Source organism: Oreochromis niloticus, linkage group LG7 (assembly GCF_001858045.2).
Source record: "Oreochromis niloticus isolate F11D_XX linkage group LG7, O_niloticus_UMD_NMBU, whole genome shotgun sequence".
In the NCBI taxonomy this organism is placed as follows: domain Eukaryota; kingdom Metazoa; phylum Chordata; class Actinopteri; order Cichliformes; family Cichlidae; genus Oreochromis; species Oreochromis niloticus.
The window spans coordinates 34,557,614-34,685,491 of NC_031972.2; the positions used below are offsets into that span (position 1 = coordinate 34,557,614).

Genomic DNA, 127,878 nt, shown 5'->3' on the forward strand with positions numbered 1-127,878 from the left:
GACCGGTTTTCACTGATTTTCAGTCCAGTTATTGTGTAATGTGGCATATCTCAGGCCTGTCTCCCTGTTTCCCTTTCTCGGTAATGGCTTGTTGATGGCCACTGGGACCATTTCTGATGAGGATTCAGTGAATGGTAGATGGATCAACTGAAGCTCCGGAATGCGTTCCATGTCAAAATAGACCAAGTTTTCTACTACTAGCTCTTTGGCAATCGCCTTGTTGGTAAAAAAAAAAAATGCTATCCTATACTGCCAGAACTGGAAGTTACGCCCATCTTTTATAGAGTATGGTGAGTTCAGTAGACGTGTTATTAGACGATGAGGTCGACAGACACAGGTGTGTAGAAAGCAGACCTATCCCACATATATGCAGGTGTTTTTGAAACTTAAATGTTGAGAGGTACGTCTCAGGAGCAAGAAATGTTTTTCATTACTAATTACTACATTTTTTTTTTTAGTTTTATGTCTGCTTTCAGTCGTTTTAATCTCTTTTCTTTCCCCTCATTTAGTTGTTGAAGTTGAAGTTTTCAATAATACATTTTTCAAAACACCCAAGGACACTGTACAGAGCAAATAAGCCAGGCATAAAAACAGGAAATAAACACAATAATAAAAGAAAGTTTAAGAGCATGGAGAAGTTATATAGAGTAGGTTATGTTGAGCAGGTGGGTTTTGAGGGTGGACTTAAAAAACCCAACTTTTTCCAGCTAGTTTTATAACTTCTTGTTTCAGGTCTTCTTTCAGTTGCTTCTCTGTGGTCACTTTGCATCTTTTTGTCATTTATTACTTCTTTTTTTTTTTAGACTTTGTTTCCTGGCTTTTTGCTGTTGTTTTTATAGTTGTAATCATTTTATGTGTGTTTGGAATTATTTTACCCTTCATCTCAGTAATCTTAAATGTTTTTGTGATCATTTTATGTTAATTTTTTATTGTTTTGTGTCTCCCTTCATTAGTTTATGTCAGCTTGCTATCATTTGCTCATTATACAGCTTTGTGGATCTTTTTGTGGATCTCTTTTTAGTCATTTCTGCATCTGTTCGGGTCTTTTTTGTCCTCTTTGCAGTTGGTTTGGTCCATTTGATGTGTCTACAATTGTTTCAGATTGGGATGTCTTCATTAGAATCTCTGTTCATGTTTGTCTTGGTAGTTTTATATCTGTTTGTGATTCTTTTATCCAAGTCACATCATTATGTATCTCCTTGTAGTCATTTTACTTCTCTTAAAACATCTCGTCATTTCTTGCTCCACTTCACTCCTTTCTTTGCCTGTTTTTATTTGTCTCTCTTCAGGAGAGTGCACATCTTCACAGACATCTCATTATGACCGTCTTATGTCCATTTTGGGGTGTTTTTACATCTTTTTTGTCATCATTTTACATCTAAATTGTTTATCTTACATTTTTGTGGTGATTTCAGCATCTTCAGTGTCATTTAATATCTCTTTAGAGTCATTTTCTCTGTGCAGTGATTTATTATTGTCTCTTTCCTTTCCAGCTATTTTATGTTTCTGAGATTCTTCTTAAACCTCATCTCAGTGATTTGATATCTCTCTGTGGATACTTTATGTCTGCTTCTGGTTCATTTACGTTTTTTTCCAGCTGTTTGTCATCTGTGTTTTTGTGGTTCAATGTCTTTTTTTGTAATTTTAAATCTCACTGAGATCATTTTTTTCTCTTATATCATTTCATATCTTATTTTAGTTGTTTTATGCCTGTGCTTGTTTTCCTTCCCAGTGGTTTTTATGTGTCTTTGCAGTATTTTTAGCTTTATGTCATGTCAGTCGCATCTCTGTGTTTGTCATTTTGTAGTTTTGCTTTGTAGTTTTCTGTTTCTTTCTGGTTGTTTTATGCTTCTCACTTCAATTTATTTAAAAAAACTGTAGTTAATTTCTGATAATTGTTTTTTGTTTATTGTCTCTTTTCAGACTTTCTTTGCCTCTTTGCAGTTGTTTTCCCTCGTTTTGCAGCTGTCTCTGGGGATTTTTTTGCACCACTTCTCAGTCTCCCGACATCTCTGTGAGGTTATATTTCATATTTTTTAGCCATTGTATTTTTCTTTGTGAATGTTTTCTGTCTCTTTTTATTTTGTATCTTTTTATATCTCTGAATTGTTTTACACCTCATCTACGTCATCGTTTAACATCTCTCTGTAGTCATTTTTGTGAATTTTTGTCTTGGTTTAGTTTTTTTACATGTCTCTTCACTTCTTTGACATCTCTGCTTTTGAACATTTGACATCTTTGTGGATTTTTTTTGTTTTATTTTAACCCTTTTTTCTGTCCATTTACATTTCCTTGCACTCATTTTGAGTTCCTCTGTGGTTATTTTACACCTCTTTTTTTCTGTTTTGGCTGTTATCAGTGACTGTGGTACTTTTACATATGGTTATTTTCTGTTCCTGCATTACAGTGGAGTTGTTCTGAGTTTCTTTGTGGATAAATTTGGTCTGTTTCTATGGGGGTCTGCAGTTTTTCCAAGAAAGGCTGTAGCTGTTGCTCTACTGAAACATGCCAGTATAATATATATTTTCTGCATAAGATGTAAACCTCGAGACATTTGAATCAAACGAGTGTTTCTCCCCTCTGCGGAGAGAGGCCGAGTCTCGCTGACTCAGGTATTGACTTCTCGTACAGTGCGAGGCAGGAGGAGTGAGAGGTCACAAATTCTCTTAAATCGCTCGTTCACGCGACCGAATGTGCGGTCTGCTGGTGCGAGCGGTTCCTGTGTGAGTTTTACGCGTCCTGCTCGTGACCCAGAGATGAACTGAGCAGTGAGGCAGATGGATTCTGAAACGAGGGGGAAAAGTGTTGAATATTGCATGAGTCGGTCTACTTTACACTGCTCCCTCATGCAGGGGAAGATTTTTAGTTTTCAGATGTGGCTATAAGGAGTAAAAGAGAGCTCTGACAACTGTGAAAGTCCTTTATTTTAGACAAGTGGGGAAAAAAAGCAAAGCTGGTCCTGTGAGGACCGTGGTGGAAATCCCCTGACTTCCAGGACTGCAGAGCTGAGAGTAAAACACGACAAGTCTAAAGGCGAAGCAGCGGCTTCAGACTAAATGCTGCTCAACCAGAAAAGCAGCTCTCCTTTCACATGTTGTTCAACTGCCGTAAGCTAAAAGCTCCACACATGAGTCAGTGTAGTATGACGAGCCCTGCTCCCTGACTCACAGTCATAAAACTCCCTCTAACGCACGAGTCCCAGGTCTTTGTGTTGACTTAGTCTGAGAACTTTAGGTGCTTGAGAAAGGTTCAGGACTTTTTGAGATTATAGTTCTGAACATTTCTCAGATTTCTCCCCAGCGTCACGACCTCTGCATACAGCAGGGGTATATTTCCAATTGGAGTAAGACTTTTGGCATTCCTCTGTCTTTAGGCTCTCAAGTATCTGCAGTCTGAGGTGTGAGGGTTATTTTTATATGTGTTGATCACTACATAGAAGTATCTTGCTACATTGTACAGGCCTCTGATCAGAGTGTAAACACAGTCAACAAAGGGGCTGAATGTTCCCGGAACTTTTGGTCAACATCTGTAACTGATGCAACATTGTGGAGCTGGTCTGGGATGACGTGAAGAGGCGAAAGAAATGTGCCAAGTTTTCCTACATTCTCAGAAAAAAGCAGTCCGCCGTACAACAACAACAACAAAAAGTCTTTTGGTTTTTATTTGTTCTTCTTTATTAGACTCGTATTTGAAAATCTGCCCTTTCACCTGTCTCTTCAGGTTCTCAGTAAATTTTGTCCCTCCCTGGTGGGGCTAGGAACTAAAGCCCCAAAAATAAATGTGTGGTAAAGAGTGATGTTTGTGAGGGACACTGAGGATTTGAGAAGAAATCAGTCTTCATTTGACACTTTATTAGGTTCATCAGCCTTCAGAAGATGGTACACTGTGGTCATGGACATGGTCAGCAACAATACTCAGGCAGGCTGTGGGGTTTCAGTGATGCTCAGTCGGTAGTGAGGAGTCCAAAGTATGCCACACCATTACTCATCAGACCAGGCAACATGTTTTCAGTCTTTTGTTGTCCAGTTTTGGTGAGCCTCTGTGAATCATAGACTCAGTTTCCTGTTTTTAAATGACAGGAGTAGGACTCAGTGTGGTCCTCTGCTGCCAGAACAAGGTTTGACATATTGCACTTTGAGAGATGGTCTTCTGCATACCTTGGTTGTCATGACTGGTTATCTAAGTTATTGCTGCCTTCTTATCAACTTAAAGCAGTCTAGCCTTTCTCCTCTGACCTCACACACCAGCAAGGCATTTTCACTCAGATCTGCTGCTAAATGGATATTTTCTCCTTTTCCAAGTGTTCTCTATAAACCCGAGAGATGTTTATGTGGGAAAATCTCAGCAGGCCAGCAGTTTGTGAAATACTCAGACAGCCTGTCTGGCACCAACAACCATGCCATGTTCACATCAATCACCTTTCGGATGCTCAGTTTGAACTTCTACAGGTCATCTTCACCATGTCTACAAACCTAAGTTACTGTCATGTGATTGGATGATTAGATATTTGCACTAACAATCTGTTGAATAGGTGTGCCTAACAAAGTGGCAATTGATCAAACTATGAAAACTGAATGACGATAAAAACTGTGAAAATGCGCCACAGTCTCTATAAAGCTGGTAACATGACCTGAAAGTTAATTTGTGATTTGTAGGATTTTATGCATTACATCCTAATCTGTACTTTACAGTAAAACTACATGATCCAACATGATGGTTCCTACATTATATCAAATTAAACTTCTCAAATAGCTTTTGAGTTGTAACTTCAAGACTTTAGAAATATGTGCAAGCAGAAAATTAAAAAGGTATTAGATTGCATTCATACATCGTCTTCCACTTATCCGAAGTTGAGTTGTGGTGGCAGCCCGCTATGCAAGGTGTTCCAGATGTCCTTCTCCCCAGCCACACTTTCCAGTTTCTGCTGGAGGATCCCAACGTATTTCCAGACAGAGATGAGATATATAATCTCTCCACTGGGTTCAGGGTCTATCCCAGTTAGGTGTGCCCAGAAAACCTCTAGAGGGAGGCATCCAGGAGGCATCCGAACCACCTCAACTGGCTCCTTTCGACATGTAAAGTCGACAGATAAAGAGGGATTCAGGAAATCTCAGTGAAGATTCAGAGCTCAAGAATCTCACCCACAAGTGACAAACTGGGGCCCTGTCCTGACTGAGGCCTGGGACATTTTATTAAAAAGTCCAACTTTACAGGAGAAATAACCATTTTTACAGCCTGCTACAGTAACAGCTTTGGACTCTGCAGATGATGCAGTGGCTTTGTTCATCCTTTATATACAGTCTATGTGAAAAAGGGTCATACATGCCAGTATAACCCAGAATTTAAAGCATGTTAATAAACTCTATACCTGGCCCTCTCCCAGTGGGGCAGACATAGAAAGTATGGCCCTTAGTGAAACTGATTTATAGCAATAATACTGAGCTGCCTGACTTTTGTACTGAAACATGAACTGCTCCACAGAAAAAGCCACCATTAAAAGAAAAAAGAAAGAAAGAAAAGAAAAGCCAGGCATACACTCCCCTGTTTGTTCCTGTTAGCAGCCTGAACACGTTGCTCAACACTGCATGTGGTCTGTTAAACCAACCTTCTGTTCTCTGCTCGTGGGTTTGTGAACAAACTGATACTCTTACTGTTGTTTTACACTCACACATGTAGAGACAGAGAAATTTCATGCATCCAGAGATGTTTCCCTATTTTCTGTCGTCTTTAGGTGAAGCATCAGAATTTCTTTACCTGGAAACACGGAGAGCTTTATGAACCAGTGCCTCAATCAATCGTTCAGAAGTTTAAGTGCAGCTTGGTAAATTCTTTGGAGCAGAAATGTGAAGCAAAGAAAGGCTGGATTTCATGGCCTCATTAGGAGGAATGTTTGGAATGGGACAGCTGCATCGACCCGTTCTGACATGTTTGGGCTTGAAATGTGGTCGAGCATGGAGGCAGTTTCTGAAATGGGATGCAGCTGCAGACTTAAGGTGGGGTAGAGTGGCGGTGGAAAGAAACCAAATATTCAAGTAGCCTATTGTTCTTAATTTTAAAGCCTTTGTCTTCCAATTTGAATCGTCTCTCTAATTCCACTGCATTACAAAGTGAAATATTTCACTTTTATTCAGCTTTCTAGTTTGCAATAATTTAGAAAAAAATCAGAATTTTAGTGGACAGTAACTTTATTCTTCTACTTGTGGACATAATTTAATTAATTCTAAGTCAGGGGCAGCTATGTGTCAGAAATGTGTCGATGAGTTAATATTGTTGGTGTGATTACATTTTAATAAGATGCATTTATCTAATAACATTTGTGGGTTATACTCATTTCTAGTATGTATGTCATATTTAATTTTTTGTTAAGTCCTTTTTTATCCATATAATACAAACCAACAAAGGCACACCAAAGTGCTTCGCAATAATACAGAGAATCTAAACAACAAAATAAAGTGCAAGATGTGCATATTTCTTTACATAAATGCATTAATAAATCAACCGTTAATTCCACTTCTGAGATTTCTCTCTTGCAAACAGGAAATAAACCTTAATTTTTTTAGTTTAAATTATTTTGTCATTTATACCAGCAATTTCTGTAATTTCTAGTACATGTATGCATTTTTGTGTCATTTGTTAATGTATTTTGCTTATTTACATGTAATAATATGTACATGTCCTTTAATTTTATAGATACTTTATTTATTTTTTTCTTATTTCTGTTATGGGTACTTTATGTAACATCAAGTAGCTTTTAAACCACTTTACCATAACTGGGTCTTTATAAAGTTTTGATTGGATAAAACTGTCATTTTTAAATGAAGTCACAGCCTGGTTTTTAGTGTAGAATAACGTCCAGCAGACTATCTGACACTGAAACGAGAACGTGACCTGTTTGTTTTAATGTCAAAATGTGACTCTCTCATCAATATGCATTATTAAGTATGCACAGGAGGTGTGGCCTGCTTTTTCATTCTAATTTATGATAATGAGGGTGGGGTCCAGTTGTCTTACAGTGAATGCAAAACAAAGTGGTCCACCCACGTATGTAAATACAGGGGTGGTCTGTATGTAAATGCTGGCATGGTTGATTTATTTATTTTTAATTTCTCAATATGTAGGTAAGAGGGTATTGCTCTGTTTACTTTTTTAATATAAATATTTAACTGGCCATCGATTATTTTGATGACAGAAGAGTTATTCTATTTACTTCTTTTTTTTAAAGTCCCCTGAAAAACCACTGTGATGACACCTCCTATATTTGAGTGGAGACAAAAGTCTCAGGAAAGATCCCCAAACCTTAAAAACCTTAACAAGTAAATCACAACGCTTTATTAAACACATTAGGCTGGTTTAAGCCATTATTATCTGATATATTCCAGTTGGTTCATGTAAACAAGTAAATATCCTCAAACATAAAAGTTAGTGATGGAGTTCCACAGGGTTTTGTACCGGGACCTATAATTTTTAGGTTAGGTATGGTTCCCTTTGGCAATATTATTAGAAAACATAGATTTTCATTGCTTTTCAGATGATACCCAGACACAAAATAATTTAGTTAACTGCAGATGTTATATGAGACACAAAGGCCAATGACATTAAGTTTTCTACTTCTAAATTTAGACAAAATTGAGGTTACTGTATTTAGAAACATGGTGCCTAAACACATACTTTAGATGCTACTACTGTGAAATCAAAATGAAAGCGTGCATTCAAAAGTTTTTATAGGTGCATAAATCCTATAACATGCTACAGTAGCAATGCTACTGTACCAAGGCAGATTGCTCAATTCCTGATGGTGTAGGAGGAGTTTGCTGACAAACAAATGAACAGGTTTCACATGTTATAGTAAAATGGTAAATGCCCTGTATTTGTATAGCACTTTACTTAGTCCCTAAGGACCCCAAAGTGCTTTACACTACATTCAGTCATCCACACACAGGTGATGGTAAGCTACATTGTAGCCACAGCTGTCCTGGGACGCACTGACAGAGGTGAGGCTGCCAAACACTGACCACCACCAGTAGGCAACAGGTGAAGTGTCTTGCCCAAGGACACAACGACCGAGACTGTCCAAGCCGGGGCTTGAACCGGCAACCTTCCGATTAGAAGACGAACTGCCAACTCTTGAGCCACGATCGCCCCAGTAAGCCAGCTTTCATTTATCTGCACAATATCAATAAAATGCCTAACATCAGAAACAAGACGTCTCCGAGTGGTGCTGAAAACCTAATTCATGTATTTGTTAGTTCTTGGCTGGACTACTTTAATCCTTTATTATCAGGTCGTTCTAATAACTCATTGAAAAAGCCTTCAGTTGATTCAGAATGCTGCATTGTGAGCACTAACAGGGACAAGAAGGAAAGCTCCTTCATTCACTCCCCGTTAAATCCAGAATTGAATTTAGAATTCTTCTGGTTGGATTCAAAGTCAAGCCTCGTGTCCAAAACATTTTATCCCCATGCTCTTAGACTGCAGGTTTACTTGTGCTTCATAGAGCTTCTAAAAGCAGAATGGGAGGCATAGCCTTTAGTTGTCAGACTCCTCTTCTGTGAAACCAGCTTGGAAGTGTTTTTTGGATAAATTTTATAGTTAGTGTGTTATGCTTCGTCTATAAAGTGCTTATGAAATAGGACCGCTACATCATACTGGTCCAGCCTTTTACCTTTTATGCTGCTACAAACCCAAGGTGATGATTATCTATGATCCTTCACTCTCTGTGCATTTATACCTTTTTTAAGCGTGCATCTTTTTTCCCCCTCTTACCTTTCTTTTCTGCATGTGTCTCCAGCTGGTTCCTGATCTGTTGTTACTGGTCCTCCACCAGTTTACCCAGTGTTTTATTGTCTGTTGTGTGTCTGTTCTCTTCTTTTCTCTCTTTGCTGTCCCCTCACCACCCCCAACCAGTGGCGGCAGATGGCCGACCTCCCTGAGCCTGGACCTGCTGGAGGTTCCTTCCTTCCTTTTAAAAGGGTCTTTTTCCTCCTTCCCCCCTCCCTCCTCGTTGTAATCAGGTTTTCTTCTAACCCAGGTGTAGGAACTATGAAAGGCACAACTTTCTACAAAAATATCTGATTTGTATAATGAAGGTGACAATTATTAAGATTGCTAACGTATGTAAAAACTTAAAATAATAATGGTGACTACTCTGGACCATTTTTTTTTGCATTTATATACATGCATAAACCAACAACGCAAATGCAAGATTGGCATTTAGATGCTTCTGGGACTGGCTACTTATGCAGAAAGGCAAATCTGGGGTCGACTGGACAACGTATAATTGAGGTATAAGAAATAAAATTCAAAAATGCTGTTGGTGAAACTTTAAATGTTGCCATGGCACCAGGTCCATACCCTTGAACAAAAGTTTCACAATTTAGAATCGCCAAGGTCTAGATAAAAATGACTGAACACTGTAGTCGATCCTGTTAAATCTGAAGGGAGAGTTTTTATAAGACTTGAAAGTGGCAGACTTCTTGTTAGGTTTGTAGCTTCAAGAGGTCTACGCGGTCAATCTGGCAGTCATCAAGAAAAACTCACCTCCAGGCGAAGACCAACACACTCTCCTGCCAGACTGGTCTATATATCAGCCAAAGGATGGCCAAAATGTTCATCTACATGCCAACCCACTCAGTGATTCAGAGGAATGCTGAAGAACTCAGAGCCTGACTAGCAGTGACACCAGAGGCCAGAAAAATATCAAGCCAAGACTTAACAAAGCCAGAGGTGTGGCTCTATAACATCTGGAAGTCAAAACAATATGATCAAGCTCTGAAACGGCACCATTAAGCCAAGACTACCATACAAGTCAAACTGTTTGATCAAAACCGCCTTCTACAGCTCGAAGGGTCTTCAAGCTAAAAAAGAGATCTCTAGCAACAACCTTTGGAAGATGAAAAGCTGCAACTTGAAATTAAGATAACAAGGCTAAGGTTGCTCAGACTCATGTTGAGAATTCCCAGTGAAAGAGTTCCAAAAGCTGCCTTTAGATGGACTGCTGTTGGAAAGCGAAAGAAGAGGTTTAAGATCACCTGACAGAGGACAATGATGTCAGAGTAAAATGAGATGGTGCTTTCACAGGGTGAAGCAAGTGCCAAACCCCAAGAACACATCCAGTGGAGTAAACTTAAATGTTTGCACCAATCTTTTTACATAGAAATGGTGCTTCACAGGGTTATCAAAGTTAACTAAAATAAAACTAGTTGCAAAAAATATTTTATATTCAGTTAAAATAAAAATTAAAACTGACAAAAAATTTTTTCGTGAACTTTGGAAAAATAAAATAAAATAAAATATAGAGGAAAAACTTCTTGGTTTTAGCATTTGTCAGTTCAGTGAAATCTCTCATCACAGCTTGCCTGATGTGGCTTTAACAGATGCGTTTAGTTAGACTTCGATGTCTACGAGACCTCGAGTGAACTGATTTTGAAAAGTTAGTTTTACTTACCGTCACTTATTTCTCCAAAATATTGCATCAAACATGTGTCATTAATAATTAAAAAAGACTAAAACCAAACATCAAACAACAAAAAATAAACTGAAATGAGCAAATAAAAATAAAAACTAGTCAGAAAGTAGAGACGGAGTAGATACTGCAAAAAGGTTCGTAATGGTCTGTTGTCTAATTTACTAAATATCAACATTAAATGTTTACATTAAAAAACTGGATTGGTAATAATGAGACAAAACCGCCTGTGTGTTTAAAATCTCTATGTTATTCTTCATTTTTGGACTTATTTCTGATCCCAGACTCATTAGCAGAGTGTTACAGACAAAAGTGGAGCAGCTGCTCATCTTAAGTTTGTGAAAAACTGCTGTAAAAGTGCTCCATGATGGCTGCTGTTGTGAATCAGTGCTATAAAATGGGAATAAATCCTAAATTTACCAAAGCCATAATAGTCAGAGCAGAAACTGATTAGAGTTCAGCTCACTTTGTCTGATCCTGATCCAGATCCTGGTCTGCATCAGATCCTGGTGACAAAAACCCTCCCTGACCTCCCTTCCCCCTCCCATCACAAAACCTGTCTGACCTGTGTGGTCACTGCTGCCCCCTCCTCCCAGCACACCTATTCCCTACAGTCCACCTCCTCCCCCCTCTTTCACCCCTTCTGCTGTCACATGTGGCCTCCTCCCCCTCTGGAAACCCCCAACGCATCAAACCCCTTCTCCTGACAAAGCCTCCCTCCCCCCTCAGTGCTGCCTCTGTTATCTTCCCCCTCCTCCTCCTTCTCATCCCCCTTCTTCTTCTTCTTCTTTCTCCAGCACCCCCACACAACAACAACAACAACAACCCCACATCACCCCCTGACACCTGGTATTGTCCTTTCCGGAGAACCAGGTGACCAGAAAAATTGTGAGATTAGTGAAATATTTGCAATTTTTTTTATTGTGCATATGCCCTGATTTGATCTGGATAGCTGTTTAAATTTGCTTCATAATCAGATTCTTTAAGAGTGCTAAATGTCTTACTGCTGAATCATATTAGCAGATAAAAACCAAAATGCATGAAATAACTTTATTCACTTGACTTTGCTTGTGTGTATGTGTGTGCATTAGTGTGTGTGTGCATGGGTGTCAGTCTTTCCCACTCCAGATGGAGGAGCTGTGCATACACCAGAAAACAAAAGCACCGTCTACACAGCAGTGAGAGGTCTGAGCCGTGAGACGTTTCTGGTATCGCTTCATGTTTTTTATTGTGTTTTGAATCGTGGATCAGAGCAGTAGGCAGACATTTTCTGTAAATAAATCCCCCTGCTTCCAATTTCCGCATAATTACACAATGCATTATCCACATTGCCTCATCACTTCCATTACAGCCTACCTACTGCAAGTTATTATGGGTAGCGGCGGCTGGAAAAAGCCTGCAGAGCTGGAGGAGCAGCAGCAGTAAGCGATGGATGTGATGTGCTGGGGAAGAGCGATGCCTCACTCTGATGTGAGGGAGAAAAAAACCCAAAAAAACGAGCCAGCCGGGAAGAGGAGGAGGTGGAAAAAGAGGAGGAGGAGGAGGAGGGTGTTGAGGTCTGAGTGATGGAGGGAGGGTCAGCCCGAGGTGGCTCTGCTCTGCATGCACAGCCCCGCTGATATCTTCATTCATTGATTTTAAAGAACACCACCAAGTGGCACAGAGCAGAGATAACAGGGCTCAAAGTTGTTGTTTTTTTTCTGAAGGAGGAATTTGCAGGCTGAGATGTGAAGTGTGAGCTATGTTGCATATGGTAGAAGCAGTGCATCATGGGAGCAGGAGGCAAAATAGATAGCCATTTAGCTCACAGAGTGTCTGATGATTCATTACTGATGACAAATTGGGGAAAAAAATGAGTTATAAATGAGTTAAATGTATTATAATCTAAGAAAACAGTGTTGTGCCTTTGCAATGGCCAATACATACTGTATGTACAACCTCCTCCAAAAGCCTGAATTTTACTGTTCTTAGTTGTTATATTATGTTCAGTGGATTTAATACTATTTAATCTAATGAAAAGAATGCATATAATATATTCGCTTCATCGCTTAAGATTGATGTATGGTCATAAAACCCCAAAAGAACATGTTTGTAATAGAAAAACAGAGTATTGTTATATTGTTAACACTCAGGCTATGAGATGAAATTGACTTAAATTGTGTTAAAAATAATTATAACCTAAATCAGTCATGAATTGTATAAGGAGTTAGGTTACTTTTAGTCTGCCAAAAAGCTCAGTTTACCAGAAACACAGAGTAAAATCTAGCTTAGCTTTTTCTGAAATACACCAAATAACACTTATAGAGTTCAGTAAGTTGTTATATCTAGTTTTCTAATCTCAAATCATTTGTTTAATCCATTTAAAAGCTATATTTTAAATTATTAGCCTGTCATTTTTTGAGAGATAATAAATAAGACTAGATATTTTTTCTGTGATTTATAATCTCTTGATATAACTTATTAGTCTATGTGTAGCCAGCAGGTAGTTAGCTTAGCTTAGCTTATTTTAGCCTAACCTAGCTTAGCTCTGCATAAAGAATCAGTGCAAGACAATGGACGTGCTTTGTTTAAAGGTACTCACTCATTTGTTTTATTATTATATCTACTATTTTATTTGGATCTTTTTATTTAAAAGCCAGTACCATATATAAAGTGATTAGCTTTCACTGGCCATGTTGTGGTCGTCACGTTTCCTACTTTTTAACGGTTTTCATATTTCACCTCCTATTTGGTAGTTCATGGTCTCTGGTTGCTGTTTTGCCAGTCTGCTATTTATGCAGCACTTTTCTATTTGACCACTCGAAGTGATTTCTTACAACCAGATGGATGCGATGGGGGAAACTCGGGGTTCGGTATCTTGACCAACTTGAGGAATTGAGGATCAAACCACTGACTTTCTGACCCACAGCCTCATCCTGTGTGTACGCCTCTTTATGGGTCTGTAATGTTTGTTTGTCACATTGGTCGCCATAGCGCTGTTGTACCATTTATTCCAGCGCTGATGTCACAAGTAGTTGTTTCAGCATTCTCCTGAACAATCGGCCTCTACACTCACACAAAACCTCCACATCAGCACTGGTGTAGGAATAGATGAAGTCTCTCTGTATAATCTGTGCATCTCTGACCTTTTGTAGTGCTATATCATTAAAATGGCACTAGAAACCGTCACGATTGTACTCTTGTGTCTTCAACCCAGCTTTGTCGGCAATGGCAACCACACAAGATTAGAAAAATTCAGAGGTGCACCACCAACTGGCCAAAGGGACATCAACGGATGTGACATCACTTCTGTCATACAGGCCGAGAATGAGAATGGTGAGTATAAATGAGCTAATGGGCTACATAGAATATGACTGGAAAATGGTTCTTTATTTACATTTTTTGAAACCTTTTGGAGAAAATATGCAATGCTGTTGACCTGGCTTTAATTTCCGGCCTCTCTGATGCTAAAACCACGATCCAGTTACCCTCATGTTTTTCGCCTAACATCCAAAAGATCCCGGATTTGATGACAATAATAATGATCATCACTTTTATTTCAACTGATGTAAATTATTTCTTGTCTTGTATGTTATCTTATGCCTCTCTGTGAGGGAAACAGCTAACCTGGCTTTATCTAGCCCAGTGGTTGAAGCACGCCCCCAGCCTCATCAGGAGCCAAAAATATGATTGTACTCCCCAACTTCACTAATTCAAACAATTATCAAAACTAACAACAAGAAAAAGGATACTGAGTTGTTAGTGAAATAACAATCATCAGGATTATTTTAACCCTACAGAAGTGATTTTAATTGAACTTAACTTCACTCCGTACTTTTCCACCAGTCATTCACACCCCCGTCCTGCAGTGGTCCTGATAGGTCTCCCCAGGGGGGGGGCAGTTTGAGAGCCACTGGTCTAATGGTAAACCTACTAAATAACTCGCTATAGTACTGCTTTCATGTTTATGTGAAAGCATGTGCAAAAGTGTGATTAGCTGTGCGTATATATAAATCCAGATTTGAATAACTGACAGACCTTTGAATGTGACCCAGTAACACACATAACTGTATTAGCCTCAGACTGAGCACCCTGGTATCTGTTGCTGTGTTGTTGTTGTTCCTACAACACTGTAATGTTGCTCCAGGAAGTGTTGTTGCAACTGACCAAACACGCTGCTGTGATGTCATCGGTTTGCAATTCAGGAGGTGGGGGGGAAAACACCGGAAAAGTACTGAAGAGTGGCTCAGGCAGTGGCGAGAGCAGCACAGAGAGGAACACAGCGGATAAAATGGGTCAAACCCAGGACTTTCACCCGGGAAAACCGGGCTCAGTGTCCCCCATGTGAAACCAAAATCAATCCTCAGCCGTTGTGTTTTTCGACACACTGTTTTCCTCTTGTGCTCAGCGGCAGTTTGGTTGAGTGTCGATGACTAAACCTGTTGGTTAGGTCTGAGAACAGATCATGGCTTGATGTTAAAATTTACCCTTTCAGTGCTGGAAAGCCCCTCTGATGGCAAACGGCGGCTTTCAGCGCAGCACAACTTTAACGCCTGTGCATCAAAGTGTGTTATTAATAATGTAGTGAGTCTGTGTGGTGTGCATGATTATCAGGCTGCATCCCAGCACCTCACATGGCAGTCAAACACAAGCTTTAAGATTTTCATTTTTTATTAAGATTATAAATTTTAACAAATATTTTCTTGAACAGTTTTACCCGGTGATATACAATTTATTAAGCACAAAAATACAAGAATAACAACAAAATATGTAGAGAATGGCTGAATACTCTCTTTATTTTGGTACACATAGTGCTCATAAAGCTAACGCATGGATTCTCAGGTTATGGCTAAAAACATGAGCTTGCCTTTTTAAAACAAAAGGACTAAAAATCAATCATTCTCTTTTATTTATGTACGTTTTGTGTATTTTTGTACAAAGTGAAACTCACAAAACCAAAGCTGGAATCATGAATTGCTGTGAAAGGCTTTGAGCAACAACCATGATTAAGAAAACAATGTCAGACTGTCAGAAATGAGCCGGACTGTTTACTATCACACGCTGGAAGGGAGGTGGGAGCGGAGGTGCAGAGACGACCACGTGGAATAAAGTGTTGGCACTCCATCAAGCGATATGAGCTGCTTCAGAGTCCGTGTACCTTCAAGAGTGTTTTCTGGGGAGTGAGTTCTCGAACGTGGTGCTTCACAGGACGACAAAGCTGTTGGGAGTGTGCAAGATCAGTTTGAGAGTTTCAGGACGGGAGAGGACGGCAGACACATTCAGTCACTTCCAATAATGGACTTTCTGTTTATGACAATAGCTAGCAGTAGTGTGCATTGGATTTAAGGCAACGGATCCATTTCTGTCAGATTTTATGAAAAGCCTGCACATGACACCAACAACTCTCCCGCCTCTCCCTGTCAAAAAAACTATTATCATTAAATTTCTCATTTAATAAATAGCTTTTCTTCTTTTTCTTTTTTTCCTTGCAAAAATAAAGTCGATTTAGACACTGTAGGGGGAGAGCGGGCTCAGCTGGAACGCCTCCATTTCCTCCAATTAGAAGCATTGTTATTGATTTGTAAGACACAAGTGTGCTTTGAGGTACAATTCAGTTGGAGTTGTTGGTTTATTTAGCACATGGGATTTTATTATGGCTGACACTGGAAAAGGTGGGCAGGAAGGGGCAGCTGGAACACACTGACTTAAAACTGGAAACTTTCTTTGCCCAATTGTGAAGAAAAGGGAGTACAAGCTGACCCCTAAATGTCCCCATAAGGGCCCAAATTTCTGTAACCTAGTCTCCACAAAATAAGAGGCTAAATTTGCTAAACTGTTAGGGAAAAAGTGACAGCTGTAGTTACGAAACTTGCTTTTAGCAGCATCGCTGTGAATACAAGAGCTAAAACTGACCCCCTGTTTACCACTATATTTACCAGGTCCCCATAAACTCCCTGTTCTCTGCAACCCTGCAAAGACCTTTGTGATGTTCTGAGAACACTTGTGTGTCATGATAAGTTTCCCCGCTCCTGTGACCATGCCATGTTACTGAAGGTGCAAAAACGTCCACATTTCTGCACCGTTTCTCTCGCTTTCTGCTAGAATGTTGCGATTCTGTAAACTTTCTGGGACCTCAGAACGTTTAAAGTTTGAAGCAAAGTGATCCCCCCCACCACCTCCACCCCCTCATCACCACACAGGAGCTGAACGCATCACACAGTCCCGCTCCAGCTGAACCCGCTCTCCCCTCCCCAAAACAAAAAGTGTTCCATTCAAAACGCGACGATGGCTCGGGTCCACGCTCCGAGGCTGGCTAGGGCTTGTTTGCTACAGATCTGCTCCAAGTCCGCCTGCCTGCTCAGCAGCCCCGAAAACCCCGAGCCGAAGATGGAGATCAGGTTGGAGATGTTGGAAGTGTCCGTATAGTCCGGGGCGGAGTAGGAGCAGTCCTCGCGTTTGGCCCGTTTGCGAGCCGCCGTGAAGTCATGCGCTTCCTCCGCGTCCGACGCGCAGCAGCCGAACTCCACCTTTCGCTTCTTGGCCGGGGACTGCGCGCTCTGGCCGCACTGGAGCGCGTCGCAGCAGCAGTCCTGGTGGAGGTAGCCGTTCTCCACCGTGGTCACCACATGCGTGTCCAGGTCCAGCACCGTGGTCTTGTTGCAGTGCGCGCTGCTATTTGCGGGACACTGCTCGCAGAGCGGAGCGGGGGGCGCTTCCATACAGCAGCTGCGGTAATAGGAGGGCTCCGGCTCTTTGCAGCCGTCCTCCAGAAGGGAGCAGCCGGCCACAGTGCCCGCCGCCCGGCAATGCGCCGCGCCTCTGTGGCACGGAGAGCCGCACGCGCTCGCCTCCTCTGCGCAGCAAGCAGCCCGCGCCTGCTCCTCGTCCTCCGCGTCCTCCGCCTCCAGATCCAGCGGGTTGAGTTCCTGGATCTCGTTGCAGACAGTCATCACCTCCTCGTACTGCTGCATCCTGTAGATCTCCGCGTACTTCTCCTTGATGTAGACCTGCCTGGCGTTCCTCAGCACGTAGGAGACCAGCAGGTTTTTGTGCAGCTTGATTCCTCCTCTCTGCGTCCTGGAGTTGTGGATCTTCATTAAGGAAATGGAGATCAGGCTCTGCGCGTCCACGGCGCACTCCATGGTGCTGATCATTGCTCAGTTCCCCCGGTCCGCCTCCAGCTCCTCTCCGGGAGAGAGAAAGCGGCTCTCAGCTATCTCAGCGGGGCTCGTTTGGTTCGAGGAGAAAGGTTCAAGTGAGCTCTGTGGAGACACATTGGACACAAAGATCCGCCTCCCTCTGAAAGCCAGCAATCATTTGCAGATGCCCTGAAACCAGAATGTATATATAGCCTAGAAACAGCGCCCGCCCACTTCTGGGGGAGCCAATCAGCCGCCTGGGTTCTGCTGAGTGACAAGCAGGAGCTCTGGAAATATGTCGCCCTCGACCAATCAGCTTCAGGCGGTTCCTCTGTACTATTCAAATTCCACCCAGGCTGTCTAACAGGAATGTCCTCATTTCGGCTGCCTGTAGCTGCAACTCCGAAAACCAGCCAGTCTCTGAGTGAAAGACTTCCACACAGGTTTAAAAGTAAAGAAACTTTTTTATTTTGACGTCTCGATCAAGTAGCTGAAGAAATAAATATAAAGTATGTTAACTTCATTATAATGGAAAATGGGGGGGGGAGAAAAGAAAAAGGGTACAATTATAAAAGCAAAAATACGGGTAGGTCAAATCTGTCACAGAAAAATGACAACAAAATTGTGCTTTCATACATATTTATACATATGAAATATATATAAATATATATGGGGTTGCGGGTTTCACTGATGAGGAAATGCTCAGTTTGTCTTTTTAACACAACAGATGCAAATTCTGCATATTCAGAAAAAATGAAGCAGGAAAGCCTGCTTCATTCAGTTGATTCACAAACATCCATCCCCGATGAATAATGATAAGTAATTATAGTCTTCATAAAACCATAAAACACCATGCTTTCATTACTTTCTTTTAAATCAAAGAAATATTCCCATAGACTGAACATAAAAGATGGACATATGCACTGTGACATCATCCGCTTTGTTTTCTGGAGCCAGAAGTGACCATATTTGGATGGAGGTCTAAGTTACCAGCTAATGCTAGACAGCTTATTGTAAATGTGAAATTTACAAAAACAGATACCTGCTAATTAGTGGATGAACTGATAGCAAAATTAACCGCATGGTTAATTTTGCTATCAGTTCATCCATGCAATTAACCGCATTAATTCCATAAAAAATCTCTAAAAGCACAAACATGGTCCAGCTCAGGCACTCCAACTGGCTGGGATGAATCCAAGCAGACAGCTAGCATCCAAATGAGTAAATTATTAAGTCAACCCTGTTCAAACTATTCATAGAGACCAAAACCTTTTCTTCTGCTGTAAAATTAGACTTTTTAACTTGGTAGTGTGGACAGCAGAGGAACTGCAGCTTTTTCTGCTTCATTTTTCAGCTTGAAGACTGTTGAGTTGTTTAGATTATCCAGGTAGGGATGCTGTTCTCTCTAGACTGTTGGGTGGAGGCAGAAATTAGTGATGAACCTTTTTTTATTGTTATATAAGTCTCCACTTGTTCCACAAAAATGTGGAAATTTGCATTTTGAGTCTTTGTCAGTCTCCTGTTACGATATCAGTCAGAATATACAGATATCTGACTGATATCAGTATAGCCTGGTTTCTCTGACTCGTTGGGCAGAAATCAAGCTGTGGTCAACTGCAGGAATATTTCGTTTTGCACACAGTTAAATGAAGGCAGGAGTTTTCACAGGCAATAATAATAAGACTGTTAGATATTTGTGGCCCGCAGGGACTGGAAGAAGATCTGCAGTGCGTTTGTGTTGCAAACTGAAAGCGCACAGTTGGGTTTAGTCATTATGAGTAGGCAGACAAAAGAGCACAACACAGGCTTCTGCAGTAATCACGCACTATTTCATGTCTGACTCAAGCTTGTCCTGCACAAGAATTTCCATTTTATGGATGCAGTAAAAGCATATAAGCAGAAAGCAGTGCAGCTGAAAACTGGCGCAGAAATACTTGATGGCCACTAGATGGTGGCTCCACAAACTCTCCCAGCTGCACAGGAGTCCTGTCAAAAAACACCAGCATCTTTCTGTAATTAGACAGCCAGCGCTTCGTCGTGTCTGCTGCTCTTTCTAGTGGAAATTTGAGACTGATTGTGCACTGAGGCTTAAAGAGAAGTATGCTTTGGTACTGGTTGGTGGATTGATCGCTTGCTGAACCTATCACAGTAAACAGGGGTGGATTAAATTTAGCTTTTGAAAAACCCTTGACGCTCTTGGACAAAATCAGAACATAACAAAAATCGGCCTCCCTGATTGTTTGGACCTCTAGAATCTGCTCAAACATGGCCCAATTCAAAAAGCAGTGAAAAGAGAGAAAACCCACACTGCTCACGTATGAGCGCGCGCTGAGCACATTGTGCAGGAAACCAGCCTCGCAGGGGCCCCTACAGATTAATTATAGGTTCAAAAGCTTGCCATGTGAGTGCAATAACCTGTGTTGAACCTGTAGAGGCCAGTGCAGCACTAGTTTTCTGCCCTGTGTGATTAGTGTTTTGTTACTCTTTCCAAATTCCCCCTCTGAGGTGCGACGACGCTTCCACACAGCCCGCCGAGTGCAACCAGATATTTATTCTCACGGCAGAAGGCTCAGAAAGCTCCTCCTGGATGAGCCCAGGACCATGCTGAGGGACGGCTGCTTGTAATGTTCTCTGTGAATGATGAATGCAGAGTGTGACACACACACACACACGCACACACACATACACACACACACACACACACACGTAGACTCTCATCTTTTCTTCCAGAGGAGGTAGCTGTTTGCAAAGAGGAGCGCGCCCCAGAGGGTCTGCAGCCCTGACACAGAAAAGGTTTCCTTTAGTATAAAAACATGAATATCTGCAAAAATAAAGGCTTGATGGAGGAGCTACAGATTCAACATAAGACGCATGCGAGGCATATTTGTCTAACGAGGACAGCTCAGGCATGTTTTTTCTTTTTTCTTTTTTTGTAAAATCTGCGAACGATGGCCCTGAATACAAATTTTATGACAGATAAAGAAAAGGACTGAATATGAAATAACATGTTATCACAAGGGCTTCAGTGTGAGAGTCCTGAGTTACGAGTCTGCCATCGGACCAAGCGAGGACATCTGGACCACCAGGGAACTCCATACTCACTTTATCCAAGTGGAAGCTCTGTGAAATACTAAGCTGTAATATAATTCAAACCATAAAGACCATTCTGCTCATTTCAACCGCAGTTTGCCTCATGTAGGGCCCAGAAATCCATTCCCTCACTATTTAAGCCAACTTTCTTCTGATTGGTTGCCCTTCTTAATCACAAAATTTGAGGTAGGTGGGGCTTCTGTTCTGTGCTTACTGTTGCTGCCTGATCTGTACAAAGAAAAATGAACTCAGTGCACTGTCTTATCCCAACTCTTTGTTTTAGTGGCCAGCACAGGGCAATTCCTTTGGCCGAAGAAGTGTAATGGAGAAACAGGCTTCAGCTCATTTGCTATAAACTCAATAAGCCTTCCTGATGAATGTATCCAATTTAATCTCAATTCTCATTGGCTAATGTCTTGTCAATCCTCGGTTTCTCAGTCAGATCAAGCTTTTGCTTGTTTTTTCACCTGTGTGAAACAAAGTTTCTAAGATTTCCAAATTAGGGTTATCCTCATTATAGGGCTGAGTTTTAATAGCAGTCTAGACATGGCCAAGCTTTTGTCTCAGAGGGATTACCTGTACAAACACTGACCTCATTATCTGAAACATTGGTTATATTTAATATGAACAGTCACCACTGGAACAGGAGATATAGTACAACAATTAAGCGAATGCAGAATAGCTCCATTTTAAATGGAACAAAAAAGTCCCACCCTGTTCTCACTCTCATGAAGTCTAATCAAAGCTGCCGACAATCTGCTGGTGTCTCGCAAACATACATGGTTACTGATCTGAATGAATGTGTTTTAACCCGAACCAAGCAGAATTTATGTAGCCACACCTTAAAACCATAGGCCGTAAAGGCACGGATGTAGCTTCTGTTCTTTCTAATGGCCAGCAGGGGGCGACTCCTGTGGCTGCAGTAAGAAATTCAAGCTGTTTTTTGAATTTGTTGTTTGAGATTTTGATTTATTGATGGTGATTTCTTTTTTTTTTTTCTGTTGCAGAAACTAGCTTCCATAGTAAACACCTTCCTGTTGAGTTTGTGGTCTCCCGTCGCAAAAATCATCAGAAAAATAAAATGGTTTTGGTCAAATACACAAGAAGGTTACTAGCTGCCTTATGACATTTTTAAAAAGTAACACTGTTTATTAATAAACCTGCTTTTAGCATCTTTGGGGGGACACATGAGGACTACTGCTGCTGCTCGGCAAAGACTTACTGGAATATTTACCACATCCACATAAGGTCTGCATATCCTTTATGTACTCTGACCTCATTATTGGAGAATTTGTTTAAACATTGCCGTATATGTGACAGGAAAGAAGGAAAAGTAGTAAGGGTGTCCTTTAGCAAAATTTCTACAACATTAGGAAAATAAAGCTAGAATTTGTGCCTGTTTCAATCTTCTTTAGCAGTGACACTTATTACATTAGTATAAGAATTCAAAATGCTGATTATTTCCACATGCTACAGCTACACTACTGAAATACCTCCGAGCTGATTTAAACCAGCCTGATTAGTCATCATATGCTAACAGACCTTCAAACACTCGCTGTTCTTCTTTCACATCAAAAACTCAATCTCTGCTGCTCCGTGCTTCAAATATTCAGTGTTTTATGCACGGAGCATGGGTGGAGGTTTTGTTTGAGGAATCTGTGCCTGTACTTCATCCAATAGTAATGGAAAACCTTTATTTATGCAAAGGTATGTCAAATATCAAGCACCAGGTCACATTTTAATGCTATATGCTAGGATAGACTACGTTAAGGATTTTGGACATTATTAATCACTTTCCATTTATTATTCTAAATTTTTCTTATTAAACATTAAACCTATATACATACCCATGACTCAGTGATTCCAGATGTGAGAGATGTTCTGTACAGATTTGATAGTTAAATCTGAAATCATGTAACTTTTGTGCTTTCTGCTTCTGGGGGAGGTAACCTGTTTAAATACATGTGTCACCTGTTCAGTTTAAGGATATAATTTTCATTACTGGATTTCATTATTGTATGGTCTGTTTCTTAAATCTGTGCATTAAAGATACTTTCAGTAACTCCCGTGTTTCCTTCGTGTGTTTCTTGGGCAAATATGAGAGACCAAGCAGTCAGGTACAATAGTGGAGGTTCAAATAGTACAGTTCAAATTTTAATTAATAAGTAAAATTATACCTAATGTCTAAAATATGATAAAGGAGTCTTGCTACTCAAAACATATATAGATATAAATGATATAAATAAAAGATATAAATGGGGCCAGCAAGTTTCTCTTGTTAATGAGTTGTTGACTCTCAGTTGGATTGACTATATGTATGTTAAATAAAAAATAATAACAAAATAAAACAAAACATTAAGCCAGCTAAAAAATAGCTAACCAAAACAGGGGACATTTCCAAAAATAATAATACTAAATAAAGCTGAAAAAAACAAAATATAGCAAATTTACAACTTTTATTGGTAAAATTTAACCAAAGATTATAAACACACCAAAATGACATAGATATCAAAGTAAGAAATTTTAAGAACTAATAGTCTAAAAAATCCACAAAAATTATCTTAACAAAGTGACATCATCAAGTGACCAAAAACTGAAGCTTTTTACTAGCCAAATATTATAAATGCAAAAGGCAAGAAATGCAGATACAATAACTAAAGTTACCTGTCTGCTGCTCTACCTCACTACAAAGAAACTCTATCCCCCCTATGATTTCACAGCAGATGGTTTGCTCCATTTGTTTGGCCTCTGTACCTCTACAACCAGCTCCACCCTCAGCCTCCTCTTTTGTTCAAACAGGAAGAGGTAGAGCAGCAGATCGGTAACTCAAAATTGGTAATCTTATGTCAAACTATGGCAAAAACCTTGTAAAAGAAATATTCATGCCATCATTAAGAGTACAGTGTTTTGTTGTAAAATGTACTGAAGCAAATTAACCAAATTAATTAAACTTAACTGTGTAACTCTGGTCTCTGGTGAATATGGACTTAAAAATCAGAGACTGTGAATCCACAATCATGTATGTTTATGTAAGCAGACCAGTATTTATGTGGCACTTTTCTACTTTTATTTAGCACTTAGGAGTGGAAGTGGTTCATACATGAGTTAATTATAGCACTTGGTTGGTCCAGTCTCCAGACTGAAATGCAGACTGGGGAAGCTGGAAATCGAACCACTAATCTTCAGAATAATTTGCTTAGAAGCATATGAAGTTTAATCACTAAGTGAAATGTCCCACTTTACCACCGTAATGGTGCAAGCAACATTACACTTTGGTGAAAAAGTTTTATTTAAAAAATATTATCAACCTGTATGCAAGTCTATATGGACCCATTTATAAGAAAAAGAGATATTAAATCTCAGCTGGCCTTCGTGTGCCGCCATGAGCTGGAGAAGATAATCGAGGAGAGAGGGAGGTCTGGGCTTCAATTATTACACTGCTACCCCCACAACCCGAATCCAGATAAGCAACAGACGATGGACGGATGTATGTCCCACCTTACCACAACATTCACATTCACAATCATTTGTAAGAAAAAAGGTAGCAAATGAAATTTAAAATACTCTCCACACTTTTATTTAACTGTTCAAAAGAAAGAAAAAAACATCACACTAGTTTGACTGGACAAACTACCTGAATCTAAAGAGTCCCACATTACCAGCAAAAGTTTCCCACCTAATTACAACGTTAAAAATTGGCAATAAAAATAAATAAGGGGGCCAAATGATGTGTATGTTGATGCTACCTTTTTTTTAAAAACTGTTTTTATAACTTGGTTTAATTGTAGACGTGCTCATAATGAAAAATTATTGAACTGAATAATTTTGGTATAATGAGGTTTTAGTGAAAGTGCCTTCACTATGATTTACTTAAGAATAGCAATAAAATAAAACAACTGTCCTACTTTACCAACAAAAGAGTCCTACCCAATCACAACATTCACTTATGAAAGGGCGGCAACAGAATTAATGTCAGTATGATCAAATCAAAATGTTGAAGGTATACTGTTGAAAAAAAAAAAATCCAAAAATGTCCCAGTTAATTTTTTCTATTCAAGTGACACATGCTTAACATGATCGCACTGTTAGAGGGGAAGAAAACAGACATTATTGTAATATTCATCTGTTTCTTTAATGTAAATTTCCACTGTGTGAACCTCTCTCATTATCTAGGGACAATTGTTCTTCAGTTCTCAGTAAGCTAGTGCTGCTTGTGTTCTAATTATGATGCAGCACAACCTCCACATACATACCAGTATATAGAGTTCATACATACAGCTTCTTTTCACAGTACCCTAAAGCACACATGGAAATCATATTAATATGTTCGCACTAGAAGTGCAGCTTTCATTGCACTACCAAGCTGCCTTCTCTCTCCACATTCTTCCATTATAATGCGGTCTCTTTCTATTTTCAGTCTGTCCTCGTTGTATCTGCACTCCCCCTGCTCACAGCCGTCCTCCCGCCCTCGCCCATCTCCTCCATTTATGTTCTCCCCTCATCTTTTCAGCCTCGCTGCTCGATACTCTCTGGCTCCTTTTACCACTCCTCTGCGTGCTCTCTTATTTTCTCTCCCCTCTGTTTCTTCCCCAGCATGTTTATTTCTCTCCCGGTGAAGGAGTGCAGCACTGCAGCACAGTTGCAGGTGTCAGCAGAGTGGATGGAGTTTTTTCTCAGCTTCCTTTGCATGCACGGTCAGCACTGGAGATCATCTCACAAATATCCATCTCTGCTGCTCCTGCCACAGTTCTGCATCCATACCCACAGTTATTACTACCATGCCTCTCCTCTCCACTTCCTCATTTCTGTCTCTTCTACCTTGCACCTAATTACTGCACTTCTACGCAACACTCAGTCTGGCTTTCTCTGTGTTTGCAGCTGATCTTTGAGAAATTAGATTTCACCAATGTATTCCAAAGGAGAAGGCAATAAACTGTGAAAATGGAGTAGGATGATTTATTGATGAAGACTTGCGTCATTTTTTCCCACAATGAAGTTTGGGAGGGACCCAGTTCTTTACGTCTATCATCACAGAAAACCTATCTGATTGGATTTTAATGAAGCTTTGGAGAGTGATATCTGTCTATGATCAGCCTTGGGCTGCATCACATGCAATATATGGCGCGTACAGTTACATACGTACTGTATGGAATATTTTCTACTTTGTCTACCACAATAAGTCAGTGCCACTTAATCATTGATGGCATGTTTATTGTTTCGTTGCCAATTAAAGTAAAATCAATAAAATACTTTAAGGGTTGGACCTCACCTCATACCATGCAGGGCCTTTATAAGTGCATGGAGACAGTTTTTAGATATCACTTAGATTTAAACATCATTAAATGAAAATAAAGTCAACATTTCATTGTACTAAATAATCCATGTTTAATTATATGCTGATCCAATGAACATTATGGTCATAGGCATTACAGCTAAGTCCTTCAAAGTGCAGTTGTCCTTTTGCCTTTAGAACCACTTTAATTCTTCATGGCACAGATTCAACACAATGCAGGAAACCTTCCTCCAAGATTTTGGTCTATATTGATATGACAGCATCACACAGTTACAGCAGATTTGTCGGCTGCACACCAATGAGGTGAATCTCCTGTTCCACCACATCCCAAAGGTGCTTTGTTACACTGAGATCTGGAGACTGTGGAGGCCAATTGAGCACAGAAACTAAGATGGCTTGAGTTTTGTGACATGGCGCGTTGTCCTGATGGGAGCAGTCATCAGAACTGTGACGTGGACATGGTCAGCGACAATACTCAGGTAGTCTGCAGCATTTAAACAATGCTCAGTTGGTGATAAGGGGCCCAAAGTGTGCTGAGATAATATCCTCCACACCATTACACATCCATGAACAGCTTGAACTGTGTTATTTTAGGGTCTTTACCTTACAACATGAAGCACATTGAGGCGACTGTTGTTGTGATTTGGTGTTATATAGATAAAATGGAATTGAAATAAATTAGAAGGTAGGATGGATCCATGCTTGGCACCAAATTCTGACCCTACTGTATGAATGTCAGGAAAGTCATGACCACATCATTGAATTTCCACTCTTTTATTTTCCACTTTTGATGAACCCTTTTGAATAGTGTGATAGAAATAATTTAAGTGTTATAACCGTAACAAAAGAAAAACTATCTGGTTTTTTTTTTTATTCCTCTTTGTTTGCTTGCTTTATTTGGGAAGGGGTTTTTTTTTTTCATTATACTGTCACTAATTTTCCAGTTACCCCACAGTGTTGGTTCATCTTTTTTGAAACTCCTCTCTCTTTGAGCGCTGTGGTTTTGAATGAGCTCCGATAGCAGCTGGATTTGTGGAGACGGATGGGAGAAACTGTGGCAGCTGCATTTTTGCACCAGTTGAAGTCACTTTATTGATTTCTGGGTGAGTCCAGGCGAAAGAGTGTTTCAATAGTCGAACCAAGATGGCGTAAATCAATTTCTTTGCAAGATGCTGTCTGACTTTAGCAATATTCTTAGATGGAACAATGCGGTCTCAGTGACAAAGTCGATGTGTTTTGTAAAAGTTGGGATCCACCGAGACACCCTCTGACCACTTCGAATCAAGTCTGCTTGACTTTCTTTAATTCTGCACCTGTTAGTATGACTTACAGGTGAAACCACTCACACCTGAAAACAGCCAGGTGTGACATTAGGTGAAGTCAAGAGACAACAGATTTGAACATTTTGACCCACGGAAACAAAACTCTTATTACAAATAGTCTTTTAAGATATCTGAGCACAAAGTCAGGCACTTTCACTAGATATGAATTCTGCCTACCCAAGCATAATTTGGAAGAGGTGGACATGGGTCCAGATCAGCGATACTCTGGTGGAGTATTCTTCTGGTGTGAAAGGTGGAAGAAGCTCTTAACATTTACGTGTGCTTCCCTGCATAACAAATGCAGTAACAAGAGCGAATGCTCTATAGAAGTACTACTACCTGGTCTAGATTTTAGAGTTGATTTGTTCTATAATAGATTTGTTGTATTTGTTGTCATTGTTCTTGTGGGCAGAGCATATCAAATGTGGAACCAACCAGAAGGGTCATAATCTTCTTTTCCTGATTTCCTGTCTCATATCTCCTGTTCCAGAGGTAGATGGTCAGGTCATGGTCATGGTCTTCTTATCCTCCTATGTTGACCTACCTTTTTAATCTAATTCACCACCTTATGTTCTCTCTTACTCTTCTTTTAGTGTGTGCATAGGTGTGTTTGTTGTAAATCTGCTCATGTTTTCCAGAGGCAAGGCCGTTTCTAGCTCATACACCTTCTTTACTGAGGCACCTGGAGACAGTTCAGGCATTACCTACCTGTGAATAATGTGATGATTATTTACCTGCTACTTAACACTGAAGAAATCCCTCAGTTGTCACCAGATCATTGCACTTACCATGGTAGTGTAATTCGGCTCCTCATGCTCTGTCTCTTTGATTCAGTCACTAGACCTGTTTTAGCCCCGAACTAACCTTACTCTTTTATGCAGACACTTTGTGTGGAAGTTACCAGTTAATTCCAAAAAATACCATCTCACTATCAAGTCCTGTCAAACTCTGTGACCTCAATAAACGCATTAAGCCCTTACTCCTGTACCTTGTGCTTGGGCGCAGCTCAAGTTCAGTTCCTTGAGACTGCTACAGTAGGCGGTTTTGTTCTCTATGGATAGTTTGGCCCTTCATAATTACTCTACAGGGGTGAATTTTATCATTCATTCAATTGGATACTGGTAAAGCTCAAAGTTAATGTGCACAGATACCTGCTAGGTGTCTGCTGCATTTAACCTCAGCTAACTAGAGTCCCTGAACTTGACCTCTGGACTTTTTTTGTGCTGCTGGAGCATTTTGAATGTAATTAGCTGAAAAATAATATGACTTCTGTGCAGATAATTATCTTAATCAACTGTTTAAAAGCATGTGCTTCAGTTGTAGTGAGTGAAATTCTAAGCATTACCTGTAACTTAGCATTAGTCTGTCTCTGTGTGATGCACCAACCCAGATTATGGTGTATTTTGTTATGTACAATGGAAATAAAAGTATAATCTATTTTATTCTATTATGGATGCAGCTTGCTACCCAAGTTAACTAATAATGACTCAAAACTTTGTGCGCCAAAGTCTCCAGCGTAAAGAATGTGGTAAGCTAGACAAAATGCTAAGACTTAAGTTTGAAAATAGATGACATTGCAGTCTACACTGACTAACACCATGGAAGCCTAACGCATTCTGTTTACGAAGGGCAGCCAATCAGCGGAAAGATAACTTAGAGGGGTGGAGCTAAAACAACTTGCAGTCCAGTGTAAGATAAATAAAGATTATTTTTAGCTGTGAATCATACAAAGCTACTCCAGTAAAGTCCAAGAATAATAAATAACTAGAGCTGGAGCAGAGCAGAGTAGGTCGCCTTTAATGATCTTGTGATCTTTTCCTCTAGCTCCACCTGCAGGACAAACCTTATATTTATGTCCACCTTCATACTGCAATGAATAATAAAGGCAGCACATTAGCTCTGAAAGTTGCACATCCCATTTTTCTGGTCCATCATTTATTCTCCCGTCATTATCTCTCACTGAACCCCAGTTATAATGAAGCCTCATCCTCCCTCTTCCTCCTCTCTGAGACTCTTCGTCATATAAAAACATAAAAGGTTCTTTCCCTGCTGCCAGTAGAAAGAAAATCAGTTTTTTTTTTCCCGTCTGGGTCCCTGCTGCTTTGCTCTGCTGCTCCCCACCCCTCCTCCTTCTCCTCCTCCTCCTCCTCTTCATCCTCCTCCTCCCTCCCTCCCTTCCTCTGCTTTTGCTGGCTCTGCTTTCATTCCACCCTCCTGCTCCCCCCTCCTCCATCCCTCCCTCCATCCCTCCGTCTTCCCTCTGGAGAATAGGGGTCATTGCACAAATGATTACTCAGACCCCGGTCGCCATGGCAATGCTGCCGTGTAACGGGCGACAGGCATGCAGCACAGCAAAGACGCCGATTAGTGAGCTGGCGATGGAGAAAGCGAGCGCTGCCTTTGTGTGGCTTCGTTTTGCCTCCATTTTTTTCCCCTCTCCAAACAGCCTCTGTTTTTCTGTGCGTCTCCAGCTAACTGGGGTGGAGGGAATGAGGGAGGGGAGCAGTGAAACAGAAAGAAAAGCCTGCAAACATTCTGCTCACAGCCCTCCAGCTTTGTCTCCTCTTTTTACTCGCCTTCTGTGCCTGAATGAAGGCTGCCGTTGGCTTATTTCAGCAGCCGTTATAACGGTTCTGCCGGCATATATCAGTATATTTGCTTGCAGCTGTTAGTCAGTGTCTTTCTCTAACATGTGTGGTGGGGATGTTTTTGAAAATGAATACTTTATGTTTTTGTGCACCACTACCATTCAAATGAGTACCCAGGTACCCAGATATAACCAAGAGGGTTAATTACTCATCCATCGTTGTATTAATGAAGCATAAATCAGCAAAGATTGAATAGGCGACCTCTAGTGGTCATGCAAACTTTAAAACCCCAAAAGTTTTTGGTGCAAATACTGGAGACTATATATAAAATACTATCTATATACCCAAGTTATCTTAAAGGCTGTTATCATCCAGGTGTTTCGGAGCCAAGTGAAATCTGATTTGGTTACATTAAAACTACTTTAAGACATGTTAAAACCATAGACTGTACATAAAAGACAGACATAGCAAGCGTGATATTGCGTATTAGTTTTGAAACATTAGTACCAGCATTTTTGCCACTGCCATTGTAGGTTTTTGGAGCCAGAAGTGACCATACTTGCATGAGATTGTGGAATAGTAATACATCAGCTCAAAGTAGCTAGCTTTGTCAACAACTGATCAGTATTGTTATCCAGTAATCCCGGACTATAATTTGCAAATGTGTTATTAAAACCTCCACAAACAAAGGAAGTGCTACTCCGCAAATATTTCTACACAATTATGTTACTGCATCATTGTCTGGATTTAAACACTATCACTGTGGGACAACAGTGCCACCATCAGGCCAGACAGGCCTGATGTTATAGGGTGCCCCTCATAAACAGAAGTGGGTGGAGCTTCTGTGTGTCTGAGATGACCATATTAGGAATACCTAGTCTTTATGACATCAAACAGATCCAAGAGTTGGAAAAAACAGTCTGAAACTAAATTATTAGATTAGTGTGAAGGCTGAGCTTTTTACTCATGTGGATTCATTCTATAGACTTTTGATAAGGTTCAGTATTATCATGAAATTGAAACAGGAAATGCATGAGAGAAAATGAGGAAAGTCGTAGCAGGTCAGCTTTAAAGGACATATCAGGGAGCTGAGTACTTAACTGGAAATAAAGGGTGAATTTCACAGGATGCTGTATCTATGCATATCAGGGTTAAGTATACTTGGCAACACAGTAAAATATTCAATAGCAGAAAAAACTGCTTCACTGTAAGTGTATAGAGGAAGAAAGAAATCATCTGAATGTCTCTATCAAACATAGTCATTATGCATTATAGCCCCATTGAAAGTGAAATGTTATCATACACAGAATTACTGGATTATCTGTGAGAGATAGGGACACCAAGGGTACCAAAAATAGAGCTTTGCCCTTAGTGAATGCCTGCAGGAAACATTTGTGACTGTGGCTGATACAGGCTGTTTGAAGCTATTCCCCATTCACAATCCAGTGCACTATATTTACCCCGGGCAGTTTTATTTGAGCGCCTGAATTCTGAGTGTGAAATTATGGTGCTAGTGGAAGTGTACAGCACTTTTTCATTCTATTGTGGCACTATCTGGCATGGGTGCTACTTTTTGCTTACACAAAGACATTTCCTGCATTTTCCAGATGTTTGCAGGGCTTACAAATGGTAGATGTACTCTGTGAGTCCACAGAGTGAGAGAGAGTGTGTGTGTGTGTGCGTGCATGACTCAGATTACCACTGAAACCGCCTGAGATAGAAACCATTCCCATACTGTCAGGACACTCACTGTTATGTCTGGACAGCTGTTTTTACCCCCTTCAGATGCAGACAGAGATCGTCTGAAATATATGTGTGTGGAATTCAGTTTGGACAGATTTGAACAACAGTTACAAGGAGTAAATTTTATTCTTTATTTGTGCTCTTTTTTTGTTCAAGAATAATGGTATCCTAAGACGTGGATTTAATAATACATAGGCCCGTGATTAAGCTGACTTGAAATAATTTCCCGCAGACTACCCCAACATTAAACATATTTTATTGCCAGCGTCTAATATGCAATGTAACCTAAAAAATTAGTCCTTTGCTGAGTCTACGCTCCATGTTCTCCATGCGTTCGTGTGACATGGCTGGTAGTGGTTCCTGGAGGTTACTAACAGGTTTCCACTGTTGCCTTCAGTTTTTCGTTTTTATCTGCAAATACTCACTAACTCCTAGCCATGTGGTAGTAAAGTTGGTTTAACTCCAATACAAATTGGAAATGGAGAAGGTTTGCTTTCAAAGTCAAAGTTGTGCTTCAGTGCTGTAACCGACATATTTCAAAGTGTGCAACTTTTACTTTGAAGGAAAACAGTCTCTACAACTCAAAGAGTATTTGGAAAAAGTCTGTCAATGACTAAGATATTAGCAGTGTTTTTCCCAGCAACTGCCATTAGCTTCCAGGAACAACTTGTAACTGGTTGGAAAATATACATTTTTTCCTCTTGACCAGTGGTTGGCAATCGATTGTGGACCAGTTCATATTCCTGTGTCCCTGGGCCTTATTCACTTGAACCTATGTTGTAACATCTCCAAAATGGCAGACTAGTTAATATATGTATCATCAGTGCTTACATGTCTGCAAAGCCTCAACATCATGGATTTGGGATTGATTTTGCTTAAAAATTTAAACAATGTGATTCTCGTGTTTGTTACCGTATGTCTCATGTCCTATCTTCTACTCCCAGCATCAACGGTGAGCGAAGCTAGCTAATGTTAGCTTAGAAATGGAGTCCACTAATCACTTGTGTCACACAACATAGAGCCATTCACAAACTCCAGATAAGGACAAAAAAGTAATAAGGATTTGGACAAGGTAAGTCTCATACATTTGGATGCTACAGTTTTTGTGTTAAGTGTTGCCTTTTGGGTGTTCCAAGCACAGGAAATTGAAGTAGACATGCAAAATGTTAACCTTAGATTAATCAACATTTAGGGTCAAGTCTTTCAGTTAACAGCAACCCCTTTGTTACCTGTTTGGAACCACCTAACAAAAAATTTTTTTACCGCAAAATCTTTAGCATGTAGCTAAAACCCAGAACCCAGCTGTAACACTAAGTGGGTCAGTAGTGACTTAGTCGATGTCAAATTGGACATATTGCATTATACCTAAGAGCTGTTGGATAAGGAGAAGACAAATATCTGAAAGGCAGCCAGGAGCTGAAAAAGGTTTACCTGTGGAAATCTTTTAAATGACCATTCGGAGTGATCCATCCAAGAAGTTTAAATTTATGTTAAAAAGAAAAAATGTCCAGTTTGGGGGGACGGAAGCAATTTCATGGCTACCTTGGTCCTGGATGACATTAGTTGTGACTGAAGTTGTTGCTGTTGCATCATCAGAGAGTTGTGGGCAATGAGCCGGGCCGGGCTGGGCCGGGGTAAATGTTCCATTATGATTCAATTACCCTGCGTGGCCAATGGTGAGTTAGCCACAGTATGTGAGCTGTGAGTCTTGCCAGTCAGGTGTGGAGGTCACCAGACAAGTAGGAGGACGTTTTGTCCATCAGCTCTGCATCTCCAAGGACATTCAGGCTCTTACACAGAACAAGACCTTGAAGAAAGGAGACAGGAGGGGGGTTGAAGTACTCAGTATCTGTGACTACCATATAAATACCAGACATCAACCCTATTTATTTTTTATAAGAGGGCACTTAAAAGTCAAGTTCATTTATCCAGACCTCCAGCTTGTAGTGCAGACTCTTGATTATTGCTCTTTCTGACATTATATACATTTGAGATAACAATCAGAGGGTCTGTTTAGTAGCTCTTTTGGAGTTTCTGATACAGTCACATGACTGTAATCATAACGTAGGCTTCCCAGTAGACTGTACGTCTTCTAATGTAAACTTTTCATCCATGTTGTATTAAAATCTACTGATGAAGACCATGTGATATGACTGAAACAGTATCTGCCGAGCTGTGATCTGACCATTTTCTAAGCTCTGTTTCAAGGTCAGTAAATTCATATCCACTGCATTTCATCTGGAACAGGATATTGTAAAATGTGCAGAACTTTCCACACCATATGTTTTTATTTTTGCTTTTTCTTGCTGTTAAAATGAATCTTTTTAGGTTTGCCCAATTTGTTCTTTTATTAGAAATGCCAGTTGCATGAGTTACAGATGTGAGGATTAGTTGGACCACTACACTGCTGAGTTTTTATCTAGTGCCACCATCAGAACCATCTAATAATGCTGTTTTCATCACTGGTTAGATTAGCATGCTAATGGAGCCAGGTTGGGTTGCTCTGGCGGTAACGGTGAGAGGAAGCTGATAGTGACTGGTCATTTACTGTTTCTTTGGCAGAACATGGACGTATGCTGCTGTAATGCTTTGAGCTATCGTAATAGGTAATTAATGCAGTTATTGATGGTGAGAAATCATTGATTGTATAATATCAGGCGAACAGTGTCTGCCTGTCAGCTGATTCAAGATAAACGTAAGGGCACAGTTCACTTACTAGTACTGAAAATGGTTTTGTTGCATGTCAGTATTTGGCTAATCCTTGGTAATATTAGTTAATACATCCCCTGCAGCAACCTCAAATGTTCTTCTTTTGAATTTTCAGAATTTATTAGGATGAAATTGATATATTCCCCATGAAGCACCACACACCCATGGATGTTGTTTTCTAGACTAAATCAAGATGCATTCATGGCCTTTTAAAAGGATGTGCTTTCAAGTTATTACGTTATTAAGGCAATTACAAAGATGTGAATTCAACCTAATTACATTCACCAATCACATTCACCCACTGAGCAATTTTCTGCTGATTAGAGGTCTAACAACTGTCCAAATGGCACAAATAAATGGTTCAAATTTGGTTCAAAAGGGAAGGTTTTGCTTAGATCACATTGTGTTGGTGATCCAAACACTGGTTAATTTAGTTGTGATCAAATGGCCACCTAATGTTCTGTGGGGTTATTTTTCATTATGAGCTTCTTTCCAGCAGTAAAGACTGTCTTCTCAGTTCAATTCAATGTAATTCAATGTAATTCAGTTCAATTCAATTCAGTTCAGTTCAATTCAATTTAATTCACTTTTATTTATATAGTTCTAAATAACAACAATAGTTGCCTAAAGGTATTATATTGTAAGGTAAAGACCCTACAATAATATAAAGAAAACCCCAACTATCACGCAAGCTCCTTTTACCAAGCACTTATCATCCTTTTAACAAGAAGAAGCCTACAGCAGTACCAGGCCCAGGGAGGGGCGGCCATCTACTCCAACCACATGAGGGTGAGGGGAGCAAGATGGGACAGTGTCTGGTCTTGGTTGAAAAATTGTTTGAAGATATAATGTGCCTTTCCTGAATGTCACCTAGAAGTGATTTCTTTGCTTTCTTGGGTTTCCTAGCAAGGAGAAGCTTTTGTTCTATAACTATTTGTTTCTTATCAGAATAAAAACAGTTTCACAGTAAAACAAATGAGGCATCTTCTGAAGTCTCAGACATCATATTGGTGGTAAACATATCCCTACCATAACCCTGAAAAAAGAAAGGTGAATTTTTTTTTATTTTTTTTTTTGGATGTGACAATTAGGATGACTATTTCTTTCATTCTCTGAGTTCACTAAAAACAAAAATTACATATCCTCATTAGTCTTGATCCATGCTCAATTATCCAGGTAAGGAAATCCCAGAAACTTGATTCTGCTCATCTGGACATAGTGTTTTCAGTGGGAGAAACATTTCGTAGCTCATCCAGGTGACTTGTTCAGTCTCAGCTGAATGTAGGTTTCCCCAACCTTTAAAAAGTACACTTGCATAATTGCTGAAACTAGCTCCACTGATTAACAATGGGTTGTGCGGTCAGTTTCATGATCATTAATATGCAAATTTTAATGACCTTTGATCAACAAGCACTGATCAACGACCGCTGATCAGTGGCCATGAGTACCATTCACAGAGAGTTGGGGAATGGCTGCAATCACAGCATTGTAAGATGGTGAAAGATGTACCCTTAGGCCTCCTCCTCGATTCAGAGATGGTCTTTCCCTTTTCATGTAAATGGCCTCCTTGACTCCGCGCTCAAACCAGCATTCCTCCCTTTCCAGGATGTGTACATCCTCATCGTTGAAAGAGTGTCCACTGGCCTGTAGGTGTAAATAGACTGCAGAGTCCTGGCCTGACAAGCTCTTCTGTGTTGTTCCATCCACTTAGCCAGAGGTTGTTTGGTGTTCCTCCTGGAACTTAGCAGTGTACACTACATTACTCTGATTATACCAGGGTGGACCAGCTTTGGGGTGGACAAATTTTGGGCGCAACATGTTTTGGGGTTTGAAAGCTACAGAGATGCGGTGTTTAGAGAAAATGCGTCTCAGCTGTTCTGATACTGCTGACACATAAGGGATCACTACGGGTTTTTACTTAGGCAGCAGCTGTCCTTCTCTCCTGGATCACCAGGAGCGTTAGCGTTTAGGTGGCTTCCCAGCTTTGACAAATGTCCAACTGGGATAACCATATTTACACAGGGCCTTCTTAATATGATGTTCTTCTGCTTTCCTGGCCGCTGTATCTGTGCATGTGGATCTGTGTAGTTACCAAAAGAATTGGAAATCAGATTTTGTTGGTTTGGAAGGATCTGGGTTTGAAGCTGCTGATCATGAGGAGTTTGCTTAAATATCGTAAAGCGTATCTTGGATGACGCGAGAAGACTTTTCCTCAACATGTCTTCAGATGTGTTCAGTTTTTTTTCTGTAGGACTCAAGTGCAGGTGAACAATTGTTATTAGAAACTGATCATTGGCAGTTTGAGAAGGATTACATGTGTTTGACCATTCTGTCAAATAAATTTGACCTTTTAATAACATGCACCTGGCTACCTGTGACCTATTAAGGGTTAGGATTAGATACACACAAACCCAGTTGTATGGAATTTTCAACTATTTTGCATATGCAGATAAAAACCTAAAACCTGTAAAACCCAAATATCTGAAACCTTGATGACCATGTGGCTAACCTAACCTACCTCTTAACATACCACTAGGTGGTTAACTGATAACCAGGTAGCTGTTAACCTCCTAGCATTTAACCCTAGATAGATCATAGGCAACACAGGCTTCAGTTTAATTAATACCATCCCCTGTGATTAGTGCCTAAATTAATGTATGATACCTAGATTGAAAGAATAAAAATGTAATAGTTTCTGAAAATCTGTCTATTTAGCATACATCTAAACAAACCCCAGTCCTAATCCTACCTCTATAGACAGGTTTCCTGTAACCTGGTGGATGATAAGACGGTAATCTATCCCTCACAAGTCCCCTGAGATTATTGGAAGTGCGATACTTGATGAAGTATCTTTTTAAGTGGGTAATTAAAGTGATCCAGAAACAGGCTTTCTTCTCTTACTGAAATCAGGGGTGAGGGAGATAGGAAAATTGAACTAATGAGTGGGAAAGATGGAGGAGGAGTGAGGAGACAATACTCAGTGTTCCTGCAAGAATCCAAATGCACCGCACCGCTTTTTTCACATTTGCTGTTTAGTGCAGCTTGGTGTATTTTGTCTGTGTGTGGTTCTGTCAGCTTTGTCCCTCAAAGAGCTCTTTCTCCCCCCACACTTTTCTTTTCCTAGAGAGGGAGAAAGAAAGACACACAGAGAGAGAAAGAGATGGAGAGGGAGGAGGAGGAGGAGGAGGGAGGCTGGAGCCAGCAGTCTGGAACAAGCATGACAGAATTTGAATTATAGAAGCAGCACAGCAAAGAGGAGAGGGAGCAGGGGAAGGAGGGATTGGGGTGGCGGTGGTGGTGGTGGTGGTGGTGTTTCCAATGTGTGTCTCTTTCTGTGTGGCAGGGAAAGAGAGAGAAAGACAGAGAATCGTTTCAGCGGCAGAGGCTGTTATTTTCAAGGCATTGTTGAGAAGCCGCTTCATAGCAAATTTATTATTTAGATGGGGCTTCTTCTTCTTCACTCTGCCATAATACGGAGTAAAACATGAAACCTAAATGTTTTAGTAAAACAGATTTTACAACAATACTGAAAAAAACCTCTTAATATTGCCCATGTAAACCTTAATCATGCCAACATCTGACAAAGTGTTGAACTCCCATTGTTAGATAAGACCAGCGATCACACAGTGCAGATGTTGAATGCAATGACAAGCTCAAGGATAAAGGTGATCTAAGAGAGACAGTCCACTTCCTTTTTATACTATTATATTTAAAATGTCTCCAATTTGGCTGGCTGTACTGCAGGGGGCGCTTCTGAGATCAGTCCTCAGTGAGTAAACTGTTAAAATCATTATTACACACAAGGACACACATAAAAAAGTGTGTTCTTGTGTTTTGGTTTTAATTTCACAAATCCGCAAATCTATTAATGTCTCCAAACTGAAGTTAAAAAACAAACAGGTTCTTCTTACAGGGAACTGGAAGAAATAATCATGCTTATTGGTTATTAAAGGACACAGTCAGGCGATGCCATTTTCCATTTGTTAACTAGATGTTTCTAGTGTAATTAAATCCCAACAGACACTTCCATGTCATTATAAAGGGGCATCTACAGAAGAAGAAATTCACACGTCCTTTTGTAGCTAATGGTCACTTGCTAGCACACAATCCTGGCTCTGGTTGCCCAGGTAACCAGTAATGTTCAGTGGTGGTCAGAGGTTTCCATACACTGATCATGGCTATGAATGCCATGGTATTTTGGGGCTTTTGATGATTTGTTTGAATTTTTTCTTTTTCCAGGATGGAATGACTGTAAAGCATAAATCTTTCATGACTTAAAAAAACATGAACTGGTTTGACTTTATTTTGGATTTTCTTTAATCCACACAGGCTCAAATATATGCATACCTGAAGTGATATTTGCTTAAATGTCCCTGAGCAAGTTGCACCTCGACCAGATGATTTGGTAGTCATCAACAGACTTATGGCATGAATCTGGCTAAATATTTCACCAATCCTCCTGTCAGAATTGGTAGAGTTAATTTAAATTAGTTAGATTAGTTAGTGGATCTGGCTTTTAAGCATAGTCCACAAATTTTCAATAGGGTTGAGGCTGAAAATTTGGGAAGGCCATTCCGATGCCTGCTTTATCTATTCCAAAACCAAATAACTCAGTTGTTGTCTTCTTTGACCATAAAACTTCTCCAGAAGGCATTCAGCTCATGCATATGAATAGCTGCAAATATCAGTCACCCTTGAAGGTGTCGTTTTTGGAGCTTCTTTCTTGATCAGCACCCTCTTAGTCCATGTCGGTCTGAAAAACTGGCTTCACTGTAGACGGTGACGCTTGTGTTTCAGCAGTTTAGAGTTCATGGCAGGTTTGAGCCTTGGTGGTTCCTGAAAATTATGACTAACTCTCACTTGAGGTTGACTGTTTGGGCCTTCTTCCAGACCTCGGCAAAGGAGTGACACATCGGGATAACTTGTACTTAAGTATAGTTGTTTGATCTGATGATCTGGGAATCTGTAGTTCTTTAGAAATGACTCCAAGAGACCTTCACAAATTGTGTAAATCTAAAATTCCTTTTGGATATTCATTAAGTTCCCCTTCCCAATAATGAGACTGTCCCATTGTTCTGAGTACTGGTTAGTTCAGTAAGTGCTGTCAAAAAAAATTATTTTTATGTTAGCAAAGTCAGTTTACCAATTTTAGTCAGTCATGAACAGTACTAAGAAGTTCACAGGTCTTAGCCTTGTCAAGTTAAAAGGCATTGTAGATTCTTCAGCACCACTTATTACAATATTTAAATGAGTGTACGACTCTGTGAGGATTAGAGAAAATCCAAAATAAATTCAATCTTGTGCACCCAATTGTTTTGTTGTATAGTAATTAAAGTTTGTCTGTGAAGGTTCTCAGTCATCCAGGTCATCGTAGTCTAAGGAGCTTGTAAAGAAAAGCGTCTGGACTTCTTTAAGTGGCTTGAAGACGTTTCACCTCTCATCCGAGAAGCTTCTTCAGTTCTAAGGGTCAAATGGTGGAGAGTCCCAGATTTAAGCCCTGTGGGAGTTTCCCCCCAAAGAGGGACAAAGGACCCCCTGATGATCCTCTACCTAATCACATGAGCCAAGGTGTGAAATGGGTGTGGGTCACAATCAGCCAGGGTTTCGGGTGAGCTCATTGTGAAACCTAGCCCCACCCTATCATGTGATTTCCTGAGGTGAGATGGCCCAGGGTGTGAGTGAGCGTTAAGGCGTCTGGGAATGGATCTCAAAACTGGATTATAGATGGCAGACAGTTGGTGTCGTAAACCACCGCCGCTGTTCAAAGATGGTCGCTCACAGTGGACATTGATGGCTTCTTTCACTCCTCTTTCAAACCATCTGTCCTCTCTGTCCAAAATGTGAACGTTGGCATCCTCGAAAGAGTGACCTTTATCCTTTAGATGCAGGTGGACTGCTGAGTCTTGTCCTGTGGAGGTGGCTCTTCTATGTTGTGCCATGCGTTTGTGAAGTGGCTGTTTGGTCTCTCCAATGTAGAGGTCTGGGCATTCCTCGCTGCACTGTACAGCATACACCACATTGTGTGTTTAGGAGTTTTGTCTTTGGGATGAACCAGTTTCTGTCTGAGTGTGTTGCTGGGTCTGAAGTACACTGGGATGTCATGCTTGAAGAAAACTCTCCTGAGTTTCTCTGATACACCGGCTACATAGGGGATGACAATGTTGTTGCGTCTGTCTTTCTTATCCTCCCTCGCTGGTGTCTGATCTTCTTTTCTGTGCCTCTTTGCTGACTTTATGAACGCCCAATTAGGATAACCGCATGTTTTCAGTGCTTCCTTTACGTGTGTGTGTTCCTTCTTTTTCCCTTCAGACTTAGAGGGAACCTGTTCTGCCCGGTGGTGTAGGGTCCTAATTACTCCAAGTTTGTGTTCCAGAGGGTGATGGGAGTCAAAGAGGAGGTACTGGTCCGTGTGTGTGGGCTTCCGGTAAACTTCAATGTTGAGGTTGCCATTCTCTTCAATGTGCACAGCGCAGTCCAGGAAAGGCAAACAGTTATCCTTTGTGTCTTTCTCTGGTGAACTTGATGTTTTTATCCACGGCGTTAATGTGCACAGTGAAGGATTCCACTTCTTGTGTTTTGATTTTGACCCAGGTGTCGTCTACATATCTGTACCAGTGGCTGGGTACTCTCCCTTTAAAAGAGCCAAGAGCCTTTCTTTCCACTTCCTCCATGTAAAGGTTGGCTACAATAGGTGACACGGGGGAGCCCATGGCGCAGCCATGTTTTTGTCTGTAGAAACCCTCGTTGTATTTGAAGTATGTAGTGGTGAGGCAGAGGTCTAACAGTGTGCAAATCTGATCGGGTGTGAAGTTGGTCCTGTCTTCCAAGGAGCTGTCTTCTTGTAGTCGTTTTCTGACAGTCTCCACTGCCTCCGTGGTGGGTATGCAAGTGAAGAGAGAGACTACATCAAAGGACACCATGGTTTCATCTGGGTTCAGGGTAAGTTTCTGGACCTTGCCGGTGAAGTCGGTGGAGTTCTTGATGTGATGTGGGGTGTTCCCCACGAGAGGTGCTAGGATGGTAGCAAGGTGTTTCGAAATGCTGTAAGTGGCTGAGTTTATGCTACTGACAATGGGTCTGAGTGGGACCCCTTCTTTGTGGATCTTAGGAAGTCTGTAAATGCAGGGTATGGCATCCCCTGGGTACAGCCGGTGATATGTAAGGCGGTCAATGATTTTGTCCTTTTCAAGGTCTTGAAGGCAAGCTATAACTTTCTTTTTGTAGTTGCTTGTGGGGTCTCCCTTTAAGGCTTCGTAGGTGACCTCTTGACATCTTCAAGCAACTTAAAGAAGTCCAGACGCTTTTCTTTCCAAGCTCCTTAGACAGTAATTAAAGTTGTATGCCAGACAATTATTCCACCCTGGAAAAAGAACAGTTAAAAGAAATAATGTCAGATGTTGGCACAACTTTCATTTTTCAACTTTGTTTTTGACCAAGACATCATAAGAAATGATTAACTGATGGTTACATCAAAATGTCTGCTTGGCATTCCTGAAACATCAATATTATCTTCACTGTCAGAACTGGTCATAGTATGACAGCAAAAAACTACACCTTAGAGAAACTGACAGTTCCCACAGACAACAGAGGTCTAATTCGGACATCTCTTACAAAGCAGGAAATGTTGTTGATGTTGCATTTTTTTTAAAAAAAGCAAATAAATGCGTCTTCATTTTTTTAAAAATGGTATTTGGTGGGCAAAAGTATTTGAAAGGTTTGTAAGCAGATAGCCATATAGCATCCACTCCATGCTCACAGACATGATAAAGCAAACATTTTGAATATAAACATGTTTAGACTATTTATTTATCTGTCTTTTGTCTGTCTGTAAATGCTTTCTTATATGTTCCATGGTAAACATGCTGTTTTGGACTTACAGTCTTTAAGCTAATTGGCGTCATCATTATAAAAGTGGTGTGACTTGTAATGGTAACGTTACATTTTCAACATCAGCGTAATTTTCAGTTTAGCACTATCAAGTCAGCCGATGGTTATTCATCTCAAAAAATGTTTACTGGGTATCAACAGAATGCGTCTAACACAGCTAGTGCTGGAGCTCCAGCTTCCTTCAGAGGTTAGGTTCAGCAGATCCACTCAGTAGGTACTGAAAATAAAGTGTTGCAGTGTGTGGAGAGTTATTTCAGGCGCCCCTGGTCCCAGAAGTAAAAGGACAATTTACCAGCTGGAGATCTTGATGTTGATCTGAGGTCAACTTGAAACTCCTCTTGTGCAATCGTCAGTCCAAACTGTATTAAAGATTTTTTTTTTAAAAAAATAAAGTCAAGGTTTTCAGGGAAGAAGTTAAGTATGACTTCCAGAATGAATTTTGTGAGGAAAGGTCCAAGCTAGAGAATTTATAATAACCTAGTCATTCTGCCTCTTACTGGTTTCCCCCTCCACAGAGCTCAGCAGAGCTCACTGGTACTGCAGTATTTAGTACTGTCGTTTTTTTTTCCTCTCACAAAATGTAGGAGGAAACATGATATCTCAAAGACAAAGTGCAAATAATTAAAACTCCTTATCAAATGATGATTTAGCCTCTGGGGACTGTTGCCAGTGTCTTGGTAGACAGAGGACGTACTCGTCCCCACAGAGACTGTTTGTGTGCATCAAATCAAAGCCAGCTCAAATGTAACTAGTGAAAATGAAAACTAGAAAGGTCCTTCAAAAAGAAAATAGATGGATTTGGGCAGGTGCAGCCTCAGTGTTTAACTCTTCTCTCTTTACCAGTATTATGAATATTTTTGAAAAGGAAGGGTATGTTTAAACCGGTTTGCTGTGCAGTTAATTATTAACTTAGGATGTCTTAGGTAGATGTTACTTAGGACTCATTAGCAGGAATCTGCACATATCTGATGCACCCATTCTGTGGAGATAGTTTACTAACCAAGCATTCACATTTAACTCTGCACTTCACCCGCTCATTGTAATATGGTCATTTGTGACTCTTAAAAGTTAACATTGCCCACAAAAACAGCAAACAATATCAGAATAATAAATAATTTGAAGATGTTGTGATGTAGTGTGGGATCTCAGGAGGGGCTGTAGTGAGGTGCAGAGGTGCAGCCACTCAAATGCGACTAATGCTGCTTTCTCAGTTGTAATTTTCATCTGGAACACCCCCTCAACTCAGATTTCCAACTTGAAAAGTCATAGCAGCCCCACCAGCCCAGAGTTATCAATCAAACATGGCGGCACTGAATACAGACAGTAATAAAACTGTAAAAATAAGCCATTCACGCAGCACAGTTATCTTCATGCTGGAAGAAATTTTAAAAGGTGTTTTTTTTTTCTTGCTTAAGCCTGAGGGCTTGCAGCCTCCATTTCTACCTGTTCTTGTTTATAAAGTAGAATAACTGAGGCAATCGCCTGAAAGTCTCTTTGTCTGGTTTTTAAACTTCGTTTTGTGTTCATACATAAAAATGTTACGGTGTGGATTTCTAAGTGTGTGGAACTGTAGCCTTATGTTTATATTGTCAACAGTGTTGGGGAGTAACGGAATACATGTACCGGCGTTACGTATTTATAATACAAAATATGAGTAACTGTATTCTGTCCGTTTAAAAAGGTTGTATTCAGAATACAGTTACTTTGTTGAAATAAATGGATTACACAGCGGTATTTTCCTGTTTCATATGTTAGGCTATGCCCTCTCTATTTTGGGTAATTCCACGCCGATGGAAACCCAAACAAAACATGCATTAAGAGGTTCTAATGCCTGTGTCTCAATCTTGTGGCCCATGTCACCTCTACTTGCGACCTGCATAATGACGTGAAGAAATATTTTTTAAAATTATTATTCAAAAAATTATTTAATATGAAAGCAACAGGCAGAGTGTTCCAGGCATGGCCCTAAAGAATGTAGCCTCATGTGCAGTGTAGCCCGTGCTGCAGGGAGAATGGACTACCATACCCGTTATGTGTCTGTGAGGGAGTGAGGAAGAAAAAGGAGAGTTGAAAAGTACGAGTTGTCACTGACCAGAAACGGGAGATGGAAGCATGTAAATATAATAATAACCACTGCAGCCAAAAAGAGTGCCTGACGAGCCCAGTTGTAAATAAGCTATTAAGACTCGACTGTACACCGTGTTCGTGCTTTCTTCCAAAACCTTTCAATGCCTCTCTCTGTCTCTCGCTAGCAAAGTTGACCCAGACAACAAAGTAAAGCTAGTTTTTGGCTATGAGCCCGACGTATTAGCCAGAGGTCCCTTTACTACGGTTCGGAGCTGCGGACCTGTTTTATATACGTGCGGAAAAGTGCAGCCTTACCTAATGTCCATCCTACTGTTACTCCTTTTATATTAAGATTTAAAAATCTAGTTGGTATTGGTATGGCGAGTAACCTTCAGTAATAGTAATAAATCACACAGCAATAGTACATTCATGTAGTCTTAAAAAGCATGATAATATATTAAGTACTCCAAAGTATTCAGAATACGTTACTCTCATTGAGTAACGTAACGGAATACGTTACAAAATACATTTTGGAGCATGTATTTTGTAATCTCTAGTGGAATACATTTTAAAAGTAACCTTCCCAACACTGATTGTTAACTGGTAATTATGAGACAGTGTTATTCAGGTCATTTTACAGAGTAATGAGAAAGTTATGAAATGAATAATGAAACTAATGACTTTCTTGCTGTGTAATTAAGTAATATACTGGATCACTTTTAAGAAAAGTAATGAGTAATGTGTAATCCATTACTTTTTTTGAGTGATGACCCCAACAGTGTCCATTAACAACAGATAACACTAACAGTAGCTAATAATATCCATTAGTTAACTATGATAGGTTGTATATTTTTTAAAAAGTTCAATATATGATGTTTGCCTCTAAAAAATGAAAGTGGAGCTACAAATTCTAATGTTGAGTTTTCAAAATGTGAAGTACAAAAATAACAGTTGCTACTTTGATGTTTTATATAGACTTATTTTAACATGGGGGTCTCTGGGGGAGGGACGCATTTTTGGAGCCACCCTCAACTGGACATTAGAGGATGTGCAGTTTTGGTACTTCAGCGATGTCTCCTTCTTTTGCCTCTTTGCACAGGAAAATGTGCAGTTTTAGGATGCAGGTCATAAAAAAGGCTTTGAATGTTGATTAGCTTTACTTCGTAATACACCAGCTTAGCTACAGACACATCTGTACCACCCCTGTATGTTTTATCATCTTTGCCCTGACAGAGACGGATGAGGAGTGAAGCAGCGAGGTAAACAACTGAACTCTCTCCCTCCTCGTCTTCCCGCTTGGCTGTTTGACTCTCCCTCAGTCTCACACTATCTATTCACAGTCAATCCCGTCAGCGCAGCAAGACAGAGCCTGCAGTTGTTTCGCCGTGGTTATTTGCTGGTATATAATCAGCAGCAGTAACACCCTTTACCCTAAGACACACAGACACACACACACACCCGTCAGACTGCTGTGATTCCACCAGCTCCCCAATTCCAAAGCTATTTCCTCACAGAAGACTTTCACACAGGCGGAGAGACAGGGAGGGAAGGTGCTGTAGGTGTGCACAGTGTGCTGGAGGAAAATTCCAGAGAAAGGAGACAAAAAGGGAAAGAGAGAGGGACAGATATCATTGTAATGACTGCATGCAAGTCGATACTCTTGCATACTGAATATTCCCCTAGAGGGCTTTTTCCATTACCCCAGAACGGGGGGGTCGTTTAGCTGATCCAACACAGCTTTTCCTCACTTTCTTTCTTTCTTTCTTTCTCTATTTCTTTTTTTTAGCACTCCCTCCCTTCCTCTCTCTCTTTTCTCTGCTATTTTTTTTCACAGACACATTGTGCAAATGTAACCTTTAGCAAGCCCCCAACCCTCCTACCCATCCACCCTAACCCACACCCCACCGCACCACACCGCTCCCCATCCCCAGGAAGTTGGCTAGCCACTTTGCTGCCAAGAAATATGAAAAACTGGCAGGCTGCCCGTTTCATCTGCAAACACACAGCAAAAAAAAAAAAAAAAAGAGGGAGGGGGAGGATGGAAGCAGCAGGAGATGGAGGGGAGAGAGGGTGGGAGGAGGGAGGGAGTGGAGGTGACACAGAGGAGAAGGAAATGCTGCCGCCGCCGCTGCTGCTGCTTTGCCACGAAGAAGAAAAAAGGCTGAAAAGCAGAGCGAGCAGAGAGAGAGAGCAGGCAGCAGAGAAATAAGGATGAATTTTACATGCATGACAAGGGGCGGCATTACTGAGTGAAGATAAATCATATGTGGACGTTTTCTCAGTGAGCTGGGTTCACACATGAACATGCACACACACACACGAATCCTGCTCTGCATGCCACGTATGTGCAGAGCAAGACTCGTGTGGTAGGGAAAAGTAAATGAACCCTTTGGAGCCATATTTAGGCTGGTTCTTTAACTTTGTGGGTGCATTGCATTGACACAGATACAATTTAAAGGTATTTATTAACAGAGTAATAAAATACTAGATTTTTCCCCATCATAACTGCAGTGCAGACTTCTGTTAGTACAATTATCTGGACTTGTCATTTTATTTGCATTAAAAATGTTCCAAAAGGCACCAGCGTTGCAAACGCATGGGAGATGTTCTGTTCGGTGAGTTCAATCAGCTGAAATGACAAAAAAGTAAACTTTGAGTTGAAAAAAGAAACTACATGTTGTAAAGTTGTTATAAAGGGAAAATTAGCTCTAGAGTACAAACCCATTTTTGTTGCATGTTGCAAATGTGTTTATTTCTGCTGTGAATCTTGTCTTTTTAACATGGGATTCTAAAGGGACCAACTCACTTTTGGAGCCAGCCTTCAACTTCACATCAGAAATAAACATATTTGCAGTCAGATTTGTAGATTGTTCGTATTTCCGCCTCCATGTATTTGCACCCTGTGTTGTTTGAAAGGGGTCTGCTTCTTTACTTCCTGTTTTGTTTTGAAGCTTACTGTCTGATTGAATTCACTTGTTCCTTATTTACCTTCTTGTCCTGATGTTCCTATTCTCTCCAGTGTATACCGCCACCTCTCTAGGCTCTCTTTTATCCGCTCCCTACAGACGACAGTATCATCTGCAAACATCATGGTCCACAGAGACTCCTGCCTGACCTAATCTGTCAGCCGCTCGATCACTACTAGAAAACAAGGTCAGAGAAGATCCCTCTTGTAATACTACCCTACCTTGAACCCATCTGTGACTCGTACCACACACCTCACCACTATCTTACTATCTTCATACAAGTCCTACACCAGCCTCCCAAACTTTTCTACCATTCCTGACTTTCTCATGTAGTACCATCTAGTGTGTCATGGAGTAAAGCATTATGTTCTGCATACCAATGTTGAAGCACAGTGGAGGTACCATGATGACTTGGGGTTGCTTACCTGTCTTAGCCTGAACAGCTTGTCAGTGTGGAGAAGGAAAGAAGGAGGTGTTTAACAGGGTAATGTAAGGATGGCCATGTGAATGTGCTGTTTCTGATTCCGAATACAATCATCTACTAATCAGAAGGTTGGTGGCATCCTTGGAAAATATACCGACCCCAAGTTGCTCCCAGTGCTCACTGTAGTGTGAATGTCAGATAGGCGACACTTATATGTAGAAAAAGTGCTTTTATGAATGGATGAATGAGACATGGATAAAGCACTTTGCGTGCTCAAGTAGAGTAGAAAAGTCCATATTTGCTGTACCCCAAGTCAAGTCCACCTCATGACTTTTAAACCATATTTGGCCCATTTCCTAAACTGTCCAAATATGCCTGCTAGTTTGGACTTGAGATCAAAACAATAACAAAACACATAGCTTAAACAAGCAGTCTTCACTAGCCATCCAAATGAAGATATTTGTAAGGAAACTAAGGAAGAATAATCTTCACGGCCAAGTTAATTTAATTATACTTTTGTCATATTTTCATCTCAGTTATTATTACATTGAATACATGTATATATTTCTTCTGTTTTAAATACTGTGAAAACACCTTGGATAGTAAACACGCATAAGTCAACAGAATGTTAAAAGATTTTGTTATACTGTTAATTTTTTGAAAATCGGCAGCTCCAATTTGCCCACCTCATGTGGAACGTGGAGCTAAAACCTCCTTCCACTGCAAACCAAAACTCAAAATCTAAAATATAGCAAAGTGTTTACTGACATACAGGAAATAAATGTATGATGACTGAAAACAAGAATTATGGCTGTCACAGTCAAGTCCTGAAGTTGCTGTGGGGAAACTTGTTTTGTAACCACTCTGACAGTCTGACAGGTGTGGAGCTTATGGATTTCATAAGGTGTCACTAATGAGGACACTCTGCTTTTTGGATTAATATTATTTAAGCGAAACTTTGCCTGCAAAATAAACTATTTCCTATTCTGAAAAAGGAAGGCTGAGGTCAGCTTTAGCCTGCTATGTTAGGGTCCACTTGTAAAACTGATGTAAGTGTAGGTGTAGCCCACAGGTTAGAAAAACTTGCCCTAGAAGGCCAAAGGATTGCCAGTTTGACACCACATACTGCAATTACCATTTTATACATACCAAACAGCCATTTTTTAGCCATAGTCATTTTTAGCCATTGTGATGTCTCCCAGCGTCTGAGGACTCTTCATTTTAAAGCCTCACTTCAGCATTTTGGCACTATCAATCTGCTAGAAATCATCATGTTCGACTAGAGGTTAGGGTGAAAAGCTTCCCAAACATTCGGTCCTTCAACTAAAAGTCCCCAACTAAAGTTCTCAACCATCTATCCATTTTCATCAACTCCCTCTTCCCACCTCCTCGAGTTCTTTCAGTTCCCAAGTCAGCTGAGAGACATCTTTCAACCTCACCTATGAGGTATTTCAGGCATGCTGCTCATGCTCGAGGATGCTCTGAGACCAACTAAAGATGGCTAAAACCTAATATATAACACACTAATAAAACACAAATCACCAGGTAGAGGGTGAGGATCTCGAGAAGGAGACAACAAGGTGGCCATAACTAATCAAAGAATGAGGTAATAATGCTTCATTGCACTGAAAAACATATGGTCATAAAACAGGCAGGGCATCAAAACTGAAGTAGGATCTAGGAAGACAACTCGGACTCGATACAAAAAGATGTCCTCTTTTTGGGACATCATCTGGACTCCACATCTTTCCCACTTGCGTCATATTTGGACATGACGGTGTGTGATACAGATACCTGCTAGCTAGTGTTAAGTACTATCCAAATAGAATATCAGACAGAATGTCACATAATTGCCTTAAAAAGGCTCCAACACCACAAACACGGTCCAGAGGTCCACTTCAGGGACTCCAATTTAGCTGATGTGAAGCCTAGCAGACAGCTAGCAGCTATAGCTGCCTGGTTCACCATCCACCTGCCAGTCAAAGAGGCCACGCCCCTAATACCATCAGGGCAAACTGGAAGCCTTGATAATATCCAGATGGATGGATTATAACAAAAACAACCCCCTGATTTTAAAATGGGAGTCTATGGGGATTGACTCATATTTGGAAACAGCCTCAAGTGGCCACTGGAGGAACTGCAGTAGTTTGTTTTGTCAGCTCGATGGTGCGATTAAATCAGCTTTAACAGATCAAATGTGCATATTTTGAGGGATTTGGGGGTTTTCATTGTTCCTTTTAATCACATTCATACTACGTGATACACTTATGTTGACACTATTTTAAAGATCATGCCAGTTTCCTTTATCGTTAAATTTGTTTTCATTTAAGGAACAGTGCATTATCCTTTGTTGCCAGTTTATTCATTATGGACTCTTTCAGCCCACTGCTGTGCTGGATATAAATAACAAAGCATTTGCTCCCATACACAGGATGAGCTGTGCTGAATAAATTACCAAATCTGAGTTCCTCCTCATTGTGTTTACATTTGCTACAGCCCAAACGTCCTCCTTGACATCTTTCTTGGACCCCGTGGCATTTCCCATCACGGAGAGAGGCGGTTTTATTCGACTAGACCCTCGATGTTTCATGGCACATCTGCGTGATGCGTCTTTCTGTGAGCTCTTCCTGTGGTTTTGACGTCTCCAAGTGATGCTCTTCCTGTCTGTTGCCTGGCAACAGAAGGGGAAAAATAGATGAGGTGATGAGTGAAGGTGAGCCCATGGGAGATAGGAGGAGAGAGAAAGAAGATATGGGAAGGGAGGGGGAGTAAAGCGCTGGTTGTTATTTTCTTCTTGGCGAGCACTCGTGGATTGCTCTGTTTCTGTTCTGTACCGTTCATCTAAAATAAAATAAAAAAAAACAGAAGCAAACCGCTGTTGAATGTGAGATAACATCAAAGGTTAACACATGTCAGGAGGTGGATTTTTCTTAAATTACATTTTAGTGCGTGAAGCAGGGTTTTGTGCTGCTAACCACTATAAGCATGATGAATATGTCTTGTTTGTGTAGCTGTAGTTCCTTATATGCATTCCTTTTAAATTAATCGATCCAACTGTACAAATGCACAGACTACAGCGTATAACTGCCGGAGCATGCATTTGTTTGCCTTTTTAATATAATATGGCTGTGCACTCTCCCTGCGCTATACTGTGTACTGTTTACAAGTGACTTTCAGCTAATTTGCAGTTAATAGATTTCCTTTATGTGCATTTTAAAACATCCTTATAAGTTTTTTTGTTTTGTTTGTATGCTGTGCAAATGAAGGTATTACAAAGTTTTTCTTTAGATATTGGCTGCTTTTTCACACATTTTCAGTCCAGTCTTTGTACCTGACGATTTTAAGTCATAACCCAGACTTATTAATCATTCAAGCATTAAAAAAGCACCTAATTTGAGGGATGAACCACTGTTGTGTCTACATATAACAGGAAATTTGGCATAGAACCAATTTTAATTTTTATCTTTAGGTGGTTTGTTGCAGTGTGCAGCAAAAAATGTGGTCTCATTTCTTTAATTGGATCCAAGAAAAATGCCAAAGACAACACAGTTTGACAGCCATAAAATAGCTTTTCTGCATCAACAAGGCGATTCCCAAAGAGCTCTTAGCTGAAAACCTGGCATATTTTAGCATGGTGTGCAGTGTGTCCTTAAAAATAATTGAGGAAACTGGACAATTGCAGGTCTGCCTTCTTCTTTTGTCTTCCAAGTGCTATCTACAGAAGATAAACAGTATCTGAAAATCGGGGGGGGGGAATCCACTAATAACACCCCAAAGCTCTTCTTTGAATGTTTCTGTGTTTGTTCCATTCTTAATCATCTGTAATGTTGAGGTCGGGGCTCTGGGGAGGCCAATCCATGACTGGCAGTGTTCCACTCTGTGTTTTTCTATCCAGATATGCTTTTTCTGCACTGACAGTGTGTTTGGATCATTACCATCAGTTTCATCATTCTAAAATGTAAGACGTTGCCCTTCCTTAAAAATGGCTTCTTGGCAGCTGTCCTTCCACTGAGACCATTTCTGATGAGGCTTCAGTGAACAGCATATGGATCAGCTAAAGGACTAAATGATCTCGGGTCCTGTGTCAGGTCTTTCCTGGAATTTTTCCTATTTCTTAAGGACATGACTTTCAGATCATGTTCATCTGCTGTAGATAGTTGTTTGGACCTGACACTTCTTCATTGTCCAGTTTCTTCAAAATTTTTAAGTACACAGTGCACACCATGCTGAGATATGCCAGACAAACGGATGATCTGATATCCTCATCTTGGTGTTGTTCCCAGATCATCATGAAAATGTTGTTCCAGGATCAACATTGCAAGTGACCAATCAGAATGTTGTGACGTTATTCTTTTGCGCGCCAAGCCATTCTTGCATTTATGAAATTCCAGTGTTGCAAGGACAATATCAATCCTGCTTACCGTTTATTAAAAGGTTAGGGTTAGGGTTAGGATTAGGGTCAGGGTCTGTTGATCGACGGACAGAGGCGGTTTCTCGCAGCTTAAGTACAGTTTTTTGTTTTACGGCGGTTTTTCCTGAAGTCGCAAAAGTATGACGTCACATCATTCTGATTGGTCACTTGCAATGTTGATCCTGGAACAACATTTTCATGATGATCTGGGACCAACACCAACACGAGGAAATCAGATCGACCCCAGACAAACTGTTATCTGTTGAAAGAATGCAGGTTTAGGGTACTTTCATACTGGTGTTACCTGTCTTTTTACATACAATCTATGTTCACAATAGACATTTCACATAGTCATCCACCCTTCTAACCAAGATGAATAAAATGTGTCTTTCATGTTTTTTGTACTGATCTCTATCTATTGTGTTTGGGTATTAGTTGAAAGTTTACTGAGTTAAGTTTAGTCTTTCCTGTTTTATTTTGAAAGAGTTTCTTTAGTGTTCTCATTGACTGTGTTTTCATCTACTTACAGCTGTGTTTGAATGGCAGGCTTGTTGAGGGGCTGCAGATCTGATGTCGCCCTCGCAGACTCGTCACAGCAGGAGCTGCTGGCACGACAATGGAGCTTGTCTGTGGTGGTGGCTGTCAAGTCGGCAGCTCCTTTAGTTTCATAAAAGTAAGCCAAATCCTCACTTCTGTCACGCTCCTAACCATCCTCAAGACACGGTTTGTGCAAATGTTCTAAGATTTTTGAACATTTTAAAACTTTATTGTTTTTACTGACTGCTTTGAGCTACAGAGGAGCAGTGGTGCAGAAAAATCTGAACTTCTGTTAGTCCATGTGTCCTCCCAGTGAAACTCTTGGAACTTGTGACATTTATAGAGAGACCTCCCACATCACATTGTTAAAAGTGAGAGGACAGAGTTCAGTCTGATTTTCCTCCACTGAATAAACCACGTTCTCATTTCTGGGAACTCAAACTGTCTTGTCAAACCAGTGGCACGTTGCAAGTTGTCCTGTGCCAGGACATAGTAAACATGACGTGAGCCAGTCACTCCAAGCTTGTTATTTTTAAGGTGCAGGGTTACCGTTTCCTAAATCTAACAAAGTACGTTTTAGGATCTAGACCTAAAGAATGAGTAAAAGTAGCCAGCAAATGTGTGGATGCTGAATAACCATCTGCTGGCAGATTACTGCAGTGAAGGAGTTTCTTGATAGACGTTTATTCTGAACATTACAAAAAAGCGTAATTCATAGTTTGTAAATGCAAAACAAAAATAGCCAATATATTAATCAGTTGTATATTTTAAAAAAAACTTCAATTTTATCCTTAAGAGAGAGTAGGAAAAATATAAACATAATTATAGCCCTCCTTTCTGTCTATATTCATCTCATTCTCTCGCCTTTGCGTTCACAAATGTAATATATCGATATATACACACATATATACATGTGCACCCATACTCAATCACCTACAACACATAATCTTTCATTTATTAGTAATTTAATAGTTTTAATAAATAATCCTATTTATATAATAATATTTATTATATAAATATATTTACTTTTACACGTGCATGTATATATATGTATATACAAACACGTCTATCTGTATACGCCTACCTACAAATATCTATATGTGTATTTACACATATGGAGATTCAAATACTTCTCAGTGCCTGATAAAGTCCTTCCTCATCCAATTTCTTTGTGAAAATTGTTTCTTTTAATAAATTTGTTAAATAACAATAACTAAGTTAGTCACCAAATGGTCTCGTGCTGGACATGCTGGACCATTACAACGTGAAATGTTTCATATTTGTGAGGGGAGATTCTTAGCTCAGTAAGATGATTAGTGATCCTCAGTGAGATGAGTGAGAGAACAGCTGCAATATACATATTCTTTTCTTGCTAGCAGGTCTAATAGGGATGGTCAGGTAATATTCAATGACTGCGTCGAGACATCATTGCGACAACCTCAAGATCCCATCGATTTTGTAACTACTTTTATTCAGCGTTTAAATGTTTGCTGGGTCCAAGAAGGATATGAACTGTGGTCTCCTGGCCAATAAACCACTGACCCTCCAACCTCCTAAAATGGAGTGACGCAGTGGCCAATAATGTGACAGCTGGTGACTCACACACTGCCACCAAAGGACACTGTTCATTGGCTAAAAAAGGACCCTCTCAAAGTGCATTGGTTCAGAGCATTGCTAAAGGAATCCAAGTAGATGGTGGTTTCTGTTTTTGTTTTGCTCTGTGAACACTATCACACTTGGAGTTCATTTGTTCATTTGTGAAAACTTGTAGATTTTGTTCTGGTTTGGTTTCCTTTCATGCAGAGAAAAATACTGAGCAAACGTGAGAACGTTCAGTCTTCTCATTGGCCAGAAGATTCTGGGGTGGGAGCAACAGAAGTAAATACAGGAAGAAAGTGCTGTGTTCTGGACTAGTAGATAACATCTAGAGTTTACTCCTAATATTTGCATTTATCTGGGCAATATTTCAGGCAAATCTGTAGTCTGCACGTCTGCCGCATCTCAAAATGCACAGCATACCTGGTTGAGTGAAGGTGTTTAGCTTAAACTTCAAGTTGCATTGAAGTTGCATCATATTCTCACCATCAACAAACTGCTCTGGAGTTCTTTTGGAATTGGATCCAGACTACTTCCTCCAAGGGGTCTGGGTGTGAGCAGACAATAACATAAGTGCATTACATGAAGGACAATTCTCAGACCACAGTGCACAGTGGGACTACCATAGAATGTATAGTAAAAGTGACTGTGACCACTGAGACATGATCCATTAGTTTTTGAAGCCTCGATGTTAGCATATCGGCCTATACTGTTTTGGTGTTTTAATCCAGCAGTGGTTATATTTGAATGAGCGGGATGAGTAATAATTAAGCGATAAGGACTCAAAGACAGATGTGAATAAATTACTTACCAGGTGGAAAGCAGAAGTCCATTAAAAAAGAACAAAGTACTGGGGAACAAACGCAATGCCTGATCCAAAATCCAAAACATATTCAAAACACACTGAAGGGCAGATAAACAGATACTCACACAAAGAACAGAGGGAAATAAAATAAAAAATACTATGATAATGTAAATACTCTCAGACACAATGAGCGCTAATCAGAGAGAGAGGAAACACCTGGGAAACAAGACACAGCTGAAACTAATCAAGGACAATAAAGCGGGAAAGTAAACCTGAGTAAAAAACAAGAGACGAAATGATTGTCAAAATTAAACAGTAAGCAACTAAACATGGAAAAAAACAACACACAAATGGTGACTTAAGCAAGAGGAGACAAAATAAAAATGATTCATACCAAAACATGAACAGTCAAAAAAGAATAACATTTCTAATAAGAAACATGAGAGATAACAAACCAAACAGAAACCCACAAACACGACCGTAACATCCAAATAAAATCCCACTGAAACCAAAGTGCAGATGGACAGTCTGTTAGTACAATTAACTGCACAGCAAGCTGTATTATTTTCAGATAACTGCATTAAAAATTTTCCAAATGGCACCAACAGCACAAACACAGTCCAGACGTCCAGTTCAGAGACTCCAGTTGACCAGTTATTTTGCTAAATAGGCTTAATTATCAACTGTACTACAGCCTAAATTTCAAAGTCAAAGTTTCTGGCGATTTAGTTGGACCCCCAGTTGCCATAAAAGTTGAATATATTATAAAGTAACACCAAACATGCAGGATGTGATTTATATTGAATACTCAGTTCAGGCTTCAAAGCTCAGCTCTTTTAATTAACAGATCATGGCTTATTTTTAGACCTTAAATATGGTTTTAATAAAGAGGTAACACAGTAGGAATGCCAGCTGAGCTGACAACAACACTCCCATTCAACAGTGAGAGGCTCGACTGCTGAAGTTCACACAAAAGGTTTGTTGTAGAGATTAATTTGTTGATATAGCGAGCACGTCTACTCTCAGACTGCCTCTTGCTTCCAGGAACTTTGGGTTTTGTGTAGCTGTGAGCGATACACAAACGCACACACTGTGCTCAAGCGTCCATGAGTCACCACAATGACGCACGCCTGCTGAACATTTGCTGTGTGCTTCAGCGTTTCATATGTACACGATGGCAAAGGAAGAAAGAACTGCAGAGCTGAAGGGAGAAAAACCAGCCTTGAACATTTTATGTCCATATGTTCCTGTGTTGCATTCATGATCGCATTTTAAGGGGAATTAAATCATCTGTGTGTTAGAAAATAGAGGCTGTGCAGAGAAGTCTGTGCTTTAAGCTGAATAACTAAATGTTCCATGTTTGTAGTCTGTGTTTGCAGTGCTCAGTTTTGAGACTTTTGCAAGACTTGATACAAAAAGCAGGCACACTCACGTCTGTCAGATTTATTACGGCTTATAAGAGGTTAGCAGCCTTGGTTAGCAAGCTTCATCCATAAAGCACCAGCAGCACAAACATGGTTTGGAGGTCAGCTACAGCCGCCTGTGTCACCATCCACCTGTGGGAGCCAGCCTCAAGTGGACATTAGAGGAACTGCACTTTTTAGCACTCCAGCGCTGGCTTCCTTTCTTTAAGCTCCAAAGTTTAAAAGTAGGCCTCCTGCTGGCCAGTAGGAAGAATGCAAGATTGAATGTTAAACTGTGTGCCAAAAAGCCTTTTGAGAAACAAGATTACATTAAATAGTGATTTTTAATGGGGGTTTTTTTTAAATGTTTTTCTAGAAGAGTTACACTTCATGTGTCAGACAGAGAAGCATGTCTGCTAGGTCATATTTTTCTAAACCTAACCTTAGCTGGATGAAATGATATTACATCTTTTGCGAAAATGTTCTTTTATTTTCATAAATTTTGTCTTTTCCCACTGAGTCTTAATTAAATATACACCTAAGTATAAAAAGACAATAAGGCCAATAATATGCTTCTATATCTTCCCAATTAATAAAGAAATAGCTTTTCACGGCACATATAACTGACTAATCTGAAGGTGCATCAGTTATTCTCTCCTCACGTCCCTCCTTATGTCCTAAGTGTGAGGATGCAAGGGGTGGAAGCAAGGATGCATAAATGAGAAGAATCCCAGTCGAATGAATCTCAAGAGTCAGAAGGACTAAATGAAAGCGAAGGGAATGTGTGCAGAGCCAAAGGAGGAGGGGGAGGAGGTGCAGGATCAATATCTAATTTCAGTGCTGAGCTCACTGTAGAGGCTTTTCCAATAAGGCTGGGATGGAACAGCAAAGTTTGAATAGCTGTGTATCTCTGTCTGCCTCTTGGTGCATCTCTGTTTGTCTCTTTGTCTTTTCCTTCTGTCCGTCTCTCCATCTGCAGCCTCATGGGTGGACCACACCTCCATCTATCTTTAGGTCCAATGTGAGTGGTGTGGACTGAGTAACACAGGCTCAGAGGGTTACTTTTAACATCTTAACATCCACCAGGTCACTGGATTAGAGGATTTCTATTAGGTTAACATCCAGCTCTTTTTATGGACACAAACAGCAAAGAGCCAAACAAATGACCAAAAATACCCACATGAACTCATATTCTTTCACTTGTTTAGCTAACTCAAACTTTAATACCAGACTACTTCACTGAATGATTAAAAGCATTGCAGATATTTATTACTTATGAACACATTCTTGTATATTTGCAGTTTCCCACATGTGGAATTTTCTTGGGTGGGTCTCATGGGTATATTTTGAGACTTATTTGTATTATTTTCACCTATTTGAGACAACACCACAATCATTTTACTAGAGGACAGTATCCCAGCTCTTATTCTGGCCAGTCCCAAACAACAAGCTCGTAAGACTACAACTCATCTGTTTTGGACTGTAGCTGGTGATGGCTACTACTGGTGTTGGTCTGCTGGACCAAGAGAAACTACAACCTCCCAAGGATGAATTAGAAAGTTCATCTCAGGTACTTTGCCCCATGTTTTTCCTACCGTCTAATTTTATGAAGGCTGTATAAAATTCAAATATAATTTCATAACCTTCACCTTTGGTCACAAGCTCTGTGTGGCGACCAAAGCAATGAGTGCATGGATACAAGGAGCTTTCTCCGAAGGGTGGCTAGTCTCTCCTTTTGAGATAGGGTGAGAAGTTCAGTCATTCAGGAGGGACTCAGGGTAGAGCTGCTGCTGCTCCACATCAAAGGAGCCAGCTGACGTGATTCGGGCATCTGATTAGGATGCCTCCTGGGCGCCTCCTCAGTGAGTTGTACTGGGCATTTCCAACTGGGAGGAGGCTACTGGGTAGACGAGGACATGAGAGATTGCATCCCTTAGCTGCCCTGGATAAGGGATGGATGGATGGATGGATGGATGGATGGATGGATGGATGGATGGATGGATGGATGTTATCAGTGATGTAACTTTAGTGTTAGGAGTACAGTATGGATTAAAAGTCTCTCTTTTAATTGTGTTTTCTTCCAATTTGTGTACCTACATGGAAACACCTATGACAGAAGAACTGGCCAAGATGTAACAGGTGCCATTTGTTATTCAATCAGCTGTTAAAACATAACCAAACTGCCTACCCTAACCCGACGTGGGTCAGCAGGTACCTGGTGGAAGTTTACTGATTAAGAAATATGCTCATCTTGACGCCCTGTCCACAGAATGTGTAGAAAGGTCTGAAAAGCCAACAAAGACCTGCCTTAAACCTGGATTCCTTCTAACAACCAGCAGGGTTACAAAAATTGGGTAGAAGTCTGTAAGAAAATGACGCTTCTTCTCCTTTGATTTATGACCTTGGTAAACTGCTGTTGTAAAGTCTTATTGAAGATGACATGATGGTAATTTGGTAAATGATGGACCTCATTTGAGTCAAAAAGAAAGATAAAGCAAAGTAGCCTATGAGCAATCTCCCTCCCATCCTGGAAAGGATCTGATTGACCAACCGAGGGATGGTAGCAACCTGCTAATTATGAAGAAGCCCTGCCCCTCTTTTAGCCTCCTTAATTAACAGTTTCCTAGCCTTATTGTGTTTGAGTCAAAGGTTTATTTAAAGTGCCAGTAACCTCTTATCAACCTCTCAGGGAGCCGTCATTAAGTGTTTTATAGGTATTCTTATGAATATGTTCTTAAGACAGTTGGCAGCTGAATGAATTTACCTCGCCTCAGCCTTTCATATTTGAGGAAAATCTTGCTCTGATGAGTGTTTCGAAAGCTCATTTTACAGTTTATCATCCAGAGTAACTTACAGGGTTGAACAGCCTCAACAATGCAACGGACCCACCAAGCTTTGGTCATTTCGTTTCTCTTTAACTGCAGTCCAAACCACAGCAGTGAGTGCAGGATGGGGGAGTTTGAAGAGGCGAGTTTACCTTCCTGAAATATTTATAAGAAAATGCACCAGTGCAACTCTGCAGCAGCCACAGCCATATTGTTGCCTCTCAGCTGTTAGGATCTTGCTTTCTTCACATTTATTTTTGCTTTTTTGGCCATTGTGCACCTGAAGTCATATTTAACTGGGAAAGTAATCCATCAATTTGTCCCTATAAACATCCACCCCATCGGACTTCAGGTAAATGCGCTGGTTCAAGTAAACGTGACTTATAGTGTTTTATTTATTTGAATGAAATCAGACCCAATGTAAGCTCACGTTTTCATATTCATTCAGCCAACTATAACTGCAGCCCTTGAGTCATAATGTAATAAGCAGCAACACATACAACTGACTTTGAATTCATTCTCAACCATAACATAACATCTTCAAAACCCTGCTCGTCCTCGGGTCATTAAAACCCTCGAATTCCCCAAAACAATACAGAGGCCACGACCTCGGTCTCTTCAGCGGTGCCCCTGCTGCCCTGAAGATGTCTTTGCAGATCAGCTGCACTTATCTCTGGTGGGTCTTTAACATTTCACATTCCAACATCCAACATGACATTTCCCTGACTTGACGATGCAAGATAGATATATAGCCCACATTATCATACTCATATCAAGGTTATTTATAAGTTCAGTGTCGTAGGCGTTTCACATGATACCGAACCATCCTGGATTTGGCTTGTTGTAATTATTGACCTTTCTTCATTGGAGAATTCTTTCAGTTACACGATGCTTTAGTGTTTTCTTCCAATCAAATCCCCCCTCAGTGGTTTAGTGGTACGGTTTTGACCTCCAGGGCTGAAAAATGAGGTCAGTTCTTTTAATGTCCATTTGAGGCTTGCTCCAAACATGAGTCAATCCCCTTAGACTTCCATGGCATAATGTCCAACTTTACAGCAGAAATAAACATGCACGTAGCCTAGTATTAAAAAAAATCAAAAAAAAATTTTTTTTTAGCTGACCTGTTTAAGGCATCAGTCATCACTCAGTGACACTCTCATAACCAGCAGTGACTAGTGGGGTCGCTTGGGAAAAAAGTGTATGCCATAACCGCTAGCAGGATGCCATGGTCGCCAGTGAAACTGTGTAAAACATCAAAAAGTACAATGAAAACCGGAAGCAAAGACAGTTTGCTTTCAAAATAAAAGTGGCACCTTTTGAAACGTGTTGGTTGCAGTGGTAAGGAGCAGCTTTTACTCCTTTTTTAGTCCCTTGAAAAGAGTAAACGGCAAGTGACAAGTTGGTGTCCTCCACGCAAACTACAGGTGACCTCAGTAATCTCCCAGCAACCAAAACAATGGCAAAGAGGTTATTGATGCAGCTACATCCACCTGTGTCTCTAGCTTTAAGACTTAACAAAGTCCAAACATGTCAGGTGTATAAATATTTAACTTCTGTACAGCTGATTTAGCTCCAGAGACCAAAACAGTTTTTGCATCACCCTGTAAACGTAATTATTTCTGCTGTAAAGTTGGACATTTTAACACGGGAGTCTATGGACTCAAGTGCTGGAGCCTCAAATGGACATCAGAGGAACTGCAGGTTTCAGCACTGGTTCAAATGTCCTCTTACAGCCCTCAGGTTTGTGATACTATTGCTTTTTAGTGCATTTTATTGTAATCATCTGACAAATAATATCTTGCTATGTGATAATTGTACTTAGAGACAGTCCAAGAAGTCTGAGCTCCAGTTTGGGGAGTAAAACTCTAGGATTTCATCAGTCAATAGTCAAAGTTTTTGGATGCTGCTTTGCATCATCTTATCCAAATATGGTCACTTTTGACTCCAAAGTCAGCCAAAATGCTAACAAAGAAGCTTCAAAATGTATAGGTGGATGGGATGGGTGACATCACAGTGGCTGTGTCCTTCTTTTACTTATGTGTAAACCAGCAGAATACACCCACACCAAAACCTAAGGCTGGTCTCACATTAGCTTCAGTCGCTCTTTAATATGAGTCCCTGATGTGGCCAATGAAGCCCCGATCAGAACATTTCCAGGCTTAGTTTGACCTTCTCTGTTCCTCTTTCTCAAAGGCCTGGTCTTTGCCCCGAGCACTCATCGTCAAACATCTCTTTTTTCTGGCACAGTCTCCTATTTATTGTTGCTCGAGGTGCTGAATTTACTGGAGCAGCCAGTCTTAAATAATTAAAAAAATTAGTAAGCATGCTACATCATTTGTAGATGATTTCACATGCAGTGGAATGATTGATTTCAAGTGGTCTAAATATACTTTTATTAGCCTGTTACTTAGCACTGTTTGGCAGGTATCTCTGTCTGTGTGGTGCACGAATACAGTCTGTGCACGCAGCTTCATCACTCCACCCTCTCATTCTCATTTGGTCACTTCTGACTCCAAGAAAACCAACATGGTGTTGACCAAAACACTGATGCTGAGGCTTCAAAACAAGTCCAAAACCAGTGGGTAACATCAGTGATGGTGATTTAGAGCATGAGCACACGGCTTCACACTGAAAAAAGAAGCAAATTTAACTCATAACTGGCAGCTCGGCCGAATCTGACTGCTGGGTCTCTTTCAAATTTATGACATGCATCCAGACTTTGTTCAATTCCTCTCGGTTCAGTCTTGATATGGATATGATGGACCCAACAGGCAGTGAGAAATAGGATGATTTTTGGCCACTTTAAAGCTCCTAAAAGGAAAACAATGAGTGGAAATTGTCAGCTGTGAAGGACGCAGAGAAGGAAAAATGTAAACTTCAGAGTGGAATGGACTGCTTTTCAGAAAAAGCAGTAATGAATCCTCTCTTTGTCTTTTTCATGTAAAAGTAGCAGTAACAGCTGTTTGTGTGCACAGTATGTTTCCTGAGCAAACAGTATGTTGTACATACAAACATGTGTCATATCCTCACAGAGCATCCCAGTTTTCTCATGATTGTTTGATATGTGCTGTCCCTGCAGGTTTACTGAGGTTTGCTGTGTGTTCAGTGCAGGAATGAACAGCTCTTCAGCACTGAATCCTCAAACTGTGACAAAAATGAACCTTTTCTCTCTCTCTCTCTCTCTCTCTCTCTCTCTCTCGTTTTCTTTTGCACTGGAGCTCCTCTCACTGGTGACCGCAGGGACTGACTGTGTGTCACTTGAATCGCAGCAGCAGAGTGGATGTGACTCAAACACGGGATTATTTTCACGATGGTTTTAAATATTTCAGAGAGGAGGCCTTTCTCTGGAGGTATAAAACAGAAATAATCAGTTATATTTTTAATGAGTGCACATGTGCAGGAATGTGGCTGGTTGTATCTGCGCAGTCTAAACGCCGAGGACTGGATGCAGATGGAGACTGGCTCTGCAGGCTGAACTTTCCAAATCATCACAGTGAAGTTCTCCCCACCTTTTCCTTTTTTTTCCTTTAGCTCTATACTGCACTGCCCTCCTGTGGTTCATTGAAAACACTGCAGTTGTAATGTTGTAATGTGAGCAGCTGAGGTGGATTATTGTTTCTGATTTCTTTTCTCACACATCTTGTATGAAGAAGTGAAATAGTTAAGCATGGTCCTGTGCATGCAGTGAAGGACGGTTGTAATGATCGTTGGCTCTGCTGCAAAGATTGCCCGGCAAGCTCTGCTCTGAAGGAATTTGAACACTATATACTGAAACTGTCTGTTCACTTTCTAGCATGAGCTGTGCTTCGTATACAAACTGAACTCGGGAAATGGGATTTAAGTAATCTGCTGCCCAAACAACAAATGTGAACTACGGTCTTTGATTTAAAGGAAGGTTATATTTATATATCTGCGGTTTCATTTGTCACATCTATTATGTGACGTGTTTTCCTATTTTGTTTGTATGCTTTTATATATATAAGCCTTTTGTACATGGGTCAGTCTGGGAAAAGAGATCTCACTTTCAATAATAGGACTCTTACTCTAACTCCATTGTCTAACTGTAAGATTTATTCCTTTGCTGTTAAAATTCCACCTAAGTTTTAGAATTAGAAGTGCGGTGGTGCTGTTTTTATGTTACAAAAATGAAACAACAAAAAAGAAAAATGAGGATTTATCCATCCATCCATCCCCACCTCTTCCAGCTGTTCCAGAGAGAAAATAAGGTGTTTGCAGACCACTGGAGAGATTTTAAACTCCCTCTGTCTCCTCTCACCTAGGAGGTATCCAGGAAGAAGCCTGAACCACCTCAACTGGTTTCTTTCAGTGTGGAGGAGGCTTTAACAACCACCTTATTAACGTCTCACCCCATCTCTAAGGCTGAGCTCAGACACCCTTTAGAAAAATTTCTTCAACCTTAATACAGTAACACTACTACTACTACTACTACTACCACTACTACTACATCTACTGCTACTACTACTACAGCGGAGTACAGCTGCTGCTCATGCGTGTTGAAAGAATATGAGGTTGTTCAGATATCTGGTTAGGACGCCACCTAAAGCAGACCCAGAACCCGCTGGATAAATTCTATATCTCGTCTGGCCTGGGAACACCTTTGGATTCCCAGGAGGAAGTGGAAAGTGCAGCTGATGAGAAGAACGTCTGGAATACAGACTTCAGGCAAATGCAAGATAATAATAATAATAATAATAAGTAGTAGTAGTAGTAGTTTTATTATTTAATTTTTAACATCCAGAGATGACTGGAACCACTGAAAAGTGAACAGTGATTTTTAAGGTGAGGCAGACGGGTGTGGAGCCTTTTTGTTTTGCTCAGCTTTTTTTTTTTCACTTGTCCTGCCCCGGTTCTTATAGAAAGTCATAATAAGTGACCCTGACAGGAAGCAGAGATGATCCTGAGCTGTGTTTTTTATGTTTCATCCTGGGTCTGAAATTACCTGGTCCAAAAGCACAGGTGAAAGAAGTGGGTCTACGATGGGCAGCAGGGGGCGCTGTGGCCGCTTCTCCTCCCAGGAAACCAAAAGAGGAAGTAACGTATTGCGTGACGGTCTCAAATAGAAAAGTGAAGCACAGCGGACACCGGGAGTGGGTTCACGAGGGGGCCGAGGAGGGAGCGGGACCGGGTGCTGACTCCAGACCAGGTCGGTGTGATCACGGAGAGTGAATCTATCGGGCTGATAACCGGCAGAGGCGGGTATTTAACAGCGGAAACAGCGTAACGGCGGCGGCTAGGTGCAAGTTAGCACGTGCAGAGCGTCAGGCGAAGGAGAGAGAGAGTACGTAAAAGTGACAGAGAGCGACAGGTGGAAAGTTTCTGATTAAAAACGACACAAACAGGCAGTTATTTGTTGTTGTGAGCAGGTGTGGGAGGCAGATATAGGTGCAGCTGTCACTTTAAGATGACTTTGTGAACTTTATTAACTGCTCGGTTAAAGCAGAAATCATCATAAAGAGTCATTTACTTCCACTTATAACACAGTTACTCGGATTTGGGGAAAATATTGGCTGCAAAAAGCGAGTATTTCGTTCTGTAACTGTAAATCAGTTACAAGAAGAAAAAATATAAAAGAAAACTGTGCTAAAGCCTGGCAGTGGTTACGTCCACAGCCCTGGTGTGAAGTACTATTATTATTACTATTATTATTATTATTATTATTATTATCAATAATAAGAAGAAGAAGAAGAAATAGCAGTTTTATGGTTTCATGTAGCTGCTTCTTTCTCTAGTCATGCTGTTCCTGTGTGAAACACACAGGTGCAGGGTGAGACTAAAAACACACAAAAGCTCTGCACATTTAAACCATCCACTCTGTCCTGCTCACAAGACAGGCGCTGACAGCTGAACTGCAGCCACATGATGCCACATTTGGCCTGTGTGTGTGTGTGTGTGTGTGTGTGTGTGTGTGTGTGTGTTCCCCTTTCATGATGAACAGGTGATAGACCTCATGTCCCACTGTCCGGTGCCAGAGAGTGAGGTTTGCCGCTCAGAAACAGGAACTAGCCTGTTTATTTCTGCACAGGTGTGTCTTTATTTATTTTTAGTGTGGCTCGCTCTTCTGTCTGGACTGGAGACAATAAAAAGCATTTTGCTGTCATCATAACAATAAAAGCAGCACAACTAAAACAATCTCCTCTCAGGCTCCTTTAGGCGGGTATTTAAATGTTTCCCACAGGAATGTGAGTCAGCCTGACCATGACCTGAAGCTCGAAACAGTTGCGTGACCTCAAGGACGCCACAGCAGAAATCTTTCTGGATCTTTTTTAGAGCCACTAAAGTGCAGACTCCAAACAAAAATCCAGCTATTTCACCCACCAAAACTGGAGCTCAGACTTCTTGGATGACCTGTTATTACAATTAACCGCACAGCAGCCACATCATTGGTCAGATGATTGAATTAAAACACTAAAAAAGACACCAGCAGCATGGACAGGACCTCTGTGGTCCAGAGGTCCTGTCCATGGAGCACCACGCCCCTAATAATTCAATCTTTAAGTCTTGCAGTGTAAACAAGCGGATATACTCTATAGGGAAGAAGCAGCTGGTTAGCAGCAGCTGAACTTTCACAATAAGAGTGGTCAGTGACATTGCATATTTAATCTCCTTCAAAAATCCTTGAATCTCTTTTGATGAAGTTGTTTTTTTGGGTTTTTTTTCCATAATTCAGCCATTGATTGATTTTCACATTTTTGTGCATTTTCCTTTTAGGATGGGGGACATAGTCGAGGACGAGGCGAGTTTCTACTCCAATGCTCAGGACTACTGGAAAGATATCCCACCCACGGTGGACGGCATGCTGGGAGGCTACGGCAGCATCTCCAGCATCGACATTAACGGGTCCAAGGCCTTCCTGCAGAAATTCCTTGGCGTAAGAACCTCTAATAAGACTGTAGCATGTTTGAGTTAGTACTCTGAGTACAGGGAATTCATGGTTTTCAGACATTTGAGTGGTTGTTAAAATATAAAATTAATAATGAAATGAAAAACCAGAGAATGAGACCTTTCATGTGCCGAGCAGCCACTAATCCGACATGCTGATCTGACCCTTGTAGGGTTCTCCAGTGAATTGTTATCATTATGCTTTGGATTAAATGCAGGAAAAACTCATTATTTTGTAATCTGGGAGTTGTAATCTGTGGATAAAAATGGGTGATAAAAGCTGTATGACCTTCAACGGGAGCGAGTGCTGCTGTTTCCTTGTTTGTGATGCAGTTGAATCTGAATTGTGCTTTGCTTGGGTCTTTGTGTAAACCCTCATCATTTTTTTTCTCTTTCCTCTGCAGGATGGCGAGGGGAAGACTGGCTCAGGCTGCGCTCTGGACTGCGGCGCGGGCATCGGGAGGATCACAAAGCGCCTGCTGCTGCCACTGTTCAAGACGGTTGACCTGGTGGACGTGACACAGGAGTTCCTGGACAAAGCCAAGACGTACCTGGGAGACGACGGCAAGAGGGTGGGCAACTACTTCTGCTGCGGCCTGCAGGACTTTGTGCCGGAGAGCGGGCGCTATGATGTCATCTGGATCCAGTGGGTCATTGGTGAGTCTGAGTCGGAAAGCACATGAAAAATGGTCCCCGATTAGATGACCTAAACTTCCCTCAGTCTAATCCATCTTTTTGTTCTTCCCACCCTTAGGTCACCTGACAGACGACCACCTAATAGACTTCCTGCGCCGCTGTCAGAAGGCGCTGCGGCCCAACGGTCTCATCGTCATCAAGGACAACGTGTCGTACGAGGGCGTGATCCCTGATGAGGAGGACAGCAGTGTGTGTCGCGATCTGAACATAGTGTGCAGCCTGGTTAGCAAAGCCGGCCTCCGCATCGTCCATCAGGAGCAACAAAAGAACTTCCCAAAGGAGCTCTACCAGGTCCACACACTGGCCATCAGATAGAGGACGAGCGGCAAAGGGGGTGGGGCTTTTTAATAGTCTGTTTTCTATCATGGGTCGCTCTCTAACTGTGGGCTTTCTTTTCTGGGATCACTGCAGCGTTGGGTAATGATCACTCCTGCTATAAAATGTTTCTGCATCACCCACAAACGTCACTTCCTGTGCGGGACTTTCTCAGGACGTCCGCCGGATGCAGCTGCGTCGCTGTCTCCTGAACGGTTTTATCTAACGGACGTTTTCTCCGTGAGGATTTGCTGCTTTTATATCACAGAGTATTTTTAAAAAGCTCACTTTAAAGAAAATGTGACGGACATTTTTGTTACTTTTGGACATTTTATAGGAAAAATGTCTAAAAATACACCAAACCGCAGATTAACAGTCAATAAAAATGATGTATTTATTGCAGCAGTCGATTTTTGATCTGTGAGGCTGGACGTTCTCCTTAAGGTGTTTTTATACATGTGAACGGTTAGCTAACTGAGTGGTTGTATCCGGGTTACCAGGTTTGTACTACGATTCCTACAATCCTGCCTAATGATGCACGGGAGAAAAGAGCACCACATGCATCTGGTGGACGGTGACTCAGCGTGGGATGCTGGGAGTTGTGTAGTGGGATTGTATGAAGGGGCGGAGTCAGTGCTGAGAGCCATTTACCTCAGGGAAACTGGAAGATAAAAATAAGGAAATGGAGTCGGTGTCGTGTGTTTCTTTGCTTTCTGTTCACAGCACACAACCAAGGATGTTTATTTACTTTTAGAAACCTGTGGAGCTGTGTCACAATTGGCTGTGTAGTTTCACATCAAAATGAACTGATGCAATGCCCACATCAGGCTTTCAAGCACTACGTGAACAAGAATTCTCTCAATGTGAGCTTTATACATTAGATCCAGTCACAAACCCTAATGAAAGCCTTCACCTTAATCTGCCGTGCGCCTCCTTATAAACAACTGCATGTCGTGTTTTCACGGCCGATGATGACTGTGATTGACCTGTTCAGTTCCATTGTTTCTTCCTACAGATGCCAAACCCACCATCAGCCAGCTGTGGGGACTACATCGTAGACTTGCCTTTGCTTGGCACGTCAGCATAGTAACAGCGAATAATCCCTAAGATTTAAAATTTAGGCTGAGCTAGCCACTCGTTGCTTTGGCTGATTACTCACAATGATCAACGTCTGTTGATGTTTTCATAACATTATTTGAGTGGTCAGCAGCAGTGCTGTGGTGTTTGCATGATTTAATTGGCTCATTCCTGTAATGATCAGTAACTTAGTCACTGGAGTGCTCATAGTCGGCTAATTTCAGATGCAGCCTGACTGGATGCATCTTGTATGAATTATTAATTTTCAGGAAGAAACCAGAAACAAAAACACTCTGGAGTTTTCAGATCCAGACAGTTTATTGTGACATATTTTACTCAATGCTTATAGCTTCATTTAAGAGGCTAGGACCTCACTGACGTATTTTAAGGCAACACCGTTCACTTGGTTTCACTTTCTGGTCAACACACTTAATAAAGCTCAAGAAAGGCAATAAATACTTCACAGATTACCGTTATAACTCCTGTTCAGGAGGAATGAACATGCCCTTTATCTGCAGTGCATACAGTCCCTCTCAAAGGGTTTATGTGACTAAAAGTTCACACCAAATGATTTCATACAGGTTAGATGCAATCAGGCAAACTGATGTGATGAAATATTGTGATCACCACCTGAGATTCTCCTGATGCCACAGACGATCAGAAATGGAGGCAGGAAGGAGGAGAAGAGTGACTTGTTCCTTAAACTGTTTCTGTAACTTGATTCCAGTTGTGAGATGTAATCCTCTCTGTCCCTGTTATTGGGTAATATTCAGTGATGCTGTACATCAGAGACTGTGTGGTGACTACAGTACTTTTCCACAGAAAAAGCTAAAAACTATTCGGTGTGTCCTTCACGGATCAGGGTTTAGATCTTCTACTGCTTGACTTTAAAATGAGATTTCATATGTTGGGGGATCAGTGAGGTTTTTCATCATGACCTCCAGAGACTTCTCATGAATGAAAGTGTAGGAAGCAGCAGATTTGGTTTGTGTTTCCACAGCAGGGCAAAAGCAGTAGAAAGAATTAAAGAAACTGGTCCAATGATCTACCGCAGCACATCTCTGGCTGCGTCACAATAACAGTCGACTCAGAAGCTCAAAGCAAAGCAGCCTGTTGAGGTTTTTAAAGTAGTGTGTAGAAAATATGCAGATGAAGCTAAAGCCCAACCCTAAAAGCATCCGAACCCACAAACAGAGCCAAAGTGTGAACTTTCTGTGGGGTGAAATGATCTCGTTCTATGAAGACCGTGTCAAACAGAGACTGGTTATTCTTTCATTCGTTGGAATAAGTTGATTCTGACAGCTGGATGGATCCCAGTGTAGTCAAAAGGTTGTTGGGGCCGGGCGATCACGACCACGTCTCGCTCTGAAACCGACCCGTCTTCTCCATTGTCGCCAGCATCTGCTCGGCTTCCTCAGCGGACACACCTCCCACCTGCTGGAACGCCTCTTTGAGGGCGTCGCACACACTGGCTGGCATCTGTTTAGCGTTGCTGCACAGAAACACAAAGAAGACCTGAAGGTTAGTTAAAGAGGAATCAAAACTAGATTCCAGATGTGATCCTTAGACAACAAAAGACCAGGGTTTTTGTTTTGTCCCAGAACTGTATTTAAAGTCAGAGTCTGAGATTACAACCTGAGTTTCAGTGGGGGGGGGGGGGTTTACTCACCCAGCGATGTAAAAACAGGCGTTTTTATTGGCAATCAGGTCCCACAGGAGCTCGCCGTTCTCCCTCACACGGTGCTGCACGTACACCTTCGCCTCCTGAAGAAACACAATAATGCTTGAAGGTCAAAACCTGCCGAACTCCTGGACACTGGAAGTTTGATCATTTTCCATTTACTGAGTTCATATTGGTGATTATTTACAGGGTTAAGAGGAGCGCGTTTCTGACCTGGTCTCGAGAGAAGGCCGTGAAAAGGGTGAGGAATCCAGCCTCCATCATCTCCTCCCACTCCGACCTGAAGTAGAAGTCTTTGGACTCGGAGCGGCAGCCGAAGAAGAGGACGTTAGCTGCCGTGCAACGAGAGGATGAAGAGATGTGTCGTCACGTGAGCTCAGAGACTGTGGAGCGATTAGGAAATTTAATCAATCAGATATCTCACCAGTTTTCCCCTCAGTGGTCCTCTCCTGTAATGCCGACCTAAAGGGGGCCACTCCCGTTCCAGGTCCCACCATGATCACCGGGGTCTCCTTCTCTGAGGGGAACTTCAGACTTCCCTTCTTCACCCACAAAGGCACATACACATCGCCTGGGACACAGATTAAAGAATTAAAATGTTTTCCTAATTAGAATGACTTCTTAATATTATTATTATGCTATCTACTGTACAATACTAAAGCGCCTTGAGGTGACTTTTGTTGTGATTTGGCGCTATATAAATAAAATTGAATTGAATTGAATTGAATCTGATCTAATTATTTAAAGTTCTTCAGGATTTCAGCTGAACTTTATTTAATGAAGCCTATCCTTTACCACAAATAGTTTCAGGGTTACAGGCCCTTATATTGCATGAGGTTTGTTCAAAATTAGAGCTTTGTATCCCAAATGAATTTTAAAAAGAGTCGTCATTTGATGTCAGTTTACTGCTGGAATTTGATTAATCAGCGCTACCCTAATCATCAGTCTAATATGTAAGTGGCTGCTAACAGTTACCGTGAGCATACGCTACAGATAAGGTGGAGTACCTTGTGCAGGATCCAGAGAGGCTAACCAGGAGGAGCAGAGGCCTTTTCGAGGTTTATACAGTTTGGTTTTGTAGCGAACGACAGCAACCAGGACCTGAATCCTGTTTGGGTGAGCCTGCAGGCAGACCGCATCTTTATAGTGACGGCTATAACGCAAAAAATATAAATACTTTTTAAATCTAATAAAGAAGGATGATCTACCCGCAGAGAGGAGGCGATGGAGAAGGAGCGAGGCTGGATCTCAGGGAAAAGGTCCAGGAGATAGTCCACTTTGAGTTCTGCTGTGGTGTGAGGGAAATCTGCCAGAACCTGCAGCAAAAAGGAGAGCAGATTGGAGTTAAAACACAGATGAAGACAGGCTGTTTTATTACACCCGAACAGGTTTGAATCCTCAGAGGTCTCAAAATTGCAAAAAAAGCTGAAAAACTCAAGGTTTCTAAGCTCCGCCTCTTCAACAGTTACCTCCAGCACAGTGCGTCGGGGTCGGTTGCAGTAGCTATGCAGCTCATCCTGGCCCGCCGCTGAGCTGAACTCGGCCAGCTTCTCCCGCTCCAGCTCATTGGTGGCGAAGGTGGACAGCAGCTCGAAGAAGGAGCGGCGAGGCACAGCGGCGATGTCCAGGTAACTCTCCACCAGATGGCGCACCGTGCAGGGCTGAGGAAGCCAGGCTGGGACTGAAAGATAGACTCAGACTGATCAGTGATTGTCTTAAAATTACTTCCAACCTGCTTTTAAATGAACACAGTGAGGTCACTGTATCTACCTCCATCTTTTATATACAGATTACAGATCTGACTAAGAGTCATTAAAACATTCAGAGGTCAGATTTATTCAAAGGAAAGGAAGTGCATTGATAGGAAGGGATATTTAAGACACAGGGACCGACCTGCAGTGTTGTCTGTGGGGCTGAGAGTGAACCGGGTCTCTGGGTCCAATCTCAGCAGCTGGCAGAACTGCTGCACATCCTCAGGGGCGTTACAGGGGCGCATCATCACCACGTCACCGGCAGCAAACCTGGAGGACAGCATCACAGCTGGAGACGGCGGCAGACCAACGAGGCTTACTGCTTTTACTTAAATACTGAAACTCAGGGTCATATTCAGAGCAGATTCTGCTCCAAACAAGGCGTTTCAGGACAAAAAAAACATGCTGGTCTGAAAAGTAATCTTCAGGGGATCAGGGTTACGTACTCAATGTTGGACCCAGTGACGTCTAACTCAATGTGCCTGACGTCCTGGAAGTGCAACGGCTCCGTCACTCTCCTGTTGAACACCATTCTGGCAGGAAACGGGTGAGACTGGGAGGGGACAGTTTGATCCATGGGAATCCTCAGCCGGACCTCCTCCTTCTCTTGCATGTCGTCCAGGAAGTGGAACGTGTAGGTTGGAGGAAGTCTGTTGCAAACAAACACAGAACAAACCTATATATTAAATGTACGCCTTCTGAGAGAGGGACACGTGGAGCGGATACTCACGGCTCGTCTTCCCTCAGCGGGATCACGCCGGACAGAGTCGGGTAAAGGGTCGACACTTTCCCCCAAAACGAAGCAAACCAGGGGTCGATCACAGCGTCCGCTCTGCGTCAAACACACCGTCAGCTCAGTACACGAGCAACAAACTCTCCACCATCTTCATGTTTACACGTGTCTCTTACCCGAGGTCGTGCTGGTCATCAGCCAGCCCCACAGGCAGCAGCACGCAGGCACCGAGCTGCAGGAGGCGCTTATGGAGCTTCTTGGCCACAAAGTTGAACCTGTGGTGCACACAACATGCACACGCTTTAACAAAAACCAGATGAGTCACTGTAGACTAATGGTGAGAACAGCGAGCATAAACCCTGGACTGACTTTGGATACGAGGAGTCTCCCAGGCCCAGGATGGCGCAGTCGAGCCGACTCAGAGACCCGACAGGTAGAGACTTCTTAAAGAGGAACCGCCAGAAATTCTTAAAACAAAGAACACATGGATGTCTCAGACAGAGGTAAAGGTTTTCAAAATATAATTGGCTGTGCATGAAATATTTTATCCTTCTTCAGAAAAACCACGGAGGTTCTCACTGACCCTCAGAATTAGCTTCTTTGTTTAATATAACTTTACTACATTTAATGGAGCCATACAACACTTTACCTTCATATTCATAAGTCCAGGAGAAATCTACCTGTTATGTCCGACAATACTGATGCTACTGATAGTGTACAACAGTTTTAAAAAAGCTTTAATGTCTCTCTCACGTGAGAATGTGTTTCATGTGTTTCACGTGAATCTGATCTGATTCTAATATGAGGATTAGAATCTGATTCATTCTGAAGCTTTGGCCATGACTGACTGACTCAAAAACCTTATGGACAGACCTTAAAGATCCCTACATTTAGCAGGAAGAAGAGGGGAAACACTCTAAACTTTAAAAAAAGAAAACTCTTGTTTAATTTCAAACTGGAAAGACTGGAAGTAAAAAGATAATTGTGCTTAAAAATAATGACATTTCTTTTTTGGAAGGTCACCTTTCACTCTTCCAGTTTTCATTTTTCTTACCTTCATGTTGTCGGGAGGGTCTCCCTGACCAGTAGTGGAGCAAACAAAGACGACCAGAGACTCGGAGATCAAGTCGGCCTGTTTGATGGGAGGAAAAAGACACGCTGTGAGGTTGAGGAGGAGTACTCAGGAGCACCTCTGGGACTAAAGTTGGGTATAAACATGTGAAACACCAACTGTGACCCCACAGTTATTCCACATTTATCGAGTCACAGCTCTGAAAACTTTAACACTCCCCCTTACGTTTGAAAAACTTCGTCTCACTCACCACGTTGTAGTCGTCCAGCGGCATCACACGGACCCGCAGCCGCCGTCTCTGCGCCTGCCGGGCGAGCCTCTGTGCCGTGTCCTGAGCCGTCCCTGTCTGACTCCCGTACAGAATGAGCAGGGCGGGATTTGACATGACTGCTGACAGAAACACGAGAACAGAGACTCATCATGTTTTGGATACAAAAAAGCCTATGGGGCCTAAATTAAACATGGAGCAAAGAGTTCGATTCTCTCTGGTCCACTCAGGATGCAGTCCCACCACAGGAGTTAGACCCTGGTACACTCGCCCCTGGCTCATGTGACACAGCCACTTATTTTTCTCTTAACTGGCCCCAGATGGAGCCTCAGGTTCAGTTTTCCTTGGGTGACGCAGGCAGTGGTGAAGTTCCCAAATGTGACAGTTTAAGTTTAAGTTCACCGTCAAGGTTAATAACCCAGAGTTTAATGGACAGGAAGCTGCATTTGTTCAGCTGCCTGCTGTGTACATGTAAACAGATGAAGTTCTGAATAAATGTTTTGGTGAAACAAAGATGATGCTCGATTCTAGCGAAGAATAAAGTTTTATTCTATTCTATAATAGATACTAGACGAAAACCGTGCTCATAAAGAGAAGACTCGAAACAAAGAAACGTGAAGCGGAGCTCTGCTGTTAGTTTATAGTAAAAACAATCAATTAAACAATACAAACGACAACGTGACTTTAATTCTAATCATCTGACTTTCATCCTTATAAGCATGAGACTGTCTTTGCACATGTACACATGTCTGTGTGATGATACATGCTGACAAACAGGAAACGTTGGCTCTGAACACATTGATTAGCAATACTTTAATTTTTCACTCAGAAATATGTTCCGAGCATAAATCTCTTTGTTTGGGTCACAATAAACCATTTTCCGTGACCAGCAGGTATCTCGGTTACTTTTACAGTAGATATAATGAAATAAATAAAATATAACAATTAAACAGGTAAACTACCAGGCGTTCACCTTCACTCAGGACTACATAACTGAGCTGCTAGCTAACGTGCTAGAATACTAGTTAACCGACTGATAAAAATCTGATCCGTTATTTTACTTATTTTTTTTTTTTCGTCTATAAATCACATTTATGACCACAAGCAAGCAAACAAACAAATCGACTCACCGTCGCTGTCTTCGTCGACAATTACCTAGAAACTTATACAAATGAACCAAATAAACTAAGAAGCCGGGCCGTAACTGGTCATGCTGACCCTCAACGCCACACTTTACGGCAGGCACGCTGTGATTGGCTCACAGGTCGACGCTGCGTTCAGAGCCCCGGAGGAAAATCAGAAATAACAAAGTTTACGTAAAAATTCTTTCACTATCAACTTCTGCTGTTTATTCTTTATTATTTTCTTTTTTAAAAACATAATTCTTGATGAAGACATACTTTTCCTTTAAGTATTAATTAATAACAGCAACAGAGTGACTTATTTTTATTGATTTGTCTTAAATTTGAGCCTAAAACATCTGAAATAAGCATATTTTTTTATTGAATTTCCTGATTTATCCACTATGTAGCTTCATTATGTCTCATTTAAAAATTATATTAGCCTACAGTGCTTAATGTTGTCTTATGTCAAATATCAAAACATCTGCAGACAAACAGTGACTGCTCTGTGTTTGTCTCCACCTCGTGGTCAAGTAGATTTCCTGCAAACCTCATGCACTGGTTTAATAGAGCTGAGCTCACATTAAACTCACATCTGAGTTCACAGAAAGTGGCGACCACCTTCCTCCTGTGAGGTCTTATTCACCACGCTGCCTGTTTTGAGAAGGGTTCACTCAGAGATCTGAGGACATGAGCAGGATTAGAAAAGCCTTCTCTGGATCTGAATTAGTCTAGGATGCAAGGATTGCATATTAACAGTCCATAATCTGCAAACTCTGGTAAGAACCGAAGGTGCTTGAAGAACCATTCACAGAGTGAATTCTAACATTACTGTCATAACACTTAAAGCTACGCACATAAAGCTTCATCCACATCAGGGAATCACCTGACAGGCACAACACCACCACCAGCAGCAGCCTAGATACCAGAGTCAGGTACCGATCAACAGTTATTTCATATAATTTCACATTAAATTCAACCACAAACTATGAAATCTGAACCTCTACACCAGGGGTCCCCAATCTCAGTCCACGAGGGCCGGTGTCCCTGCAGGTTTTAGATCTCACCCTGGGTCAACACACCTGAATCACATGATTAGTTCATTACCAGGCCTCTGGAGAACTTCAAGACATGTTGAGGAGGTAATTTATCCATTTAAATCAGCTGTGATGGATCAAGGACATCTAAAACCTGCAGGGACACCGGCCCTCGTGGACTGAGATTGGGGACCCCTGCTCTACACCTCAACCACAGGGGGCAATCAAACACACATTAAACATTTGTATGAAACAGTTGTGTTAGATCCAGATATCTTGTGTTTATCCGGCTCATCTGATCCTAACATGATGAAGTGTGTGTATTAATTGGTGACTTGTCATCTATGGAATAAGAGCTCCTTTTTGATTGATCTGATGGTCACTAAACCACTGAAGAAATACAAAATACTCTTTCATAGTCCGAGAAGCAAATTTTTGTGCCGAATTACAGGAAACAAGATTCACACTTAAACTGTGAGAGCTTTAGATTTTTAATTTCAGTGTCACTCTGTGGAAGAGCCTAGCACACTATGTCCAACATATTATAATCATTTCAATGTACAGTATAGTGAATAAGTTTAGAAATGGTGCTGTCACTGAGTGAAAATCCAGAATATTTCAAGGCTGGGCTTAGATCCAGGTAACATCTCTGATCACACTGCTGCAGCCTTCCAACTTTATCAATAGGTCAATAAAATGGAACTCAGGACTCAGGATTTAATCAAATCCAAATGTTAAACCCTCAAATTGACGTTAAAGGTAGAAAAAAAACTCAGAAATGAGTGTGTTGATGTTTTATAGCTCATGTTTATATACACACACTGTGTTGAGATATCTGCCTGTGTAGCTAAAATCAATAAAAAACACTCACTCTGACCACAGGAAATGACACGTATGGATTTTATATTCATACAGTCAGACGATATGATCACATTGACACTGAGGTGGAATCTCTGACACTGAACAAACTCATGTGGAGTTATTAAAGGAGAGACTTTGCTGAAGCATGCGAGAGGTTAAGAGCACCTTGGTAAAATACACCAGCATTAGGGATGCTACACACAGAAGGTGACGTGTTACATGGTACAGGTGAAACAGACGGACGAAAGGAAAAGCAGCAGTAAGAGGCCGAATCAGAGATGGAAATGATGAGCAATGAGGACAGATCTTTAAGGATCACCAGATTATACTGAGTTATTTAAACATTCAGCTTTGGTTACAACACAAGAATTTAAAATTTAAAAAAAAAAAAAAAGTCCTAGAAAAAGGCACGCATCAGTCATGAAGGCAGCGAACAGTCAGTGAGTGGTGTCATCCACTCGGCTCTTTATATATCACAAACAATAAAAATTACACAACTTAAACAGAACAAACACAAATAAATCCACCAGAGACAAACACGTTAAAAAGATCTGAGAATGTCCTTCACAGAATACAGTTTGGTGATTACAGGAAAAGTGGCTCAGCGCTTTAAAAACCTGCTAAAAGCTTCTTGACACGACACAGCAGCGGCTTCATCGTCATGCATAAATACGTGAAAGTGACAGTCGGTGAGGGACAAGCGTGGCGGCACTGCCGCGGCGGGTCTAGTTTTGGTAGAGGCGTATGCGCTGGGATATGTTGGCCCGGCACAGAGGGCAGTTCTGCAGGGCGTCGTTGCACACCTGACAGCAGCACACATGACCACACGGCAGGAAGATCACCTGAGACTGCAGAGAGAGGAGAGACAGTGAGTAATCTGAATTTTGAATCCATCTTTCAGGCTGTACTGGTTCTCACAATCTTGAATGAGCCATCAGCACTTCCTGTTTCCTCTGTACCCATGCAGGTGGAGACAGTTATTACCAAAATACATAACAGTGGAAAAAACTTAAAAACTAACACCTGTCATGGCAAAAACTGCAGTTCTTCTAGTGGCCACACGAGGCTCCAAAAGCAAGTCAGTTCCATTGGATCTTAACTATACTGAAGCACAGTTTGCATTAATAGCAGCGTGGCCTCTTTGACAGACAGGTGGATGGCCACACAGGCAGTGTAGCTGCTCGGCTTCATCTCAGCTAACTGGATTCCCTGAACTGGACCTCAGGACCACGTTTGTGCTGTTGGAGCCTTTTCAGTGCAGTCAACCAATAATAGGGCTGCTGTGAGGATACTGTACCAACAGACTGACCGAGAAGCCTGAGCTCCAGTTTTGGTGAATAAAACTCGTTAAGTTTTACTGCCATTTAAGATCAGAAATGAGGGAAAAATCTGAAAATCCAGGTTTCAGAGCACAGTGGTGCCAGCGTTCATCCTGATAACACCTCCTCCTCATTTCTAATACATTAATGCTCCCAGCAGCAACTTGTAGTAAACCTCAGTAAATCATGTTTGTAGTAAACCTCAGTAAATCATGTTTGTAGTAAACCTCAGTAAATCATGTTTGTATAACTGAGATCATGCCTGTCAGTCAAACCTGTCCCTTTGCCCCTTTATTAAAACCCCAAACAGTTATTTTATGCCAAAAGCGCGTTTTGTGCTCTCAAATCTGACATCTGATCTCAGATCTTATAATCTCACTGAGACTAAACTCATGACCATTTTAGCATTTCTTACCTCGGTCTCCATGCAGACCACACACTCTGAGCTTCCTGGTCCTTCCACGGGGGTGGGTGCTGACGGGGTGACGGGGGTCCCCGGGGTCCCCGGGGTGAGTGGTGGGCTGGGCATTTGGATGTTTGAGGTGCTGGGAAAGAACGGAGGGGGGGAGGAGACGGCGCAGAGGGGGTGACTTCTGCTTCCGCCTCCTGCTTGGTGACCTTACAAGCTCCTGCTAGAGGAGGAAACGGATCACGTGATTTTCCATATGCTAAATATCGAAACGCTAACATTTACTGTCCCATTAAACAGTTGCAGTGTGTCAATGTTACAATGTGACTAACGCTCAGCTGTGGTGTGATGTGTGGACTGTACCTTCAGGCTGGCGTTCCCGGGCCCAGTTCAGAAGAGCTTTCTGGATTCCTGCTTCATTGATGCCCAACTGAAAAAAAAGAATTCCATAAAGCTGATGATTTCATAAACCTGGATGTGACATGGCACCATGGATCCAAAAACCGAAGCTTTAAAAGTTACACTGAGATCATCTTTTAATGCAACATGATCCAGTTGGAGTATAGAAACCTGCAGATGGCTATGTCAGCTACTCAGTGACGAAGGTAAATCAAGACACCATTCACCTTCACAGAGTAGAGACCATCAAAACAGCACCTCCCTGTGTTTCTAATTTTACCCGATTTATGAAGATAACAACACCAAATGTATAGTTTAGTCCGATCTGTCAAAAGTAAGAATCTGTCCAAAACACTGCTGGATCAAGAGCCAGGCTGAGCCCTGTCTCTGGTAACAATCTCATCTTTAATGTTCAATAAGGCAGAAGTAATAACTAAATGATGGAGTGAAATAAACAGATTTTCTGTTTCATTACCCGGAGATTGATTATTTGATATTGATGTTCATATACAGATGCTGGTGCAGAAACTAGAGCTGGGCCAATCAAATGGCATCCAGTTAATATGACAGATAATCAAGATAAAAATTTGAAAAAATAAAACAAAATAAAAATCGAACAGCCCTGACAGAACCTTGCACTGCAGACGCACCTTCTTGAGGTCGGAGGAGCTCATGTGGCGAAGCGCCTCGGTCGTCACTCTATGATGAGCCAGGATGGGCAGGTAGTGCTGAGCGGACAGTTTACACAGCAGGTTCACCAGCTCCTTCTCCACACCCGCTTCCTGTAGAGAGATCACAGCTTTAGGTGGGACGCCACACTCGGTTTTCAGATGTTACAGATGTTCATCTGTGCTATGTAACCTGCATGCGGAGTGACAGCGGCTTAGCGTCCAGCAGCCTCTGGTACTGGATCATCCAGTAGTTCTGCTGGTTGGACTCAGACTTCAGCTCCATCTCAGCCTGAAAAACACAACATGGGTTTTGATTTATGCTCAGAACAGGAAACACAAACTTTATACAAACAGGTATAAAGTTTATTTATAAAGCAGTTTTCACAGACATCTGGTCACAAAGCCATCATAACAACAAAAGGAATAAAAACATTAAAATATAATAGAAAATTAAAATGCATTTAATTGCAATACAAAATTTAAAAGTTAAAACTGAATAAAAGAAAAGAAACCAGAGATCTATTTGTGAAAGAAACAGGAATGTGAAACAGATTTTTCATAAGTTGAAGCTCAAAGAAGAATCAATTATTATGAAAAGATCACAAACACTGGACTTGTGAGAAGGTAGAAAGAGTTTGACATTTATATAGTTCAAGAGGACCAATAATCACACAATACCCAATAATCTCAGTCTCCTTGGAGTTTAAATCAAGATCATTGATGGAGAGACAGTACAAGATAAACGGTTAACTGTCCATCCACTAAGGCTTAAAAAGACCCACACAGCAGAATGTCATCAGCATAGAAATGATTAAAAAAATGTCAGAAAATGACTGAATGACACCACATAAAGGAAGGATGTAGAAAGCAAATTATATTGGATTCAGCACTGAGACTTGTGGAACTTCTTGGTCTTATACTGGGACTTGCAAGACCTGCAGCCTTCATCCACTCTCTGAAACAACCTGTTTGAGCTCCTCCCCCTTCAGGCCAACTTTCTTCTGACTGGCTGCCCCTCACAAACAGAGGATACAAGTTGACTACGCTAAGCCCATTCTGTTTCAAGTCACTGTATGAAACGGAGTACTTAGAGTAGACCAAAGCCTTGCTGTATGCAGCCTGACCTCATTATTTGAACCTTAATGTTTAATATGAACACCCACCACAGGAAGTGGAGAAACATGACAGGAAATTAGGAGAAGAAGAAGAACAAAACCGCCACGAGATAATTCCTCACCAGAACCTGCCGCAGCTCCTGCTCTCGCTGGTCTCTCTGCTTCAGCAGCTGCTGCAACATGTCACTGAGCGCCGTGCGCTGCTCCACCAGAACCTCCTGCACACAAACACACACAAGTGGAGTGACGTTACACACACACATCATTATCAGCTGTGGGCAATCAATGTTTATTAGTAATAAGGTTTATTTATTCAACCATACAAAAACACAACAGACTTCAAAAATTAAATTTAAATATTACACAAAAAAAAATAATTTGGATATCAAATACAAAAGACCATGCAGGACTCGAGTGCAATGTTATAATAAAATACCATAAAAAAATGCAGTGTGACTACATCGTTAAAAATAAGTTAAGTAAATAAAAAATAACTAATATGAATGAGTTAATATGAATCTTTTCCTCTGCACCAAAGCAGACAGCAGTACAACCAACAGCAGTCGCATAAACTAGCAGCACACACGTGACTATACACAGCAAAAATACACAACATGAAACAGTTTCATCAGTTTACTTTTGTCAGCATAAATCACACAGGTTGTGCTGTACTGTATAAAAAGCTGTCTGCTGCTGACAGAGGGGTGGTCCTGAGGAGGTGCAGAGCAGTTCATCATCATGTCATCAACATAAAATCCAAGTTTTCTCTTGTCTTATATGACTGAAATTATTTGCATATAAAATAAATAGCAGTGGTCCCAGAACTGAACCTTGGGGAACACCTTTTTAGTCTTCATCATCATGCAGTTTTTTTGAGAACCCTGCATTGACAATTCTTTGCATTTTTATTGATTGCAGCTCGATCAGTTAAAAGGACTGCCCAATGTTGTCTGCCGTTTCGCTTTTAAGGTTTCTTCCTGAAACCTGACTGGTAGTCAGTTAAAACCTTAACAGTTCGTTTACTGTAGTTGCCTCTGTCACTCGTTTAAAGTCACACATTTAAAGCTGGTGATCGTTTTCTTGAAATGTTGAACTGCTGCCATGAAGCGATGACATGGAAATGAAAATAAACATGGGAGGGCAAACAAAGAAGGCGGTGACACCCACCTGCAGGTTCTCAGCATCCAGATTGCGTCTTTTAATCTCCAGTTTAGTCAGCTGCATTAACTCACCCTCTATGAGATGGATCTGAGGGACAGTGGAGAAGCAGACATGAGGCAAGCAAGGAGAGGGGACATGCTGCCGAGGCTTTAATAATCTGTGAGAAGCAACTTAAACTGGACATCTTCATTACTGTTAGGATGAGTAAGATGAGTAAAAGTAAAATGACGTTAATGCCCAGTGTCTTTTCATTTTCAGCTATTTTTTTTTCCTTAAACCTGACTTAACTGAGTTTTTTGGACCTCTGGCAGAAACGAGCTGTAAAAACAAAACAAAACAAAACAAAACAAACAAAAAAAATAGTGATGCATCATCACCGACCTGGTTACGGATGTACCCGTGAACGGCGTCTTTTTGAAGTTGCAGCGCCTGGAATGCTGCCTTCTGCATCTCCTCCTGCAAAGACAACCAATCAAGGCAGGTCACCGAGGTGGGTTACCGAGTCCAGCAGCTTTAAACAGAGTGGGGGTTTAATTTCTACTCATCCTACCTCCTGTAAGATCTGGGCGATGGCTTTGGACTTGTCCAGAACTTGGAGGGACAGCATCTTGTCAAACTTCCTGTCTAAATTCTCTAAACTGTTACATAAGGAGAAGAGATTACAACATGTTTCCAAAAGCTGTCACAGGTCTCCTGTTTATGGTTTGTGTATATGTGTGTTTCTGACCTCCTGCAGGCCTCAGTGACCAGGCTCTGTCTGCGGTAGTCACTGGCCTCCTGGAGGAGGCTCATGGCGCAGCTGTCTGACAGCATCTTCTGCATGGCGGCTAAAAACAGAGAGCGAGGAGAGGGGAAAGAAAATACCACGTGAGGAGCATGCTAGCTACATTTTTGTCTTTTCCAGCTCTATGTTTTCGTTCTTAGACTCTGTTAGAGTAGCTTTGCATGATTCCCACTTCAAAATAATCCTTCTTTATCTCACACTTTAAGTATTAACTTTCCATGCCTGAGATGACCATATTAGGGAGATCCCCTCTCTATGACATCATAAAGAGCCAGAGTAGAAAAAAACTGAGTAAAATTATGTGTTTTAATGCCTGAAAGAGACAAGCGCCATACCTGCCACCTCCTTCTTCCTCAGTGAGTTAGCTTCTTCCTGCGTGATGGCAGTCAGATGTTCCATACGGATCCTGAGGGGAAAACATTTTGTTTCAGCATTTCACTGCAGACTCACAGGAACTTTCTATAACTTCCTGTGTTTAAAACGGCTAGGTCCTAAACAGGATGTGAAGAAACAATCACTGTGACTTTATCGACAAAACATCTTTGTAATGTGTTGACAGGATATCAACTGAAATCCAACTAGGACAATGCTGTAACCTCATGTATTACCAGTTTGTACCACAAGATGGCGCAGCCTAGTCAGAATGAGCTTTATTTAACCAAGCAAAAACAAGATACTGAAAGGTTTCATCTACAAGCTACACAGGTCTAAAAACATTTGAACACACCAACGGGTAAAACACTGCCCCCAGTGGTGAAGGTTTTAGTTAAAGTCAAAATTTGTAGACGACTGTTATAAAATGTAATGTTAAGAGTCATCAGAGACCTGACAATTGTGGTAAGATGTAAAAAACACAAACAAAAAAAAATTCACCTTCAGTTACGTAAAGCGATGTTCAGTTAGTTATCAGACCACACAATAGTGAGTAAATTAGTTATTTGGATGTTAGCACTAATTGGCAGGCATCTCTGTGCGTGTAATTGTAATGTACTTGTACAGTCTCGAAAACACTGAGTGGCATCTTTTATATACAGTCTTTGGTTTTGATGTATTATTTACAAAACTGTAGTATGAAGTATACAAATATGAAGCCTTAATCCCCAAAATAACTCACAGGATCTACAGAAAGGCATCACTATCCAAAGTTTCGTGTAATCTGTAGCTCTCTAAAGAAAAAAGCTCATATTGCTGCTCCAGAACTGAAATATCTCACACAACTACCAGCACCTCCATCACAATACAGCATCACCACTGGCTTTGATGGAGTCAGATTCCAGACAGGAGCAATGCAGCAACTCCCAATCTGTATTCCATTAAGATCAGAATATGAAAATCAAGCCCTCCAAACTGGTTTGTAAAGTGTTCTTTTGTCCTGCTGTTATTTTTTTCCTCCCTCCCTTCCCTGAAAGCACTTTATGCATCTCCTTCACAAAGTGCTCCAGAAATAGACAGCTAAGTGGGAAACAATTGGATGAGTGCTGCTGTGTTGTAGAGTCTTATTTCTCTTCGCTGTGTGTTATGGATCACTGGTCAGAACACTCACCGATCCTCCTCCATGGCTTGGAGGAACTCTGCGCTCTTTTTCTGCCTGCAGGGATGCAGATGAACACACTGCAGTTAGCACAGACTCATCAGTGGAGACGCCATATTTAAAGTATCCACAGAAACCCCTCCTTCAGACCTGTTGTTGTCCATCAGCAGGCTGCTGATGCGACTGCTGATGTTGTCTTCAGCTTGTCGGACTTTCTCCAGCACCAGTTGCCTCTCAGCCTCCTGAGCTCTCTGCTGCTTGCTGACGCCCTGCTCGACCCGCTCCTGCTCCTAAAAGGCACACACAGCATATAAAACAGGCAATTTTAGGAATTACACACAGAATCATCATCATCATCATCATCAGGGAGAAGGAGCTGGCAATTAAACCTCTCAAGAAGACTTCTGGGCAGTTGTTAGTACCTGTCGGACTGAGTTGAGGATGTTCTCCTTGTTGGAGTTTTTCATCATTACAAGCTGGGTATGCTCCCTTTGCTTCTCCTCCAGGTGCTTCTCGAAGGCCAACTTCTCCTGCTGCTTCTGCTCCTGCAGGACATACAAACCAGTCAGAAAACTTTGAAAGTTCAGCTGCTCAAACATGGGTCAGCTCATGTAAAAATAATGTAACACCTCTGAACAGAAAGCCTTATCTGCAGATTCTCAGCCCTCTAAATAATAACTACATAATAATAACTACTACTACAGTCTGCAGCCATTTTCCACAATAATAATTTAAAAAAAACCTCTGTGGGGACAGAACAAGAAAATGTAATAAGAATAAATAAAAAAAAAGAATATTTAATATCACTGAAACAATTAAAACACAAAAAAAAGCAGCAAGGTTTTACAAGAAATTTCAAAACTTATCAGTCTAGAAATGGAAAATAAATCGGGACCTAAAATCGAACCTTGGGGTGCACCATGGTAATGCTTCAGTTGAGAAGTTGGTGGTCAAAAAAGTTATTTTCAGAAGACAGAAGGAAATCAGATACGTGGACTGTCCTTTATGGCACCCCATGTTTGAAACCGACCGAAAAAATTACATCAAAACTGCGCTCTCTGCTAGGAGAAGGGCGCGTTTGTTCTCTCTGTGTAATGTACTTAAAAGTTGGGGGATAAAAGCTAGTAGTTGTGTTGAAAGATGTGCTATAACTTTGTTCTTCACCCTGGTGTTGCAGAAAAACAACACAGGAAATATTGTAGAAAACTCGTATGCCTGAAAAAAGTAGAAAAGGTACTAGATAAAACTAAGGTATTAAAAGATGTTGAAGAAAAAGGAGGAATGTCTTGTCACCAACCTTTCTCTTCTCGTAGTCACTAAATTTGTTCTGCAACAGAAAAAGAGGAAACACTGAAAGACACTTGTAGTATCTCACACAGAAATCCATAAACGTATCAAAGAAGCTGGTGTTCGTGTCCTCTACACACTCCACAAGAGAAAGCTGTACCTGCCAGGCCTCATCCAACCCATCCAGGCAGTCGGCGCTCTGCTTGCCGCTGTCGCTCTCCAGCACCGGCAGGAGGTACTGAGAGGGCGGGCAGTACTCCTCTCCCAGCTCTGGAAACCAAACCAACCAACCAGTCAATTCACCTTCATGCTGCCCAAACCACAATACAGCACATTTTTAATTAACACCGCGATGTAACACAGAGACGCCTAGATATTAAAACTTCTAACTTGTGCCAAAACAACAGTTTTCGTCTCTATAGATGGGTTCCACCTTAATAACTGCTGTTCATTAACCAGGAGGGAATTTGCAGGTCTTTTGAGTTCATGATCCTCCTGATATCTAAGGAGCTTGGAAAGAAAATCATCTGCACTTCTTTAAGTTGCTTGAAGACGTTTCACCTCTCATCCGAGAAGCTTCTTCAGTTCTAGGGTCAAATGGTGGAGAGTCCCACATTTAAACCCTGTGGGAGTGTCCCCCCAAGAGGGGGGGTTTAAATCTGGGACTCTCCACCATTTGACCCTAGAACTGAAGAAGCTTCTCGGATGAGAGGTGAAACGTCTTCAAGCCACTTAAAGAAGTCCAGACGATTTTCTTTCCAAGCTCCTTAGACTATGATGACCTGGATGACTGAGAACCTTCACAGACATAGATCCTCCTGATGCTACAGTCAGCAAAGTGTACAATGCTGTTAAAGAGGAGGCCTTTTGTGGTGGAGCTGCAAGCTGGACCAGGAATTCTCCCGGCCTGATTAAAACAACATGAGGTAATGCCAAGTGTCCAAATCCAGGATGAAAGTTGCTGCCTCAGCAGAAGTAACCGCACACATACGAGAGAGGGGGAAGTGAAACAGTAAATATATACATGTATACGTTTTGATTTCAGATTCAGTGTCTGTGTTCGTGTCAAATCTGTGAATTTTACTGAACTCCTTGTAGAATTTATTGCCGTTTGTTTAGAGCAGGGGTCCCCAATCCCAGTCCACGAGGGCCGGTGTCCCTGCAGGTTTTAGCCGTGTCCTTGATCCATCACAGCTGATTTAAATGGATAAATTACCTCCTCAACATGTCTTGAAGTTCTCCAGAGGCCTGGTAATGAACTAATCATGTGATTCAGGTGTGTGGACCCAGGGTGAGATCTAAAACCTGTAGGGACACCGGCCCTCGTGGACTGGGATTGGGGACCCCTGGTTTAGAGTAACTGTGTTGTGGAAGACCTTTTTTTTTTTTTTTTTATTCTTTGCCTTTTTCAGCTTTATTGACAGACACAGTGAAGAAAGGAAAGAAAGCCGAAGGAGAAAGAGAGGGGATGACCCACGGCAAAGAGCTGTGGGTCGGTTTCGAACCTGGGCCGGCCACTCTCAGCCTAATCTCTCGTATGGCATGTGGTCGACCGCTCAACGCACTGAGCTAAACCGGCATCCTGGACCTTAAGCTCATCTGATGTTTTTCTACAACATTTCTTTTATATGCAATATATTGTAAGTATCTGAAATCTTTAAACTAATTATTCATGTACAACACCATCAGTTCAAAGACAAAGTCATAGCTTTGTCTCTTTTTCTGTGACAGGAAGTTAAAAACATGTAGACCGGGCACCCAAAGCCAACAGATATGATCGAGGTGTAAACCACATTCACACAGACGTGCTGACGCTAACCAGCGAAGGAAGAAGTCTACTGCTGCCACAGCTGCTAACGTTAGCCACACTCGGCTCATATCACGTTTACATGAAGGGACATGCTGTTACAGGAAAGGCCGCACAGTTCCTGCACTACTTAAAAATATAAAAGTTTTTCCTTTTAAGACCTTTTTAAAGACCTAATAAATAAGAACTAACACGCGTGGAAAAAAATATTGTATTTTTAACCCTTTTTTAAACCCTATTTTTTTTTAGCAGTTTTTTCCTTTATACTGGAAATTAGAAACAAACTCCCTGCTATCTTTCCTTTTTCTTGTGCACTTCTGCATTTTGAACCGAACAACAAATCAGCATCATCATCTGCTTACCTCATCTGTGACGCAGCACGGGAAAACACAGAAAGACCAACATTTTCATTTCTTGTTTCCTCAAATTCAGGGTTCACATGCCTTTTTCAGGATCAAATTCAAGCACTTTTTAAGCACTTTCAAGGTCCCTTTTCAAGCTTTTCCAGCACATCCCCCGCCCGCAAAAAAAAAAAAAAGAATGCATGTTTCAATTCACATCACCTCAGTAAGACCATGTGAAAATTAAAACAAATCATCCTAGGTGAACTTAAACACCTTTGTTCCCCTTTTGTTAAGACATAGGAAAAACGCACCACACAAAAATACTGCAAAAGGAAACGGTCGCCTTATATACATAGTGTATAAACTCAAAATGCACATTTCACTTAAAAATTAAGATGTGAAAATGTGAACAAATCAACTTGTTAGAGATATTCTCCTGTTGAAAAAAAAGAAGAAAGAAATATGTCTTCTCATCAGATATTGATGCTTCTTTCCTGCGTGACAAAAATAGGAGACAGATGTTTGTTTGTTTGTTTTTTAAGTTAATTCCCAATAAAACTGTTTTATTGCTAACTACATTGCTGTCTGTCGTTTTGCTGAAGTCCTAAATGATCACCTTTAAAGTGTTTGTGCTAATAACATCATGTCAGACAGACAATGGAGAACAGCACTGACTGAGAGGCTTTGAACAGATCACATAGTTCAATTCAACATATAAGACTTTAAGAATGCACAAGCATCTACTTAAAATCTACTGAATTTATCATCTGTGATATTATTATGTACAATTCCAATGTATTTTGTTCATCTCCCTTAAATAAACAGGCAGCCTTAAAGTATGAAATATTCATATACAAAAACATATAAATGTGTGTACTGTCTCAGTGGCTGATAGTGCCCCACAGGCCTCAGTGTGAGCTTGAAGACATTTATAATGTTTAAGTAGTTTAATGTGTAGGTGCTGACGATAAACACATTTTGAATGAAAGCCGGGGAACTTCGGTAGCACAGAAACAAGTGGCTATTCTTTGTGACCATATGGATCAGTCCCTCATATTACCATTATTTCACCCAAAGGCACCAAGTTAATACTCAAAAAAGCTGCAGCAATACACACAAATATAAACAGTACTTGGTGACAACTTTGCTTTTAGCCTTTAACCCTCTGGGGTCCAGGGTATAATTGGCCGTTTTTGACTACTTTTGATTTGGCCTCTATATTTCACCTTTAAAAACTGTTTATCTTGCTGATCTGTTATTCACTCACTTTGACATACTGTATCATCACAATTTATCTAAATTCAGACAAAATTTAAAATACGAGTAGAAAGTGATATTTTTGACTGTAAAAACCACAAGCATGTTTAACGAATCATTTTCATAACTTGAAATGCAAATAGAAATTGTGCATATTTTTAAAAAATGTACAAGTTTTGCAAACAACAAAGTTATATGGTACTATTTACCTAAAAATGCAGCCAAGGTCAGACGTTTTTTGTATATCCATTTAAAACTATTTACAGAACAATCAAGTGTTCTGCATCAAATAAGAAGGCACACAAATTATTTATGCAACTCCAAAAAATAGTTTGTGTCCACTATAACACAGATGAGAACAGCACAGGGATAAACCTGCAGGTCTGACAGCAGGTGTGTCGCTCAGCGTTTATACTGCAATCTGCCTTTGGTGGCTTTTTTGCAGCAACTGTGACGTTCACTAGTAGAACTGACACACAAAACAAAACAAAACAACTACACTACACACTAACTACACAAGATAACACACTAACTTGAGACTCCAAACACGGTAAACGTCACAAATCTCTCATGTATCAAAACTCTCTCTCTCTCTCTCTCTTTCGCTCACTCCTAAAACTTCCCCCTCTTCCCAAACAACCAAATGCCACATGTTGCCATGTCATTTTTTGATTGGGCTACATGGTACATTTTTCCACCAATAGGGAAGGAGTGTTTTTTCTTTTTCTTTTTTCACTAAAGCAAAGCCTGTTTGCTAGCGCTCTCCACCGTTTTTACCGTTTCTTCCCGGAGTAAACGCCACTGTTTTATTCAGAAAAGAAAAAAAAAACAACCAAAACATCGGTTTTACGTGGCCTATCAACACAATTTAAAAACTGGTATATAGTTTGAAGTCCGCACGTTTGACCCAAGTTGAAATGGAGACTCTGGGTCCGTCGACCCCAGAGGGTTAATCAGAAAGCCTCAAGTTGGCTAGTTATGTATCAGGCTAATGTTTAAAGCTTTCACTTGAGTAAATTAACTCATATTACTGCTAAGTAATGTTAGCAAAGTTCACAGCATATTATTCCATAATAGTGCTACCATACTGCATCACACTCCGTGCACTTCAATCATTTCTCCAGCGAGTTTGATAGCTAGCAAAAATAATAATCATAATTTAAAAAAAAAAAAATAGCATGTGTAACGTACACGTAGTGGAAAATTATTTACTAGGACTCACCTATCATGCGACTGGACAGCGCAAACTCCGCTCTTGTCGTTTTCCATCAAACACTCATTAAAACAGGAACCTACAGGTATGTTAGCGCACTCATCTCCGACACTCCGAGGGAGGGGCGGGGTCACATATTGAAACAGACGCAAGGCAGCCCAGGCGGGGAAATTTTGCTTTTACATTTTGCGACTCATTTTATTTCTCTATCTGATAAGAAAACTATTCAGATAGTTATTTGTGGTGAATAAAATACAGTTACACTTTCAAGCACCACATCTGAAATTCAAGCACTTTTCAAACCTTGAAAAGACAACATTAAAATTCTAGTATTTTCAAGGATTTCAAGCACCCGTACGAACTTCAAGATTAATGTATAAAAACAGATTTATTTATTCATCATTGTCTATTTTCTATGAATTCTGAACAGACTGTGCCTTTTTTATTATTGTTGTTTAGTTTTGATGCAAATAGATAAATACTCACTTGAAGCATGTTTAGAAAAGATTAAACTTCTGATAAAAACTTCACTGTTGTTACAAGAAACCATCAATCGATTACAATTTAGTCTGCATCATCGCCACAGGCTTATTATTTCCAACACAGCAAAGAAGCATCAACATCTGCGCCCTATGTGGTAAATCTAAGGACCTACGAAATCTCAGTGAGCCAGTAGAAAAGGCAGCAATCAACAGAATTCTCACCTACAGTTTGGGGAAATAAGACATTTTAAGATTAATTTTCTTGGCTGTGATCTCAGACAGGAACCCTGTAGCTTTATGTTTTTCTGCCGTTAATCGACCAATAAATGAGTCACCAGGAGCGGCAAATCCTACCCGTGCACAAGAATCGTTGGATGCTCTCTGTTCCCTCTGTGCACACAGACGAAGGTGGGAAGGACATCATGGCAGCATCAAGACTAAAACTCTGTCACAGAAACACACACACACACTTATAAAACACCAGTTTGTTTTCAGCCTTCCTGTAGGTCTGAATCAGTGGACACCTCACCTCTAAGGTGCGGATGTAGGCCAGCGCTTTGGGAAGTGTCACAATGTTGTTGTCACTCACGTCGAGTGTCCGCAGGCTGCTCAGAGAACCAACAGAGGACGGCAGCTCAGTGAGGCAGTTTCCTGTTAGAGAAAAAGAAAATACACAACTAGCTTCTTGTGACTCATCATCTCGCTTCAGAGCAAGCAAGCAGGACGCATCTTACCCTTCAAATTAAGAGTCTGCAGGAGGCGCAGGTTCCCGATGGACTCTGGCAGGGCCTTCAAATGGTTCTTCTCCACATTCAGGATCTGACAGAAGAAGAAAAACCGCAGGTGGATGCTGACAGCGTTTATTCACATTTACTTCCTGTATAACTGGAGAGCAGGCTTTACCTGCAGTGCCGTCAGTTTCCCGATGTCCTCTGGCAGAGAGGTGAGCTTGTTCTCATGCAGGTCTAAAACCTTCGGAGGGTCACAGGAGGGTTTTCTCAGAAAATAAATCTAGCACTAACATCTGCATGCTAACTCTAACAAACTCTAAGGTAACACTGAGAGTTAAAAACAATGATGATGAGCGATGAGCCTCGTGCTGAGGTACACATTCGAAATGCAGTATGTTTAAAAACAAAAACAAAACAAAACAAAAAAAAAAAAACACAAGAGAAACACCATCACCTATAAAGAGGATATGATGATGTCACAGGGTCCCAGGGCTTACTTTTAATGTAATGAGGGTGCTGATGTCAATCCCTTTGGGCATCAAATGCCGCAGCTCGTTGTTGTGGAGGATAAGTACCTGAACGAAAGAACCAGAGGTAACATTTTCATTGCTCTATCTGCTGTTAGTCTGTGAGGGGTGACCAGTCAGAAGAGAGATAGCTAAAAAGAGGAGGAGCTAAAGCAGTTGTTGAAGTTCTGAGTTCTGGAGTCTGAGGAATATTGTGAGTCTGAGATTTCAGGATATACTTTTAAAAGTTTTGCAGAAACTCTTCACTGAGTAAATAAATATCAAACCACTTAAAAGCTCTGTGACTCCGTCTCACCTTCTTATGAAGCACTTTGCTGATGGAAAAGGCACTCGAGGGGACCTGTGATGTAACACACAAAAACATTAGCTGTAGCCAGCACAATTTCATCACATCTTAGTCAATCTCAGGAAAAAATGGGATAAAAGACTCAAAGAAAAGACGTAAAGAATGAAAGAAAAATGCTCTTCTGTTGATGGCGGCACAGCTGGATCAGCTGTCTGTGAGAATGTAGCACTCTGAGATTGTATTTAGCTTTACAAGATTACTACCTGACATAAATCCATGGTTACATCTTAAGCAGAACCTTTTTAGTTTAATTTTAAAGTTGCCCATTTTAACTTGAAAGTCTGAGGAGACGAACTAACTTTTGGAGTCAGCGCATGCTAATTTATGATGGAAAAAAGATTAACCTAAAAAAAAGGAAAAAAAAAAGTCATCTCTCAGCAACGACCAAAAATAAAAGACACAGTTTAGCTCCAATTTGGCTTCTTTTATAGAAGAAAAAAACTGCTAACTAATCGATTCACATTGTGACTCATTAGTGCTCCCACTAATGACTCCCTGCTCTCTTCTGTTTCTCTTCTGTTTGCAGAGTTTTTCCTTTGTTTAGGATAGATTAGGACTTTTTTGGTCATAACACATGTATAAATACAGGGTAACGAAATACAGCTTGTTTCTAATCAGAAGTGCAAGAGCAGTAAGTGCAATAAGAGCAGATTATATAAAAAAATAAGGGTAGTATAAAAGGTGGGAATATTGATGAACAGATTATCCACAAATAGGTTAAGTAAACAGATGTTTATATAGCTATACAGAAAGCAAAAGTACTAGTAGTTTAGAAGTATTAGTATTAGTTGTTTGCTAACATAACAGAAAAAGAGAAATAAAGGCTACTGTTACTCATCAGGTTAATGTGTAAACCACAACACAATAGCTGTCAGGATCAGTGCAGCTTTCCTGCATCTCACCTCTGAGAGCCCGCAGGCTGAGATGTCCAGGATGTCATCAGCACCAGCTTCCTTAGACTGAGGAGGATAAATAAGAGTAAGTGGGTGGATTTGTGATAGATAGAAACGTTAACACCACAGCAGAGGCTCTCTTCTTCTTCTTACCCGGCACAGCTGATACTCGAGTCTCTTCTGGCAGTCCTCGTTGGGCTTCCTCTTCCTGAAGAACAGAGGCATCCTGACCCAGGGTGTTTTCCTTCCTGTCCCCTCCCCCTCCACTCAAAGAAGAGTCACACGGAGGTCCGACGGACAGGTTGGAAAACCCTGACCACACCACCTGCACTCTGGGAGAAGCAGAGACATGAAAGACTAATCAGATAAATATGAATTTAACTTGTATCACAGAAACACAATAAGCTGTAGTATGATTACTGAATGGTTTAAAGGGAACGATTCCGCTCGTTTACAGCACTACATTTTTATCCCGGGACTAAACTATTTATGGTTTAGTTTAGGAGGTATATGAAGCCTTTCAGTGTCTGTCTGAGACAAGCTGTTTTACCCCTAAAGCCTTCACAAAGCTCTGTGTAGGCGTTAAAGGGGTTTCTGTAACTATGAATTACACTCCTCCTCATCCTACCAGTGCTTAGAGGTGAACAATTGCAGATTTCCAATGGAGATGTATTCACACAAGTAACGTTAACCAAAAATTTAACTTCATCCTTGTTGTGAATATATCATTAGAGTGTAACATGTTCAAAACTAGTAATATTTGTCTATTACAATGCTCAGAGAAATTAGGAGAATACTTAAATCACCCATCAGATCTTAATAAATAAAATTCCAAAGCTGGATCGATCTGCTCCCAGCTCCTGGACCCACCGACCACAACATCCCAGACATTTTCAGCTGGATTCAGGTCTGGTGAATGTGAGGCTCAGCCAGTGGGATCGATGTCTTTGTCATCCAAGAATGTCCTACATAAACTGATTACATGAAGTGAGACATTGTCCTGCACCAGCAGGAACCCAGGGCACTTCTACACCAGCATGAGGTCTGACAGAGGATCTGAGGATTTCTTCCTGGTACCTGTCAGCAGTCAGACTACCACTGGCTGTTACATGGAGTTCTGTGTGACCCTTCAAGAATCACTGACCCACTGCCAAACTACTCATGCTGGATGATGTTTCACGCAGTATATCCCTTGCTACCCAATCTCCACTCTTTCACATTCCTCATATGTACTCAGTGTGAACCTGTGAAGGGGCACCCACGGTGGACCTGCCAGTTCTCTTGTTTTCTGGTGAGGTCCCACTAAAGCACATCAGGCCCAAACAATTCAGCAGAAAACATGCATGTTGTTTGAGGTCAGAAAGACCAAGACAAACAGCTAGAAGACACTAAAAGAGGTTTGTTTCTGTATATAAAATCAACGCTTTATGTTAGAAATATAATAAGTAAACTATGTCTGCTGCCACCACCACAGCAGCTGACTGCATGAAATTAAAATAAAGACCATCTATGGAAAACCAGAAGTAAATAATTCAATAAATTAATTAATTCACAAGTCGTTAAATGTAGCTGTTTAAAAAATACACACATGGGTGAATAAATTAATAAAATGTGACCTCAAACACAGTTAAACTCACTAGAAAAAATGAAAAAATAAATACAAATCTTCCTATCTGCCATATTTCATTCATAAGACTTTACCAAAACAAATAAAGACAAAACAGTAAAGACTGTAACTGTGTGTGGTGACTCCAACTGTAAAATTGTTTTACCTGTACGTTACGTTTTCTCACCTGCACTTTTTAGGCCAGTTAATTGGGGCTCTCATTCTTTATTCATCCATCAGAACATCTGCAAGTTTTGCCTCTTCAGTGCTGCTTTCATTTCTCAGCCCTGGGGTTTGATGCTTGATCTAAAGTGGCCACAAACAGCCAGGCTTGGTCTTAAGTGGGCCAGACCGCTAGAGCTAATGCCTCATAACCTATTTAAAATAAGAAAGGTCACCTTTTTTGTGTAAAGCTGATGATAAACAGCTTGAGATGTCTACGAAAAGTAAAACGCCTCAGTGTTTCCACATTCAGACAGTTCAATGTGAATGTGAATGCAGCTGCAGTAAACAGCACGGCTCCTTGGGCTTACACTTTCAAAAGAAATCCATAAAATTACAGAAAAAAAGAGAAAAATCTGCTATTTAACATAACACATTCTGGCACTTAATGATTTACTTGTGTTGGAAAAACAGGGCGTTGCCTGTTATTTAATGGGAAATTTACACCTAAACAAAAAAAACCCACCTAATTTTCTGGGTTTTTAAAAATATTTTACTTTCTCACTTATATATAATATACCTCTCCATGGATGACGTCTTTGTCAATAAGAAGGTTGCAAAAGTCTTGATTCAGACATCTATTTTTAAGGATGAAATGCAGTTAAATACCAAAATCCATGTCCCTCTCCTTTGGAATTTCCACATTGTGCAAAGCCATCCAGCGGGGAAATCCACCCAACCATCTTGGTACTGCATCCTGGTCGTGGTGCAGCTGCCAGGAGCCACTAGTAACAGGATTTTAACACTAATGGTTCATATAAGTCTTCACTTTAGGTTCACTAACCTCCAGATCTGAGAAGTGTTTTAACCCTACACTCTATTTCATGGCCAGTAGGGAGCAACTCCTCAGGTTGTTTAAAAAAGGCCAATTACAGAAAAATCTATGGGAAAATGATGTAACTTCTCACTTAGTCAATGATGAGTTTATGGACTCAAACACTAGTTTAAAGTTCTAGAGGAAATAACGAGAAGTTCATTTGGTAACTTATGGTCCCATTGGAGCAAAACAGGCGGACAACGCAGATTAGTGATTGACAAAGTAGGCAAGTGCTCTTGAACTCTTCCAGAACGGGGCCCTATGGTGTACACTCATTTAAAAAGCTAAGCTCATCAGTGGGCTGTGCCATAGTGGTTACTTCCATTATTTTATACAGTCTTTCAAATTGAAACAAATGAATACAAATTCTAACTAGAAATACCAAATTATGTTTTACTTTTTAAATTCATAAACAGCTACACTGATTTACAGTGTCGGGTGTATTTAATGGCATTATTTGGTTTATTTATTGACTTATTTGTTTATGAATAGACTTTAAAGACTTGGTTGCTCAGTTCATTCCTAGATGTCACAGATGTTTCACAATGACATATGTGATCTGTATGATCACAGTCACGGGGAGCTTGGCGTATGGATTTTCCCACAGCTGAAGGCCCTTGTGGGTGTGGGTGTGGGTGTGTCTTTGGGGAGGGGAACGGAGGATTACCGTAAACTGACATGACGTTAATCAGGAGAATTAGAAAAGAATAATAAACCTCAGTAGACTTTAAACCTGATGACAACCACCTTTAACCCACCTATGCTCACCTTTTGACAGCCGACACGTTCAGCTACATTAAACTGTGCTGATGGATAAGCTAACATGCTAAATAACAACATTAAACTGTAGCCAGTTGGAGTGTGTCAACAGCAGGAAGTGGAGTCAGAGTAATGTCAGGTTTCAAACTCACCTTGTGATTATTGAAGTCTCTCCTATTCTTCTCTGTTCTCAGGATAAAACTGTTTAAAGGAAGCTCCGATGTTTGCTAACATGTAAAGTAGCCGGTCCAGTTCGTCGATTTGAACTATTTAAATTTGAACTCCCCCCTACTTTACCTTCGTAGCTCATAAAAAGGAAGCCATACGGTAATATTTCCACTCAGAGCGAATGAACCTGACTGCTGCTAACCTATACGAGCTGATTAATGCAATCAAAACAAACAGTTAACTGCATTTTTCTTCTTCTCTGCCCCGTTACCCGGCTCCAGCGTGATAGCAAGAGATTGTCGCCCCCTACAGTTCAGACTGCGCATGTGCACATACGTCATACCAGGTCTCGCTGATATTTCAAAGAGTGGTATATGTTTCTTTAAAAGCCTGTTTTTGCTTTGCTCCTTTCTTACTCACTTAATTATAATAACTGAAAAAGTGTTTGTTTGTGTAGATTTTCAGTCATCCAGTTTAGGGCGGTCTTGTGAGTCCTAGGAGTTACATACCTGGGACCTTCCACCTTTTGTCTTAAAAATGAAGACTCCTCTTGGAGGAGAGGTGAAATGTCTTTACTAACTTTAAAAAAAAGCCCAGGTCCTTTCCTATTTAAAGCTCCCATGAAAAAAGTAGTCTGCCCCGAAGATTCAGACTAAATTTGGCAAAAGAACATTCAGATCTAAAACTTTTTGAAACAGCCCGAAGGCTGAAAATGCTCCGTCTGAATATTTGTTACCCCTGTTTTTTGGCCTGATGATTTAGAAAACACGCTGCTTTAAGCTGTAGTGCAGCTTCTTTGCACTTACCCCGCACGTGAGCACTTTGTCCAGCAGGGGTCGCGCTAGGCACGTTTATGCCACACTTATGCCCGGCTGTTTGCATGTGGCAGTGATTATAACCTCAGAGGTGTGAGCATGATGTTTTTGTTTGTGCTTTTAAGCGTCACCCTCTCTGCATGCTTTATAACTCCACTGACTAAACACACCTGGTTGGTTTAATAAAAATATTAACATAACCAGATAACCTGCAGACCTGAACCCGAGCCGTGTTTATCACAGCCCTCTGCAGGTGTGATGTATGACTCTGAAACCACAAGAGGCGCCCGCGCAGCTATAAATAACCACATAATTAAAGGTGTTGACAGGGAACTGACACTGTGGTTAGAGCTGCTCTCCCCGGAGCCCCCCTTTAGTTTAAAAAGCTTCGCACTACAGAACCCCCCTCCAACAACACCAGTGTCCTCAGGACAGGATCATGTGTGGGCTTATTACCAGAGCAGGTGTTACATGTGAGGCTTGTCATGGTCTTATTGTGCATACTAATGAATCTTCAGTGAAGGAGGGAAGACTTTGTTACCTCTGCACATGTTACTTTTTCAAAACTGATGTCATTAATGTTTTTTAATAGACTTAAAGTCAGAAATTAACTTCAAAGGTTCATAATTACCCTCATCCATACACTGTATACAAAAGACAGGTGAAACGTGCTTAAAATAATAATAATAATAATAATAATAATAATAATAATAATAATAATAATAATAATAATAATGATAGACATGCAGTTTACTTCCTTACTAATTGATTTCACTTTTTCTTCTTTTCCTTCCTTCCTTCACTTTCATCCTTAAATCCTTACTTCTCTCGCTCCTATACCTTCCTTCCTACTTTTCTACCTTTTCTCTGTTCCTCCTTTCTCTCATTCCTCCTTCTTACTTTCCTTACTTATCTTGTTCCTAACTTCCTTCCTTCCATATTCCTTCCTTTTCGAGTCCTTCTGTCACCCTTTCTTCCTTCCTTCTTTTCTCTTTCTTTTTTAATTCCTTACTTCTTATGCCTTATATCCTATCTTACATTCTCTTTTCCTACTTTACCTCACTTCTCCTTCTTAATTTCCTTATTTTCCATGTTCCTAATTTCCTTCCTTCCTTCCTTCATTACCTGTTGCTCTTTAATTCTTTCCTCCCCTGTTCTTTTCCATTTGAACTGTAATTTCCTTAATTTTTACATCCTTTTCCCCCCTTCTTCCTAAATGCCTTCCTTCCTTCCCTTTTCCATCCTTCTCCATTCCTTCTTCCTACTTTCCTTCCTTCCTTCTTTGTTTCTTTGTTCCCGTGGACTCCTTTTATATCAGGATTGGCTCTTCACATTCAAACAATAAATTTGAAACATGCCCATTAGTATACATAAATACATAAATAAAATTAGATTTAAATAAATATTTAAAATCTGGAACAGAAAGCTGAACTCTGTAAGTTAAACTGATTTATGTTATTTATTGGTTCTGTTTTTATTTAGTACTAAATCCCAGTTGGTGAAAGAAGAATGATTTCTCTCTTGAAGCAAAGCGTCATGTGAATAAACGACTGTTTGCAGTCACAGTCAGGAGATAATTATGGCATATTTAGATTTTAGATCAGCAGTCATCCATCTTCCTGACCATAGGCAGGAACCACGCCCATTTCGTGACGCAGAGGAGGCGTGGCTATGGGTGGTTTAAATCGGGGAGGAGCGCTCTTCCGTGAGCAGCTCAGTGCGGGAACAAAGCGCAAGAGGTGCAGGAGAGAGAAAGAGAAAGAGAGAGCGAGAGCGAGAGCGTTCAAACATCTGCAAGAAAAAAAGAAGAGGAGTGAATGGAAGAAGAGCGGAGAGGAGCTCCTTCACAGGAATACTGAGCCGAAAAGTTCCCAGCTGTTTGACCTTTGGCACCAACATTAGGTGGACGAACAGAAAGATTCAATTTCAAAGCGCTGAGGTGAGTTCACGAACCTGAAAGGACTATTTTCCTGTCAGCGGAGTGAAATTAAACGAGACTGAAATATTTACCGCGATTTAAGCCTCAGATTTGATGTTTTTGTCTTTAATATTTGCACTTTCTCAGACACTTCTTTTCAGACAGCATTTTTAAAACTTCTGACTCTTCAGAAACAAGCAAACGCACAAACATAGTTTTATCTTTGCTCCAAACAGCATGATATTATCAGAAAAGCATCAACACCGAGTCTTTATTTCACACTGCAGCATGGCAGTTACACAGGCAGGGTCCAGGACATGAAACCAAAGTCTTTCCAAGCTCATGCGCCTGTTTTTATTCTATGAAATGACAAAAATCTGAAGTGAAAACAGGAATGTGCTGCTCCATTTATGTTCACAAAGTGATGAAGTAGAACCAGAGAATCTGCTTTGTCCTACTTTGTTGTGTTTCCTTCATATCTCATCAGACTTGTAGGAACACACGCTCATTTATGGTTATTTAAAAAGGACTGTGCACATGGATTTAAGTTTAGATGCTATAACACTTGCCCTGTTGTCCTCACTAGCTTAATATATTCACCCACTTTTAAAACCAGTCTCAGATCTCATTGAACCTTTTTCGTTAAACACAACTGCAGATTCAAACTCTAAAAACAAATAAAAAATGTTCACCCTGAGAGGCAATGAGACAGTTGATATGATAGACTGTATGTAAAAGATGGCAGTAGCCACTGTGACATCACTCATTGGTTAGCTGCTATAATCATCTTGGTGATTTGAAATCAGGTCATTAGCCAATGAGCATCCTCTCTTTTATCATCCTTTTTGCTTTAATTGGCTCATAATTTATTAAGAATTATTTAATAATCAGTTTTTGGTAAATTTATTTATGTATTGATTTATTAATTTGGACAAAGTGTTGTTGGGTCGGAGATTGCGGGAGAAGCAGGTCGCCCCCTGCTGGCCATTATAAAGAGTGCAGGTTTAAGGTTCAAGGCTTCAGGTTTGAGATGGTTTACACCAGCAGTGACGGATGGAAAATCGAAGCTCTGGGATCAAACGTGTACAAAAGTAGCTGCGATTTGCTCATGAACAGTCTAAGCGTGACCTTTAATCTTTACTGGATACTCAGGATCATTCCTCATAAAGGAATGTGCATTTCTGTTTCTGCTTCACATTGTGACTTTCATGGAACAAAACAGCCCGAGGAGGTTGGAACGACTCGAGCGTCATGTCCTGAAGTCTGTGTTTTTCATTTTCATGCCGCAGCGTGTAATAAATGCTCCGCACTGGTAATATTTTGGCTGGTTGTGTTTATGTGTGGGGTATGAAACATTTTGTGACTTTGAGCAAACACTCAGTTTTGTAAATGTAGTTTAAAAAATGTGTTTTTAAAAAAATTGGAAAACTTGAAGAAAAATGTGTTAGCAGATGTGGGCGAGTCTACTCAAACTCAGCACTACACACACTGTATTTAGAGCTCTTAAAATGAACAAAAGCCTTTTAGAACGCTTTTTTTGGTGCCACACACACACAGGTTGGAGCTTCTGATTGGTAGACAACCCCCTGTGCCACCTCAGCCACAGCTGACCTACACAAAGGCACAACTATATAACACATGAAAATTTATGACCACATGATGATTATCCTGTTTTATAAATGAGTTTAAACATAGAATACCCAAAAGCACCTTTTCAAAAAGCCGTTTCACAGCCTCTGCTGTAAGTGAATGAGTTTTTATTCTGTGTAATGAATCGTTCAGAGAGGAAAATTACACTCAAGTAAAATAAATATCTGCTGACTTGTTCATTCAAACCTATGCTTTAATTCAGTTCTGGCTAAATATTTTTTATTCTGACTTCACAAAAATAACAAACACAAGCTTATGAATAAGAATCCAAATCAAATGATCAGAAAAGCTCCTAAAAATAAATAACTAAAAACCAAGAGTTGCAATAAATGTAAAGAACATGCCAAACTATTGATTATCGGCATGTATGCTTCATCCATCACTGTTGGTGTCAGCGATGCTCTTTATAAAAAAAAAAGACATTATTGAAAAGTGAAGCCGCTTAAACCTGTGTTCTTTCTAATGACCAGCAGGGGGCGACTGCTCTCATTAAACAGTCTGTGGGAAAATGACGCAGCGTCTCTCAAGATCTTCATGATGAACTTATGATCTTGTTTTTAGTTCATATTCAAAACAGTGTTGTTAATTATGGGTCCCATTAAGAGCCAAAAAAGGTGGGAAAACACTCAGAACAGGACTTCACTAACGAGGGACATCACAATGGCTATGTCCATCTTTCATATACAGTAAACCTGCTCCATGCAGTGACCTTTCATCACGTCGTTACAGGCGTGTGTGTCGGTGTGTTTAAGTGATCTGAGCTGTACTCGTTCAGCTTTCAGCACCACAGGAGAGTCACTGTGGGAGAATCTGCAGCTTGTGTCTGAAACTGTTTTCCTAAACGAGTGACTGACTGAATAAATTGGACAGAATATTTATTAAAAAGGATATTTCTATCAGCTTTTGCTTCTGCGGCAGAGCTGCGTCTTTTTAATTTGACTGAAACTGCGAGCAGGATCGCTGCTGCCACACGAACCCGTGCCCTCGGTGTTAATTAAAAAGAGGCCTGTTTTAATGAAACGGCACGTCTCTCTGTGAGAGTCTCAGGAGAAGAAACTGGATCTGTGTGACCGGCGCGCCCTCGCTCGGGCTCGTTTAGTCACTTTTACCCCCTCAGACTGAAAGCAGCTTATTTGTTAATTACACCTCTGAAGAGTGTGGAGGAAGCTTCACTGAGCTGTTTTGGAAAAAGAAGGAAGGAGGCACTTAATATTTTCAGAATAAAACTACTCGTGCACAGTTCGTCCTGTCAGCATTCAACGGGGGCTAAGTGGCTGCAAACCATTCAGGGCATCCTTCCTTTGTTCCGTTTCTTTCTTTCATTTCTTCCTCCTATCATGTCTTTTACTCTTACCCTTCCTTTTACCCTCCTTCTTTCTTCCTTCCTTTTCATCTTCTACTCTTGTTCCCCTTGTTTTTCTTCTTACTTTCCTTACTTTCCCTTCCTGTTTTCTTCTTTCTTTACTTTCTTCTTTCCTTCGACCTTCCTTCCTTGTTTTCCTTCCTTTTTGACTACCCCATTTTCCTTCCTTTCTCTTTATTCATTTGTTTCTTTGTTCCTTGCTCCCCTGTCCTTATTTTTCTTACTTTTGCCTCTATCCTTGTCATCTATCCTTTTTTCTTAGCTTGTGTCCTTGTTTTCCCCTTTCTTCTTTCTTTGTTCCTTAGGTTCTCTCCTTTCTTCTATTGAACTTTCCTTTCTTTGCTCCTTTCTTCCTCCCCGTCTTCTCTAAACCTAACAGGAAGCCAGTGGTGAGATGTCAGAACTGGGGTGATGCTGGAACCAGTAAAAAGCTGCTGCTTGGTTAGTTTGAGAACAAATGGGGGCTGTGGGTCTATGAATGAGTTACAGTGATTGAGCCAAGAGCAAAATAAATGAAATATTGACAGTTGAGCATAAACACCTTAAATCTCTTATCAAAACAGTTTTTCAGCTCTAATCTTTTCAGGTTTGATCTAAAGGAACAAGTACAAACCTCTGCACGGCCACAGGGTCTGAAATATAGTCCTAATGGTCACAAGGTTAAGTGGCAAATAACTATTAAGTGCTTAAATAAAAAAATTTTAAAAAAAATCAGGCAAACTCGATGTAAATGGAATAAGAAACACTGAGTGAAAGAAATGATTAAAAAGATTGATTAAAAGGGAATATAAGCCACTCAAACTGGGAGTCCTGTGGACTGTGATGAATTACTAGATGACATATCAGCCATAACTTGATACGCCCTGTGACACATTATACTCTTAAACCTTTTCCTTTTAGACTAACCTCAAGTCTGTGCAGAAAGAAGATTTTTCTTAATATGAGAGACATCCGTCAACTGTCAGGAAAAAATGAGCTGTTATCAACCCCATCGGCTGGAAACTGGATCTGATTCATCAGTTTGTGTCTCTTCATTAGCCCCTGTGTTTATTCACTGCTTCATCACACACAGCTGTTCCTTTACCGGCCACTCTTTAGGATTAAAGAGCTGCACGAGCTGCTAATAAAGAAAGAAAAAGCAAAGGTGGGAACAGTTCAGTTTGCTGGATGTCATCATAATGTTTGTGTGACGCTAAGAAGTCACACAGATACTCATCACAGCCTGAATGTTCTGTCCAGCTTTCACTCAGATTCCACTAACTACAGTCTGACACCAGAGCCAAATATCCAACCAAAAAGACTCGAAGATGAAGACTCGTTTGAAGAGCCAAGCTTCAGCGAGTGTTGTGGTGGTTCAGCCGCTGTGCAGCAGAGCTCAGCGGCAGCAGAGAGAAACTGTTTGAAAGCCTGTAGTGTTTGCTGCTGGCACCCCGAGGGGAAGCTCAGAAAGTAAAGCCCACACAGGTGAGTGTGGAGCTGGAAATGACATGGTCAGACATGCGTGTGCAGGAAGGAAGAATCGGAAGTCTGTGCAGCATTTTATCAGGCTGTAGAGGAAACTAAGAAGTAGACGGGGGAAACTTTCTGCAGGAAACGACAAAATGACATTTCCGGTAAACAAAATGGGAAAATAAAAACAACCTGACTGCACCAAGGCAAAAATCTGGAAAACACTACTTCTTCTTTACGAAATCACGATGCCATTCCAGAAGAAGTTCCACTTCAGGAAACACATTCAGGAAACCACGTGTCCTGTACATGTGACATAGCAGCAAAACCAGAAATATGTTTCAGAAATCACATTTCTGCAAAAGGAACATTAAAAAAAGTAATTAATATTAGGAAAATATGAGAATAACATCAACAACACAGAAACCTAACGAGGGAATAGTTCAGAAAACACAACATTCCAGAACTTTTCTGAGAATACAAAAACACAACAGCAAAACATGACAAATGTTTCAGAAACTGCAATGTTTCCAGAAAACCTTTCAGATAACTTGCAAACAAAAAAATATCACGCCCAGATTACACAACAAAGCAGATTTTCCATAAAACATCCAGAAATTTCTGATAAAGTTTGTGGTAACATTCCAGAAGGCGATAAAACATTTATGAAAACACAATGACTGAACCCAAAATGCGACAAACTTCCTGGTAAATATGGCGACATAATTACAGTTTACACAGACGCAGCTTTTGTTTAGACAAAGATATTTACTTTCTGCAGATATATCGTAGGACCTGCTGCGTATAAATCTGAGTATCTGTAGCCTGAAACGTCCCCGTCACCGTCTCAGCGGTGAGACACGCTGAGGCTTTGTGTGCTGCAGGAGATGATTAAAAGCAGGATTTGCATTTTAATTGGATAAGAATTGTATCATAGAGGTTTTTGGCAGCTGTCTCGAATCTTCTCGAATTAACACAGGTGTTAGTGTGATGATTGCATTGGCTGCTGCTCCGCAGTTTTGTTTCGGGAACATTTGGACATTTTTCAGGTTAAAGAGGTGTGTGTGTTTGTGTGTGTGTGTGTGTGTGTTCTTTTAAAGGTTTCAGACTCATTAACTGAGGTTTCTTATCCTCTTTAGTCTGCATATGAGCCGGTCAGGTCTGATTCACCAGCTGAACGATATCCGGAGGACAGGGTTGTGTTTGTATGCCACTGTAGAGACAAACTCGTGACAATGTACAGGTTTTTCCTCTCACTTTATTTCACAGGGGTGGGAGGGGAGCTGTTATGCTTTGCAGACTCAGGCCGCTAATTGATTTCACGGCTGGTGATGTGCCGCCCAGAGGAATCTGGCACCAAAGACAGGAGGCAGAAGGAGGAGAAAGAGACGTTTAGGCACACGGTCACATTAAAAACACCAAGTGGGAATAGATCCAGAATTATTGACCTTGCGATGACCTTTTGGATCTATGCTAATGGGAGAGTGAGGTCAGAGGTTGAACTTCAGGATAGGTTTAGTAATGAGTTGGTCAGCTATAAATGCTTTTGATCCTGGTTGGATGGAAAAGCCCACTGAGGTGGAAATGGCTCAGTATCCAACAGTTTGTAGCTAACAACAATTGGCGCTACATTATTATAATGATCAGTATACTTCACTCTTAGTGCTGGGCGATATATCGAGTTTTTTAAAAATATCGATATATTTTCATACGAGATATAAGATGTGACAATATCGTTTATATCGATATAGTCTATGTTACGTTATAACTATACTTGTGGAGCCGTAAGTTTGCCTCTCTTCCGTCCATTTTTGTCTCTACGCTGCGTTACTGGGCCTTGTCTCTCCTTCAGTGAACAACTCCCCCTCCTCCCCCAAAGCTTCACCTGCAGACAACGACAAGATGAACACGGCAAATCTCCGTGTTACCGTGGATTGCCCCATGCTTGGGGCTGGACGGCGTCAATGTGTTAGAGAGCTAACCGCGCTAACGAGCTAACCACGCTAACGAGCTAACCACGCTAACGCCATGCACGGCCTGAAATCCTTTCATTCTCTCAAAAGTTGACCGCGCGCATTATGTATGAATTCTGGTTGTGCTTGATGACCGCGAACAGTTTTTCATGTGCTAGACGGCGCACAGCAATCTGTCAAAAAATGTTTCAGTACGACTTTGGTGAGCTACGGAGCTGCACCGCTTGATAGATTGTCGGAGCATTACGGCTACCGTAGTGGAGCCTCGCGGAGTGATACGTACTGTGCTTCAACGTAATATTACCGTATTGTGTGTGTATAAGGACCATAAATGGCACCTGTGCAGAGACACGGTTAAGAGGATTTCAAATTGCAGGCTATCAGTCATGCAGTAGAACTTGGGAGCAGCTGTGAAATCTGTCTCTTTGTTATTATGCTCAGCATCTTTTAGTTTACATTTTGACTGCACAATTGTGAGCTTTTTGTTATGCACAAAAACAACATTGTGTTCTTTTATTTATGGAGCATTATTATTTAATAAACGCTGATAATTTATTAGAGTAAATTCTTCATGTACATCTACGCTGTATGTTAATAAAAGTGCCTGTGTGACATCTAGGACACAGCTTTGACTAAACTCTCTTTTTGTTCTTACCTTATGGCTTAAAGAAAATAAATATCGAGATATATATCGTATATCGCCATCCAGCTAAAAAATATCGAGATATGAATTTTGGGTCATATCGCCCAGCTCTATTCACTCTTATTGGACGTCACTTTAATCGCCTCCATGTTGAGGTTACTTTTACTTTCTTCTGATTGGGTGCCCCTCGTAAACACATGTGGGTGTGGCTTCTGTCTGTCTGAGATGACCACATCAGGCACGCCCCTGTCTTTTGCTTTTACAACCCTGATAATGTAAACTTTAATACGCAGTAATATTTAAACAGGTGGTTAAGAAGGAGAAAACTAGCTATCGAGACCAAAGCAGTTTATTTCTGCTGTTAAAGTTGAAATGGGAGTCTATGGGGATTGACTCACAGGAGCCTCAAGTGGGCGTTCGAGGAACTGCGGCTCATGTAGCACCAAATATCAGGATAATGTACTGATTATATACAAACTGAATTTAAAGTATACCAGTGATGCAGGTTCATGTAATCATTCTTGTCTTTCATTGTCAGCAGACACATCACGAAGGACCTGGCGGCTCATTTCCAACTTCTTTAATTCTATTTTTGGACTCTAATAAAGCAGCTTTGCATGATTCACAGTTCAAAATAACCCTATCTTATACTGGGCCTTCAGTTCATCTTGTCTAAAACAAGCTATTCTACATCCTCCCCCTTTAAGCAAGCTTTCTTCTGATTGGCTGCCCCTCATAAACACGTGTGTGTAAGGTCTGACATCAAACAGAGCCTAGAGTAGAAAAAACAGCGACTAACTGAGTGTTCAGCTCACAGGGATTACTTGTACAAACACTGAGCTCATTACTTGAAACTTTGGACGTGTTTAATGTGAAAATCCAGCTTTGGAACAGGAGATTCATGGCAAGAAGTAGAGGGGGAAGCACAGAGTCCAGGTCCACAGATTTGAATGCAAACCCCCGACTGTGCACTGTTTAGTTTTATGTCTTTCTGTTAGAGAAGCGTGGATTTAGTCACGCTTTGTGTCTGTGGTTTGTCCTGCTGCGCACTACAAGCCGTTATAAACACCTCGAGGAGAATTTAGGGCTAAAACGACGAGCTCGAGTTTTCACCCGTTTCAAATTTAAAGGTTTCATTTGTGGATTAAATAAATGGCCTCACTTCTCATTCAGAGGATCGACTCATTCATGACTGAGCCGTCACTAATAAGAAGGTTTGGTCCCAGCGCGTGTGGCTGTTTGTGGTTTGAACGTAGCCTTGGGCTTCTTAACATGGTGTTCCTGTGGTTGATTAGAGCCAGGTGTCTACTCTAGAAAATGAGGGTATTGAGGGCAGCCCGCCTCGCCGCAGAGGACCAGCTGCTGCTTGCTGCAATCTCAAATGATCTTGTGGGAAGGCTAGTCGTAAAGCTAAACATGCCCTTGCTGAAATTAGACGCTCTGGAGGACAAATTGTGCTGCTGTTGCTCATTTGGAAAATGAAATCTAGCCCTGCAATTATTTTATGTTGTTGTTGGCCCTAATTATAAATCATGGAAGCGGCTGAAGAGGCAGTGTTGCTGACTCATTGCTCAGCGGCACACACACTGCTGTGGTTGTACTCAAAAGCAATATTATTCCCAGCTGTGCATGAAATCAGCTCAGTTCTGTAATGGAAAAACGAGAGTGAGGAGGAATATGCTGAATGCTGCCCGACGGTACATGTGTTTCCGTAATGTTTAAAAAGAGATGATGAAGGAAAGAATTAAATCAAGGCCCAGATCCTGCACAGATTCCCTGGTGGTGGGGCTCGTTTATCGGGTTCAGAAGAGTGTGTGTGGTTTTGTTTTACCATCTTTGAGCTTGTTTGGGGATCGTTCTTGTGTTTGTGTATTACATTCATATTTGAGGATATGCTCCTGCCTCATGCACTGTTTTATGAGCCTTTAATTATTCAGGTAAAAGTCTCACTCCATAAGTGGGCCCAGACCTCCCTTCAACCTGTCAAGCTCCTCTCAAACCAGGGTCTACCCCAGCATCTCCTTCCATGCATTTCTTTTTGCTCTTGAGGAGCAGCGTCTCTACTCTGAGCTCCCACCTCCTCTCTAATAGATATCCAATAGATGGATACCAAATACCCAACCTAGTCTCCAAACTAAGTACAAACACTAAAAACAGTGGCTACAGAAAAATATTCAACTTAGTTTTGTTTGGAGGAGAAGAAATATGTCATTAGCTGACAGTTGGTGTGTCAGAGGACTTCTGGTGGTTATACAACAAGAGGCAGCTGTGGCACAGGAGGTAGAGCAGGTCATCTACCAATCAGAAGGTCGGTATTTCGATCAAGTATCCTTGGGAAAGAAACCCAACCCAGAGTTGGTCCTGATTCGCTCATTGGAGTGTGAATGCGTGTGAATGCTGGATGGAAAGCACTTGGGTGTAGAGAAAAGTGCTTGCGTGTGTGGGTGAATGAGAAATGTTGTATAATGTGCTTTAAGTGCTCGAGTAGAAAAGAAGCATTTACAGCTAGTTTAGAAAAATATCATGGTCCAGTCCAATCCTGGTTTTCTCACCCTGCCACGCTGTCCCACACTGATCATCAGTTAGGTGGCAACAACTTCAAAATCTGAAAGTAATAGAAATTAATATTAGAAAGTGAGTCGCAGCCTCAGGTTTGGAGTTAACATCACTGACACGCTTTTATTTGGTCTCATCTTTGACACCTTTTTTATATTTAACGTCCAATGGTTCCTCTTTCCTTTTATCCTCCAGTGGCGATGGTGAACAGCAGGGTGGAGGCACCCACAGTAGCGGTGATGGGCAGCGGCGGCGGGACAGCGGGCAGGTCGTGCGCAGGATGCGGGGGTCGTATCGCGGACCGCTTCCTGCTCTTCTCGATGGAGCGGTACTGGCACACGCGCTGCCTCAAGTGCTCCTGCTGCCACGCTCAGCTTGGCGAGTACAGCAGTACCTGCTACAGCAAAGGCGGCATGATCCTCTGCAAGAACGACTACATCAGGTGAGGCTTTTCAAAAACACAAAACGTGTGTGTGCGTTAGTGTGTGTGAGGGAGGTGCAGACAGGGGTTTTGCGGGTGTCTTCGGGAAAAACTGAGGGCTGGATCTGGAAAGCTGCTGAGGAGGACCCTGAGACACAGCAGACTTTGTGCATCAGGCCAGTAATAATACAGCAGCCTCTCATGAAATAAATAAAGCTCTGACTGTACGCTCAGATTACGCCACAATCTGCAATAAGATACACTGAATAATCATGAGAGGTCTGCTGTGTGTTGGAGGAAATTCCACATTCGGTCCAGTCGTAAAATGGGATGTTTATGCAGGTGCATATAAATGTCCCTGATTAGTATTCATGCGGTTTTTGCACTGGTGTGACTCCAAATTAGAAGCTGGACTCTCACAGGTTCCTATGCATTCATGACTGGCTCATGCGTAAGCTCATTCAGACTCATCCAAACTGAAAAAGACTTCACTGAAGACAAAAATCTGCTTTTTACAAAACAGACTGGTCAGTCGAGTCATAATCAGACTATGATTCTAAACTATCAGGGAGCTCTTCAGTTGTTGAATGATACTTTTTTTTTTTTTTTGAGAGCTTCGGGAACGTGTGCCAAGTCGATACACCAGTTTCGTCTCAGGAAGCTCAGGTCCTGAGATGTGATGGCTTCTCATGCTAGAACCTGCAGTTCCTCTAGTGACCACTTGAGGCTGGCTCCGGCATTGAATCAGCCCCATAGACTCCTGTGTTAATGTGTCTAACTTTAGAGCAGAAATAAACATGTTTACAGCCTTCTACAAAAATACCTTTGGTTTCTATCGCTATTCTCTCATTTTTAATAACTATAGATGTTTTTGGAATGTGTCTGTTCAAGCTTCAAAATACAAAACCTCAAAGCAGTGCAAGATAGCATGTTTTTTCAGTGTCAATCTTTTATACACTTTATGATTTCTGGTCATTGTAGCACCCTCTAGTGGTCAAGACTTTACTGTGGTTCCTCCAAAATAAGATTAGCGATCCCATGAGCTACGTTTTGTTTTATGAATGCTGCTTTGTGATGTCACTTCCTATTTTGCCTTTTTTGATTGGCTGAATGCTTTTGAATTTATTTTTTTTTAAAAATCAGCTCATGGCTTTTGTTACTCTTCATGGAAATTGAAGTCATATGTGTTTTTAACTCTGACAATACCTCTTATTTTTGGCCCGATCAGCAGTGATGGAGCACTTGAGCAGCAGTCCAGTCAGTGTGAAAGCTCTCCTGCTTTGGTGGCTTTTGAGAACCAGCCTACATTTTGATTGGCTTGAAAGCCAAACGTTCACAGCATCATGTGGCCATTTTGTACTGATGTTCAAGTGCTAGCTTTTTGGCACCTGACACCAGCCTAATTTTCACAAAAAGAAAAAACCCTGCCTGTGTTTCCAGCCGCAAACGAGCTGAAGAAACGTCTGATTTAAATCCACTCTGGACTTCCAGTGCCACTCCAGAATTACAGCCGCCTCAGATTTCTCGCTTGGCAGCCGTTTGTTCCGTTCTGTGGCAGGAGTGCAAATAAAGAGCTCAAAATATGTATAAATAGTCCTACAGTGGATTTCGGCTAATTTGTGTTTGAGTGGGGAGGACCTCCAACCGCCATCCATCCCATGAACTCAAAGCTACAGTCACTGACCAACAGACAGGAAAGCCATGGCTAAATTATCCAAACCCTGAGCTGAGGTGGACTTACCTAAGGTCTGGTTTGGGGTCGAGTCCTTAGATTCGTCATGCTGCTAAAGAAAGATGAGCCTTAACTGAGACTCAGGAGGAGTGTGTGTGTGTGTGTGTCTGAGGGTTAATTAAGGAGGACAGGGATCCTCTCAGGCACACTCATTAAATGACTGTTTGGATTAAGATAAAAAATTCATTACTCTGTGGAGTCATTGAAAGGGGAAGACAAAGAAAGAGGGAGAAAGAGAGAGAGACGCCAAAGTGGTCAAGTGAGTATCGCAGGGTTTCACGTGTAGCTTTAATGATGACAGCAGCTTCCTTTAAAGGTTCAACACAGGCGCTGACCTTCCTTTAGGTTCAGACTGATGAGGACCGGCTGCTGTGTGCCACCACACTGAAACGACCCGGAGCCGATACCCTCTCATTGGACCTTTTATGGGTGCTAAATACAGACCATATATATAACTGATGCATGAAGACTTAAAACCATTTACAGCTTTAATCACAAACTTTTGTTATTATCCTTCTGCCCAAGCTTCAGTGGTCCCAACATGCTGTGTTTATATAAGGCAGGGGTGTCAAACATAAGGCCTGGGAGCCAGAATCTGCCTCACAAAGATTCTAATCTGGCCTGCTGGTCTGCTTTTGAAAATATGGAGGAGGCCGAAGATTTTAGACTTGATTGTATTTTAACAAGTTTTACACTATTAAAGACCTCCCTCATGGCCATTCAAACTACACCTAAGTAACAGATAAACAGTTAAATAGCAGAAAACTTCCTGTTTTTACGATCTACAGAAAAAGCATCTGTCTTTTACAAGGAGTCTACAGTAAAACCTTCAGTTTTATAATAACTATAGGAGAGTCTTTTCTGTAATTTTCTTACACTTGAAGCCCAAAGAGTCATCTGACAGATTTCTTTCATTTACTACATCAGCATGTAGAAAAACTGACACTGCTGTGATTGCACCATTTTTTTCTGGCATTAAAATATCTTCAGGATTAAATGTGCGGATAAACTTCTGTACAGTCACAGATAAGGCAGCTTCACCGGTCTATCCCACTGAAGATTAAAGTGGGTGAATAGGGACGTATTTGGTGGCATTGAGCTGATGTCTTAACATTTCAACATTTCACAGGTACCTGAAATAATAGAGATGGGATTTTAGAATCCACGACATCTGCTTTATGGCTGTTGTGTTGATGCATGACTGTTTGGTTTCATGTGCAGGCTGTTTGGACACAGTGGAGCCTGCAGCGCCTGTGGACAGTCTATACCTGCCAGCGAGATGGTGATGCGAGCACAAGGCAGCGTTTACCACCTGAAGGTGAGCGTGGTCTTCTACCAATCCAGCGTTGTCAACCTTTACATGTTTTCATCTTTTCAGACCGGTGAAACTTGTAATCTAATTTATTTGTTTTTCTTTAGTGTTTCACGTGTGCAACATGCAGGAACCGCCTGGTTCCCGGCGATCGCTTCCACTATGTCAACGGGACAATCTTCTGCGAGCACGACCGGCCAGGAGGAGGCCTGCTCGGCGGACACTCTACTCCACTACAGGGCAACAACATCATGTCTGACCAGAAGGTGAGAGGCAGATTCTGGACTCAGATTTTTTGGGCAGTGACATCATTTTCATTGAGGAAGATTTTCATGAAGCAAAAATATGAGCTTAACTGCTGATGAATTGGCAAGTACTTTTTGCTCCATCCCCCTTTTTTCAAAGGCTTAAATAGAGTTTGATAGTTCAGTCAAAAGTTGCTTCATCAGCAGCTGAGAGTAATTTTCATTGTTTCTCCGTGGTGGGGAGAAGATCTGGAGATGATTCAAAATGTGGTGTTTGCACCTGGAAGTAGTTTATGTGGACTAACAGCATGCAGATAAAAAGAGTTCTTAATGAAAATGAAACAGACCGATCCAGTGGATTGGAATTTTGTTTTGTTTTTTTCCAGTCAGTTTAACTTTAATGCAGACTCATGGATGTTTATCCAAGCTGGTGGTTGGTTTCGTTTATAACCTCTCCTCTTTACTATTTACAGGTCTGCTGAGGAAGAGGATGGAAAACCAAATGTGTGCCTTCTCCCCCACCTTTCTCCTCTTCACCTTCTCCCCCTCGCTGTAAATCCCGCCGCTGGTCGACCTCCCTCTGATCTCGTGGAACCTTGCCACTGGTTCAGATTTTAACTTCCCAACAGAGACTCAGAAGATGACGAGGAGTAAAATCTGAAAGAGTACTGTTGGGATTTCACTGATTGGCTGTGGCCTGGCTGAAAGAGGAAAAGCGGAACTGTCCCATTTGTGTGATTTTAATTTTCCCAGCCAGCCAGTTACTGTGGACATTGAATGAGGAGAAGACAATGAAAGCAATGTGACTCCTGCAGGAGGTGAACTATATTTGACCACATATTTGAGTAAAACTCGTTTGGGTCTGTTGTGTCGTCATTTTAGCTACTCGACGTTTCCTTCGACACGCTGAGAGACACCTGGACACCATCACATCTGTACTGACTTAAAAACGTGTACTTCTCTGTGTACTTCTCTGTGAAATATTCACATTTTAGCCAGTTAGTGAAGAGAAATTGCTCCCTAGTGGCAGTGTGAATGTCACAGTCAATAGGATTGATTTCTCCATGAATTTTAAGACTGTCTTTTCCCAGTTAAATCAGCTCGTTCTCCTCCACATGTCTCATATCAGTGACTCTGTATGACCTGTTTTAGCCTGTGCAAGCTGCTTTGGAACCCACCTCCACCCGAGCTTCTCTTTTTAATGCCGTTTCTGACTTTTTCAGTGTCATATCTGCTGTCATTGATACCTGCTCTGTTCTGTATGCAAAGGGAGATGTACTGCCATAAATATAAATGACTACAAATGGAAACCAAGAACAGTCGTCTTTTGACTGTAGTGTCAAAAACGAGGACGGACCCTTTATTTAACTTTCTTTATTTAGGACTGGCCTTGATTTTTAATTCTCCCTCAGGGGGAGGGAGAATTAAAAATCTCCCTCCCCCTCAGGGAGAAGCTACTATCACTGAGTTTCTGTTGTGAATAAAATATCAGTTTTTGCATATGTGCAGTTCCTGGCTCCCAAGGTGAGTCAGTCCCTATACACTCCCATGTTATAATGTCCAACTTTGAAGGAGTTTCCTCCTAAATAACAGGTGTATGGTGGGGTTCATTTGTTTATAACTCACCTGTCTGGATTTTATTGAGGCTTAAAATAACTGGCTTGCTCACTTTTAGCTGATAACTTGGCACGCCACCTTCTCCTCCAAATATGGTCACTTCCAGCTCCAGAAAACCTTCATGGTGGAGGCCAAAGAATGATAAAGTTAAAGCTACAGCAGTGGGTGACATGGCAGTGGCCAAGTCCAACTTTTCCTTCTACTAAGAAGAATTAAGAGTGTGAAGGTAATACTCTTTTAGCAAAACAATGTTTATGTTGTTGTTGTTGTACTGATGGCATTAGTGCTGTGGAAGCTTTACCATGTGAACCATTGTAGGATAAAGTTATAGTGCGCTACAGTTGATTCCACCTGTCTCCGTGTGCTGATGGCAATTAATAAAACAGCTGAGACTGATTATTTGAATAAAGTCTCATTTGACAGTCTGAGTTAACCATAATCCGTGCCACAGTTTCATTTTCTAATTTTGTTCCCTCATCTCCAGTAAACATGATAACAACGAAGTAAAAATGCTAACATCCTTTATTGATTTAGGAAACTGTATTTATAGCAATATAGTCTTTAAAGCAGGCTTTGTTATTTATCTCCTATCATGTTTGCCCTGTTCCACAGCTCGATAATCATGTCATACAGAGTAGATGAGCCCTTCCTAAATCTTGTCATATCAAAAGGAAATGAGAAGTGAGGGGCTAAAACAGGAGAAAAATACAGTGTTTCACGGGGGTTTTTTCTATTTCTGGCTCTGTGTGATGTCATGATGATGGAATGAGCCCTGCCCACTTCTCTTTATATGGTCCAGCCAATCAGAAAAAAGTTGAAAGGGTGGACTTGTTTGAGCGAGGCTGCACTAAGGACCAAAGATCATTTAGGCTTCAGGCTGCTCTAAATACTCAGTTTCAGACAGGTTTTACTGCTCTAGGATCTTTGTAATGTCATAAAAATGGAATCAGCCCTGTCTGCATCTGTTTACATGAGACAACAGAAGGACGGGAGGAGCTAAAACAGCAGCTAAAACCTCTCAATACTCACTTTCAGATAGGTTTTTCTACTCTTGGATCCATGTGATGTCAGAGGGAGAATATCCCTAATATGGTCGCCTCAGCCACAGAAGCATCATTGACCTGCAGTCCGGACCTTCTGTTTCTGAAGGACAGTCCTTCAGAAGTGGTTGGGCAATATGTTTGCTGGCATGATCACAAAGCAGCCTAACCAAGCTTCAGTTAGTTCTTTGTTTTTAATGTCAAACTGCACAAACAGTCATCCTCACGCACTCTGTAGATATTTTTTTATATGTTGTAGTTTGATTGGCTAGCAGCAGCTAAAGTTAAAGTTTTTCTCAGTACATAAGCGAAACAAAGCAGGAAAGTCAAGATTCTAGAAACATAGTCATTTCTACCCAGGTAAAAATCTCTCTTAGATCCACTAGGAGCACAGCTGCTACTGGGCGTAGCACGGCAGCACCCATGATGTACCTTTTTCCTAGGATGCTGTATGAAAGAAGTATCATCTGGAACATGTTTAAGCTTCATGCAGTAACCGTGTTTGGAAAGATTGCTCAGCAGCAGTGACGTATACTGTGCAGTTTAAATGTTTACTGCAGTACTGTTCACATTTTTACTTTTTATGCTGACGTGTTTTCATTGTGCTGACATTCTCTCTGCTGCAGTACGAACCATCATTTCTCTGTTGATTCTTGAGTATTTGGAGTTCTTTCAGAAGAACTAATAATAATAATAATGATTCAGTCATTCAACTCACATGTGACAAGTGTGTGATTGGGCTAAAGAGCTAGCTCTGGCTGCCTGAGACTGAGGGGTAAGTAGGGGAGAAACGCTTGTGGTTCTCAGACAAACATGGCTGATTACCCACAGGAATGGGATTTCAAAGGCCTGAGCCGAGGCCATTACAGAAGCAATTAAAGTGGGATGCGCTGGAGGCCTACACGGGCTTTAGCTGCACTCCAGTGTTGCAGCCTAATGAGGCCTAATCTGGTGAGCTGGTCTAATTAAAAGGGAGGGTTGTTTTTTCCTGTGGGCTCCAGGCAGCCAGCAGTTTGTGGTCTCCATAGTTGTCTGAAACAAAATAAAAAAATAAAATACAAGAGCGAAGACTTGCATTGTTTTCAGCCATAAAAACGTTCGGATTCCTCTTTTCTGTGTCCCTTCAAATTAAAACTTTTTTTACATGCTCTCTGATCCTTCCAGGCCCTCGATTCTGATTGCTTTCTGGCATGAAAAGTGGCTTTAAATTAGCCTTTTTAAATCTTTTTGGCATGGAAACTACAAGATCATCTCTTCCACGCTAATTTTGGGATCTCTCGTCCCCCCTTTTTTCCCCCTGTATTGTTTTATGCAGCTTTCTGTGGAGCTAAATTAAAGGCTGGAAGTGAGGCACACAGAACGGGCAGAGGCACACATGAGTAGCCAGCTGCGACTCCTCAAATTAACGGGGCCCGGAGAAGTCGGCAGCTCCCTCTCACAGGGTTAGTCCAATTAGCTTCACATTCACAGCAACAATGAGGCTTTTAATGGTGGTGATTCAGAGAGCTCTTTCATAATGATGGAGGGCGAGTGCATTCCTCTGGTTTTTCACTCATGACTCTGGTGTAAGCCCGGAGTCTCACCAGTTTCTCCCAATTCAACCTCAATCCTGTTTAAGGTAGTCAGGCTGTAGGTTCTTATCACAAAAAATATAAAATACAGCCTGCGCGATTGTGTTTTTTTCTCTCATATATATCCTTTTTCAGTGATGTATGTTCCCAATAAAGACAGCTAATGTTTCAAATAACAAGGTCAGTGTGTGAACAAGTAATCCACTTGAGCCAAAAGCCCAGGCTTTAATTTAATAAACACAGAGTTTATTAGATTTTTTTCTCCTCTTGGATCTTAATGATGTCAGTGAGAGGAACACACAAGTCCCACCCACTTTCAATTACAAGGGAGGCTGGCTTTATGAGGAGTTGAAAAAGCTTATTTTGGACAGAGGCTCAAAAAAGAGGTCGCCATATTAAATGAAAGTTTCTAACACGAGAAGCCACTTTTTCTTATTTCAAAACTGAACTTGAGATTTAGTGGTATCTTCATGTTTTATCCAGACTCCAACCTCTCGGGCTGAAGATAAATCTGCAGTTCCTCAAATGGCTACTTGAGGTTCAAAAGTGATTCAGTCCCCATAGACTATGATGTTAAAATGTTTAGCTTTAACTAGGAATAAACATGTTTACAACCTACTATATATGGAGGATAAACATGTTTATAATACACCTGTTTAAACAATACTAAGCATTAACATTTGCAAGTAATAGGGAGGGGATCTTTTTAATATGGTCCTCACAGGCAGAAAGAAGTCCCACCCACTTTTATTTTACGAGGGGTAGCCAATGAGAAGAAAGTTGGCTCTAAAGGAGAGGGGGGAGGGAGCTAAAACAGAGTAATGCAAAGTTGTTCTAGTACAGTAAAGTGTGCTTCCAGTATTGTGTATACAGAGACAAGAGGAAAGAAAGCAGTTCATTCAGTTCACAGATGAGAACCAGCGCTTTTAAGTCTGAGTCAGAAAACGGTGGAGTGCCCACTCCAGGCTAAAGTTAAGGACTTCAAGTATCTCAGGGTCTTTTTCTCGAACGAGGGGAGCACTGAACGGGAGACTGACAGAAGGATTGGTGTGACATGGGGGCATGATTTCAATGGTGAAGAGTGTAAAAGTGAATCTGTTTCATTACATTCCCGCTGCCAACATGATCATGAGCTTTGGGTCATCACCAGAAGAATGACATCACAATAAAAGCAACCAAAATGAGGTCTGGAAGGTCAGTCATTCAGGAGGGGTTTAGAGTAGAGCTCCTACAGCTCCACAATGAAAACAGGACCAGGACCAGGTGAGGTGTTTCAGGGACTTCCAGCTGGGAGAATTCTCCAGGACAGACCCAGAAGACAATAAGGAGATTACATCTCGCAGCTGGCCTGGAAGCGCCTTAGTGTCCTCCTAGAAGACATGGAGAGAGCGGATGGATGGATGAATGGATTGTATTTATTATAAAACTTCATGTTAGTATTAAATCATTTATTGATTTAGCTTTGATTGTGTGACAGCGACTAGCGGAAAAGTGAATTATTTTGATACAAAGATATACTGTATATCAAAGATGTCAGTTTCCTTAAACATGCATTCTTTTCAGTGGCCAGCAGGGGGCAACTCCCTTGAAGGCTGTGCAAAAATGACCCTCCTCCTCTCTTGATCTATGACTTCAGTGAACACTGATGCGTCCATGGTCTCAGTTGTTAGTTTCATTAATTCACGATTGACCAGGGTATGTTCAAGGGCTGGTTTCAGAACACCATGATGGCGGCAAAGAAGTCTGCAGATTGAAGCTTCTCAGAAGGACTTCACTGTGTTGTGGTGGCTTCGTTCATCCTTTATATGCAGTCTGTGAGAAGAGTCCAAGAATAAAAACAGGAGAGGTGGACGCAGAGCAGGTTCCTTTTAATTCCTCCAAATCCCACTCTCCAGCATGCTTCTAGTGTTATTCAGCAGCACATTTTTCTTACTGTGGCTAATCTGGGTGGTGGGCAGAAGTAGGCGTAGCGCTGATTACTGCGGTGCCTCACTGGTAATCCTGTATCTGTGGACAAAGATCCCATTGTTTCTCCATTTTCCCCAAGAAATCTGCCCAGGAGATACATTAAAAGTGGCCATATGTTGAGAATAGAAACATTTAACTTTAAAATGAAGTTAAAATGTAAACTAAAACACTGCCTGATCAAATCTAAAGCTGCTTGGTGCAAAGACATCACCAAAAGTTTGTGTTTTGTTTAATCAATAAAAAAAAACACAATTTCTGCCAAAGCCTTTGGTGATTTGTGCCCATAATAATGTGAAGTGTCTGTTCCCTAAAGTGTAACAGAAGCATAAGGAGAGGAGGATTAAAGAAACATAAAATTGCTTCTCAGCACTGGAACATGCTTCGTTCTTCATGTGTGTGGTGTAATACGAGGACAAATGTAAGTCATACCCTCTGAAAACTTTCATTCTCCTCGTCTCACATCTTTGCAGTGCTGCTAATTGGTTCTTGAATTCATCGGGCTAATTAGCGAGATGCAGATGAGGCTTGATTGGCTCGAGGCCGGCATGGAACTCGCACCATGGAGGGAGGTTGGGAGACCCCCCTCTTTCCTTATCAAGATATGGAGATAATTGCAATTAAACTCATTTGCATGCATTAATGAATTTGTCTTATGCTTTTCAAGATCACAGACGTGGAGTAAATAATTGATTTCCTATCAGCACGGACAGGCTGAGCACGTCAGGCTGCCTTCATCACGACCGTGTGAAGTCACCAAACTGAAAGCTGCCCGTGCTGTTACATGACTCTCCTCCTAGGCTTTATATTCACTCACATGAGTTTATTAAGATTCACTATAAACACAGAAATATGAAAAGGAGACATATCAAAAGGCTGGATTAAAATAAATAAATGAAATCGGTGTCCAGTCCTGTGGTGTAACAAACCTATTATATAGCTCAGTGAGCCACTTTGAGATGAAATATTAGAGAAACTTGTTGAATAATTTCATAAGTTGTAGGATGAATTTCCACAGCAGGGACTTTTTCTGTAGAAAAGAAACTGTTTGAAGGACTCAAGGTCTCAATAAAGTGATGGTAGATGTTTGAAGGAGAACTGAAGTCAAAATTAGGACCTACTCATCTGGCAACGTAATCTAAACATTTTTATCTTCTTCTATCATAAACAGTCTTGATCTTTGTAGCTTTATAACACCTGCCCAGTTCTTCTCTTTTAATATTGTTAACACTTAAGGTTTTCATTATTAGCAGTGTGGCCTCTTTGACTGACAGGTGGATGGTGCCTTTCCACAGCACCTGCTGTCACTTTGATTTCCACCAAAGAAGGTGGCACTGATCTTCTAATCAGACGGATATCGTTTAACTGACTTTGTATTGTACCCATTATGATGATGATAATTATTATTATTTTTAGCAGTGCAGATTTCAAATAACAACGCGCCAAACTTTACTCCAACCAAGAGAGACATTAAATAAAATCACCCTAGAGCCTTTGAGGTTATCACAGCATACATGTTTACTCACACACTGAAATACTCTATCTTTTTTTATTGGCAATAAAACTAATACTGGACTGTAAAATAAAACTGGAATATTGTCAGACTGACCCTTTAAGACCTGATCAGTAATGGGAGATAATGTGAACAATGATTATGTCGAAATGAGGGCTCATGTCAAAGTCTGGAATGCACTAAAGTCAGTCGCACAAGAAAGAAAAGGTTTAAAGACACGAGTGTCTTTGACAAGGTCCTATAATTACAACCAGAAGACTGCAGCTCCAAACTTAAATGGCACTTCGTCTTGCTAAGGTCAGCGTCCCATTTTGAAGATTTAAAGATAATGGATTTAAAGGTTCCTTCTTTGCTCACCTTTTCACAGAGTTTGGCAGTTTTTGTGAAATCTGGCTGATGAATAAACAAACAGTGTTGACAATAATCTCACAGTGAGCTGCAGAAGTTAACTCACAAACCGTTGAGCTGTCTGAATCATCCACTGAGACTCCATTCAAGCACCAACAAGCAAGCAATGATGGTTAATAAATAAGGAAATGAAGATAATTTGATGTTTTCTCATGAACACCTGCTCTAAACTGAATCAGGTGAGTGCTGACAGACTGTAACAGAAGTGAAGAGCATCAGTGTTTTGGTGCCATATGTGGAACTTCCTGCATCAGTGAAAAGTGCCACCCTCAGGAGGTTTCCGCACATATTGTACACAGAGTTTAGAGCCATGTGATGAGTACACCAAACATGGACTCAGCAGTAGGTCTCCACTGATGTCACAGCCACTCAAGTTAATTGTATCTTTGCCACTAAAGCAGAGTGACACTGTGGATTCGCTGGTTAGTCAGTCAGAAATGTCTCAAGGAAACCGAACGGATCACCGTGAAGTTCAGCGCTGCTTAAGCTCTTAGCATCCGCCAGGTCAACAGCGACTCACCTAGGGTGGGTGGTCAGATTAAAGTCTCTCCCTCTTTTTTAGACTTTTAACCTATTTGAAACAACCAAAAAGAAAACTTAACATAAAATCTGAAAGCAACTAAACACTGAGGTACCACTGATGGTTAAAAGATGAATTCCACACCTTCCTGTCTCGTGTTTCTCTACCAGTGTCATGGAGGAGTAATGGTTCAATCCCTGCTACCTGGAGTTCATTGAGGATGCAAAGCAGAACAAGGAGAGTCAGTTGATGCTAAAATGATGGAGTTGTATCTAAAATAGTGTGGGTGCTCCTCTTTTTACAGCTTTTGTCAATGTTTTTTGGAAGTACTTTAATGTGTAATGGCGAACAAAGTGATGCAAAAACAATAATGAAAGGATGCAAAACAACCACAAAAAGATATGTTGGCTACAGAAGACGATAAATGACCACTAAAGGGTGCAAAACATCTTCAACAGACTTGTAAAAAAAACTACAAAGGGATGCAAAATGAGCACACACAGAGACAAACTAACTAACTAGAGCAGGAAACAGAAATACAACCACAAAATCAAAGAGATGTGCTGGAAACAAAAGATACTAAGTGAGTGTGAAGGGATGCAAAACACCCACAAAAAACACTAAATAAGCACAAAGGAAGGGAAAGCAAAAATCAGGAGACACAACAGAAGTAGAATTGGACTCAAACTACACAGGGACCATCGGCATCAACTTTTCTCAGGAAACGTTGATGCTGAGGGTCCTTTATGGGCAGAGGCAGACCTCTAAGATAATCCATCCACATTGTGAGGTTAGTCATTAATAAGTTGCACATGGTTTGGATTACTCGATATGGATATTTGGTGTTCAGGATACCGTGAGTCCATGAACAGCTCTAACAGTTGGTATGATATGAAATGGATATGATGTGAATTTGAGTCTGAAGCAGACATGTTTTGGTAGGTGACAGAGGGAGGGGGGATGGGACGGTAATTCCATCCAATCAGAGTACTTTGAATAATTAAACTGATCAACTTAATTAGCTCAATTAAGTTGATTTGACCACAGAACATTGCCATATGGTGCAAGGAAACAAAAGAGGGGGGAACTAATTAAAAGTAAAATAATGAGGATTTTAATTAACTGGTTCCCCAGACGTCAGCAAGCAGGGATGTGGAGTTGTAATTAAAAAGTCCTGTAGTGCTGGCAACATCCTCTCCCTCCCTGTTTTAATAACGGCAAGGGCTCCATCCATCTAATTAAATCTGTAAATGAATTAGTAACATTGAGGGTCCCTGCTTGAGTTTTACACCCAACCTCCCAGAGCAAACCTTCCAGATACTTCTCATAATAAAAAGGAAGGAAATGAGGATAAATAGAGGCTTCCCCTGGACAAAAAAAGGAAAGAGAAGCAAGTTCAAACATTACACTTAAGTATAATGTGTGCGCATGGCTTCTTCTGACTTAAACCCAAACACATAAACCTTGGAGTGAGGCAGCGGGCTCAGGTGACCTTGTGTAAAGGAGATATCGATAGCTAAACACCATATGCAGATTACGATCAAGAGGCTGATAACATAGAAAAATATACTGCTGTACCATCTGCTGCAGCCACGTCGTATAGGTACTCTTTAAAATGTGACCTTCAGGCAGATCTCGAACTTGAAGAAACACTTGAAAAGAGAAAGAAGCCTTACTGAAATGTAAAGTAAACCAGAAATAATTAGAAGTGACAGGAATGAGTGATGACTTCTCTTCTCAGGAGGAGACAATATATCACCCTACCTTCCTCTGAAGAAAGTCCTAACACCTTATGTAGTGTTATGTGCAAATACGAACAGGTTAGATTTAGCTGAGAGAAGTGCCTCATTACACAGAGTCGTCATGGACAGCATGGATGGTCTACTGAACAGGAATAAGGAGCAAAAACATCAGGGTCCAAGAGGTCATGAGGCCAGAGTGTCTCACAGAAGTAACTGTTAAAATACAAAGGGGCGATAAACATCCACAATGTAATTCAAAATAACTACATATGGATGCAAAACAACCATAACTGGATTCAAAATTATTGCCAAGGGATGCAAAAGGACAAAATAAAGATTCAAATAAGTCAAAAAGTCCCCAAACTGACCACAAAGAGATGCAAAACAACCACAAGGAGATATCAGATACGTATAAAAAGATCACATTGACACAGTGACAACGAAAAGACTCAAAATGACTACAAAGAGATGCAAAATGATTCTGAAGGGATGCAAAACAAACACAAAACGATCTACAAAAGACTACAATTGGAAGCAAAATCAGCTTAAATAAACAAAACACAACAACACAGCATTACCTTAAAGAGATTCAACAAAAAATCTATAACAGACTTCAAAAGGAAGCAAAATTACACCAGACAGCTGTACTGCAAAGCCAGATTAAACTCAGACTTACTGAGGTATGTCAAGCTTAAAACCTGAGTTTTCAGTCACAAAAGTCATCCTTTTCATACCTGGCTAAATCACCATGGTAACTTATGCTGGGGCATTTCCTGGTTGGGAGCAGATAATGTTCCAAATTCAGTTTGAAATCAGCTGGAAGTGCCATCATCATCATCTGATAACATCTCTGATTGGAGTAGATGGTGCTCATAGGGATAGTTCTGTGTGAATGGCACACACAGAGCCAGGCTTAACAAACAAAGTGGAAATCACCATCTTGATACCCATTAAATCTGTCAGGGGTTTTAAGTTTTGCCAAACCAGCTAAGGCAAAGAAAGCCTGACCTTGTTGAAGTTTGTAGTGCATCCCACTGGACAGAAACAGAGTAACCACAAAAGGGCACAAAATGACTACAAAGAGTCTCAAAATAACCACGAAAATACTTAAAATCCAAAGAACTTCAGAAGTTATAAAATTCCATCAAATAAGGCAAAAAGAGCACAAGTGAAACAAAAATGTGTTACATGTGATGGAAAGCAAAAGAAAAAGTCCCCAATACAAACCACTAAACAAAGAAATTTAAAAATAAAGCACACAATGATGATATAAAATGAGAACAAACAAGCACAAAATACCTTCAAAAAACACAGAGAACAGAAAAATATGCACAAAGAAAATGATAAAAGATGCAAAACAAGAATAAAAGTGAAAACAAAATGAAAACAAAATGACAAAACCCATAATAATAATAGAAAAAGCCCAAAGAAAGATGCCAAAACGACCGCAAAACAGGGTTTCCTGTTTCACATCAGTCTGTTTTCAATCAAACCAAAAGTTGTCAACGTGGTCTCTAACGTTGATGAATAGGTTTGAAAAGCTTTAAACTAGTTTAGCAGCTTGAGTTATGGCTGCTGTCAGCTGCAGTCAGAACCCTAATCTAATCTGGACTTATTATAGAGATCTGCCGGAGATGACGAAGACGAGCCACGCAGCGACAACCAGAGGAGGACGGCATCTGTCCTTCAACAATCAGCTGTTGCCCGTCACGTTTGCGTCTTCATCAGTCTTCGGCACCCACTGTATGTTCTTCACTTTGTTTACGACTGCATGTGCCGTCAGTCGCTTGCCTCCTTGGAGGGGCGGAGGCGAGGTGCCAAGCCGGTCCTCAGTAGGCCCACCAGGAGTACAGGCTTTCATTAGCACTCTGTAATTAGGAACAGATGCAATTTGCAGCACGGCACTCGGCTCTCACAGTGACTCAGAAACCTGCACACATGGAGGCAAACTTAGAGGTAACGTACTTCCTCCACTTACACAGACCTGTGCCCTATTTCACCTCCAGCAAACTCACAGGTCAAAGTGTGCAGATGACCTGCAGGAGGACATCGTCCCATCTGTTTGAAGGCTGTTTCTTTATAAAATACAGTTATTTAAACCTACAATAACCCATGTTTTACAATTTTTCTAAGCCCTTTAGTGTCTTTAGCTCAGTGTTTTGGACTTTTTGGCTCATTTATGGCTTGGCTGAATTTCATCACCCTCATCAACACAGATGTCATTAAAGAACAAAGGAAAAATAAAACAGGTCAAAAAGGAGAGCATAAACTGGTCACAAAGTATAAAAGACAGGAGCAGCCTCGGTTGCAACATATTGATTTCTGGAGCCATTTTGAAACCTCAGCATTCTCATTTTGGGGTTTATTGTCAGCCAGATGTGACCACATTTGGACAAGAGACGATTGCTGCTTGCCGCACAACTAAGGATTTTACATTGCCACATTGCATCACCCTCCATTACCTCCAACCCTCAACTAAATCTAACCAAGTGACCATTTTTAGTGAGTGGTAAAAGGATCACAGAGACCAGAAGCATTATTTGTAACAGTTACAAACATGTAACATGGGAGCAGGTTCTCTTTATTTCTTGACGATGACTGAAAACTCTGGTAACAGTTTTATATTCCTTAATGGTTCATTCTGTCTCAAATCAACAGAGCCTTCTACTCAAGTTTCTCTGATTTATATAAAAATTTTAAGGAAAAAAATTTAACATTTATAATGACTCCTGTGAAATTAAACTTTTAAGATACAGAAGAAATACCTGTTAAAAATCCAGGCTTTTATCTGCAATGGTTTTTGAGATATTCATGTTCAAACATTGCCGCAAATTTCAATGTGTGAAAAAGGGAAAATTGGCTAACGGAGCATTTATCAAAGAAAACATATACTGAAAAGTATATTTGATATATGAAGCTAAAATTTCTGTTTTACAACAGGAAATGTAAAGATTGGTGGATTTGAGATAGAATGATCCTAATACAGTGTAATCTGATCCATGTTTAAGCCCCCCGTGAATATTTTCTTGCCACCTAGTGGCCAAAAAATGGCTAATGCAGCTTGAATATATGCAGCTATTCACAGTATAGATATACGTGAAAAAACATGAATATCAAAAAACATGAATATCAGACATTAGTGAAACTTATTAGCTTATTAAAATAGTATAATAAATGATTTTAAAGTTTTAAAAAATGAGGCCAGTGCATGTACATGTGATCCCTGTCAGAGATGTTCAGCATACTGCTCTAAACAGTCAGTTTATGTCATCTTTTTTAAATCTCTGGGACCATATGATGTCAGCAAGAGGGGGATGGTCCTAATAAGCCCCACCCACTTCTGGAGCCATTCAGAAGCAAGCTGGCTTAAATGGGAGGAGCTGACAGAGGATGCATTTTGAACTGTGAAGGAATAATTTGAACAGTGAGTTATGCAAAGCTACTGAAATAGAGTCCATTAATAAAAATATGTATGGAAATGAACACAAGAGCTCCCCTTTAAGATGGCAGAACCTCTTTGTTGTAGCCTGTTCATTACATACTGTTATGAAGCACTTAAAAGGAAAAAGGTCAAATCAGAAGTCCCTGTGAACCATTTAAAGCCTCAGATTTGCAGTAGCTACTGTACTTTGCACATAATTATCCACAGAAGCTCCACGAACCAGTGTTTCCCTCTTAAACTTTTCTTTAATTAACTTTTTCTTCTTTTTTCCAGTGGGTCATTGCTGGAGCCTGCACCAACACGCCTGCAACTCTACACCTCTGTCCTCCCACTGCCCCCACAGCCTGCACTACACTTCCCAGTTCCCCTCAAATCTCTGGTCCAGATACAATATCTCTAATATCCCTAATTGCCTCATTAAACTGACACACAAGCCAGGACCACGGCTGAGGCAAGGACCCTAATTAGACACCTAAACACGAAGCCAAGGGCGTTTTAACGGAGGGGCACTTTGGGGAATGTTTTAATGAGGACACGGTGCTGAGAATAGCTTTAGAGTCATTTGTTGACGCAGGAGCTGCACCCGGTGGCCAGCACTCCCTAACCTTGTTCACACACACTTACACGCACACATGGACGATAAAGACAAAATAGACCAGGCTAGAACCCTGCTGGTGCCCCCTGGAGGTTGCACTGCTTCTTACAAATGAAAACATCAAAGGGCTTTTTTTCTTTCTTTGGTTTTTAGTGGGTGTGAAGTCATAAAGGTTCATCCTCTGAGAAGCCTGAATGTTTAAAGATTCACTCCACTCACTGTTTCAGTGTTAACTTTTAATTAAGTTCGCTAAATGGACTGCTTTTAAATAAAGTCCTCACGCTGACGCATCAGTTTCATTTCCATATACAGTTTCGTGTGTAAATGTTAGCATGTTATATTTAGCCAAGGGCAGCGCCTCATTATATCCTCACAGAGCCGTCACAGGCAAGCAACATGGGTGTTCTACTGAGCAGATATAAAGAGCAAAAACACAAAATACAAGTGTCCAAGAGGCCAAAACTTAACTTCTCTTCTTGACATGAAACACAAAATAACAAAAAAATAACTGCTGAAAGATAAAAAAAAAAAAAAAAAGCAATCCAAAATAACTACACATGCTTTCAAAACAATCACAACTTGAAATTATTGTTGATGCAAAATGACAGCAAAAAGATTTAAAATTGATACAAACAGATGTAAATAAAGTAGAGAGAAAGGCAAGAGTACTATGAAGGGATGCAAAACAACTGCAAAGAGGAAAAAATACCATAATGTAATTCGGAACATCTTCAAGAAAGCCAAAAAAGGAAGCAAAATGAGTAGTAGCAGACACGAAACAA

At 41.0% G+C, this 127,878-nt stretch overlaps 5 protein-coding genes and 1 long non-coding RNA gene across 15 annotated transcripts; 2 read left to right on the forward strand and 4 right to left on the reverse strand.

The window, feature by feature from the left end:
• Positions 1-15,279: 15,279 nt before the first annotated feature.
• ier5l (immediate early response 5-like) lies at positions 15,280-17,758 on the reverse strand. Its single transcript, XM_005470536.4, has one exon. It carries the CDS (start codon positions 17,593-17,595, stop codon positions 16,714-16,716), a length of 882 nt encoding a protein of 293 aa, XP_005470593.1. The 5' UTR covers positions 17,596-17,758; the 3' UTR covers positions 15,280-16,713.
• Positions 17,759-46,455: 28,697 nt separating this feature from the next.
• Positions 46,456-55,229, reverse strand: LOC102081563 (uncharacterized). 2 transcript variants are annotated; one of them, XR_269378.4, is made up of 4 exons: positions 55,025-55,229; positions 54,637-54,760; positions 50,125-50,340; positions 46,456-46,908 (listed from the first exon to the last, which is right to left on the reverse strand). It is a non-coding gene; the product is annotated as an uncharacterized LOC102081563 (long non-coding RNA). The 2 variants fall into 2 exon arrangements; XR_269379.4 differs by having other exon boundaries at positions 46,462-46,908; positions 54,700-54,760.
• A 9,045-nt stretch (positions 55,230-64,274) lies between these two features.
• Positions 64,275-67,844, forward strand: ntmt1 (N-terminal Xaa-Pro-Lys N-methyltransferase 1). 5 transcript variants are annotated; one of them, XM_013268553.3, is made up of 5 exons: positions 64,299-64,410; positions 65,203-65,289; positions 65,976-66,135; positions 66,551-66,803; positions 66,901-67,844. In XM_013268553.3, the coding sequence occupies exons 3-5, from the start codon at positions 65,977-65,979 to the stop codon at positions 67,155-67,157; spliced, it is 669 nt and encodes a 222-aa protein (XP_013124007.1). In that variant the 5' UTR covers positions 64,299-64,410; positions 65,203-65,289; position 65,976; the 3' UTR covers positions 67,158-67,844. The 5 variants fall into 5 exon arrangements, with proteins under 5 accessions (XP_005470595.1, XP_013124007.1, XP_005470597.1 ...); XM_019361354.2 differs by lacking the exon at positions 64,299-64,410 and adding an exon at positions 64,445-64,545; XM_005470538.4 differs by lacking the exon at positions 65,203-65,289 and having other exon boundaries at positions 64,275-64,410.
• Positions 67,845-68,528: 684 nt separating this feature from the next.
• ndor1 (NADPH dependent diflavin oxidoreductase 1) lies at positions 68,529-75,026 on the reverse strand. 3 transcript variants are annotated; one of them, XM_003440184.5, is made up of 15 exons: positions 74,870-75,026; positions 73,722-73,858; positions 73,454-73,531; positions 72,769-72,866; positions 72,576-72,674; positions 72,397-72,498; positions 72,113-72,316; positions 71,809-71,936; positions 71,385-71,596; positions 71,124-71,231; positions 70,923-71,037; positions 70,340-70,486; positions 70,129-70,247; positions 69,904-69,998; positions 69,582-69,726 (listed from the first exon to the last, which is right to left on the reverse strand). In XM_003440184.5, exons 2-15 carry the CDS (start codon positions 73,854-73,856, stop codon positions 69,582-69,584), a joined length of 1,785 nt encoding a protein of 594 aa, XP_003440232.1. In that variant the 5' UTR covers positions 73,857-73,858; positions 74,870-75,026. The 3 variants fall into 3 exon arrangements, with proteins under 3 accessions (XP_019216898.1, XP_003440232.1, XP_005470599.1); XM_005470542.4 differs by having other exon boundaries at positions 73,722-73,861; positions 74,870-75,021; XM_019361353.1 differs by lacking the exon at positions 74,870-75,026 and having other exon boundaries at positions 68,529-69,726; positions 73,722-73,856.
• Positions 75,027-76,684: 1,658 nt separating this feature from the next.
• lrsam1 (leucine rich repeat and sterile alpha motif containing 1) lies at positions 76,685-96,916 on the reverse strand. Of its 2 annotated transcripts, none has more exons than XM_003440164.5 (25): positions 96,591-96,916; positions 93,188-93,366; positions 93,044-93,100; positions 92,091-92,135; positions 91,766-91,843; positions 91,441-91,509; positions 91,272-91,356; positions 91,067-91,188; positions 90,892-90,982; positions 85,595-85,704; positions 85,445-85,474; positions 84,570-84,692; positions 84,298-84,437; positions 84,160-84,204; positions 82,952-83,022; positions 82,560-82,659; positions 82,383-82,470; positions 82,214-82,288; positions 81,839-81,919; positions 80,794-80,889; positions 79,747-79,845; positions 79,536-79,667; positions 78,850-78,916; positions 78,493-78,706; positions 76,685-77,606 (listed from the first exon to the last, which is right to left on the reverse strand). In XM_003440164.5, exons 2-25 carry the CDS (start codon positions 93,257-93,259, stop codon positions 77,597-77,599), a joined length of 2,100 nt encoding a protein of 699 aa, XP_003440212.2. In that variant the 5' UTR covers positions 93,260-93,366; positions 96,591-96,916; the 3' UTR covers positions 76,685-77,596. The 2 variants fall into 2 exon arrangements, with proteins under 2 accessions (XP_003440212.2, XP_019216900.1); XM_019361355.2 differs by having other exon boundaries at positions 78,493-78,709.
• A 2,205-nt stretch (positions 96,917-99,121) lies between these two features.
• lmo4a (LIM domain only 4a) lies at positions 99,122-114,739 on the forward strand. Of its 2 annotated transcripts, none has more exons than XM_005470545.3 (5): positions 99,122-99,360; positions 109,169-109,415; positions 112,348-112,444; positions 112,546-112,704; positions 113,157-114,739. In XM_005470545.3, the coding sequence occupies exons 2-5, from the start codon at positions 109,174-109,176 to the stop codon at positions 113,163-113,165; spliced, it is 507 nt and encodes a 168-aa protein (XP_005470602.1). In that variant the 5' UTR covers positions 99,122-99,360; positions 109,169-109,173; the 3' UTR covers positions 113,166-114,739. The 2 variants fall into 2 exon arrangements, with proteins under 2 accessions (XP_005470602.1, XP_025765076.1); XM_025909291.1 differs by lacking the exon at positions 99,122-99,360 and adding an exon at positions 109,031-109,051.
• The last annotated feature ends 13,139 nt before the right edge of the window (positions 114,740-127,878 follow it).

Bases quoted from the DNA above. Each gene is read 5' to 3' on its own strand.
- lrsam1 (XM_019361355.2), bottom strand. From the start codon at position 93,259: ATGCCTCTGTTCTTCAGGAAGAGGAAGCCCAACGAGGACTGCCAGAAG. The intron at 81,920-82,213 runs GTCGGTGATGAT...ACTGTCCCTCAG, and splicing joins ACGGGTACATCCGTAACCAG to ATCCATCTCATAGAGGGTGA. The intron at 80,890-81,838 runs GTGGGTGTCACC...GTTTGTGTGCAG, and splicing joins TGGATGCTGAGAACCTGCAG to GAGGTTCTGGTGGAGCAGCG.
- ntmt1 (XM_005470538.4), top strand. From the start codon at position 65,977: ATGGGGGACATAGTCGAGGACGAGGCGAGTTTCTACTCCAATGCTCAG. The intron at 66,136-66,550 runs GTAAGAACCTCT...TTTCCTCTGCAG, and splicing joins TCCTGCAGAAATTCCTTGGC to GATGGCGAGGGGAAGACTGG. The intron at 66,804-66,900 runs GTGAGTCTGAGT...TCCCACCCTTAG, and splicing joins CTGGATCCAGTGGGTCATTG to GTCACCTGACAGACGACCAC.
- ier5l (XM_005470536.4), bottom strand. From the start codon at position 17,595: ATGATCAGCACCATGGAGTGCGCCGTGGACGCGCAGAGCCTGATCTCC.
- ndor1 (XM_019361353.1), bottom strand. From the start codon at position 73,856: ATGTCAAATCCCGCCCTGCTCATTCTGTACGGGAGTCAGACAGGGACG. The intron at 71,597-71,808 runs GTCGGTCCCTGT...TCTATCTTTCAG, and splicing joins CCCCACAGACAACACTGCAG to TCCCAGCCTGGCTTCCTCAG. The intron at 69,727-69,903 runs GTGAGTAAACCC...GTTTCTGTGCAG, and splicing joins GCCTGTTTTTACATCGCTGG to CAACGCTAAACAGATGCCAG.
- lmo4a (XM_025909291.1), top strand. The intron at 109,416-112,347 runs GTGAGGCTTTTC...TTTCATGTGCAG, and splicing joins TGCAAGAACGACTACATCAG to GCTGTTTGGACACAGTGGAG. The intron at 112,445-112,545 runs GTGAGCGTGGTC...GTTTTTCTTTAG, and splicing joins GCAGCGTTTACCACCTGAAG to TGTTTCACGTGTGCAACATG.